General features: G+C 42.1%; 2 protein-coding genes and 1 long non-coding RNA gene across 5 annotated transcripts in view; 2 read left to right on the forward strand and 1 right to left on the reverse strand.

Annotated features, from left to right (window-relative positions):
* FSTL1 (follistatin like 1) lies at positions 44,944–99,670 on the forward strand. 2 transcript variants are annotated; one of them, XM_021070306.1, is made up of 11 exons: positions 44,944–45,279; positions 45,441–45,497; positions 80,752–80,856; positions 83,175–83,304; positions 84,360–84,392; positions 86,018–86,148; positions 89,805–89,923; positions 91,241–91,353; positions 91,643–91,753; positions 92,643–92,719; positions 97,012–99,670. In XM_021070306.1, the coding sequence occupies exons 1-11, from the start codon at positions 45,277–45,279 to the stop codon at positions 97,054–97,056; spliced, it is 924 nt and encodes a 307-aa protein (XP_020925965.1). In that variant the 5' UTR covers positions 44,944–45,276; the 3' UTR covers positions 97,057–99,670. The 2 variants fall into 2 exon arrangements, with proteins under 2 accessions (XP_020925965.1, XP_020925966.1); XM_021070307.1 differs by lacking the exon at positions 92,643–92,719 and having other exon boundaries at positions 45,120–45,279.
* Positions 57,788–64,859, reverse strand: LOC110256418. Its single transcript, XR_002337887.1, has 3 exons — positions 63,476–64,859; positions 58,442–58,626; positions 57,788–57,870 (listed from the first exon to the last, which is right to left on the reverse strand). It is a non-coding gene; the product is annotated as an uncharacterized LOC110256418 (long non-coding RNA).
* LRRC58 (leucine rich repeat containing 58) overlaps positions 125,406–144,179 on the forward strand; it is a 23,556-nt gene continuing 4,782 nt past the window's right edge. The window contains exons 1-5 of one of the 2 annotated variants that reach the window (XM_021070309.1): positions 125,406–126,038; positions 138,024–138,152; positions 139,077–139,354; positions 139,614–139,675; positions 142,921–144,179. The exon at positions 142,921–144,179 is cut by the window's right edge and continues 4,782 nt beyond it. In XM_021070309.1, the coding sequence (XP_020925968.1) occupies positions 125,539–126,038; positions 138,024–138,152; positions 139,077–139,354; positions 139,614–139,669 (963 nt within the window). In that variant the 5' untranslated portion in view covers positions 125,406–125,538 and the 3' untranslated portion in view covers positions 139,670–139,675; positions 142,921–144,179. The remainder of the gene's footprint in view (positions 126,039–138,023; positions 138,153–139,076; positions 139,355–139,613; positions 139,676–142,920) is intronic. The other variant, XM_021070308.1, reaches the window with a different exon arrangement.

A 144,179-nucleotide genomic window follows, 5' to 3' on the forward strand; every position in this document is an offset into this window, starting at 1 on the left:
CATGGATACTAGTTGGGTTCATTACCACTGAGCCACAGCAGGAACTCCTGGGCTCTGAAATTATTAGATGTAATGTTAGACAAGTTATTTAACCTCCCAGAGTGGAGATTCAATTATTTACTTATTGGTTAAAAGGGAGTAACAATATAACCTCTAAAATTAAATGAGATAATATTTATAGAGTATCTGATAAATAGTAGATGATCAACATGCCTTCTAATTAATTATTCACATACTCTCTTCCTTATTCAAGCCATTTCAGTCACTTTTCTATGAGCCTGGTTCAATGTATCACAATGTGTATGTATATCTATCTGTCTGTCTGACTGTTCTGTTCTATCTGTCCTGAGGACAGATGGATGAGAATATGTGTATTAGGAAGCCACAAGACAAAGGGGTCTGATTCACTGCTTGTGGAATAGGGAACATATCACCCTGGACTCTGCCCAGGGTTCTGGGTCCAGGATAAATATCATTTTCTATCCCCAAAGCTGCCTATCCTCAAGGCCTCTGGAAAATACCCACTGCTGTCTAATTCACAGCATCAGTCTGAATATATATATTCACACATATATTTATAGGTGTATATGTAAAATATATATATATATGTGTATATATATATATATATATATATATATGTGTATATATATATATATCTTTTTTTTTTCTTTTTAGGGCTGCACCTGCAGCATATGGCGGTTCCCAGGCTAGGGGTCAAATTGGAGCTGCACCTGCTGGCCTACACCACAGCCACAGCAACATGGGATCCAAGCCATGTCTGTGATCCCAAATTGGAGCTGCACCTGCTGGCCTACACCACAGCCACAGCAACATGGGATCCGAGCTCGGGGCAATGCTGGATCCTTAACCGACTGTGCAAGGCCTGGGATCAAATCAGCATCCTCATGGGATGATAGTTGAGTTCATAACCTGCTGAACCACAATAGGAATTCCTAATGTATATATTTTCAAATCTGCTAATTTTCATGTACGCATGTACATAAAAATATCTACATGGGTATATAGGCTTATGTATCAAATTATGTATTTTATTTACTATATTTAAATAAACCCATCTCTTGGTTAATTAATTATATTTACATTATTAATTAAAGTATTTTACAACCTTGGCACTTTTTTATATTTATGTAAAGGGTAGGAGTGGAAAAGGGGAAAATGATGTGCCCGAGTCAAATCACCAAGGGTTTAGTAAGACTTGAAAGAGACCCAGTGACTTCTGCATCCAGGGAGATGGAGGGAACATACTTTTCCCTATTTCTTCCACTAAGCATAACTGAAAACTCTGGACATAAAGTATAAAATAAACATAAGCCTCTGAAAGATGGAGAGGAGACAGGACTTCAGAACCTGAGGAACAGCATGGTAGTGAATTTCCTGGGGTTTCTTTTTGCCTCACACAGACCAGATATGGAGCTGAAGAACCTACAACTCAGAAATACCAATAGATGCAGACAAATGAAACCCTGAACAAAACCCTGCTCTCTCTAGCCAAAGGAGCAGAAATTTGGACATTGTATGTAGTAAGACAAAAAACTTTTAGACAAAATCCACTCTACTCCAGTGAAACGCCAAAGGAAAAACCATGCTTCATCCTTTTACACCAGCAAAGTCTTGTTGCAGAGCTTAGATTTCCATCCTTAGGAGGTTGTAATGAGGCAACCAAACCTTCTCCTAGGGAGGTGTAACAGTGTCAGTGGAGACCATGTGGGGAGCCTGGAATTCTAATCCCACTCAGCAGTAATGAGATATCCTTCAACCTACCTGCTGGGCGATGTCAGAAGAAGCCTAGTGGAAAGTAAAATTTTTCACTATCACCCTATGGAATCTAGGTCACTTCTACCACAGTACCAGTGGGGACCATTTGGAGAATCATGACCCTCAACCCTGTTTCACGGTAGTGAAAGTCTCCTCACCTTGGGTATCAATGGAAGTTGAGTGAGAAACCTGGACTTATATCTCCACCTGGCAGAAACCAAGTGGAAGTCTCCTTCTCCTGCCAGAGCAGTGTCAAAAAAAAAAAAAAAGCCAGCCAAAATGGAAAGTTTAAATAAGATCCAGTCTCATAACCTGATATGAAAATGTCCAAGTATTAATGAGAAATCACTCATAACAAGACCTAGGAATAGCTAGGAATATCTCAAATTTAATGAAAAAAGAAAATCAACAGATGTCAACATTGAGATAACAGAGATATTAGAATTATCTGATAATGATAAAATGAGTCAACAAGCAGTTATAAATGTATTTGAAACCAATGAAAACCAGAAAGTCTCAGCAAAGAAATAGATGACATAAAGGCGAACCAAATAGAAACCTGAGAACTGAAAAAACAAAAACCAAAATAAAAATAGCAGTAGATGGGCTCAACAGCAGAATAGAGGGACCAAAGGAAAGAGATAGTTAATTAAAAGAACCATAAAAATTGCCCAGTCTGAACAACAGAGAAAAAATAGACTTGGAAAAATGAACAGAACCTCAGACTGTGGGATTATAAAAAATCTAACATTTGTATCATCAGAATCCTAGAAGAAGAGAAAGAGAAGGGGGCTGAATAATTATTGAGAGAAATAATAAGAGAAAACTTCCCAAGTTTGACAAAAGACATAGATTTCCAAGTTCAAGAAGCTGAGCAAACCCCAAAAAGGATAAATCTAAGAAACCCATGCCAAGACACATAATTAACCTTCTGAAAACTAAAGAAAAAGGAAAACTGTAAAGAACTCAGAAAAGTGACACCTTATCTATTATAGAAGAATAACTTATATGAGAGCAGATTTCTCATTAGAAAGGGCAGTGGTGCAATATTATTTAAGGATTGAGAGAGAAGAAAGGCCAAAGGGAAGTGGCACAGTATTACTCAAGGGCTGAAAGAAAAGAACTTTCAACCCCAAATCCTATACCCAGTGAAAATATCATTCAGGAATAAAGGGGAAATCAAGACATTCTCAGGTGAAGAAAAACTAATATAGTTTTTCACCAAATGCACTTTAAAATAATGGCTAAAATTCACTAAACAAAAGGAAGCAATAGAAGAAGAAAACTCAAAGCATCAACCAAAAAGAACATGCTAAGCAAAATTATAAGTAAATACAACTGAATCTTCTTCTCTTGAGTTTTCATAATTATGTTTGACAATTAAAGCAAAAAAATTATAGCACTTTATGATATGGTTCTAAATGTAAGATATTAAAAACAATTATAATAGGAGAGAGTAGAGGTACATAAATGGAGATAAGGCTTCTCTATCATTTTTTTTTTCCACTGTACAGCATGGGGACCAAGTTACACATACATGTATACATAATTTTTCCTCCCATTGTTGTGTTGCAGTATAAGTATCTAGACATAGTTCTCACAGCAGGATCTCATTGTAAATCCATTCTAAGAGCAATAGTTTGCATCCATTAACCCCAAGCTCTCGATCCCTCCCACTCCCTCCCTCTCCCCCCCAGGCAGCCACAAGTCTATTCTCCAAGTCCATGATTTTCTTTTCTGTGGAAAGATTCATTTGTGCTGTATATTAGATTCCAGTTATAAGTGATATCATATGGTATTTGTCTTTCTCTTTCTGACTTATTTCACTCAGTATGAGAGTCTCTATTTCCATCCATGTTGCTGCAAATGGCATTATGTCATTCTTTTTTATGGCTTAGTAGTATTCCAATGTATGTATATACACCACATCTTCCTAATCCAATCGTTTGGGTTGTTTCCATGTCTTGGCTATTGTGAATAGAGCTGCAATGAATATTCGGATGCATGTGTCTTTTTTAAGGAAAGTTTTGTCCAGATATATGCTCAAGAGCGGGACTGCTGGGTCATATGGTAGTTCTATGTATAGATTTCTAAGGTACCTCCATACTGTTCTCCATAATGATTGTACCAGCTTACATTCCCACCAACAGTGCAGGAGGGCTCCCTTTTCTCCACACCCCCTCCAGCATTTGTTATTTGTGGACTTATTAATGATGGCCATTCTGACTGGTGTGAGGTGGTACCTCATAGTAGTTTTGATTTGCATTTCTCTAATAATCAGGGATGTTGAGCATTTTTTCATGTGCTTGTTGGCCATCTGTATATCTTCCTTGGACTATCATTTCTCATACTAGTAAAATGATGACACCAAAACTATTTAAAAAGTGATACAAAGAGACAACATTTGAAAATGCTACAGATAAAGCAAAATGGAATTCTAAAAAATAGGTATCCCAAAGAAGGCAAACAAAAAAAAGAGAGAGAGAAAAAAAATAGAAAACAAAAATTAAATGGAAATAATAAAAAGTGCTCAGCAACTTGGTGGGTGTATAAGTGCACAAACCAGCACACAAATTCTAGGGTTGCTAGGCCATCACTGCCACCTGCCCACAGGCTCATCTCACCACTACCACACTCGGAGACTCACCCTTGGCTGCAACCAAGTGCCAGCCACCACAAATGGGGGGAGGGGAGGTGTGTTTTCCAAACTAAATTTGACTGCACAGGCCCATGGTCTCACTCAACAAGGCTACATTAATGCAAGTATCCACTAACAGTTTACGTTCATGGCCATGTTTTTACAGTATTACCAGCTGCTCATGACTGTAGACCACCATTCCTAAGCTGCACCCCAGGAACTGAGAACAGCTGGGTACCTCAGAGCAAATATGCAGAGCTTCTGACCATCATTAAAATGTTGAGGAAAGTGATCAGACCCCCCTACACTGAGGCATCATTCCCTCTAGAGAACTGATGAGCTAGGCTGAAACAGAACACAATACCAGACCCTAGTCATTTTGTTAGTTTTGAAAGGTTTTCCATTGTTTTACAAGATGAGAAGTTAAATTGTCTCCTCTATTCAGATAAATCATGTTTTCAAAATGGTAACAGTTTGAATTTTCCTCCTCTTTTCCCTCTCATGGTTCACTGGGCTCTGAACCTATAGAAAAGATTTTGCAGTTAGTTACAATTTGCACTGTCAGTAGTTAGGAGCAATTCAGGTTTTTTTTGTTTTGTTTTGTTTTGTTTTAAAGCAGTGATTAAAAAGATGCGTATAAGTTATCTACTCTTGTAGCAAACTATAGTTTACCTCCAGGATGCCAGTCTTACTTTACTCTTCCCTGTTGAATAAAGTTATGTAACCCAAATTCTTCCTTGTTCCTTTTCATAAGCCAACACAACTCTAAGGATTGTTTTTATGAATATTGACAATACCCTTTATGTATTTAAAATTCTTTTTACTGACAGCTGTACAGTGTAGATTCTACATAATGTAACTTTGTTTTTGTTTAAGCAGTAGCATGACTATTCATGATTTGAAGTCAGTTTAAAAATTCACAATTTATAAATACAGAAAAAAGAGTGACTGACCCAACAGCAATCTTCATATTAAGACTGTGCATAGGAGTTCCCCTTGTGGCTCAGCAGTAATGAAATTGGCTAGCATCCTTCAGGATGCAAGTTCAATCCCTAGTCTCACTCAGTGGGTTAAGGATCCAGGGTTGCCATGAGCTGTGGTGTAGGTTGCAAATGCAGACCAGATCTGGCATTGCCATGGCCGTGGCCTAGGCTGGCAGCTACAGTTCCATTCAACCCCTAGCCTGGGAACTTCCATATGTCTTGGGTGTGGCCCTAAAAAGAGGAGAAACAAACAAACAAAAAAGACTGTATGTAGATTTCAGTTCTGTCTTTACTGTAAGTTGATCAAAACGTTGGGAGAAAGGACCAAAACTGTTTTCATCTTTGTGTGTATTTATTATTTGATAGAGTACAGTTTATTCTCATTAACAAAAAATTAAAATAAATCAAATGGAAGATTAAGGCCTTAACATATTAATAATTACATTAAATGCAAATGGTCTAAATATACCAATTAGAAGACAGAGATTGGCAGATGGAATTTAAAAACATAACCCTATTTATATGCTGCCTAAAAAGACTTATTTCGAATATGACATAGACAGGTTGAAAGTAAAATTATGGAAAAATACAGATCATGCAAACTTTAATCAAAGGAAAACCAGGAATATTAATAACAAATAAAGTAGAAATCAAAGCAAAGAAACTTACTAGAGACAGAGAGGGGCATTATATAATAATGAGTCAATGCATCAGGAAGATATGACAATCTTAAATGTATTTGCACCAAACAACAGTGCTGCAAAATACTAATGGAACTGCAGGGAGAAATAGAGGAATTCTGAAAGAAGAGCAGATTTGAATCACTAGAGAATTGGCACCCAGAGAACATGACAGGACTGGAAAACAATAAAGACGGACTTTGAACAGATGGGCCGGGCTCGGCTGAGTGAGAAACAGAGTACTAGGTTTGATGGAACCCAGGGATTTTGGCAGAGTATGGTATGCAAGATGATTTCAGAAGGCATATCACTCAACTTTATATATTTAAGTATTTATTTTAACGTATATTAGGGGAAAAAAATACTTGGGCACAGAAGGTAGAGACATGGTTACACAGACCACTTAGATTAACAGACTTTGCCATGAATTCTTCAGACCTTCATCTACTAAACATTTATTTCATCATGACTTTTTGGAAGTAGGGATAGTAAGAATGATTGCTCCTATCATCTCTCCCATGGTAGTCTCGGTAGGTTATCATTCCCACATTGAGATTGCATCCAAATGTGGGTGAGCTATCAAGGTGTCCTGTGTCATAACATAAGCAAGGGCACCATCCACTCTGAACCAAGGAACTGTCTAGACTTAGTGACAACATCAGTCACCAACTGGCCAGTCTTGAACCTAGACCAAAGGGTTTTACACATATTTAAATTAAACAGCACTTTTCTTGTATACATTTTAAAATTATATTTACTACTTGATTGTTTTGTTAATTTAATTTTATTTTTTATGCTTTAATTATTTTTAATAGTTATTTCCCCAATACATTTTTTTCTACTAATTTTATTTTTATTTATTTATTTATTTTTGCTTTTTAGGGCTGCACCCTCGTCATATGGAGGTTCCCAGGCTAGGGGTCTAATTGGAGCTGCAGCTGCTGGCCTACATCACAGCCACAGCAACACCAGAGCCAAGCTGCATCTGTGACCTGTACCACAGCTCATGGCAAAGCCAGATCCTTGATCCACTGAGCGAGGTCAGGGATTGAACTTGTAACCTCATGGTTCCTAGTCAGATTCATTTCCACTGTGCCACGACGGGAACTCCTTATTAATTTTAATTAATAAAATTTAACTTTTGTTTTCACAGTGTTTATATCAGCAGTATATTGAATAACTATGATTGTGACACAGTCAAAATCCAACTTGCTGTTTTGTTTCCCAGGTCTCCTTTAAACTTGATCCAGTGGGGAAGTTTTTTTCCCTACCACTGGATAATATCCCAGCAAACCCAGTGTCTTTCTTCACTAGCTCTTAGGTAAAAGACAGTCTTATAGTCTTTTATGTTCTTACTCAGTCTTAATTTGGTAATTTGAATGTCAAGTCCTTGATATTAGCCAACTCTTCAACTGCCTCCCCCTCACCTGGGCAAGGCCTCTACTTAACAGCTGCCTGCTTTCCAGGAAGGGAGTGTGCTTGGCTTCTGCTCTCTCCACTCACTTCCTTCTTCACTTGTTAGCTGCTCTTTTACTTTTCCCCAGGTTAGAAAGAGGAAGTCAGAGAGAGGAGAGGAAAAGGTGCTAGGACATTATTATCTGGCTGGTGGCTGAGCACTCTGTTGGCCAAATGGGTCACAGCTGAGTTCTTGCCTCGGCACCTTCACAAGTATTTCTGTCACTCCCTGTGGCAGGGCATTTAACCCAAGTATTTCTAGTCCTCTCACAGCCCCTAAAACGCCAACATTCCCCTCTAGCTTCTTGCTGGAGTTCCTCCAGTTCCCTCAGTTGGAACAACCCTAAATGACCTGACCTGACTTCTCTTTCTTCCAAGTGGCCCACATTTGGTCCATGGGAAACAGTCACACCTTCCTTGTCCCCAGAACACTGGGAATGCAGCCCACTCCTAACACAACCACTTCTACCCCTTCTTAGGCAGGAGTCAGTTGCAAATACTCTCTCTCCCCTAACTTAAGGAACATAGATCTCTGTGTGGTCCCCGGGAAGCTTGTCACTCTGTCTGAAGAGAAGGCAGTACCACTTCCTTGGGTCTCTGGTATAGCCCCAGATCCCTCCTAAGATATTCCCCACAAATTCTCCTCTCCCTCCACACTTTGACTCACTTTAAATATCATTGATCTGGCTAAAATGTACAAAAATCATGAAACAGTTCTCCCCAGTTTTCTATGTAAACTTGCATATGAGGAGTCATCTTACACTAACTTTGGTAATATATTATGTAATGTATATTTCATTGGCGCCTCAGTCAAAAACCATGGTTGGAAACAAACATCCTGCTGTATTTATTTGTATGATTATTTTCTGTTTAAGGAAAGTGATATAAGTTTTTCACTTATGGTAAAAAATTTTTAATTAATGTATTAATTATAGAATGAGTTGATTTTTTAAAAATATTCAGTAATAAATACAGGATGTAAATTAAAGCTAAAATACAGACACAATATATGCTCAATAGTCATCATAGATTATACATTTAAAATATTTTATAGAGATTAATTTAGTAGAAGTAAGAAGAATTCATTTTAGGAAAGAGAAAATGTATCCTGAAAATACACACAAATACACAGTCATGAAGAAAACAATAGGATTTCCCATCGTGGCTCAGCAGAAACGAATCCGACTAGTATCCATGAGGATGCAGGTTCGATCCCTGGCCTCGCTCAGTGGGTCAGGGATCTGGCGTTGCTGTGAGCTGTGGTGTAAGTCGAAGACTCTGCTCCAATCCTGCATTGCTGTGTCTGTGATACAGGCCGGCAGCTGTACCTCTGTTTCGACCCCTAGGCTGGGAACTTCCGTATGCTGTGGGTGCGGCCCTAAAAAACAAAACAAACAAACAAACAAAAAAAGAAGACAATAGACAGTACAGATGATGTTTGGAAATAGAATACCTTCTGAGAGTTAAAGTGTGACACAGGCTACAGTGAACCATTATGTCCTTTTCTTGCCATATTCTCTGACTTTTGAGAAAACTGCCCTATACCTCCCAAGTGAATATAAAATAAAAGCAGTACATTCAAAGGGACCTCATTCCCTAGCCACAGTTGATTGTTCCAGGGTAGGAAATTGACTATAGTTTGGCTAATTACATGTTTTCCTTAGGAATTTGGCATTATGACCAGAGGATTACAATTCAGTTTGACTGACCTTCGGGAATGGATTAACCATTAGTGAACTGTAGATTATATCTCTGAGTTTGTAAAACGGACAGCCCTCATCTCAGAGCCTAATGAAACTCGAAGTTATGAAAACTATGAGCAAAAAGCCCCCAGAAATTTGATTTTTACATTTACAATGAGAAATGTGACGACCCAACAAACTAGATGCTTTGGCGTACAGATCACCATATTCTGCCACTGCTTAATCTATAAGAAGCAGCCAAATTATCAGAAAGTTCCTTGAAACCAGAACAAGGGATGCTAGCTTCGTGAGCACAGTGGCTGGTATCTGGACCACAATGACATGATGCATCCATTTCCTCCAGGGGAGGAAACTTGGAGGTCACATCCTGTGTTTTTCGAATCTGGAGGCCTTTTATTCCACCTGGTGCTGAAAATACTGTCGTTCCATTGCCAGATAACACCATTTTAAATTGGCATTTTCTTTTTTTAATATGCCAAATGTGGTAGGCTATATAATGGTCCCCTAAAAGATATATACACCCTAGTCCGTCAAATCTGTGACTGTTACCTTATAGGCAAATTGGGTCTTTGCAGATGTGATTACATTAAATATCTTGAGATAGAAGATTATTCTGGATTGTCTGGGTAGGCATAAATGCAATCACAGTATCCTTGTAAGAGTAGGGAGATTGAAGCACAGACAGAAGAGGGGAAGGCAATATTACCCTAGAGACAGAGACTGAAGTAACTAAGGTGGCCACAAGTCAGAGGGAACTGTGACAGCCACTAGAAGATGGAAGAGGTAGGAAGCAGAGTCTATCTTAGAGTCTCTGGAAGGAGCATAGCCTGCTGACACCCTGATTTTAGCCCAGTGATACTATTTTTGGCCTCCAGAACTGTAAGAAAATAATTTTCTGTTTTTTTAAGCCACCAAGTTTGTGATAATTTTTTAAATTTTGTCTTTTTTTTTTTTTTTTTTCATCTTTTCTAGGGCCGCTGCCATGGCATATGGAGGTTCTCAGGCTACAGTTCTAACTCCTTGTGATAATTTTTTAATAGCAGCCTTCTGATTGTAGCTCAGTGGTTAATGAATCTGATTAGGAACCATGAGGTTACGGGTTCAATCCCTGGCCTCACTCAGTGGATTAAGGATCTGGCATTGCCATAAGCCATGGTGAAGGTCACAGACGCAGCTCAGATCCCACATTGCCATGACTCTGGCGTAGGCTGGCGGCTAAAGCTCAGATTGGATCCCTAACCTGGGAACCTCCATATGCCATGGGTATGGCCTAGAAAAGACAAAAAAAAAAAAAAAAAAAAAAAAAAAAAAGAAAGAAAGAGTCTAACACATCAATACTTACAGTTTCAGCCCTTACAGATTATTTACATGACTGAATTCTGATTCCTTATGTGTGGGAAGTAACAGAAACTGACTTTAGTGACCATAAGCAGAAAAAAGGAATTTGTAATTAGAGTCCAGAGGAGTCTCAGAGAGTCTGAAGGCAGAAGTGCAGCTGGACCTCAAGAACCAGGCTACCTGGGAATCCTCTTTCATAGTTTCTCATCTCTGCTCCCTTCAGAGCATCTCTCTGCTTCATGGCCTCTCTTGCCGCAGTCAGGCTTTGTCTGTTATTCAGCCTGCTTTGCAGATAATGGCTTCTTCCATCAAAAGCTCTCAACTGTAAATTTTGTTTCCTCAGCTGTTAAATGAAAAAGTTGGATAATATGCTCTGCAAGCTCCCTCGGGCTCTGAAATTTGATGGAATTCTATTAAGAGTTTCATGTGTTGGGGGATGGAAGAGATCCTAGGAGTGGAAAGCCAATTTTGGTGGGTGTGAAGACACCAAAGTGCCACAGAAAAGGTAGCTACAGGGTGAGGCTCAGTGTACAGAGTTGGGAACTCTTGAAGCCCAGTGAAATCATGGGCTTGGCCAACTGCAGAAGAGATTTTGACAAGTGGCATGGAGTGGGGGTTAACTCTAACAGTACTATTAAGCAGGCACTATCCACCTAAACCTAATGGCTGACAGAAACTCTAGCCAGATTGTTGCTTATCTCTAATCAGCATCAATTATTTACGAATTCCTTCCCATCTTTTGGTAGGAAGACACTTCTTTTTTTAATAGAAAGGCGTCATACTGTTCCATTCTACACGTGTATTCCTCAGAGCACTTCCCACTGGCTCTAAAGGAACTCAGTCTGGCCCTGGAACCACAGTGTGACAACTACACACATCTATGCCCATGTCCTTCACATGGATAACCTCACCTTCTCACATGACACCTCCTCTGCGACCCTTTCCCTGACTCCATCTTATTTAGGCCCCTACTTATTAAGCTTATCACCCTGGCTAGCAGTCAGCTATTTACTTCTTTGTCTCCCTCCACCAACCTATGGTTCCAAACTGTATCTTTTCCCCTACCTATATGTCCTGTGCCTGGCACAGAGCATGGAACATGATACAGACGTGACAAATATTAAGTGATGGGAAAGTCAAGTGTCCAGTTCCCCACCTTCATTATATTGCTTTTCTGATAGAAACCACCACCTCCTTCCATGTTTCCTGCTTTCAATGTGATCTCTTTTATGTTATAATGAATATTTCATCATGACATATAGTGAAAGATGAGATGCTTACAAGCCTAAACAGAGAAGAGTCAGTGTTTTCTTAGGTTAGCTTGAATTTTTTGTGCACAAAAATATAAATGAGATTTTTTTTTCAAACATGGCAAATGTTCTGGGAAATATATGGAGGAATGTAGGGAGGAAAACCAGCCCTTCCTGCTCTCAACTTAGACCCTGAAGGGAAGCCCTCCAAACACCCTCCCAGTATTGTTATGGGGTGACATACACTCACTCCAAGTTCCCCTTGTGGCTTTATTTCTCATGTTCCTGTAGTTTGGAATGCAGAATGAATTCATTTTGAGACTTCAGCTTATGTGCAGCATTCTAATGATTAAATTATCTAGGGAAACATCACTCATTGCCTGGCTGAGGTTATTGTTGTGTGGTTAGCTCAGCACATATTTTCTGAGTGTGAAAGGAAAGGGTTGATGTGTGGAGACTCAGAAGAAATATCTTACTTGGCACCTGCTCCAACTACTTCCTCAGAACCACTCCTCCCCCAGGCCACCTCCCTTCTCTCAGAGGTCTCAGTTCCTACCCAGGGCTCAGGAGTTTAGACGAGCCATGCAGCTCCTCAGGGAGGGGCTCCCTCTTAGGAAGGAGGCATTCTTCTCCCATGAAATTAGGTGAAGGAAAGAGACTCAGTTTTATAGCATTGAGAGAAGGATATCCTTTTTTCTTTTGTTGTTAATACTAACCAGCATAGACACAGTTACTGCTTCTGTCAAGGCCACACTGGTATTTCCAACACCAAAGTGAGTGTCCGGATTGGAAGAAGAGGACAGAAGCACAGGTGAGTTCATTAGGTAATGAGGAAGAACCCCTCCCTTCGCTCCACAGAGAGAAGCCTTTGCCAACATGCACACATTTACATGCTGTCTTTCCAATCTTTCTTGTCACCCTAGACTAGTGGTTCTCAACTGGGAGCAATTTTGCTCCCAAGGCAATATCTGATGAAGTCTGGGGATATTTTTGATTTTCACAACTTGCAGGGTACTACTGGCATGTTGAGTAGAGTTTAAAGATGATGCTAAATATCCTACAATGCATAGGACAGCCACCTACAACAAAGAATTATCCAGTTCCAAATGTCAATAAAGCCCTGCTCTAGACACTGAATTAGTGACCTCATTCCTGCCCATGGCATCAACCATCTTCCCCTAACTCCAGCCCCCTAACAACCTCCTGAGCTTCTGCCTTCCACAAATAACTGTTTAGCAGGTATCTTTACCTGGAGGTCTCAGAGGCTCCTCAACATCAACATGCCAAAAACTCATCTTTAGTCTCATTCAGTAAAAAGCAAGCACTTGCTATGTGATAGGCACTATACTCATGGTGAAAATATAGGAGTAAGGAAGACAGATTCTCTGCCACCATAAAAATTCTGGTTGTTGGAATATCTAAGCAGCCAAATAGGCAATTATAACACTGAATGAAAAGTGATCATTAATCCAACAGAAGACTGGGTTTTAGAATTGGTGAGAATTAACACTCAAATGTATAGATTGTATGCAAATTTCACTCTGCTGTTGTGGGCTTGAAGGATACAACTGTCAGCTAAGAGATATCAACTAGCGATGCTTGATAAACACAAATCTTGTATCTCCCATAGTCCCTCCTGACACACATTCTGTTGGTGACGGTGGCAAGTCTGAGATGGGAGTTGGGAGGTGGGGTCTTGTCAGAGGATAGGAAGCCATGAACTCAGGCTTCGGGCATGTTATTCTGAAACTAGAGTTTAATTGCTGGCATGGGTTGTAATTTCTGTTTTGTTTTATTTTTCCCCATTAATGTCAAGCTTCAAGATCCGATTTCGTAGTCTTCTACAAATGCCATGTGTTTGCCTTATCCAGAAGGTGTGTAATAAATAGACTCTACACATGGGCCATGGCTCTGCTTTTGCATGAATTACATTTAACTTTGGGACATGGAGGACCATTTAACTACCACAATATAGGCCTAGAAGGATTAAATGTGGCAGACTATTAAATGGTACTTTAAAAGGGAGAATCACATTCAGGCTTGGAGGCTAGGGAGGGATTTCTGAAAGAAGTGTGTCTAAGATAGGACCTAAAATACCAGGAAAAGTTACACAGATGAAAGTTTTGGTGTTTCCTGGATTTTTGGAGGTTTTCCCTTGTTTTCTTGATATTGACCACAGCCAAATGTGTGAATTCCCACAGTTTCTCTGGATGCCATAATTTAGATATCTACCCTCACTCTTAGCCCTGGCTCTCAATGGTCCCAGCTTTCTTCTCTTCCCCAGTTCCCTGCTCTAATACTGAGTTCCCCACTGCCTTGAGGTTGGACCTGCCTGATGTAACCTGGTTGAGATCTCGTCCTTGTTCCCCCACTTACCAGCTGTGGTACCAGATTTCTCGGCTGCATCATTCCCCCCAAGAATATAGCCACCTCAAAGTACCGAAGGACTATTGTTCCAGAAGCAAGTTAGAGTTCAGTGCATTTATTAGTCTGTCCCTCACCTGTTTCCCCTTCTAAAGTAATTCTCAAGTGTGTCTTCACTGGAATCACATGAAGTTTTAAAAACTACTGACATCTGCAGAGGTCCTTGTTAGTATAGGATGCAGCCTGAGCAGCAGTTTTGAAATCCTCCCAGGTAATTCTAATATGCCGCAAGGTGTGAGGTCCACAAAGCCCCACCCAAGCCTACTGGGCAAACAGCCAAGAAGCAGTGAGCTGATTTCTATGGCCCCACAACTGTAGGCCACCAAATCTACCAGGTGTGTGCCTTGTCCATTTCCAGTAGCCCTGCATTGGCCACATAGAATTGCCCATTAATTACACCTAACTTGGAACAATTGTATTGATTCTTCCTCCCAATTCAGGGCCTGTTCAATTTCGTAATTGCCTTCCCATCCACTTTATTCTACCCAAGTGCAACCCTTACTTCTGCTTCCTCACAATGAAAAACTGTTAATCTGCTTATCATGTTCTGCTTTGTATTAGTTTATTACTGCAGCAATTTACCATAAACTTATTGGCCTAAAATAACAAATTTATTCTCTTATAGCTCTGAAGTTCAGAAATCCTCAATGAGTTTTAGTGTCATCAAGGTGTAGACAAGGATGCATTCCTTCTGGAGGCTCTAGAGGAGAATCCATTCTTTGGCCTTTTCCAGCTTTGAGGCTGCCCACATTCCTTTGTGGGCTCTTCCTTCATCCTCAAAGCCAATAGCATAGCATCTTCTAATCTCTCTCTCTCTACCTGACCTTGCTTTCACCATCACATCTCCTATTCTCTAATGATTATTCTGGATAGCCCAGAATAATCCTTTATCTCAAGGTTCTTAATTATATCTGCAAAGCCTCTTTTGCCATACAAAGTAACATAATGACAGGTTTCAAGAATGAAGATGGGAAGTTCCCATCGGGGCACAGAGGGAAATGAATCGGACTAGTCTCTATGAGGATGTTAGTTCAATTCCTGGCCTCCCCCAGTGGGTCAGGGATCTCGCATTGCCATGAACTGTGGTGTAGGTCACAGACACGGCTCAGATCCCATACTGCTGTGGCTGTGGTGTAGGCCAGCAGCTGTAGCAGCTCTGATTCGACCTCTGGCCTGGGAACTTCCATATGCTATGTGTATGGCCCTAAAAAAGCAAAAAAAAAAAAAAAAAAAAAAAAAAAAAGAAGAATGAGGATGTTGACATCTTTATAAGGCCACTGTTCAACCTACCACCCTCTGTTTGAGGGTGGTAGGTTGTAATCCATCAGCTTTTGATTATCTAGGGGTTCTAAGAGCCTAGAAGATGTGGACATTGTAACAGGACTTCAGTGTGCAATAAAATGAGAAACTTGGATTAGACAAACATGGTGGGTAGTGGTGGTAGTAGTGGTGGTTTTGCCCCTCGGGGACTTTTGACAGTCTGGAGATAGTGTTATTTATTACAATTGTGTGTGGGAATGCTAGTAGGTGAAGGCCAAGAATGCTGCTAAGCACCTTACAATGAATGCCCAGGATAGTCTCTCGAAGCAAAGAATTATCTAGTAGTGCCAAGGTTGAGGAACACTGAATTAGACCATTCCTACTCAACATGTATTCCGTGGACCAGCAGCCTTGATGTGATCTAGAAGCTCTTTAGACATGCCGTCTCTCAGGCACCAGGCTGAGACTTTGCGGTTTAACAAGATTCCCAGGTGATTCCAGTTACACTTTTGAGCAGCCCTGACTAGAGCAGATTTGCAACACTGGCTGCATACTATAATCACCTGGGATGCTTAAAAAAATAATAACACTGATGCCAGAGTCCAAATACCACAGACCAGTTAAATCAGAAACTCCAGAGGGTGGGGGAGCAGGGGAGGAATAGTGGGAACCAGGAACCAGTACTTGTTAAAAGCACTCCAGATAATTCTGACATGCAATCAAAAATGAGAACCTTTGCCTCACCCTCAGTAAAGTTTTGCTATTCAAAGTGTGCTTGGTAGACAAAGCACCCAATATTAGCATCACCAGGAACTTCTTAGAATGGCAGAATCTTAGGCCCTGTCCCAGACCGCTTGAATCAGGATCTGCCTTTTAACAAAATCCCAGGTGATTCATATTCATTTTAAAGTTTGAGAACACTGCTAAAATTCCTTCCAGCCTGAGTTAGTCTTCTCCAGAAAAACAAAACCAATAGGGTGTGTGGATGTGGGTGTGTGTGTGTGCGCGTGCATGTGTGGGTGTGTGTGTGTGTGTGTGTGTGTGTGTGTGTGAAGAGATTTATTATAAGGAATTGGTTCACATGATTATGGAGACTGGCAAGTCCCAAGATCTCCAGGGTGAGAACACAGTCTGGAGAACTGGAGAGCCAACGGTGTGGTTACAGTATGAAGGCCAACAGGCTCAAGATCGAGGAAGAACCATTGTTTTAGTTCAGGTCCAAAGGCAGAAAAAAACTGATGTCCCAGTTTGAAGGCTGTCAGGCAAGAGAAATACTCTTACTCCGAGAAAAATCAGACTTTTTGTTCTATTCAAGGCTTCAACTAATAGGATGAGGCCCACTCACATTAGGGAAGGCAATCTTCTTTACTCGGTCTACAGATTCAGGTGCTAATCACATCCAAAAACACCCTTGAGGAAACCCAGAATAATACTTCACCAAACATTTGGGTACCCATGGCCCAGTCAAGCTGATAGTCAAAATTAACTATCATACTACTCTAAAATCCCACTTGTTTTCAGAATATTATATGATTCAGGCTTCACTAAGGCCTCTCACTCTATCCCTACATGGAAGAAACTATTCAAAATCTTGTTTAAACAATGCTCTTCTGTTTCAAAATACTGCATTTTGCATGACTATATTTAGCTGTGCTGCTCATAGGTAACCATTACATTTTAAGCAACTCACAGCTTGTTAGCTTCTAGGAACAAGAATTTCTAAACAAAGTCCTGTGTGGAAAAACACTTTCCTCTGAGAGGCAGGGGTATGGTTAGCTGCCAGAAACTTGGCCAAAACTTGTTTGTGAAAGTGGAGTCTTTAACAGAGACACACCCAGATCATGCCAAAGGGAGCAGAAAAATGGGTTACAGGTTAAAGGAAGACTGGGAGGTTGTCCTAGTGACACCACTTGAATTAGAAAGATTGTGGAGAGCTATTGATGAAGGTATGAATTTCCAGTGGTCAGTACAGCCCATCAGTCAAGACTCAAAGTTGGTTGTGAGCAACCAAGCATCATCTTTTCCATTTAAACAAGATAAGAATAATGGAGTGTGTGGGGGGATACAACACATTTATCTTCCCCTAGAAGATATAAATAAGAAACAAGAATTGGGATTTCATTATATTCTCTAACTTAATCTTTGAAATAGGAATTATTATATCCATTTTATAGAAGATAAAAATTGAGGCTTTGAGAGATTAAGCTACTTGTCCAGGAACATAGAGCTAAAAGTGGGCTAACCAAAACTTAAACACAGAGTCCCCATCATGGCTCAGCGGAAACAAATCCTACTAGTAACCATGAGGTTGTGGGTTGGATCCCTGGCCTTGCTCAGTGGGTTAAAAATCCGTCGTTACCATGAGCTGTGGTGTAGGTTGCAGACGTGGCTCAGATCTGGCATTGCTGTGGCTGTGATGTAGGCCGGCAGCAACAGCTCCAATTCGACCCCTAGCCTGGGAACCTCATGGGCCATGTGTGCAGCCCTAAAAAGACAAAAAGACAAAAATAAACAAACAAACAACAAACTTAAACACACAGTTTTCTCTCATTGCTATTCATTACACTGAAGGCAACAGAATTCAATTATGGGTTGAATTCTGCCCTCCCCACCCTGCCCCCACCAGAGGTTGAAATCCTAACACTTAGTACTTCAGAAGGTAACCTTAATTGGAAACAAGGTCTTTATAGAGGTAGTCAAGTTAAAATGAGGTCATTAAGGTGAGCTCTAATCCAATATGACTGGTGACCTTATAAAGAGGGAAATTCGGAAACAGACACCCATAGAGGAAAGTGGGTGTGAAGAGACATAGGGAGGAGATGGCCATTGAAATCAAGGGTAGAGGCATGGATGAGATTCCTCCCTCAGAAGGAACCACCCTGCCAACACCTTGCTTTCAAACTTCTAGCCTCCAGATCTGGGAGACAATAAATGTCTGTTGTTGAAACCAGCCAGTTTGGGGTAGTTTATCACAGCAACCCTAGCAAACTAATACGGTGACTCTATAGTAAGGATTTGATTTAAAACAGCAACAACACACAACCAGTTATTCTTTATGGAGAGAATTTAACTGAAGAAATTGGTTAAGCAGATATTGGAAACTAACAAGTAAAGGAGGAGCACTGAGGTAACAGAATTCCATCCCTAGAATCCCTAGGGCAAGAGGAAATGAGAGGTCAGGGTTATTAGGCTAGAAGCTTAGAGGAGGAGCCCTGCTGAACTAGGCCAAGACCAGGGGCTGCCTGTCAGTGCTGGTGCCTCTGGAGCCCAGAGGAGGGACCCAGTAAGTGAGGAGATGGAGCCAGGGGCTAGGGCTAGTATTTCCAGCGGAGACACTAACAGCTTAGCTCAAAAGTGTGGAAAAAGCAGAGACCAGAACCCATTGTCATTGTCAGGGTGAAGAACTTTTCCTGGGAGACACTGACAGGAACAGAAAGCAAAACAGTTCCAAGTATCTCTTTCAAGCTTCCAGTCTCCCTTTAGTATTCCCTCTTGTCAGAGTGTCACAGGGGCCAGTTAGTCGAGGAGAAATGTGGCTTGATGACATCTGCCTTACTATAAAAATCTAGATGGAGTTCCTGTCACTACTCAGTGGTTAATGAATCCAACTAGGAACCATGAGATTGCGGGTTTGATCCCTGGCCTTGCTCAGTGGGTTAAGGATCCAGCGTTGCCATGAGCTGTGGTGTAGGTTGCAGATGAGGCTCAGATCCTGCATTGCTGTGGCTGTGGTATAAGCCAGCAGCTGTAGCTCCAATTGGACCCCTAGCCTGGGAACCTCCATATGCTGTGGGAGCAGCCCTAGAAAAGACAAAAATAAATAAATAAATAAATAAATAAATAAATAAATATCTAGATGGTTTTCCTTTGCGAGGCTCCTCCTCACCATCCCTCCTTCAGTCCCTCTTACTAGTTACCCTGGAATTTGGCAAAGCTTATCTGCACCTTCTGGTATACCAGCCCTTTATAAATTCCCAAAACACATTTGTCATCACATTGCTCCTTTCCTCAAAAACATTTACCAACTCACTATTGTCCTTATAACACTGACCAGGCCCTCAGCCCTGACCAGCAATTTCTCTTGTTCCTGCTAAATGCCCTTTCTCATTCTCCATGTTGTCAACTCCACACACTTTCCACAGCCCTTTCTCCAGCCTATCCCCCTCCATCTCAGCAGCTGAGGTCATTGCCACAAAGAAAAAGAGCCATCAGACAGGAACCCCTCAACTTCTTTTTCCTCTTTCTCTAAACTTACCAAACTTACCCATCATGGCCCCAACTTTCCTCCCTTCTGCCTGTCTCAGAGGAAGAGTTTTCAGACCTCCTGACTCAGGCTAACCTCCTTACCTGCATGAGCCTCAATACAATTTCACCTGCCTCTCCCCAGGTCTTGCTCTCTGTCTATATTTTTATAATCTCACTCCCTCCAAGAGCTACTTCCTCTCCACCAAAAATATATCCAAGTCTTCTCCCCTCTGAAAAAATTTCCCCAAATCCAGCTCCATTTCCATGCTCTCATCCATACACATCTTTTTTTTTTTTCAGTGTAAATAATACAATTTTTTTTTATTTTTTTATTTTCCCACTGTACAGCAAGGGGGTCAGGTTATCCTTACATGTATACATTACAACTACAGTTTTTCCCCCACCATTTCTTCTGTTGCAACATGAGTATCTAGACATAGTTCTCAATGCTATTCAGCGGGATCTCCTTGTAAATCTACTCTAGGTTGTGTCTGATAAGCCCAAGCTCCCGATCCCTCCCACTCCCTCCCCCTCCCATCAGGCAACCACAAGTCTCTTCTCCAAGTCCATGATTTTCTCTTCTGAGGAGATGTTCATTTGTGCTGGATATTAGATTCCAGTTATAAGTGATATCATATGGTATTTGTCTTTGTCTTTCTGGCTCATTTCACTCAGGATGAGATTCTCTAATTCCATCCATGTTGCTGCAAATGGCATTATGTCATCCTTTTTTATGGCTGAGTAGTATTCCATTGTGTATATATACCACATCTTCCGAATCCAATCATCTGTCGATGGACATTTGGATTGTTTCCATGTCCTGGCTATTGTGAATAGTGCTGCAATGAACATGCAGGTGCAAGTGTCTCTTTTAAGTAGAGCTTTGTCCGGATAGATGCCCAAGAGTGGGATTGCGGGGTCATATGGAAGTTCTATGTATAGATTTCTAAGGTATCTCCAAACTGTTCTCCATAGTGGCTGTACCAGTTTACATTCCCACCAGCAGTGCAGGAGGGTTCCCTTTTCTCCACAGCCCCTCCAGCACTTGTTATTTGTGGATTTATTAATGATGGCCATTCTGACTGGTGTGAGGTGGTATCTCATGGTAGTTTTGATTTGCATTTCTCTTATAATCAGCGATGTTGAGCATTTTTTCATGTGTTTGCTGGCCATCTGTGTATCTTCTTTGGAGAAATGTCTATTCAGGTCTTTTGCCCATTTTTCCATTGATTGATTGGTTTTTTTGCTGTTGAGTTGTATAAGTTGCTTATATATTCTAGAGATTAAGCCCTTGTCGGTTGCATCATTTGAAACTATTTTCTCCCATTCTGTAAGTTGTCTTTTTGTTTTCTTTTGGGTTTCCTTTGCTGTGCAAAAGCTTTTCAGTTTGATGAGGTCCCATGGGTTTATTTTTGCTCTAATTTCTATTGCTTTGGGAGACTGACCTGAGAAAATATTCATGATGTTGATGTCAGAGAGTGTTTTGCCTATGTTTTCTTCTAGGAGTTTGATGGTGTCCTGTCGTATATTGAAGTCTTTCAGCCATTTGGAGTTTATTTTTGTGCATGGTGTGAGGGTGTGTTCTAGTTTCATTGCTTTGCATGCAGCTGTCCAGGTTTCCCAGCAATGCTTGCTGAATAGACTTTCCTTTTCCCATTTTATGTTCTTGCCTCCCTTGTCAAAGATTAATTGACCATAGGTGTCAGGGTTAATTTCCGGATTCTCTATTCTGTTCCATTGGTCTGTCTGTCTGTTTTGATACCAGTACCACACTGTTTTGATGACTGTGGCTTTGTAGTATTTCTTGAAGTCTGGGAGAGTGATGCCTCCTGCTTGGTTTTTGTTTCTCAGGATTGCTTTGGCGATTCTGGGTCTTTTGTTGTTCCATATAAATGTTTGGATTGTTTGTTCTAGTTCTGTGAAAAATGTCATGGGTAATTTGATAGGGATTGCATTGAATCTGTAGATTGCTTTGGGTAGGATGGCCATTTTCACAATATTGATTTTTCCAATCCAGGAACATGGAATATCTTTCCATTTCTTTACATCTTCTTTGATTTCTTTGATTAAGGTTTTATAGTTCTCGGCATATAGGTCCTTTACCTCTTTGGTCAGGTGTATTCCGAGGTATTTGATTTTGTGAGGTACAATTTTAAAAGGTATAGTATTTTTGTATTCCTTTTCTAATGTTTCATTGCTGGTATACAGAAATGCAACTGACTTCTGAATGTTAATCTTATATCCTGCTACTTTGCTGAATTTATTAATCAGTTCAAGGAGTTTTGGGGTTGAGTCCTTAGGGTTTTCTAGGTATAGAATCATGTCATCTGCATACAGTGACAGTTTGATCTCTTCTCTTCCTATATGGATGCCTTTGATTTCTTTTGTTTGTCTAATTGCTGTGGCTAAGACTTCCAAAACGATGTTGAAGAGCAGTGGTGAGAGTGGGCATCCCTGTCTTGTTCCAGATTTGAGTGAGAAGGCTTTCCGTTTTTCCCCATTGAGGATTATATTTGCTGTGGGTTTATCATAAATGGCTTTGATTATATTCAGGAATGTTCCCTCTATACCCACTTTGGCGAGGGTCTTGATCATGAATGGATGTTGAACTTTGTCAAATGCTTTTTCTGCGTCTATTGAGATGATCATATGATTTTTGACTTTTTTTTTGTTAATGTGGTGTATGATGCTGATTGATTTGCGTATGTTGAACCATCCTTGTGAACCTGGGATGAACCCAACCTGGTCATGGTGTATAATTTTTTTGATATGTTGTTGGATTCGGTTGGCTAAGATTTTGTTGAGAATTTTTGCATCTATATTCATCAAAGATATTGGGCGATAGTTTTCTTTTTTGGTGGTATCTCTGCCTGGTTTTGGAATGAGGGTGATGGTGGCCTCATAGAATGTCTTTGGGAGTATTCCTTCTTCTTCAACCTTTTGAAAGAGTTTAAGGAGGACGGGCACCAATTCCTCTTTATATGTTTGATAGAATTCACCTGTGAAGCCATCTGGTCCTGGACTTTTATTTGTAGAGAGTGATTTTATGACCTCTTCAATTTCATTTCTAGTGATCGGTCTGTTCAGTTGGTCTGTTTCTGCTTGATTCAGTTTTGGCAGGCTGTAAGATTCTAGAAAATTGTCCATTTCTTCCAGATTGTCAAACTTGTTGCCATATAGTTGTTCATAGTATTCTCTTATGGTTTTTTGTATTTCTGCTGTATCCGTTGTGATTTCTCCTTTTTCATTTATAATTTTGGTGATTTGGGTTCTTTCTCTCCTCTTTTTAGTGAGTCTGGCCAGGGGTTTATCAATTTTGTTCACCTTTTCACCTTGGTTTTATTAATTTTCTCTATTGTTTTTTGAGTCTCTATTTTATTGATTTCTTCTTTGATCTTTATAATTTCCTTCCTTCTGCTGACTTTAGGACTTTTTTGTTCTTCTTTTTCTAATTCGTTTAGGTGGAGGGTTAAGTTGTCAATTTGGGATCTTTCTTCTTTTTTGAGAAAGGCCTGGATTGCTATAAATTTCCCTCTGAGCACTGCTTTCGCAGCATCCCATAGATTTTGAGAGGTTGTGTCTTCATTATCATTTGTTTCAAGGTAGTTTTTAATTTCCTTCTTGATTTCCTCATTGACCCATTGGTTTTTTAGTAGCATGTTGTTTAGTCTCCATGGAGTAGGTTTTTTCTCTTTGCTTTTCCCGTGGTTGATTTCTAATTTCATGGCATTGTGGTCAGAGAAGATACTTGAGATAATTTCTATGCTCCTAAATTTATTGAGATTCGCTTTATGTCCCAATATGTGGTCGATTCTTGAGAATGTTCCATGAGCATTTGAGAAGAATGTGTATTCTGATTTTTTGGGATGTAGTGTCCTGAAGATACCAATTAAGTCTAACTTTTCTATTGTTTCCTTTAGGATCTCTGTTGCTTTATTGGTTTTCTGTCTAGAGGATCTGTCCATTGATGTGAGGGGGGTATTAAGGTCTCCTACTATGATTGTATTCTCATCAATATCTCCCTTTATGTCTGTTAATATTTGTTGTATGTATCTGGGTGCTCCTATGTTTGGGGCATATATGTTGATGATAGTAACATCCTCTCCTTGGATGGATCCCTTAATCATTAAATAGTGTCCTTCTTTGTCTTTCTTTATGTCTTTTGTTTTAAAGTCTATTTTGTCTGATATGAGCGTTGCGACTCCTGCTTTTCTGTCATGTCTATTGGCATGAAATACTTTTCCCCAGCCTTTCACTTTCAATCTATATGTATCTTTTGTCCTAAGGTGAGTTTCTTGTAGGCAGCATATTGAAGGTTTTTGCCTTTTTATCCACTCAGCCATTCTGTGTCTTTTGATTGGGGCATTCAGTCCATTGACATTTAAGGTGATAATTGATAGATGATTATTTATTGCCATTTGATCCTCGTGTTCCAGTTGATTCTATGGTTCTCCATTCTTCTTTTTTTTTTTTTTTTTTTTGGTTGGATGGTCTCCTGTTATTATCTGCTTGAGTGTATTTTTTTTTTCATTTTTTGCAAATGCAATATTTGGTTTTGGCTTGTGGTTGCCCTGTTTTTTAAGTATGCTAACCCCTTCCCATAATTGTGTGTTTTAGCCTGATGGTCCTGTAAGTTCAAACACTTCATTATTATATTAAAATTAAGAAGAGTGACATACATACAATCAAAAAGGATTATTTACCTCCTAACATCCCTTGCCCACATTTTATGGTTTTGATGACTCTTTTATTTTTTTCTTTTAATTTTATTTTGTTTGAAGCATGTTCATGATTAAATCTGTATGCTGGCTTATTTGAGTGACTGCTCTCTGATTGTGGTTTCCTCAGTCCTAGTTCTTCCTCTTCTTCTTCTTCTTTTTTTTTTTTTTCTTTTCTTTTTTCTTCCCTTTCCTTCCTTTCTTTTTGGTTTAGAGAAGCCCTTTCAATATTTCCTTTAACCTGGGTTTTGTGTTGCTGTATTCTTTAAGTTTTTGTTTGTTGGGAAAAATTTTTATTTCCCCTTCTATTTTAAATGATATTCTTGCTGGATAAAGTATTCTAGGTTGCATATTTTTTCCTTTGAGCACTTTAAATATCTCTTGCCATTCCCTCCTGGCCTGTAGTGTTTCTGTAGAGAAATCAGCTGATATTCTTATGGGCGTTCCCTTGTAGGTAACATTCTGTTTTTCTCTTGCTGCCTTTAGGATCCTCTCTTTATCACTAACTTTTGCCATTTTTATTATGATGTGTCTTGGTGTGGGTCTGTTTGGGTTCAGTTTGTTTGGGGCCCTCTGTGCTTCTTGTATCTTGAATCCAGTATCCTTTAGATTTGGGAAGTTTCCAGCGATAATTTCTTCAAATATATTTTCCATTCCCTTATCTTTTTCTACTCCTTCTGGAATTCCTATGATGCGTAGATTGGCCCGTTTTATATTATCCCATAGGTCTCTTATATTGCTTTCCAGTTTTTTGATTCGGTTTTCTGTCTGTTGACCAGATTGAGTGATTTCCATTATTCTATCTTCCATATCACTGATTCGTTCTTCTGCATTATTCATTCTGGTTTTTACTGCCCCTAGTTCAGTTTGCATCTCTGCAAATGAATGTTCTAGTTTTTCTTGGCTCCTCCTTATATTTTCTAGTTCCTTTCTGAGGGTATCTGCATTACTGTTCATATCTTCTCTTAATTCCTTCAGTATTTTCAGTATTTCTCTTTTGAATTCCAGGTCTGTCTGACTGCAGAGATCTGTTTCATTGTTGACTGTTTTAGGTGAGTTCTCCTGTTGGTTTGACTGGGGGTGGTTTCTCAGCTTCTTCATCTTGCTTGTTGTCTTCTTTCTCCTGAGGGAGTTGTACTCTCCGTTATCGGGTAGTGTTTGCCTTGTCACTGCCGTGGAATATTTCCTGAGGGCTGGCGTTGTTGGTCAATCTTTTTTGAGGCAGTGTGGCTTTTCTGGAGTGTTGATGGGACTAACAGTGTTTCTTTGAAGCAAAGGAGGACTTCCTGAGGGCAGACAGGACTGGGAGGTCCACCCCACGATGGTAGCAGATTTCACTTGGTTCTCAGCACCCCCTGGGGTCTTGGGCGGGTAGCAGGGCCTTTGGAGACTCAAGAGGCTCCTCCCCAGGGCAGCCCAATTCAGAAAGACCGTCTGAGATCTTTTCCCAATTCGGCCAGGCTTGTTGCAGCTTTTCTGGGCTGCAGGGGGTCCTGCCTGGAGCTGGCAGTCCTATGCAGCTGGTCCACTAGGTCTCAGCATTCCCTGGGGGCTTGGGCGGGTAGCAGGGCCCTTGGAGACTCAAGAGGCACCTCCCCAGGGCAGCCCGATTCAGAAAGACCGTCTGAGATCTTTTCCCAACTCGGCCAGGCTTGTTGCAGCTTTTCTGGGCTGCAGGGGGTCCTGCTTTCATCCATACACATCTTCACTTCCTCACTTTTCACTCACTCCTCCACCCATGCACTCTGGCATCTGTCATTCTCACTCATTTAAACACCTTCAATTAAGATCAGCAATGACCAAATAATCAAATTTATTGTGTATTTCTCTTACCTGATCTCTTCGTAGATTTTATGATGGTTTTTGTCTTGATTTAAAATTAATACACAATCACTATAGACATTTGGGCAAATTCAGAAAAGAACAAAATATAGCTTAAAAAAGTTCTGACGGGGAGTCTGAGAAGCCATAAGACATTATGAGAGAACTGGGGTCCTTGGAATGAAAACTAAAAAAGGAAAATAGGAATTAAAAACGGGTCAGAGGACACAAGACATTTACACTGAAACTTCAGCTATTGACAGTCTTTGGAGAATAGTTCCAGATAATCCAGCATTTGGAATATACAATGCTCATCCCTTTAACCACCGAGACATTTGAATGTTATCATGTAAGACTAAAAATCGATTTTAAAAATAGCATATACCACCCAATTCCTCAACAAAAAATAACATACAGAGTTTTAATCTTTTGTTGCTGGTTTAAGGTCATAATGTAGTGAGTAGAAATCGTAATAGAACTATGTTCGTTATCTGCCTTTTACGTGCCAGGCCTGTGCTAGGTGTTTTGCACATGACTCAAATGAAATCTTATATAATATAATTTGCACACCTCACCTGTGTTTTGTAAATGAGCAAACTGAGGCTCAGACAAGTGAAGATTATAAACTGCAGCCCATCTCCTAAGTGGCAGGGCCTAGATTTGAACCTAAAGCCTTATGCTCTTTCTGCTACTCCAAGCTGATGCCTGATGGGCAGAGGATGGAGGGGATCCCTGCGTTCAATTCTGTGTCTTCTGGAGACCTTGGAAAACCCCCTGGACTGCTCTGTGACGAAATTATAAAGCCTTGGGTAGAATGCAGGTAACCAAGAAGTTGGTTTTTGACTATTGTGTTTCAAAATCACCTTCCTATTGCTTTGCTGGGGCTGCCATAGCTGAATACTACAGACTGGGTGGCTTAACAAGAGAAAGCTATTTTCTCACAGTTTTGGAGACTGGAAATCCAAGATCAAGGTTTTGGCAGGTTTGTTTCTTCTGAGGCCTCTCTCCTTTGCCTACAGATGGCTGGCTTTTCTTCATGTCCTTATATGGACTTTTCTCTGTGTGTGCTCACACCCTGGGTCTCTCTGTGTCCTAATCTCCTCTTCTTATAAGGACACCAATCAGATTGGATTAGAACCCACTCTAATAGCCTCATTTTAACTTAACCACCTCTTTAAAAGTCCTTTCTCTATTTACATTCTATGGTACTGGAGGTAGGGGCTTCAACATAAGAGTTTTAGGGGAAACACAATTCAGCTCATAAAAGTCTTTGCAAAAAAAGATGGGGGAGTTTTCAGGTCTAAAATCTTCCCCTTTAGTTATCAAAAACTAATGCCCCAAAAGATTTAGGACATAAAGTCATGTCATACTGTTGTTATTATTATGTCATATTATTAAATTATGAATCCCATATTTCATACTTAAATTAGATTCCCTGAATTCCACTGAGCTCTAAGATACTCATCAATTACAGTTTTTGTTACAGAAATGAAAGAGAAATTAAGACATGTTATCTTTACACTGATATCTGTAGACAGCATTGATATTTTATTTATTTATTTATTTATTTTTTAAATTTTTTTTTGTCTTTTTGCTATTTCTTTGGGCCGCTCCCACGGCATATGGAGGTTCCCAGGCTAGGGGTCGAATCGGAGCTGTAGCCACCGGCCTACGCCAGAGCCACAGCAACGCGTGATCCGAGCCGCGTCTGCAACCTACACCACAGCTCACGGCAACGCCGGATCGTTAACCCACTGAGCAGCGGCAGGGACCGAACCCACAACCTCATGGTTCCCAGTCGGATTCGTTAACCACTGCGCCACGACGGGAACTCCAGCATTGATATTTTAAATGTTTATACATGATTTTTGTCGTACTTCCGACTCCTCTGTTGCTATCACGCTATCAACAATTTTTCTTACTGTTTACAATATACAGCTATATCCTCCTGTCACTTACCAATCCCAGTCTAGCCTAGAAACTTGATAACTTGGGTGTGTTTGAATGTATAACAAAAGCAGAACTCCTTGGTGTATGGCTTCTATGAAACCTGTTTTTGTGACTCAGAGACTTTGCTACTTCCTATCCCTACCTATGTTTAGATTGTTGAAGTACAACTCAAGTTTCAAGGAGATGAGATGTCATTATAAAGTAGAATCTAGGCAAGGAAAAATCTTTTACCTTTCCACAGAGGAAAACCTTGACCTTGGCAAGGGGAACTCTCAGGTCTATCAAATCCACCAATTCATAAATATTCCGTTGGCATATAGAGTGGATAATTTGACCCAATGTCTTCTCCTTTTAACCACCCCTACGCTTTCTACTATTGCCTGTCCAACCTGAATTCGACCTAGACCTGAAATTGTCATTGTCTCAGGTTTGTTACAACAAAATGCAGATAACAAAGAAGTCAGTTCTTTGCTTTGGGGTGTCAAAATAGGCTTTGCAAGAAAAAAGTGTTTTGGGATCCAAAAGCTTGGCCTTTAGGTATCAAAAGTTCATACTCAAGGAGTTCCCATTGTGGCTCAGTGGGTTAAGAACCCAACATAGTGTCAGTGAAGATGCAGGTTCAATCCCTGGCCTTGCTCAGTGGGTTAAGGATTTGGTATTGTCACAAGATGTGGTGTAGGTCACAGATGTGGCTTGGATCTCATGTTGCTGTGGCTGTGGCATAGGCTGGTAGCTGCAGTGCCAATCTGACTCCTGGCCTGGGAATTTCCATGTGCCACAGGCATGGCTATAAAAAGAAAAGAAAAGTTAACACTCAAAAAAATAGTGTTAAATTGTAAATCCCATGTTTCCAAAAGAGCAATATAGAAATGCTCTTTTTGTTAGTTTTGTTAGTTGGTTATCTTATAATTAAAGAACAAAATAAACCATTTCTATGTAGGTACTCTAGTAAGAATAAAACACTATGTTTTAAAAGAAAATGTTCATAGGAGTTCCCGTCAAGGCTCAGTGGTTAATGAATCCAACTAGGAACCATGAGGTTGTGGGTTCGATCCCTGCCCTTGCTCAGTGGGTTAAAGATTTGGCATTGCCATGAGCTGTGATGTAGGTTGCAGACACAGCTCGGATCCCACTTTGCTGTGGCTGTGGTGTAGGCCAGCAGCTACAGCTCTGATTAGACCCCTAGCCTGGGAACCTCCATATGCCATGGGCGCGGCCCTAGAAAAGACAAAAAAAAGAAAAAAAGTTAAAAGAAAATGTCCATAAACAGTAGACTGAGAAGATTTGGGCGGGGTGGGGGGTAGTCGATGATCCAGTCCATCATTCCAGGGTTGCACAGGAGGGAAGAAAGAGGATGTCGTGTCAACCAGTAACTTAAGAAAGGCCCTTGTGTCCTTCCACAGGACAAGCCAGGGAGGAAAGTGAACAGAACGCTCAGAATCTGTTAGGGAAATCTGAGTGCAGGGAGTGATAAGACTTCACACCTGTGGGCAGGGGAGCGGTTGCAGGGTCTGGCCCTAGAGAAGGTGTGGGTGGAGAGGCCAGAAGCTGCCTTAGAGGGTCCCTGGGAATTGGGGCAGCAGGTCTGGACCCCAAGAGCAGGAGAGCCAGGAGTACAGGAGGGTGAGGGGGATCTTTGGAGATGCCAGGCGTGTGTCAGTGATGACGATCCAGGATTATAGCCCATCCTCACCAACACGCTTCCCTAGAGGAAAGAGGAAGACCACTGAACCCAGGGAGCAAACTCAGGCTCTGCTGCCAGGTAGATAGAAGGCTGAGGACAGGACTTAAGTTCAGCATCGAAAAGGAACAAATGTTACTGCCCCTACCCTCTAGCCCACATCTGACTTTGTGGCCTACAGAGTATGTTTGTGCTACACAGATAATTTACCCTTTCAAAAGTTATAAAGTACAATTGAAAGTTATGCTTCCAGCTAATACCTTTTATTCCATGTCAACTCCATTGAGAGGCAGATGCTAGCAGTCTGCAAGGCACACTCTCTCTAGTCAAGTCACTCATCCCAATTGCAATTCAGAGGAAGAAGTTCATGCATGCCCCAATGCCTGTGTTCCCATAGAGTGGCCAGAGGGCTTGGTTGGAGCCCATTTGTTCATAAGGACCAAAACCACTCAAGATACCTAAAGAAAAAAAAAATTTGGAAGGATACCAGGGTATTTCATGAACCTCAGAGACAGAAAAAAAGAGCTAGACCTTGCACCAGTAATCAGGCCTCTGGAGCCAGAACTAAGGGATCAGAAATGTAGCTTATGATCTCTGTCCCAGGATTTCAGGTTCTCTCCTCTTTTCATGTTTCTGCATCCCTGATACTCTTGTCTCTCCCTGAAGTACAGCTCTCTTCTGTGTGTGCTTGGCCCCTCCATCTAAGATTAACATGCAGTTTCTCAGCTCAAAGCCCAAGGGAAATGGCTATAGGCTCTGGAAATCATTCTAACTCAAAAGAGTTTTGTTTTTTTTTAATCTTTTTAAAACAGCTTTTTATTTTCCATTAAAATCTTTTCCAACTTTTAAAATTTTAAACCAAAGAAAAACTGAAATAATAGTACAATGAACCTTTGAATACCTTTTAGTTAGATTTACTAATTGTCATAACTCTGTGATATTTGCTTTCTCTCTGTACATAATATATGTAAGTATATACACTTTTTTCCTGAACCATTTGAAAATAAATGATAGACATATATCATGAGATGTGACCCCTAAATTCTTATTCATATATAGCTAGGAAACAAGAATCATCCACAAGAGAAAAATTAGGTTGACCCAAACACTAAATTGTCTTTCCCTTGGTCAGGTGTCCCATCAGCTCCAGTGAGGGGTCACAAGGCACAAAGCCAGTTCTATGGGTCCATCTCTTTGTGGGGGGTCAGTTTCCAGAGAAGAACATGACTGACTGGGTACTCAAAATGATTCTACTGCATCCTGACCACTTCTTATCCCTTTTAAATTAAGGTAATTTATATATAACATATGTCATGTCATGGACCCATGAGACTATCTGTGAATAACTGAAACCGCAAAACTGAAATTCATAAATGCTTAAGGTCAGCTACATATTATGAATGGTCCAAATCTATCCCTGCTAAATATGTATAAAACGTTCCACTCCTGACTACTTCCAGTGATGGAAGTATGATATTGGAAAATTTTGGAATAAAAGAATCATATGTAGGATTCAGAAAATATAAAATAGAGAGCTAACTAGTAATTGAGCCCTTACTCTGTGTTGGGCCCTATGCCAAGTGGTTTACATACATTATCCAGTTCCAGCCTCACAAAAACTCTGTATGATAATATTATTATTATTATTCACATTTTACAGAAGAAACTAAAGGGCAAAGAGCTTAGGTAACTGGCCTAAGCAGCTAGTAAGTTGCAGATCTCTCATACACCAGAATCTGTAGTCTTAACAACTGCCCAGCATTCAAAAGCATAACTGTGCCCTGAATGCTTAAGGAAGCTATTAATTTTCCCCTTCCCCTATAGAAAAAGAAAACTTGAACCTATTTTTAATAACAAAGGGTGGAAATGGCTCCAATACCAACCCTCAGACAACCCTTAACATTTTTGCTGCAGAAAGCTCACCAGGGAACAGTCATCACAGAGTCAGTGTTCTTATGCCATTTAGCCCTATCTCTCAACAGCCCCAAATACTTGAAGTTCAACTAAAAGGTCACATACCAGATAAAGAGAGGTTATCCTTTTCTTAAGCTGGTGGTGGTAGAATGAAATCATCCTGTCTAATCACAGACCTGCCTCAGCCCACAACAAGCCAGTGGGAGTCTCTGAAGTGCTCAGATGGCAGGCGCTGTATTCCCCACACTAACTGCAGGTTCTCAAGGCCCTTTCACAAGAATATCCTGGTTTAGGGAGTGTTTCCATGGAATATACTTCTAATTACCCTCGTCCTTGCAGTCTCAAAATGTTGACTCCTGAGATATATTAATCCACAGACAAGTTGTTAAATACACTATACTTCTGCTTCTGAGCCTGATTTGGATGGAAGGGTTGAATGTTGCCTCCCACTGAGTCCATCTAGAATGCTTCAGCTCACTGTTCAGGTCTGGTTTAGAGCTTCAGGGGCACAAATCCTCAGGGACTCTTCTCAACTTCACAGCCCCTGCTGGCAGCCTCATCTAGAGGAACACTTGCTTCAGGCCATCCTGGGTTGGTTCTGCCCAGGACACCAGAGTTATGCTGCAAAAACAGAGGAAATACTCCTAACATATTGAGCTTTTCCCAGTAACTCCTTACAACACAACCACACAGATAATTGTTAAAGCTTTTCTTAAGCCTACTTATGTTTTCTATTTTTGAGGGACTGAAATGAGTTCTGAAATTTCCTTTTTCAGGGTAAGGTATTACTTCCTGTTATTGACCTAAATTGTACTCTTTCAAGTTTCCTTGGACACCCTCTAATGTAACACTTCTTGTTTTAGTTGCTAAATCCCTTTGTAAAAGGAATATTTACCCCTGTATTGGCCAGGCTCTTTCGGGCTGCTTGGAAAAGACATACCCCTATTAGTGAAGAAATTCATTGCAAGGATACATGAGAATATGAGCCAGCAGCTTTCCTCTCCATCTTGACCGTACACTTCCAAGAACAAGGAGTACATCAGATTTCACAAAGACCTAGAACAACTCAGCATCCCTCTCACTCAGTCAGAGCTTTAGGCACTCCCTTTCCCTTTTTCCATCCAGCATTTATTCTTCCAGAGCCAATGGATGGGATCAGTTTGTCATGCCCCACCATGGCGATCCCCTTATTGGTCAGACTCTGTGACTTGGTCTCGATCATGTCCAACTGCACCCCTTAGCTTTTGACTCGAGGAGAAATCCCTCATTTCATCCTTTATGACCAGGATAGCAGGATAAACACATGGTATATAACTCTAATTTGAAAGAAAAGTGGGGGCATGACAGACATTTGAGGTTTCATGGTGTGTCTCCCAATTTATATTTAATGAGTTCTCTTTTGTAACTTCAAGTTTTCTTTAGTGCAGGAAGTGCTACAGTCACTGACAAATTGTGAATGGAGGTTAAAGAATTAACATAGTAGGCCTGAGACTGCCCTCCATAGAAAGTCTTGATTGCAAATTTAGTCCATGCCTGGCATCAGGAACCTTGGACTTCAGGAGGATTTCCACCTTCCCAGAAATGATGAGAGTGGTTCATTTTGCCTAAACTCTTCAAACAGTATGGCTGATGCTAAACATTTGCTTTCCTTCTAAGAGTCTAGAATTCTGGTATGTTCTAGGCAGAGTGTGCCTACATGATGGGCCCCCAATAAAAACCCTGGTCACTGAGTCTTAATGAACTTCCCTGATAGACAACACTTCACACGTATTGTCCCAATTTGTGGTTGGAAACATTCAGTGACTCCCCCGGCAACAGACTCTTGGAAGCCAGCACCTGGCTTCCTCTGGTCTTTACCCCATGTGCCTTCTCCCTTTGCTGATTTGCTTTGTATCCTTTCACAGTAATAAATCATAGCTGTGAATATAACTATGTGCCCAGTCCTATTAGTCCTCCTATCAAGTCCTAGAACTGGGTGTAGTCTTGGGTGTGCCCAATATGCAGTCAATCTGGTCCCTAGATTTCCATTCATGCTAAAGTAGCACCATTTCCTCATATTAAAAGACTATTACATCTCCATCCCCCATACATCCATTACAGCTTTTTAAGTCAGTAGATCGAAAGAGTCAGCTTTCTTTGGAAGAAGCCATAAGTGTCTAAAAATGTAATGAGGGCAAAGAGGAAACATCAAGAGGACTGACCCAGCGTGAGGCAGCTTCCAGGCAGCATCTCTGGTAGGCTCACTCTGAGTGGTATTCAGCAGGTTAACAGCAGCACTTCTATTACATGAAAAGCCAGTGAAAATGAGCATTTTCTGCCGTGTATTTCTGTTCACGCATCCTAAATTAGTAAAATTCTTCTTTGCATGACCTTTCTGTGCAGGTCAGTTCCTTTAACCAGCTGCATTTATTCACTTTCATTTTTCTGTCTTTCTGCCACCTTAAAAATAATACCTAAGGGTTTGAAAGAAGCCCTGTCATTGCTCAGAAGTGCCTGATTTACTCCTGGGGAGTAAGTAGCCCAGGGCCTGGAAGAATCTCAGTCTATGAGATTTGATGATAAAAGTCAGTGATTGTGCTGATAATAGAGTGTTCCTCCAAAACTAGACAGGGGAAGACATTGCTTTTCAGTGAGGAAAAAATTATAAACTGCTTTCTGCAAAGCCCATGGCTGGTGCACTAGTATCCTCCTTCTCCCAAGGGTGGCAGTTAGGAGAAAAGAAGAGGGAAGGAAGAAGGAGGGAGGGTAGAAGAGGGAAAGCAATAAAAAGAGGGGAAAGAGAGGGAGATGAAGTTGCCAGAGAATGAGGAAGGGCTCTCTTCAGGCTTGAGCTCTGCATTGACAAAACCCTGTCCAGGAGTTCCCGTCGTGGCGCAGCAGAAACGAATCTGACTAGGAACCTTGAGGCTGTAGGTTCAATCCCTGGCCTTGCTCAGTGGGTTAAGGGTCTGGCATTGCCATGAGCTGTGGTGTAGGTCACAGACACGGCTCAGATCTTGTGTTGCTGTAGTATAGGCCGGCAGCTGTAGCTCTGATTGGACCCCTAGCCTGGGAACCTTCATATGCCTCGGGTATGGCCCTAAAAAGCAAAATCAATCAATCAAGCTGCCATTTAACTTCAAGGCACCACTGAGGCCAGTCCCACTCAGACAGGAACCTTTAGAAGAGTGGGCCGTCATTTTGATCAAATACACAGCTTTTCCCATCTCCACATAAATTCCAAAGGCGTCTGTTCACTCCTGCATTGGATTAGAGGGAGAGAATATCCAATGTCCCATGTCCCAGGGACAAGCCCGTTGTTCCTCTGCCCATAACCCTATGTATCCTCATGGGGTCCCAAGCTGGGAAAGAGCCCAGGAATCTGTCTGACTGCCTTGTAGTGGCAGTTGTTTCACTCTGTTGTTTCACTCTGCTCAGTGTCCCTTCTTGGGAAAAACCTCCTGCCCCATACCATGTGGTTTGGCAAGCTATCGATCAGAGTGTGCTGACTGCTCCAGGGATGGTATCATGACACAAACACAGCGAAGCAAAAGACCACCCCCTTAACGGTATGCTTTGTCCAAGCACATGGTGGGGTGGGGTGGGGGTGGCACATGACACAAACAGGGCCAATCAGAATCCTTTCCTGGGCTGGATGTAGGGACCTTGGGAGAATAAACCCTCTCTTGTTGCAGTGCCAAAGCTGGGAGGATGCAATTTGGGGGCTAATGCTAGCCATCTTTCCAGCCATGTGGAGAAACTAAAACAGCAGAATAAGTTTCTCATAAGAGTCTATGTGAGAGAGGGAGAGAAAGAGCGAGCAGGTACTGGATTCATTTCCTGAGGCTACCATAAAAAATTACCTCCTCGGTGGCTTACAACAGAAATTCATTTTCTCCCAGTTCTGGAGACCAGAAGACCAAAATGAAGGTGTGGGCAGGGCAGTGCTCCCTCCAAAGGCTCTGGGGGAGAATCTGTTCCTTGCCTCTCTTCCAGCTCCTGGTGGCCGCCAGCATTCCCTGGGTTCCTTGGCCTGTGGCTGCGCCACTCCAATCCCTGCTTCCATCTTCACATCATCTTCTCTGTGTGTCCTTCTCTTCCTTTGTCTCTGTCAAATATCTCTCTGCCTCTCTCTTAAAAGAACGCATGTGATTGCATTTAGGGCCTACTTGGAAAATCCAGGATAAGTTCCTCCTCTCAAGTTCTTCAACTTAATCACACCTTTACCATGTAAGTAATACTCTTTTTCATAAAAGTTAACATTTTCAGGTTCTAGAGATTAGGAAGTAAATATATCTTGGTGGAAATAGGGGGGAGCACTTTTTTAGGAATATCTTTTTCTACCTACCGTAAGTCCCATCCAAGTCCCTGGGACTTTAGTTCCTGCAGCTCTTCCTTCAACCCAGTGTATCCTCATCAGCCAACAAATTCCTTCTTGGCTTAGGCTAGTATAAATTGAGTTTAGTCTCCTGTATTAAAAGAAATCTTAAATAATACACATCCACATGTCTGCAGCAGGCTGGGAAATGGAGGAGGCAGCCTGGTGCTATGGACAGAACATCTGCTCTTCTGCAAGTGTTTAAGAAAATCATTTCCTTTTCCCAGCTTTGATGTTTCACAACTCTTACAAAGATTAAGCTTAACGGACTGTTGCATTTGTTTATGCTATTTTATTGTTTTAAACACTGTAATTATATTTATGGCCTGATGATCAGTTGGGACTTTTTTCAATTGTGATCAAAAAACTCAACCTAAGAGGCTTGAACAAAACCAAGCAGACAACAAAGCTAAAAAGTCTGGGATTAATAAGGTACAGCTCAGTTTGGGGCTCTGATAATATTATTGGGCTCCATCTCTTGGCTTTTGTCTCTTTGAGTTTGGCAGTATCTCAGATCCCAGGAGGTACCCCTTGCAGCTTCAAAATCACGTTGTCTTATACCCTGACAATGGAAGAGAAGGTAGATTTCCCTGATGGGTAGAACAAAAATCTAGAAATTGGGCCTTATTGGCCCTATTGGTCTGACTTCTGTCAGATGCCTGCTGATGAACTATGGCCAAGGGAATGGAACACAGTGATTTGCTTACCCTAGAGACATTGCTTTACCTTGAGAGTGGAGTAGAACACAAGGACAAAGAGTGGAAGAGAAATAGTATTCCAAAGGGAAATGCAGTATGGTTACCTGGAATAGGGTGAAAGTTTGCTGGCTGCAAAAGGAATAGATGTGTACTGAATATCAGAAGATTTCATGGTATAAACTCCTTTATTTATTCAAATGAACAGGCCTGCTTTAGCCTGATAGGTCAGTTGATTACCATAAATCACAGTTTTGTGAATATAATATGATAATTTATACTACCCATTTACAGAATTTTCAGAAATTAACTTGGAGGCGATTGTGTGGATCTAGCATCTTTAGACAAGGCAGAATAGACGTGTATAAATTATACATTGTTCTGCGTATCTGAATAAATGCATAAATATGCAATAAATATTTCCCCAGTTTGCTGATAAAAGCATCTTGTCACAGGTGCTCTCAATGGTTAAACAAAATGTCATGATGAATTTGATTAGTGTCACAGTGAATGTGATTAATAATAATAAATATTATACTCAATCCTAGAAAAGTTCTTTTGGTCTAAATGTAAGATTTCGTTTTCTGTAGCAGTGGTCTTCAAAATGTTGACATATCTCCACCAATAACAACGGATTAATATGTACATTATTAAACTTATGCAAAATATAAAATGAGTTAAAGACAAAATAATTAACACTTTAAAGACATGTCATTTTAGTTATTAATGGTCAAAAATCCTTTGTGCTCTCACTGGAAAAATAATATAATAAATTTGGTGAAAGTGATGTTTTTATTTCATTTAGGAATATTCGCTTAACATTTTGCGACAGAGAAAGTTGAAAGTCTAATTGTAAGTCCAATTTATTCTGATACTTGGTTTCATGAATGTAAGAGGTGAAAAAGATAACTCATTATTATGGGGAGAATTGTGTTTTCCCAAAACTCATGTGTTAAACAACCAGTGTAGCTGTATTTGGAAACACGGCCTTTAAGGAGGTGATTAAGGTTAAAAGAGATTAGAAAGATGGAGTCCTATTCCAATAGGATTGCTGTCCTAATTAGAAGAGAAAGACACCAAGGAAGACACAGAGAAAAGATCATATAAGGACACATTGAAGAGGTAGCCATCTGTAAGCCCAAGAGAGAGACCTCACTAGAAACCAACCCTGCCAGTACCTTGCTCTTGCACTTCCAGCCCCCAGAACTGCGAGAAAATAAATTGCTGTTGGGTAAGCCACCCAGTTTGTGGTATTCTGTTACAGCAGCCCTAGCAAACTAATACAGTCCAAAAGTACATAGGTCTGGATGGGAAATATGCATCAATGCAAATTAACCTGATACCTCAGTGGGTTAAGGCTCTGTCTGTTGCCACTGCTCTGGTGTAGGTTTGATCATTGGCCCTGCAACTTCTGCATGCCATGTGCTTGGCCAAACATAAATAAATAAATAAACCAATCATGCAAGAGTTTTTGTCAAAATTTTACTAGTAAATTTCCATCTGCTCTAGAAATCATTTGTCCTTAAAATTAATTGGAAGTTGTTACATTTTTTAACTTTTTGCAAATGAGTAAACTACTGAAACTCTTTGTTGGAAGATTTTTAAACAGATTAGAAAATTTTGTTAAAGTTTTTATTTTGTTTTTTCATTTTTGGGTTTGTTTTTTGTTTTTTGTTTTTTTTTGTCTTTTTAGGGCTTCGCCTTCAGCATATGGAGGTTCCCAGGCTAAGGGTCTAATCATAGCTGTAGCTGCCAGCCTACACCACAGCCACAGCAACACCAGATCCTTAACCCACTGAGTGAGGCCAGGGATCGAACCTGCATCCTCATGGATACTAGTTGGGTTCATTAACTGCTGAACCATGATGGGAACTCCTGTTAAATTTTTTAAATGTGTATACATGCAAGTTTTTATGGGTGCCACACCTTTTTTGTTTGGGGTAACAAAATCACCTAATGATGAAAAGTTTTGAAATATCCAACCTCAAAATATCATCTCATAGCACAAATTTGTTTTTAAGAGCAATTACTTTCTCATTCATTATTAGCATCACAAATTTTCCATGAAGTAGTAGACTGTATGTGGATTTTTTTTCTAATCTGATAGATTACATTCTACTTATCACATAAATAAGACAAATTTGGAACAACTGTCTTTATATCAAACAGAATCTGTGTTTTCAAGTTTGATGACATTTATAACCTCTGTCCCAAGATAACCTGTGAGCCTCAATGTGGTATAAAATATTTTCATAGTCACTCCCTATATATGTTCTATGTTAATTTATAAATTTTTTTTTTTTTTTTTTTTTTGTCTTTTGTCTTTTGTCTTTTGTTGTTGTTGTTGTTGCTGTTTCTTGGGCCACTCCCGCAGCACATGGAGGTTCCCACGCTAGGGGTCCAAACAGAGCTGTAGCCACCGGCCTACGCCAGAGCCACAGCAACGCGGGATCCGATCCGAGCCGCGTCTGCAACCTACACCACAGTTCACGGCAACGCTGGATCGTTAACCCACTGAGCAAGGGCAGGGACCGAACCCGCAACCTCATGGTTCCTAGTCGGATTTGTTAACCACTGCGCCACGACGGGAACTCCTAATTTATAAAATTTACCACATCATTGACTTTCTATAATATGCTGTACATCTCTGGCCTCCATTTTTTTTTAATTTTATTGACAGTATAGTTGATTTACAGTGTTGTATTAATTTCTGCTATGTGAAAACTGATTCAGTTATACATATATATTCTTATTCTTTTCCATTATGGTTTATCACAAGATATTGAATATAGTTCCCTATGCTATACTTTAGAATCTTGTTGTTTTTCCATACTATACATGATAGTTCGCATCTACTAATCCCAAACTCCCAATCCTTCTCCCTCCATCCCCACTTCTGCATTCCCTCAACTCCCCCTCTCCCTATTGGCAACCACAAGTCTCTGTATCTGTGGGTCTGTTTCTGTTTCATAGATAGGTTCAAATTTGTATCATATTTTAGATTCCACATGTAAATGATATCAGATGGTATTCTTTCTTTGTGACTTAGTATGATAATGTCTAGGTCCATCCATGTTGCTGCAAATGTCATTATTTCATTCTTTTTTAGAGCTGAGTAATAGTCCATTATATATGTATATATATATATATATATATATATATATATACCGCATTTTTTAATCCATTCATCTATTGATGGATATTTAGGTTGCTTCTATGTCTCAGCTATTGTAAATAGTGCTTTTGTGAAGACAGAGGTGAGCGTATCTTTTCAAATTATAGTTTTGTCTACATATATGCCTAGGAGTAGGATTCCTGGATCATATGGCAACTCTAGGTTTTTTTTTGTTTTTTGTTTTTGAGGAAACTCCATACTGTTTTCTGTAGGGGCTGCATCGAATTACATTTCCACCAACAGTGTAGGAGGGTTTGTTTTTCTCCAAACCCCCTCCAAAATTTTTTATTTGTAGACTACTTATTTATTTGTTTGTTTTAAGGCTGCACCTTCGGCACATAAAAGTTCCCAGATGAGGGGTCTAATCAGAGCTGCAGCTGCTGGGCTATGCCCTAGCCACGCCAGATCCAAGCTGCATCTTCGATCTATACTGCAGCTCACAGCAACACCAGATCCTTAACCCACTGAGTGGGGCCAGAGATTGAACCCTCATCCTCATGAATACTAATCAGGTTCCTTATGCTGAGCCACAACGGGAATGCCTGTAGACTTTTTAATGATGGCCATTCTGACCAGTGTGAAGCTGTATCTCATTATGGATTTGACTTGCATTTTTCTAATAATTAGTGATGATGAGCACCTTTTCATGTGCCTATTTGGTCTCGGTATTTTTGCTGAAGTAGCTCATCTGTGAATTGTACAGCACAGGATTCCATGTTGAGGGTAGTGGTGGAAACTTACCCTGAATCTCTCCACTCTGTTCAAAGAAGCCATTCCTCTGTGGCTTTGCTTACACAGTTCTTCCAGAAGATATTGCTCTCATTAAAGAAGTCATTTATTATTAAGAGTGTATCTTTTACAGCACTATAGCTTTCTGTAGTTGCTAATACACACAAAAAAGCAGTTCTTTGTTGATTTTATTTTTGAAATAGGATCTAGCCAATCTTTAATTAGTGGAGAAACACTTGAGACATCCATGTTTTCATCACTACTGGATCCTTGGTGACCTCTGGTTGAAGGCTTTTCTGAAGCCAGACTTACCCTTGGATCCCTCAGTTAGTAAGCAAATAAATTCTATTTACAGCTAGTAGGCAAATAAATTCTATTTAACTATACAAGCCATTTATTTAAGTTGGCTTCTCTGTCACCTGCAACCAAAAAGTTCCTCACTGATAGAGCTGTCAACCCCTTTGGTTGTTATTACTGTTTGTTCATTTTGTTTTGTTTTGAGTTTATTGTAGAGGAAAAAGTTAACCACACTCTGTAGCACAGAATCATCAGTATCATTCCCCTAGCAGCACACATTAATTATAGCTTATGTACCAGGCACTGTTCTAAGTAATTTACACATATTAGCAAATTTAATCTGCACAATAATCCTATGGGAATGAGTACTATTATTATCCCCATTTTACAAATGAGGAAACTGAGACTAGAGGTGAGTAACTTGCCCAAGCTTACTCAGTAAGTAGTAAAGCCAAGATTTACTACCAAAGAAATTTGAACCAAGGCAGTTTGGCTCCTAAACCCATGCTCTTTTTTTATTTTTATTTTTATTTTTCATTTTTTTAGGGCTGCATGTGCAGCATATCGGAGCTGCAACTGCCAGCCTATGCCACAGCCATAGTAATGCTAGATTTGAGCCACATCTACAACCTACATCACAGCTCATGGCAATGAGGGATCCTTAACCCACTGAGCAGGACCAGGGATCAAACCTTCATCCTCTTGGATACTAGTCAAGCTCTTAACCTGCTAACAGGAACTCCTAAACCCATGCTCTTAATCACAACACTATACCAGAAAGCCTATACTACACACATACTAACATTTGGCATTGTCCAGCTGTCTAATTTGCCACTGTAATTAGTGTAAAGTAATATTTACCATTTCTTATGTAACTTTGGACAAGTTACTTAAACTCTGTGTCTCAGCTTCCTACACTCTAAAATGGAGGTAAAAAATAATACTTATTTTATGGGGTTGTTGTGTAGTTTAAATAATGCCAGTGACTTTGAGCATGTTTTCTCTACTTGTTGGCCATATAGGATTCCTTTTTTGAGAAATTGCCTGTTCATGCCCTTTGCCCTTTTTCTATCGAGTTTCATGTCTTTTTCTTATTGATTAGTAAGGGTCAGATACATATTGCAGTTATGTCCATTTTATTTATTTTTAATTTTTGGGCCACACCCATTGCATAAGAAAGTTCCCAGGCCAGGGATCAAATCCAGGCTTCAGCTGTCCTATGCCACAGCTGTGGCAACACCAGGTCCTAAAACCACTGAGCCACAGCAGGAACTCCCAGGTATATCCATTTCAGATACTGAACATCTCCTTTTAATCTATCACTTTTCTATGGTACCCTTGATTAACAGGAATCTTAAATTTTGATATAATCAAATTGATCAACTGTGCCTCAAGTTGGAGAAAATAAAGATATGAAAAACAATGTTTATGCCCTCAGCAAGTTAAAATCTAGCAGAAGACCGACAACTATATGAACAAGTGTTAGACATTCTATAAGAGTATACAATAAGATGCCAAGTTGTAAGTCTATATAATCAACTATTAACCTTGGAAAAGTACCCAAATTTTTCTCAGCTTCAGTTCCCTTACTAGGTAAGTAGAAGCGATTTTTTTAAAAAATACTTTTCAGTTTGTTGTGATGGTTAAATAAAATAAGACATGGCTCTCTTGTTAGTACCTGGCACATAATACCCACTGCAATTCAGATGCAAAGCAGATCCATGAAATAATAATGGCTGCCATTAACAGAGGTCTGCTACCTGCCTGGCACTTTCTATAAGATATTATATTTAAATTTTGCAACCCCTTGAAAGGCATTATTGCTGCCATTTGTCAGATGCAAAAACCTAGGTTCAGAGAGCTTAAATAATTTGACAAAGTCACACAGCTAGTAAATGGTGGCAGCAAGATTGAAAGCCAGGTTTGCTTGACCTCAAATGTCTTGTGCTTTCCACAATGCCAAGTTATTGTCAAAAAAGTTGCTAGAAAAAGTAATGAAACTTTACTTGGGTGCTGAAAAAAAAAGAAGACAAAATTTGAATAGGCAAAAAGAGGAAGGAGGAAAGGAGACCATGCCAGGTCCTGAGGGGTGCAGTTCATGTGCCAGGGATGAAAGTATTGTGAGCTATTAGAGGGCAGAAGCAAAATTTGTACAACATCATGTCCTTCAGTCCCACAACAGAGCCGGGACTGGGTAGCTGGCAGAGTGATGTCTATTTGCTACCTATCTTATTTCCATAACAAGGAAGCAGGAATGCATTGTTCGACTTGTGAGCTTGAAGGAGGAAATAGGGATGTGTCCTTCTGACCTCTCAAGTTTGGGAAGCAGTCCAGCCCCAGGAAGCAGGTTTTCTGCTTTTCCAGAAACTGTAAAGCTGCAGTCAGTTTTATACAAGCAGACTCTCCAACTCTGTCTGTGACTGGTAGGGTATGTTTCGTTCTGGGGTGAAGGACAATCAGCAGATCCTTGTCCCTGCAGATCTAAAGCCATAACCACCATTCTGGTTTAAACCAGGGACAAAGCTGCCATTTTGCTCACTGCCAGTCTGACTCCTGCAGCTATCTCAATGGATTCTGAACTTGAGTGGGCAATATGTGTGTTATTTGAACCCCCTAAGACCACAACAGCAGGCCCTCAACAAATCATGGTAAAAGAGTGAATATGACAAGTTCAGAGGACAATGAGAAGGTGGTCCAGTTTGAGCAGAGGACATATAAGTAGCTTAAGTAAGGTTAGATGGATAACTTACAAGAAAGGCTTTTGGATTTGATGTGGGAAAAGAGTGCTGAAAGTTTCTGAGCAGGGGAAGAGCATAAGGAAGACTTTATGTAGTGAGAATACAGCAGTGGGCTGCAGTGGAGACTGGAGGAGGAGAACCTGGAGCTGAAGGGCAACCAGAGGTGGTTTCTAGAATTCCTGAGTGAGGGAGGATGAAGGTCCAGCCTAGGGAAGTGGAAATGTGAATGGAGGTGAAAGGATGAATGTGAGATATCAAAGGGAAAACTGCCAGAATAAGGTGACAACTGCAATCTGAGAAGTGAAGATAATTTTTGGAGGCACCACTTTAAAAGATGTAGATGAGCAAGCCTGGAGGCTGGTGGGAAGTGGGGTTCAGCCTTGGGCATATTAAATCTGAGATGTCAAGTGGATTTGCTCTGGCACCTCGGACACTTTACACAGGATAGGAAAGAAGCCACAGTTGGGAGCAGTTTGGGGAATCAACATCATCACAGAGGCAGCACACATTTGAGGGCCTCTGGGAAGAGTTGATGGAGATGTAAAGCATGAACATGGAGGGTACTTGGGATGACAAGGTGGGAGTGGGAACACTGGTGAAAGATGGACAGAGGAGAGCAAAGAGACAGTGGTCACTCCTGGACTGGAGGGAATGATGGGATGATGCTGCTGGCAAACGCTGGAATCAGGATCTTCTCAGCAGAGGAACACCGGCTTGCACCTTACCCCTCAGGAAATCCACAGTTGAACCCAAAGTAGCTTTCCTCAGGCAGGCAGGTCTTCTGGGCCCTGTACCCGCTTCCTCGCGCTCTTGCGACAGTGACTCCCTGTACCCTGAGCTGTGCGGGTCCCTCTGCACCTCTGGCACTCTACCAGCCTAGGGGGCGACTCCGGTTCCCCAGGCTGCAGGGCCTTTTCCCCCAGGTTACCGCCCCAGTCGATGCCGGACCCCCGGAGGCACCGCCCCACCTGGTCACCGCCGCAGCCCGCGCCCGCAGCCCTCCCGAGATGCCGCAAGCCAGCGGCCTCTCCCGGGAGTGAGGTTTTGGCTCTCCCCCCCCCCCCCCAAACACACCTCCTCCGCCTTTGTTGCAGCGTCTCCCGGGACACCTCCCTCTGCCTCTGCCTCTAAGTCCTGGGGGCCGAAGAGGTGCTAAGCTAGGGGTCTGGCGGGAAGAAGGGTTCGGTGGCGCCAAGGCGCTCACGGGCTCCCGGTAGCAAGGGGTTGGGAAGAGGGAGCGGAGCCGGGAGCCGCGGGGGCCGCTGCAGCAGAAGGGGGAGGAGAATGGGGAGGAGCTGGGGGGCAGGCAGTCCGGGAAGGAGGGGTCTTAAGGGGCGGCGAGCCCAGGTCGGATTTCCTCTGAGGCTGGCGATCCGCGAAGCTCCCACCTTCCCTTAGAGCTCGTTGCAGCCTCCCTGCCCCGCGCCCTCCAGAGACCGCGACGGGACCATGGTGAGAGGAGGGTGTGCGGCGCGGAGCCGAGCTCACTGGCCCGACCCCTCTGGGTGGCCGAGGGCTGCCGGGCGGAGGGGGCGAGCCTTTGGGACCCGAGGAAGTTTCCGGGGTCGGCATGGGGCCCGGTGCCTTCAGTCTCGCTCTTCTCTCTTCCGCAGATGTGGACACGCTGGCTCGCGCTCGCGCTGGTGGCGGTCGCCTGGGTCCACGCCGAGGTAGGTGAGCTTCGGAAGAGGTCCGAACTCAGGCTCAGGGGCCACTGGGGTCTGCGGGTTGCGCGGGCTGTGCTTGCGTTCTCGGGATGCTCTCCCCGGGTGGGACTGGGAGTTTCCATCCGCCGGGTGAGGGGGGCGCTCAGAGCATAAACGCTACTTAGGAAACTTAAACCTTAAAATCAGGCAAAGTAGTTTGGGCCGTAAGCGGGAGCCCCACGGCGGCTAATATGGAGGGAGAGTGGGGAGAGGGAGAGAGGACGAGCTGGGCGGATTGGGACGGAGGCGGCGACAAGAGTGCGAGCGGAGTTCAAAAAGGCGCCTGAGTTCTTTCCTTCACTTAAGAGGAAATTGAGACGAGTCGAAGACTTTTCCCTTTAGAGTCTGTCTCCTGGAGTGGGGGGGCGGGGGTGGGCTCGCTAGAGATTCATCTTTTAGAGGGCAAGTTTTTTTTTCTCTTATATGAAGTAAGATTTTTTTTTCTTTGTAAAGTGCCCTCGGATTTTGTGTTATTGTCAGAGCCAAATAATGGCCTTTTAAAATCTCAATTTTTTCTAAAATTAATGTTGTGCGAGTATGAGCGATCCATTACTCTGCTTTTTGAGGGCTCTGCTTTTCCAGTCAAAGTATTTCAGCGCTTTTTTGGTAATGTTTTCTTTTCGACTCAAGTGACCTTCCTGAGACACTACAAACAAACCAACAAACCCTTCACTCACAAGCCCCTCCATTAACTCAAAGGTTTATGGACAGAAAATAAACAATTCTAAATTCCCTGGGCTCTAGTCTCCAGAAAAGTGAGGTCAGAAACCAAACATTTGATAATTATGGCAGGAAATGTGGAAGGAATTAAAAAGCATGAGGGAGAAGAAATGGAATGTACATTACAAAAGAAATAGCTCCCTGGTGGGTGGTTATTCTCCCTCTTTGAATTTTTTTCTTTATATTACAGTTTAGCCCCACCCTTAGTATCACAGCTTGACTGCCCAGAAAAGTCATAAAAGCCTGCTAGGTTTTCACAATGTTAAAAAATGCACATTATACTGAACTCTCATTAAATTCACTGCTACATTGTTGGTTGAGCTGGAAACACTAGCTGTTTTTACTCACAATGAAATTAAAAAGAGCTAATTTTTTTTTTGGATATCTACTTTGTGTTGTAATAAAACTCCGTTTGAATGATGAGGAAACTGAATCAGAAAGGTCACATAATTTCTCTAGTGTCCTAAGTTGTTAAATGGTAGGAGTGAGATTTGAACACAGTCTGGCATCAAACCCCAGGCTCTTAAACACTACCTCGCACAAAGGCTTCATATCTACTATGTACTTCTTACATAGCAGACATCGGCTGGGTTGCATGCATCATTTCTTTTAAAGCTTCGCAGAAACTCGTAGGGTCAATTTTATTATCCACATTTTACAGAGGAAGAAACAGGTTTAGGGAGATTAGGTAACCTGCCTAAGATCACACACCTGGTTAGTTCTGGGGAAGGATCTGAATCCTGGTGGAGCTCATCTTGAACTCCAGATCTGCTTCTAATGCATTTTGTTTTCCAGGGTTTGAGTTTGAGGGCAGAGCCTTCTTCACTGGCTGATTTATCCCGGCTTAGGAGACACCCTTCCATCCCTCCTATTGCCCTCAAAAGGCAGATGCAGTCCATTGATGGATGAGGTGAATCCCTGGTTTGTTTTACTGAGATTTAGGAATTGCCAGCTAGTGTGTGAAATCGCTCTGTGAACTGGAAGGCAAATGTGAGGAATGAGGAGGCTGTTGGTTCACTCACCACAAGGTGGTGTGGCCCAGGGTCTGGATCTATTCTCTGAAGCCCTTTGCACTACACCCCCTCCCCCCAGTGCATTGCAGGGAAAAGCTTAACCCTCATAGGAAGTTCTCCCAACAGCAATTTCCTGCTTGAGGTAGAGCAGAGTACTCTCCCAGAATTCCCAGGCAAAATCCGTGGCGAAAGAGGGGAAATCAAGAAGTGCTGAGGCATGAAAACTGAGGGAGTGGTGCAGAAAGAAGGCTGTGAACTCAGGATATGTGCAGAGTTGGAACAATGTAGGTTTCATTTCTTGACTCCAGATTATTAAGGATTATTTTTTTAATTCAATCTCTTGGTGTCTGACACTGGTAACATTTGGCAAGTTTTAATCCATATTTTAATAATAATATGCCTTTAATTATTCATGAAAAGGTAAATTAGCCCTAGCAATTTGGATATTACTCTAAGTATTTTATCATGTGGGTGATAGTGCTTGCAGGAGAATTTTTTTTTCCCCGTATTAGCTATCACAACATATAGCAAATAAAACCAAATAATGGTATTTACTGTCTTTATTGACATGAATCCGCTTTAGTAGACTTTAGGGCTAAAATTTACAAATACCTATTGAACTTTTAAGATGAAATTTAAAAAACAAAGTTTATTTTGGTGCTTTTTGCTTTAATATAACACAAGCACAAGGATTTAGTTCAGCATGTTTGTTTTTTTGTTTTTTGTTTTTTTGTCTTTTCTAGGGCTGTACCCGCAGCATGTGGAGGTTCCCAGGCCAGGGGTCTAATTGGAGCTGTAGCCGCTGGCCTACACCACAGCCACAGCAACACCAGATCTGAGCTGCGTTTGCGACCTACACCACAGCTCATGGCAAAGCAGGATCCTCAACCCACTGAGAGAGGCCAGGGATCGAACCTGCAACTTCTTGGTTCCTGATGGGATTCACTAACCACTGTGCCACAACGGGAACTCCGAGGATTTAGTTCAGCATGTTTTAAAAGAATATCATAGCACAACAAATGATGTTGATATTTGAGGAAGCCAAGCCTTTGGAATAGTAGTAGACCTCTAGAATCAGAGGTGTCCCAAACTTGAGAAAAGGTTGTTGTCATCATTATTAATGCCAGTATGTAAATCTTGTTTGGTTAGATTTAAGAAAATATTAGTAAATCTCATTAGGGAAAGTATTATATTTTGAATGTTTTCCGTGGTCTCTTACTTACTTGGCCCCTCGGGGGTGCTTTTTTGATTGCTTCATCTCTTTATTTTTGTTTTAATATTCCAAACAGCCTCCATCAAAATTCTGTCCCATCTACCATAGCTCACACCCATATGCTCTTTAGAGTCTCTGCCTGAGAGGGGGTGTTGGCTCATATCTCTTAATAATCATATATTACCATCTAGTATGGATGAGGAATGGGGGTGGCCACAACAGAGCAAGCTACCTCTTTTCAGATTCTGTTGGGAGGGGGCTATGTGGGCCTGCTCATTCTCCCTCACCCATCTGCCACCCATCTGCCTCCCATCGAGAATTTCTACAGTTTCCTGAGAGGTTTGGGTAGTGGAGGCTGGAAGTTGAGAACCCAGGTGTTCTCAAGGCATGTGCTCTTGTGTTTCAGTAGGTGGGTCTGAGTCTGCTCTTAACACACAGGCTGGAGGACACTCCATGGTCCAACAGCCTGCTTCCAAAAGACAGTCTTGGCAAGTTCCCAAGCATACTCCACTTTCCCTTGGTGGTTGTCTCTGCTGGCCCTCTGATTTCCAACATCCCAGGTATATAAATTCATCACGATTAAGTCACAAGTGCAGGGGACTTAATTCACAAATCAGAATGCTCATTCCAGTAGGGGAATACTTAACCCACAAACTGTGAGTGCATCACTTAAAATAGTAGTAGCAAGAACAATAACATCATGCAGATATGCAAGAAGATTATTAGAGCATTGTCTCTCTGAAGCCAGATTTCTTAACCTAATTTATACCCTGTTATCAACATACAGTTAATCAACCACAAGGGGTATTATTAGCTGATATGGGATCTCCTCTGTATTCTTTAAAATCATTCCAACAGTGGATCCAGGCAGGCCTAGACTGTGATTTTTTGCCACATTTTTCCTTGATTTTCCCCACATCCTCTGCTTCTTGAAATTACCGCAAAACTAGGATTTTAATATCCATCTTGTACATTAACCACTAAAATAGTCTCTTGTTTCTTTATCCTTTGGCAAATAAACTCCTTGCTGTGATTCTGGAGACCATTGTTAGATGTTGGGATGTTATATCAGAAACTCTGCTGAAGAGCCAAACCAGATAGATAAGCACCCTGCAAACTGAGGTCCTGGATATTGAAAATGTCTTTGGAAAGGACATGTCACGATTCCCCTAGAAGTCTGTGGATTGGGTAAGGGAAAACAAGAGTCCATTCTCAGGCTCAGAGGAATGCATTTGAGAGGAGAATGCATTTGAGAGGAGCTATGACGTGGGGGGCATGGGCTGCTATGTCCCAAAGAAGAAAATAAAGTCTTCAAAGTCAGTGAGGCAGGAAGGGACATGTTTTCAGGAGAACAGAGAAAATAAAGGATTAGCTGTAAATGCCAGTGGTCGCACATGGAGAATTGAAAATATGGTGTCTTTTTCCTACTCCTAATAAGTGGACAGACATTCAAACAGAAATTCCCCCTAGTAGCTACACATACTATTAGCTTAAGGATGCCAGATATTATAGGATAGAAAAACAGCTTAGACTTAGATGGGTTCATTTGGTAAGCTAGGTGACTGATGTCCTACAGGTCAAATGCATACTTTTTTCTAAGGGGGCGTCATCTGTCCCCTGTGACATTGGCATGGGCTGTGTTCCTCAGGCCTTCCCCTCATGGTACCCATCAGGCACTATTCCCTGCTGCAGGTTGAGCATGCCCTACACAGAGGGCAGTCATGGATGAAGTGCACGACATTGTCTGTAACCTTGGCTTGTTTATAATCTAACAGTGGGCCATTAGATTTAAAATGTGGCAGTTGGAGTTCCTGTCGTGGCTCAGCAGTTAGCGAGTCCGACTAGGAACCCTGAGGTTGCAGGTTTGATCCCTGGCCTTGCTCAGTGGATTAGGGATCCAGCGTTGCCATGAGCTGTGGTGTAGGTTGCAGACTCGATTCGGATCCCACATTGCTGTGGCTGTGGCATAGGCCGGTGGCTGCAGCTCTGATTGGACCCCTAGCCTGGGAGCCCCCATGTGCCGCAGGGGTGGTCCTAGAAAAGACAAAAAATAATAAAAATAAAATAAAATGTGGCAGCTATAATATATAATATTATAACTACATGATGAACAAATATCTTCACAATTATCATTATTGCTTTTTTTACATCAACATAGGACTTCCTGTCATTTTTAAAGTTCTTTTACATTAGTACAGTGCACAAATCTTTAATGTATAGCTTGATGAGCTTTTACATATGGATATACCCATGCAGCCACCAGGCAATCAAGCCTGAGAGGGCTGGTGCTATGAATTCATAGTAGGGAGGCTATGAATTCAGGGTGTGCAGTTACAATGGAAAAAGTGAGGAACAGATATGATCAAGGTTATGTTTGATCACTTGAAGATCGTTGTCATTTAATTAGTCCAAGCTCTTGATGTCTGGCCCCACTAACATTTGGCAGACTATTAATTTATGTTTTAACAATAATGAACCTTTAATAATTAATGAAAAAGTAAATGAACCCTCTCCATATGAGACTTGCAATTCGGATATTCTTTTAAGCATTTTAACTTATAGTTAATTGTGCTTGCAGTAGAAAATTATTTTCCTTGCTGGATACAAAAATGTAGTAAACACAGTTAAATACAGTCTTTGTTGACATGAATTTATTTTAGCAAAGTTTGGATCAGCTTTGGGAGAGCTGACTTGACTCTTACAAATGAATATTCTAGGGCTCAAGATAATCTACATTGAGGAATTAAATCAAGGAAAGAAACTCAAATAATTCTATTTGACCACTTTTCCCTTGTCATTATTACTTTTAAAGAGACTACATAAAATGCCTATCACGTTATTTATGAACGCTAAAAACTTAAAACCTACTCCATTTCTAACAATAGGAGAAGAGTTCAAAGTTAACAGCAATATATGACACTAAAAGTTAGTTTTATAAGAAATTTAAAGCTCTGGCAAATGATTATGATTTAATTTAAAAGTAGAAATCCCCCATTACAAAACCCTATCCTACAACTGTGTAAAAATTTATAGAGAAGCATGACAAGATGTCTTAAAAGCCATCACAAGGATTCTGTGACATCTCACCTTTTTCAAGGAAATTATCCTCCTAATATATGCTATTTTTAAAAAAATTTTATGGCTGCACCCACACCATATGCAAGTTCCCAGGCTAGGGATTGAATCCGAACCCCACGCAGCTGTGGCAATGCCAGATCCTTAAACCCAGTGCGCTGGGCTAGGGACTGAACCTGCATCTCCACAGCAACCCGAGCCGCTGCAGTCAGATTTTTAACCCACTGTGCCACAGCAGGAACTCTTGCTATTTTATTTAAATTAAAAAGTTAGTGTTATTTTCTGATAAAATATGGAAAAAAAACATGTTCATAAAAAGCCTAGAAAATATAGAAAAACTAGAATAAAGAATAATGACCATAATTCCACCACCTAACGATAAACTAGCCCTTCATCCCTCCTTTCAGAAAAGTTATCAAAATCATTTTCAGATGTGTTACTAGACACTATAGCCAATGAAAATGAATACCTCCAAACACTATGCACCTGCAGAAATGGAACAAATACATCATGCATATCACCACTACCCTCTCTCTTACCCATGACAGACATGGCTGATCAGTTCTAGAATTCTGACCTGGAGAGGTTAGAAAATCCTTCTCAGCAATGGTAGCCACTAGCAATCTGTGTCAGAAAAAAAGACATTTGCCATTTTTCTGGAAAAGTCAATTCAATTTGATAAACATTGGTATATCCTTAGCCAAAATTAAGATTACTAGAGGCAGAGTTTGGGACTATATAAAACAAAGATAGCATGGGGTAATAGGTGACAGAATGGGGGTAGCAACTGGATGAAAATGTCAAGAAAACAGCACTTTGTTCCTGGCTCAAACTTCTAAGTTCTTTTTTCTTTTTAGGGTTGCTCTGGTGGCAAATGGAGGTTCCTAGGCTAGGGGTTGAATTGGAGCTGCAGCTGCCGGTCTACACCACAGCCACAGCAACACAGGATCCGAGCCACATCTTTGACCTATACCACAGCTCAGAGCAACATCAGATCCTTAACCCAATGAGCGGAACCAGGGATTGAACCTGCATCCTCATGGATACTAGTCAGATCTGTTTCCTCTGAGCCACCATGTGAACTCCCAAGCTTCTAAGTTCTGCAGCTGAATCTGAACATTTAAAAACATAAGCCAAACTCACTAATGTTGACCATCAACAAAAATATGAGAATTTTCTTGGCTCTTCTGGTGGAGTAAATAGTTGCTCTTGGAACTAAGAGCTGCTGCTGTCATAGCAGCTTCTGCATTAGCAGCGCTCTAGCAATAACCTACTAATAGAAAGCTCTTGGGTAGTTGGAGTACAAAATATATTCTATAAATCTGCATTTTCTGCTGTGGTTGGAGGTTTCCATGTAATCTCTTCACAGACTTTTTATATGCTCATTTGGAAGCCATTACCAACAAGCTATTCCCAGGGTTGTCTAAATTTATGACCTTTAAAATGTTTCCTGTGTAATCTCAGACACTGTGACCAACTAAGCTGTTGCCAAAACTAGTCTTGTGACACATGGCAAAAGCATGACATGTCACAGGCCCAGTTGATACATATGCATGACATGGGATATTGGCTTGAATTGGCTTGAGGTGAGGAAAATGTCTCTCTTTCTCTTTTTATTACTTTTTATTATGTTCAAGATTTAAAATCCTGTAATCCTGCATCTGAGGTGAAATTTATCTTTTCTAGAGTTCCCAGTGTGGTGAAACAGGATCACGGCTTCTCTGCACTGCCAGGACACAGGTTCAGTCCCTAGCCTAGCACAGTGGGTTAAAGGATCCAGCACTGACACAGCTGCAGAGTAGGTCTCAACTGCAGCTTGGATCTGATCCCTGGCCCTGGAACTCCATATGACGCTCGGTGGCCAAAGAAAAAGAAAAAAGAAATTTGTCTTTTCCCCCACAATCTATAATTCTCTCCTTCAGTGATAGTAAATGAATGCAATGTATTGATCTACAACAGTGCCAGGCGTTTTATGCCAGTCACTCTGCACATATGCTGCTATTAAGAATAGTGTGAAACGAGTTCCCGTTGTGGCTCAGTGGTTAATGAATCCGACTAGGAACCATGAGGTTGCAGGTTCGATCCCTGGACTCACTCAGTGGGTTAAGGATCTCAGCATGGCCGTGAGCTGTGGTGTAGGTTGCAGACACGGCTTGGATCCTGCGTTGCTGTGCCTGTGCCATAGGCTGGCGGTTACAGCTCTGATTGGACCCCTAGCCTGAGAACCTCCATATGCCATGGGTGTGGCCTTAGAAAAGACAAAAAGACCCCCCAAAAAAGAATAGTGTGAAACTAAAAGTACCGTGGAGTTCCCATCATGGCTCAGTGGTTAACGAATCCGACTAGGAACGATGAGGTTGTGGGTTCGATCCCTGGCCTTGCTCAGTGGGCTGATGATCCGGCGTTGCCGTGAGCTGTGGTGTAGGTCGAAGACATGGCTTGGATCCCAAGTTGCTGTGGCTCTGGCATAGGCCGGTGGCTACAGCTCTGATTAGACCCCTAGCCTGGGAACCTCCATATGCTGCGGGAACAGCCCTAGAAAAGGCAAAAAGACAAATAATAATAATAATAATAAAAATAAATAAATAAAAGCAGTACCGTAATGGTCCTTATTCTGGATGAGCAGCTACTATCATAGCTACTGTGCAGCACCAATGGACCTGGCCATTAGGGGACCAAATCCATAGCATTCACAGAAATCATCATCCCCTTCCTCACGTCTTACAGCTGGTGCAGAAATCCTAACATGCAGCTGTGGGATGCATGCCCTTTCAGAATTTGACAGGCTCTAATTGAGCTGCTGGGGCCATTTTCAAGCTTGTTTACCTTGGCCACTTTGACCAGTCTGTCCAATAGGTGGCAGCTTTCTGTGTGGAACTCCATCTGAAATCGTGTCTATTCCTGGAGTGCTGGAGCTTTTCTTCCATTTTCCATGTTTATGTCACTCAACCTCCACTCCAGAAAGAGTTCCTTTCTTCCTTCTCTTCCCTTGCTATATCTGCGTGTCTTACCTTCTTCATAGAACCTCCATATTAATAAGAAGAACGTTATAAAATAATCAGAGTCCTTGACTTAGAAGTCCTGCTTTTCCCTTTTCTTGCCAATATTATCTTTTTAAAACCACTTAGCTAGGATTTTCCACTGTGGTGCAGTGGGTTAAGGATACTGCATTGTCTGTGCAGTGGCTCAGGTTGCTGCTGAGGCGTGGGTTCCATCCCCAGCTCGTGCAGTGGATTAAGGATATGGTGCTGTTAAAGCTGTGGCATTGGTCACAGCTGCTGCTTGGATTCAGTCCCTGGCCCAGGAACTTCATATGCCGCACAGGTGTGGCCACTTACTGTCTCTGACTTGCAGCTTCAGTTGAGAGCAAGGGCTTTAGGGTAGTGGACCAGGTTTGAATTCTGGCTTTGTCAAGTTGTGAAACCATGAGCAAGTTCCTTAACCTCCCTGAGCTCACTTTCCTCATTTGTAAAATGGGAATAATGACTCTCTCTCTTACTTGTCAATCCAAGTAAGGGATGTCCAGGTTTAGATAATGGTAAAGGTTTCTTCTACTCATACTCTGCAGTCAACACCAAACACCTGAGAAAATGAAGTGTCTCTTACCAGTCCCCACTGGACACTGACAATGTTTTTGACCCTTTAATGATGTCAATGAGGGAGTTTTCAATTTACACATTAACACGCACTGGACATTGTCTGTATTTGTACAACTTGTGCACTGACTCAGGTCGTTATTCTTTTTACTGATTTATCCTTGGGAGGAAGTAGAGTGTAATGGTGCAATGCCCAAGCCTTGAAGCTACATTACCTGAGTTTAAATCCTAATGTAGCCCTTATTAGCCCTATGGTCTTAGAGAAGTTACTTAACGTCTCTGGGTCTGTAAAATGGGCTTAATATGGAATATGTACCCCATAGGTTAGCTGTGAGAAGCAGATGAGCTATTCCATGTAAAGCAATTAGAAGAGTTTGGCACACAGATCGCAGTAAATGTGAGCTATTATTATCACTTTTGTGGTGTCCCTGTTTATTGGAAAAGCTTCAAAAGTCATGGTGTGTGTGTGTGTATGCGCGCATGTGTGCACACACACTCACACTCACATGCTTATGGCTGGCAGGACTCCTCTTGCCTCTTGTACTCTTTCCAGAAGTTAAAGATCATCTTTTAAAAGACAGCTGGATTATTTACTTCAGTGGCTGCTTTGACACCCAAAATTCATATCGGAACCCTTGCCCTACTGAGCCAATCTTGCCTTTCAGCATTTCCTCTGTGAAGCCACAGCTCTGTCATTCCTCAGGGAAAAAGCTAAGGACTCCTTAAGTGCCTCCTGTGGGCAGGCAATGGGCTGTGTCAACCAGCATAGATTCTCCCTGAAGACTGAATAAACAGGGCAGAATACTAGAAAGGGAAGAAGAATAAGAAACGGCAAAAAAGGGAGGTAGTGAAACTCTTCTGGAATTTTCCCAGACAGTTTTTCTCCTGTGTCCTCCCTTCTTACAGATACCTTAGATTTTTTGTGGGATAGTCTTTTTCATATATTCGTGCTATAGTCCCTGTAGCATAGCCTGTTCCTGGGCCATGAATTCTAAATTTGGGGTAGAAAATATGGTCAGGCAAAGGAAAAGAACCCTTTGCTTTCACTGTTTGAAAATTAAATACCTTCTCTCAAAGACAGAGTGAGAAGTACTCCTGGAGCAGGCTGATTTGTCCGTTTGGGAACCAAGGCAACGCTTAGGGTGTTTTGCACACAAACTTGAGTCCTCTGCTGGGCACTGCTGCGTCTGGCAGCCAGCCCTCACTGCAGTCTCACGTGGCCGCAGATTCCCAGGCCCCAGAGCCTGATCTCTTTATTGCTCCCCGTGTTGCTGTCTTCATCTTTCCCCCTCTACTTTCTTGTCTTGCCTCTTCCTTCTCATCTCTGTCCACCATTACACAGAGGTCATCCGGAGTGTTTGGGCTGCCTTTGGGAACTGCCAAAACATGCACAGAGCACCAGGTTCACATTTCATGCAGAGAGAAAGCTGCACAAAGTCTTGATGCATTATTTTGCTTCACCCCTCTGGGACTAAGTAACATTTCCTCCTACTGAAGGACAGAAAGTAAAAATGTATCACAAACCTGTTCTCTGTCAGGCACTGAGTTAGTGCTAGTGACTCAGACACAGACCCTGTCCCCAAGGAGCTTGCAGTTTGGGGGTGGGGTGGGGAGGCAGACTGGACACGGAGGGGCTCAGAATTATCCAGCACAGTAAGGGCTAGGACAGGGCTGACAGCCTAACCTGGCACTTGGGGTTTCAGGAAGGCCTCCAAGAGGGAGTGTCCCCAAGCTGAGCCCCAACTATGAGTGGTATTAGCCAGACAACAGTGGGGAGGAGAGGGAAAGAGCCTTATCTTATCTAATTATCACAACCCACTGATGCAATTACTATAATCTTCATTTATCGGCAGAGAAGCCATGGCTTAGAGGATTCAGTTACCCCAAATCAGCCACCTAGTAAATAGTAAAGCCAGGATACAAACCCAGGACTTCAAAGGTTCACTAAATCTTATTTCCTTTTTTAAATTTTTTAAATGTTCTATTAAAGATAGTTGATTTCCCATGTTGTGCCAGTTTACCGAGTCTTATTCCTGAAAGTGACTTTGAAAACAAGCAAGGAGCTTTTCTCAAGTTAACATGGTCTCAAAAACAGCTGCCCTTTAACTTCGTGCTCTAACAGCTGTAAGTGCCTGGATCAGTACTCCAGGCCTGGTCATGGTGATTCTGGCCACGTAGACATGGGCATGGCCTCAGCTTGGCTCATGTCCAGGTGCTTCTTTGACCCACATTGAAGTATAGTTGTTCCATTAGAGCACTTGATGCGTAATGGTCAGTGACTCAGGAGATGCTTTAAGCAGTTTCTTTATCCTTCAGATGTATTTACAACTGTTCCATATTGAATAAGACCGCATTGCAGGACAGCTCTAAGACTCCAGCTAAGTGTCTGGGTTTGGTTGCTCAGACTGTCTACTGCACAAGCATGGCTGGCCAAGGGGGCAAATTGGGCTCTCTCCATCCTGTACTCTGCTTGCCAGTCTCTGTGCTCTGCTCTGGGGCTTGTCTGCCCACCCATAAGGAGGACCGCCTTTTTCCTAACTGATATGCAGAGCTCCCCAAACCCATTTTCTTGCAGATACATGATGCTTATTGGACCATGGTTGCCATTTCTCCTCTGTACATTTTGTAAATTGATATCATTCAGAGTCTTAGAAAGTTTTCATAGCAGGCCTCCATCCAAAGCCAGTTCTGTATTTTTGTGGATTTTCCTCATGGATTACCTAAAATGATACAAATGGAAATTTTTAAAATCTGTTCTTGTGCACCCACAAATGTGCTACTTTTGGCTCTTGGCCCAACTCAATCTAGTTTGGGAACTATGATTCCCCAGGGATTGAGAAAAACATTCCTAGCTTCTCCCTGATTGCTGGATTAGCACAGCTTCCCTCAGCCCACAGCTGAATTCCAGCCCCGAGGAAGAACTATCTTGGAGTGAACTCCCAGCCTGGAGCCTGTCAGAGGTTGTGTCATGTGTTTGCATTAGCTGAACAAAAAGCAGGCAGGCTTTCCGGCCTTGTTCCCCCTCCTCCCCACACCCCCCTCTGGAGAGGCCAGTTAAAGTCTAGACAGTGTCTGCTTGGCAGTGAGCCTTTTCAGCACAATCTGCACAGTTCTGCAGCTCTGACTTGGGTTGTCTCTCTTCACTCATCCCTGCCCCCTGCCCTCTTTTTCTTAGCTAGACTTCCACTGTCTCTGGGGACTGGCCTGAGCCGCACATATAAGAAGCAGGTGAATGAATTTATGAGGCTGTCAGGTCCAGCTGTCTTGAGAGGTTCAGAGTTGAGACTATACCTGCAGTGGTGGCTGAAGCTGTGGCTGAGTTTATAGAGCTCCCTGAGGTGAGCCGGCTTCCAGCAAGCCTCCTCTTGTTGCCAGAGATGGGCTGCAGTGAACCAAGGACAGATGGTAGCACCCAGGTAGCAAGCTTCATGCCATTCATGGTGGAGTGAGCTTGGACAAGTCACTGGATCCCTCATCTGCAAAACATGGGGGCTAGAGTAGGTGAGCTCTCAAACTCAGCTCTGAGGTCCTATCCATAGGAAAGGAAACAGGCATTTATTTGGGGTTGGATTGTCAAAGTAGTGTATTTAATGGAGTTAGAATATTTGATTGGCTCTTATCTTAACTGATGGCCCAAGGAGGAACAGTTTGAAAGAGAAGCTGACCCAGGAATGGGAAAAGGGAATGAGTAAAAGCAAGGGACATTCCTTGTCCCTTACTTCCTCCTACATAGATTGAGTAAAATGTAAGTGGCACCTGAACAGCCTTCATTCCCAGGAATTCCAACAGATATTTATTCTGCAGAAAGGAATCACTTGATTTTCCACTTTAGAAAGCAGCTCCTGCACAACACTGGGCAAGGAAGGAAGGATGCTGGGTCCTCTTGGGGTTGAGCAAAGAATCTTTTTAAAAAAGAAAAAAGAAAGAAAGCATCCCAAAAATTCCCAAGTATGCAACTTGAGCTTTTATCGACCTTCTAAAAACACCCAAACACAAGACTTTCCTCTGACTTTTGTAAATGCTCACATTTTCTTTTCAAAATAATGATTTAGTATTCAAGTGGCTTTCAAAAATAGTTGTCTGAAAATGTTGCCTGGACCCTAATTTTGTTTTCCGGAACCTTTCTTGCCTTCTCAACATGTTGCCTGGCCCATGACCAGGATCCTGGGTTTCCTCAAAAGGAACTGATGAAGTTCCTGCCCTGGTCCCTAAGCCCTCTCTAAATCAGTGCAGGGCTCTTGTTACAGCTGAGGGCACTGCTCTTTGGCCTTTGAAAACTCAGTGGTGAAATCAAGTGACTTGAAATGGTGAGCGCAGGAAGGAAGCAGAGGCCAATGGACGTGTTTTAGTCCTGCTTAAAAATGCTCAGTACCTTGGAGTTCCTGCTGTGTCACAGTGGGTTAAGGACCCAGCATTGTCTCTGAAGCGGCTTGGGTCACTGCTGAGGTGCGGGTTTGAGCTCCAGCCCAGCTCAGTGGATTAAGGAGCCGGTGTTGCTACAGCTATGGTTTTGGTTGGACCTGCAGCTTAGATTCCATCCCTGGAATGCTACAGGTGCGGCCAGGGGGAGAAAAAATGCTCAGTACCTTAGCTGCACTCTGGTTCTAGAATCCCTCTAGACAATAACAGTGTGCCAGATTGTGGTGACTCCAGGTTCTGAATGGGAGGCCAGCCCAATGCTGTCTGCCACCTTCCTAATAAGGCCACTTGTATAGTGTCAGAATTGAAGTCAAACTGGCTGTGTTCCAGGATAGACTATACACAGACACGCACATAAATTTTACTACTTAATTGACTTAGGTTTCACTACTTGGAGAATATGACCATCTACCTTTAGCTCAAAGATATTCCCTCACAAAAACAAATTCCTGTGGAAACTAATGAAGAGAAGCATATATGTTATGAAATTTCCCTTAATTGGATAGTTGAATTTAATCTAGTTTGGTATTTAACTTCTGTTATACTGTCCCGATTTATTTCTATGCCTAGGGATATAGATCAGTGCCTATTTCTGTGGTTGTGAAGTTTGCTTGTTAATGAACATTAACTTAGTTGACGTATTTCACTCATTCATTCGTTCATTTTCTACCTCACTCCATGAATAGGAAGTATGTTTTTCCTCTCAAATCCCATAGCTAGCATGTCCTACTAGTTTCTGTCAGTGTTGGGCTAATTAGGCATAGTTGCAGTTATGGAGAAGGACCCAAATTTATGGCATAACGTTTGCAACGGAGAAAAATAAAATGGATGGAGAACTTAAAGACAGTTCAGAGAAATTCCTGGTGACTCACCAGTTCACCTGGCTCATCTAGCCCTTCGTGTGAAACTGACAGGTGTGGAATTTCTATTAGAGGAGGTAAAAGTGTTTGAAGGAGAGCCAGATACCCACACTGAGCCGGGACTCAGACATCCCTGAGTTCCCTTCTTTGTCAGGGTCCCTATCAGGAAGACCCAGGTGCGGCTTCTGGGTGGCCCAGCCCAGCTCACAGAATCTGCTTTGGAATGGAGGCAGAATTCACAAATGCACAGAACGCTCAGCTTCCCTTTTCCAAAGGCATTCCCATCCTTGGGTCTTCACCATATGCTGTAATTACAATGCTACAATTAATTCCAGCAGGCTGAGGTCTGCATCAGAAGCAGGAACTTCGCCTGACTTCTCCTGAGTCCTAAGGATCTTTCAGAAATCTGTTCATTTGTGCTTTATTCTTCCCATCCTGCCTCTAGTCTTCTGGCCGTGGCATTTTCTATTTTCTTTCCTTTCTTAGCCTGTGTGGCCTTGGCCTTGCCAACAGCCACATGCAGAGAAGCAGATTTCCTGGTTTAGCTATTTATTTTAAGGGTAAAGCCTTTCACTTTATGCATTAATTGGTGTCTGTATCGTGTTCAACAAAAGAGTAATTTTCTGCATGGCACCAAGGGCTGGCTAATGATCAAAGAAAACCCCCACACAAGGATATCCACTTCAGGTGTGAGTTCAGTTGGGGTTTCTCAATTTCCTTTCCTGGGGGATGGGACTAGAAGGAGGACTGGGGTTGGGAAGTGTTTTGAGCAGAGGCCAGACATTCAAGTCTTTGCTAAATGTTGGGTATAATAAATTCAGTACTCACTGCAGACTTATTTTTTAATAAAATTTCCTAAACTGCTTGTGGGCCATATTGTTTAAAGGACAAAGTTAACAGCATTGTCTCTGAGAACTACAACTGAAAAGGGTCTTTGTGTTTTTCTTTATTTTACATGAAAGAACGTGTATAATATAACCTGGATGATAAGAAGTTATATTAAAAATTGGGTTTTTTTGTGTGTGTTTGTTAATGCCCTATCTAGGCACTCTCTTTTTCTTTTTACATAAAAATAAAGAAACCATGAAGGTGATATAAAATCCCATAGGAACAACCAACGCTTAAGGATTCCTAACTCTGCTGTGTTGGTCATTTGACAGCTTAGGTAATTGCATTTTCCCTCTAAATTCCCTTTACACATTTGATCAAACAGAAGGCTCTTCATTTCCTGCTTAAGTTGCTTCATCGAATTGCTGTCTGGTTTACAGAGCAAGCTGGGTTCCTCTCCAGGGCTATATTTCAGTTTGTGATTGGGTTATTTTTCTAGGTAATGCTGTCATTATTTTGCCCAGTGTAAATGGCATTGTCATTTAGTGACCGTAATTACTCACACTACAGTGGCCTGGAGTGCAAAGACCTCCTCATTCCCTAGTGACCTGTTGTTTAACTCCAGGAAAGTCTTTTCTCTGCCCAGATTGGTGGAGTGAGTGTGTGTGTGTGTGTGTGTGTGTGTGTGTGTGTGTGTGTGAGTGTGTGTGTGTATCTCCCAGGCTATATTCAGAAAGTTGTGAAGTTCTCTTTGAGAATGAGGGAGACAAAGGATTCTAAGCCCAAGGGTGGGTGTTCAAAGCATGGGAACTGTTCTCAAGCAGTTTCTAGTTTAGAAATAGGTAGAGTAATAGGAAGAAGGGAGATAGTGATGGAGGAAACTACAGGAAGAGGAGGGAAGTGGTGGGGGTGGAAACTCTCACTGTTAGCTGTAATGGGGTAAGGAAGTGAAGAAGGGGTGATAAAGAGTGTCTCGTTTTTATCTTAAATGAATAGGGAGGGAGCTCCCTTGTTGCTCAGTGGGTTAAGGATCCAGCATTGTCACTGCTGTGGAGCAGATTCAGTCCCTGGCCCAGGAACTTCTGCATGCCCTGGGTGTGGCCAAAAAAAACCCCTAAATGCTTCATGAGGAAATACTGTGAGTGAACACTGTTAAATCATATGATCGGAAAAGATACGCAATTGTTTTAGTTTAGTGAATGCATGGTCTATAAGCAAAACTCAGTGACAGCAAATGATAATGCACAAGCTATAAATTAAAAAGGCACTTGTATGTAGTGTATATAGCAAGAGAGATAATTATATCAAGTATTCTATATAAGGTAAGTGCTCAGTAAGCAGTAGCTACTATTTTTCTTATTTTTGCTTGAATTCCAGGGGAGAGTAGAACTACAGGGAGAGACATACAGAGCCTAGACCCATGTTTCTCAAACTGTGTACTGAATATTATTAATATATATGTTAGATTAAATGTTTTTTTTATTGTCAGATTTTAGAGCCTTAAAATATACATGTGCATTATTTTTTTTTCTCTAAGAGAAAAATGTAAGAAGCTATGTTTTCCAGACATTTCCCCACAGAAAATCATTTCAAAAAATACCATAAATACTTAAAGACTAGTGGAACAGTTTGGAAACATGGGTTAATTCTATACAGATTTCCATAGGCAGAGTCTGTTTACATCTGACACGAGGTCTTAGGGAGCTTGCTGAACTCACTTCCTGAACTAAATCAGTTTCTTGAAAAACGTGCATGGGATTCATCTGGACCCCAGGCCCAGTCTGACAGAATATTCTTTTGAGCTTGACTCCGGACTGACCGTTGCATGGCCATATCTGTACCTACCTAGAACTGGCTGGGATTTTTTGTTATCAGCTTAAAGTATGCAGGAATCTTCTTTTTGACTTCACTTTTCCTATCCATACCTAGTCAGTCCATCAGCAAATTCTGTCGGCTCTACAGTCAGAGTATATCACCTCTCCATTGACTGTTCTGTCTCCACCACCACTATCCTAGTCCAAGCCACCATCATTTTGTGCTTGGACTACTGCAGTAGCCCCCTAGCTCCTCTACCCCTTTGCCCTGGGCTTTCTCCATTTACTTCTTTGCACAGCAGCCTGAGTAATCTTGCTAAAACACATATATAATCATGCCCCTCTTCTACCTAAAACCCTCCAGTAGCCCTCATCTTATTAAGAATAAAATACAAACTTCTTACCAGTGCCTACAGGGTCCTACATGCTCCAATACTTGCCTGCTCTTCCCAGCTTCACACTCACTGCTCTCCCAGATAGGTGCTGTGTCACAGCCATACTGGCCTTTTTCCTGTTCCAAGAATAGGACAAATTCCATCCTGCTTCAGAACCATTACACTTTTATTCTCTCTGAACTGCTCCATTCATTCCTAAGGCCTCAACTCAAAAGAGCGTTTCCTAACCACTCTATCTAAGTGGTGCCCTCTCTTCAGGTTCCTGTCAAATGTAGTCTATATTTTTCTAAACATTCATCACAATCTGAAATTATCTTGTTATTTCTGTCTGTTTACTGTCTTCCCACTAGAATATGTACTCCTCCATGAGAGTCCTTTTCTTTCTTATTCACCAATGACTCCCTAGCACTCAACTTAGCATATAGTAGGTGCTCAATAAATAATTTTTTAATTAATCCACTGGCCAGATGGATTGATCAATGCACCCAAGTATCTCATATGCAATATGAGAAAGATGCATAGTATCTTGCCTACCTCAGTCATCTCTGTGGCAGATTCTGCAGCTCTAATGTACACCTGGCAAGGTGGTCGATAGCACAAGCCCACCAACACTTTGCTTAACTTTGGACATGATAATGCTGGGCTTGCTTAGTCTGCCGTCTGGATTCTGATTCTCTCAGCTCGAGGTGAAGTTGGAATTTTTGCATACACTAGCTGAATAGCAAATTTTTTTTTCTATATTTCCATGATCAGCAATTCTGATTTAACTGGGCATCATTCCCAGAGTAAGCAAATGTCCCAAGAAATATAAAATAATGCAATAATTCCTGTTATTGGTGATTCTTTGCCCCAAAGCCTCTGGTCACTTTATCTTCTGACCTCACCATGTGCTGAGATCTTTACTTTTTGGGGATCCTTTCTGCTTTTGTTCTTTCTCCTGTTTTCATTTTTTGGCCATGCCTAAAGCACGTGGAAGTTCCTATGCCAGGGAACCACAGCAATGACAATGCCAAATCCTTCACCACTAGGCCACCAGGGAATTCCTCTCCTGTTTCATTTGAACAGCACCTGTAATATCACCAATATGGGTAAAACAGTGTCTCTGGATTTACACATTAGCCCTTAGAGAAGCTCTATCCTGGAGAAAGTTCCACTAGAGGCACAGTGATCAGTAGTGGGTGGAGTCCCAGGGAACAGACTACCCCACTTATCTGCATTCTTACTCTCTAAGCTTTTCTGCAGTTGACCCGCAGACCAAGTTCCTGACTTCTGGAACAGATTGCTCCACATTTCAGTGGAGTCAGTTCACTGTGTGACATTCCTCTAGTGTTTAGTCAGTTAAAAATGAAGGGGAACAGAGCTTTGAGAACTATACTGCCACATAATATTTGGGAATGCTTTTACCACAAATGATAATCTGTGTGTAGCAACTAAGCTAGTGGGTTTTGGGGTAGAGTTTCTAATGCAGTCCTTGGTGAAAACAAAAAGAACAGAAAAGGAGGTCTTTGTGCATTGTTGGTACATTTATGGGTCTCAGGATTTTCATCTCTGCATAAACAGAGAGTTTTGCCACGATGGAGCAGGATACCTGGCAGATTCTCACTGGTGGGCCTCCTGTCTGCTAAGGCCTGATTGGCCCCCACAAGTAGGCTTTACAGCTCCTTCCCCCCAGCTGTGACTTCCCAACTGCTCCAAGGAAAGAATGCAAGGCAGGAATGTCTCAAGAAGAATAAAATGTGCATGTTTTCATTGACTTTAATCTCAAGGCACTAGAAGTGTGTGTGTGTGTGTGTGTGTGTGTGTGTGTGTGTGTATGTGTGTGATATTGAAAGCTGGCAGCAACAGAGTAAGTGTATCAGTGGAGCCAAAAAAGGAAAAAAAGAGTTTTAAAAAATGTCCACCTCATTGCGAAGGTTGTCCATGGACTTTTCTGCCCTCCCCCCAAATTATATTTAAGTAGTTAAGAGAAGGCTCAAACTATGTAGTTTAATTAGCCACTTAGCATTGTTTCATGAGATAAGCCATATGAAGTCCTAAAGATAGGAGGTGGCAAACATTTTATCTTCCTTATAGAGGAGACCATAAAGGTGAAGTGATTTGTCCACAGACATTGAAAGCTGAGCCAGAATTAGGCTTAAGTGACCATGATGCCTGTCTCTTTTCCAAGGACTAGGTATTCTTTCAGTTTCCTGGTCCGATATGCAGGCCAGAACACTGCCTTCCCCATGTAATCAGATAGTATCTGTCAGCTTCAGTTATACATACCACATCTAAAACATTCCAAGTTAAAATCTTAATCTATCTAAATTCTCCTCCCTAATTCAGCTGTCAATAAAGTGTCCAAACTCAGAACTTAATATTCAGTAAGAAAAGCCATTAGGCACAAGTGACTTTTGAGCACTTGAAATGTGGCCAGTCCCACTAAGATGTGCTTTAAGTGTATGGAGTTTCTGCTGTGGTGCAGGGTGTTAAGAATCTGACTGCACTGGCTCAGGTTGCTGCTGAGGCATGGATTCAATCCCAGGCCTGGTGCAGTGGGTTAAAGGATCTCACGTTGCTGCAGCTGTGCTGTGTAGGTCACAGATGTAGCTCAGATTCCATCCCTGACCCAGGAACTTCCACATGCTGTAGGTGTGGCAAAAAAATATATAGAAATAAAAATATTTTAAAAAAATGTGCTGTAAGTGTGAAATATATGTCGAATTTCAAAGACAGTGTACAAAAAAGGGTGTAAAATGTCTCAGTGATTACAAGCTGTAATAGTAATCTTTTGGCAACATTAGCTTAAATAAAACAAATCAAGTCATTTTATCTGTGGTGTTTTTTGTTTTGTTTTGTTTTGTTTTTTTTACTTTTTAAAATGTGGCTACTAGAAAATTTTAAATTGTCTATGAGACTGTTATATTTGTGTTGGACAGCACTGCTCTAGACAACTGTCCCTCTGCCATATGTTGGATTTAGCCACACATCGTCTTGAGTTAGCTCTTACTAAGTTATGTTGTTCTATTATTTTCAGTTCCATGTATTTATGCCCCATCTTCTCATCTAAACTGTCGGCAGCCTCGGATATGAACCATGCTTTATTGTTCCTTGAGTCTCCAGCATCTAGCATGATGTTTGGAGTTTTGTTGCAAGATTGTCCCGTATTTGCTTACTTTCTCCAAAATGGGTTTTATCCAATTCCGCTTTGGACAGTGATAAGGAAATCACACTAACTTGTGTTTGCAGTGTAGCTTTTTTCAAAAGGGTTGATTTTTATGTAATTCTTAATTTGTTCCAGAAAGATTAACATTCCTTTAAACTGGACTCTTAAAACCCAGGGGATATGCAGTGGGTGCTGAAACTTCCTGACAGTCCTGCCCAGCAAAGAGCAACAGCATTAACTGATGATTAAGGTTGTCATTACCACCAAAAATCTTGGGGAAGCTCCACATTAAGCTCAGAGATTTGCAACCCATTTTCCAGGACCTGTTGGGGTATAGGTCCAGGTAAATAAGGCGTGTTGGCCCCAGTGGCTCCCAACTGTGGTTGCCAAGTAACTGCCAGAAACTCTGACCAGATGGCTGTGATTCTAAGAGTCCCTGAGAAAATGCTAACGGATGCACCCTGGGTGGGCCTTACCCTTTAAACATCCTACAATTTTGTTAACTGAGGTCGTGGCTGAACCACATGCTCATAATTTCTAGGCTGGCTATATTGTACCTAAAACACAGTCATTTCTGCAGGCTCCCTGGGAGAGAGTCTGACCTCACCCTGAGTTTTGTGACCACAGGATCCCTGAGCCACTATTTTTGGTTCAGTTGTTAAGGAATGTGTAAGAATGCACCTCTGGAAACCTCCCCTCTCCAGTGGGAGATTTATTAGGTCTCACTGCTGTGGAATGAACCCACTCCATTGACCACATTATTGCTGTAAATTCATTGAGAACCCTCTCCCTTTGGCAACGATGCATGAAATGAATGATTGTCTCTTTAGAGAGGTAGAGAAGGATTTGTAATGACCAAGACTTTGAAGTAACAAGTGGTCTCATCTGCAGCAGAACCCCTTGAATATTCTTATGTGGCATTTCAATCATGAGAGATTAAAGCAACAAGAGGCAGTTCACGCCCCATATAGTACTTTCTTTGTGTTTCTATCTTTCTTAAGTTATGCCCTAGAAAAATTGAGTCCCAAAATCTATAGCTGGGTTTCTGGGGGCTCACAGATATCAGGTAAGAATGCCCACATTATAAAATGAAAATAAGCATTTTGTACCTAGGCAGCCTAATAATTAAGGTGACCATGTTATTACCATTGTATGCCTGTTATCCAAGTATATCTCTTTGAAAGTTCCCCTTTTACTCTCAAAATTGTCCCAGTTTGGTTAAGAAAATATACCATTGCCCTACTCTGAGTAGGTGTTCCCCCATTCAAGTTCACATACCCCTGCTTGCATTCAGTATCCGCCTCGTAGAGGAGCTGGCCTCCAGAGTGATAGATACATTAAGGGTGCAGCTTCCCTCACTCATCCTCAGACTCAAATTCAGAAAAGCTTCTGGGACCAGAGACTGCCCAGAGAACAATACCATTTGTACAAACTCTTCCAAGAACCAACTTCCTTTGGTTGCCATCTGAATGAAGCCCTTCATTTGCATGTGGAGTGGCTCCGGGTGTGCATCTGGGTGGTGGGAAGTGAAGATGAAGAGGAACTGAGTAGGGAGGGTCCTCAAGAATCTGGGAGTAGGTAGGCTGGAGAAAGAAACCCTGCTTTTGGAGCCCGAGGGTGATGACCACCACCTGCCTCTGGCATTTCCTCCTTGGAAGACTGTATTCCTTGGACTCCACATTTTCCCCCTACTTCCCCCGACTCACTGGCAGTTGCCATGGCAACACAGTGTCTGAGAACTTCTAATTACATCTGTCTGCTTCTCCTAGAACCATACCGAGCCACACATATGGAGACTTCATTTAGCCCAGAGTTCTTGCTGGGTTTTAACCCCTTCTGCATTCCTTGGGCTGGAGAATAATTACCAGGATGCTGGAAATTTGACAGATGCTTTTCAGCTACACTGTCCCAAAAGATCCAGGGCTTTGTCCATGTCTTTAAAGAGGAAACTCACACTGCCCTGTTTGCTGAGTTTCTGGGTCTCTGTTCCATTTCATTCCAGTCAACCCTGACTTCCTTGCTGTCCCCCAACCCTCTTGCCCCCTTCATTCTGGCAAATGGTCTCAGCTCTTGATGAGATCACAAGATCAGAGTTCCTTTTAAGGTGCCTAGACACCAGGGGAAATAAACCACTTCTGCACTGCTAAGTCTTTGCCCTTCCCTGGCAACTCATATTTCAGTGTATTCCAGCCCACTGCAAGGTCAGCCTAGTGGATGAGCCAAAGGGGAGTGTCTGGAGACCTCTGGAATATTCTGGGAGTGGAGGAGGGGTAGAACAAGGTAGTAAGCATCTTTCTCTCATGTAGGGAAACTGACCATCTTGTTTCCCTTCTACTTCATAGAGCAGTATCACAGCAGGGTTCCTAAGAAGAGGTAACACAAACCTGCCTTGATAATAAGCCCACTTTCACAGTTTTGCTTGGCCTTTTCTCATGTGCTTCTCTTCATCTCCACTTCTCCCTTTTATAGGCCACCAAGGTGTCATGCTGCTCTTCAGTGGCCTATACCCTACACTCTGAAGTCTCATCCAATTTTGCCTTCCTCTGCATCTGGAGAGTGGGAAGTGAATCCTCACCTTCCCGTACTACCCTATCTTCCACCTTCCCTCCACCGGATTCTCACTCCCTCAGCATGTCAGCTAGGTTATATATTAATTGTGGACAAAGGACATGACTGAAAGTCATTTCAGTCCCCCATTTTTCTCTTGTCCACTTCATCAGCACACACACAACATGCGCGCGCACACACACACATACCCACCCCAGTGTATTTCTGTGGGTTTAAGACAGTCTCTAATTAGTGAAAATCATGGCCTGATAGAAAAGAGTGGGGACTTTAGGGTATTTCCCAAAAAACCCTGGTTCTGGAAGAGGGAAGCCCCAGGAGAGGAGCTGACACAGGGGCTGTCTTTCTGCCCCTGCTCCAAGTCCTGAGGGTAGTGAGGTTTAGTCCCCCTTTCATGCATTCAACAAAGGTTGCCTAACTGTCATAAAGTACTATGCCAGGACCTATGATGGAATTCTAAAACATAATCCTTGTCCTTTAGGAACTTATAGTTCAACTTGGAAGACAAAACCTGCACAATTAAAAATTTTAAAAAGTGATCAAAAGTTCACATAGCAGGGAATGATAGTTCAGAGAAGGAAAGAGGCATTCATACCAATCAAAAGGAAAAAGTCACTGAGGATGGCGTGGTGTAACTTAAGCCTTGAAGGACAGGAAGAATTGGGACAGTCCAGGCAATATATCAGACTTCCCAGATGGAGAAATTATTTTTTTGTTGTTGGTCTTGTGGGACATTCTTTGTTCATCTGAAGGTTAAAGAAGCAGCTAACAATACCTCATGGTGTTGATGTTTTCAAAGGGTAATGAGTTCTCATTTCAAAATGTAGAACCTCAGGAGCCCCATATCTTTTATTTTATTCTGTGGTGGCCACCTACTCTACTCACAGACACCTCCTGAAGTGCCTGTAGCCAGAGGACCTGAGAAGTGAGGGTTCCTGGAGGCGAGAAGGCCAAGTAAACAATAGTCACCCAAGAGAGGAAGAAGACTGAACCACATGCCAAAAACCTGGTTAAACATGGCCAAACAGATGACAGTGTTGGGCATAAGGGCCAGGTCATGTGAACCATCTTGGAGAGTGTGGCTTACCTTTCAGTTTTAGGGGGAGCCATATGCAAACTGAGGTGATAGAAAGGAGCCACTGATATGGAGGCATGGAACATTACCCAGCTCAGGATATGGAGGCATAGAATATTCCCCAAGTTCTCTGTCACAGAGGATTCCTTCCCTAGGAGGTATGTGATATCAGGGACTACCTAAATGCAAGAGAGCCCAGGCCAAAGGGCTGGAAAGGAGAACTCGTAATTCTTAGCCTGTGTCCATATCTCTTCTGACTTCCACTGAAGCAGGGGAATAAATCCTATATTCCACTCAGAAGTCCAAAGAATGTGAATCCTACTCGGTTCGGGGCTGGGGAAGCCTGGGGAGGTGGAGGGTTGGCTGCTCGGGATGGAGTGCCAGGAATGTGTGGGGATGTTGGTCCAGATGTGGCCGGCACTGCAGGGAACACTTCTAAAACCGGCTCTCAGAACTCTCCCACAGCTGCCCTAGAGCTGTCTCCCCTCTTTAGTTGAGGGAATTGGGATTTAGGTGTATGGGGGGTTTTTTTGTGTTTTTTTTTTTTTTTAACTTTTAATCAACCATTTTCCTTGAACTACATGTGGAAATAATTAGAGCATGAATGCTGAGTAAATGTGAGTCCTGGCAATCCCAGACATACTTCAGTGACAGGTTCTTGGCAGGAATGAAGAATTGTGAATCTCATGTGAATTTCCTTTAGCCATTCTCTCCCTTCTTTTCTTCCCTTTTTTTCTTGCAAGGCAAACATAAATAGAATAAAAACATTATTAATGACATTCTAGGGGAGTAGAGGGTCCCAACCAGTTAACTAAGAGTGAAATCAGGCTACTCAATTGGGGTCCCATTATTGCTTCCCTGATTCTCTCTGCCATGATCCGGGGGTAGAGGGGGAAGATGAAAAAACATTGCTTATTTTCCTTTCACTGTGAAGGCCAACTTTGATTCCCCTGCCCCCAAATCCAGCAAAACCCTAAAGCACCCTGCAGAAGGTCTATACATAACCCGTATCCTTAGTTTGGGCATTTTAGATTAATTTCCTTGGGGGATTAAATTTTGATCTTCAGGAACATCTGAAATGGTAAATTCCTGTGCTTACTAGTTAAGAGAATTCCAAAAATTTAAGGGACTTTGGCATCATCAACAACCCTGCTGTTTTATAGATGGGGAGACTGAAACACGGAGCGGTCAAGCACCTTGCCCTAAGTCACACAGTGTGTTAGCGGCCCAGTATGTCCAAGGCCTGTCTCCAGGCTCCTGCACTAGTTCTCTTTACATAGGACCTCATTGCCTCTGCTTGGTTGCCACCCCCCCACCTCCCCCGGCCCGGGTTACTGATTGGGGTTTTAGCAGAGGTTTAAAACACTTTTTTTTTTTTTTTTTGCAGTTTCTTCCCGATGTTTACCAAAGCATTTCTCATGCAGTGCCATTCATCATCCATTTCTTGGAGCTTTCTAGACTTCCTGGTTTTGCTCCCAGTTTTCTGAATGTGCCTACTCTGCTTTCTTGGCTGGTCTGCCTTCAGAGCCCTCATACAGTTGTGCAGGATGTTCACTGCACAAGGAGGTGAGGGGGTGCTGAAATCCAGCCATCACTCTCCTTGTCAACACTGTAACCTGGCCCAGTGTTGCATCTGCCCAGATGGGAAGATAGCTTTTCTGATTTGCACAAGGACCCCATGTGCAACCTGCCTTTCTTCCTGCTCTTCCCTGTGCTCATCTTGTCCTTTGCTCTCAGTTGCCCTCAGCCCTCCATTCCTACCCTTTCCTCCTGAGCTCATTTGTTCTCATCATCTACACAGATGAAGTCCAGATATGCACCTCTAGTCCTTTACTGTCAACTGTCAGTGGGATGTTTTACTGTCCCTTTAGACTAACGTCCATAATTGACTCATCATCGCCGACCCCCTTCATTCAGCCCCTTCCCAGGGCTCCATCTCTGACAGACATACCAGCAGCTTTCCAGGCCCTCAAAGCCAAAGATCTTGGCAGTCCCAGGACTTTCTCCTTCCTTGCCTCTGTCTAGTATGTTGCCAGATCTTATTCTGTAGAAATTTCTCTCTGATTCTTTCCTTTCTCTGTATCCATGTCACCACCTTCCATGAGACTCTAACCATCCCAGACTCTCTCTAGCTGGTTTCCTTGTCCTCCTCTATTTCCTTCTCCTCTTCTGTTTCTTCCATATACCACCACCCAACTGTTCTTACACCGTCCCCATCCCCACCCCTGCTCAAAAACTTATAGGTTTTCCGTCTAGATCCTACCATTCTTCAGAGCTCAGCTCAAGTCCCATCTTGTCCATGAAGCTCATCTCCTAACGTCAGCCCCGCATACTTCAGAACTTCATTGGTCTCTATTAGTGTCATCTCCAGGTCTAGGTTAGAAGCTCCCCTGGAGGCAGAGGAGCTCTTAGCGTAAACTCCATGGGCCTTGTTCTGTGCTGGTCCCAGGCTGTTATCCTTCTTGTTTGTTGTTGCAGGCATTATCAAATATGCTTTCTGATGGGCTTAAACTCCTTCCCTTGGCCTTCACTGAAGACTAGAGGACTACCTATACCTTCTACTTTGTCCTTTATCGTGGACAAGTCTCAGGCAGATGGTTGGAAAATGGACAGTGAATACCATGCTCAAACCTAACAGACTAATTCAGGGTGGAGAGTGCTCTGACTTAAAAGTTTCTATTCAGGGTTCTGATGAAACTGCAGGGTGAAATTGTGAAACCAGAGGAATTACAAAAGACCCTCTTTAGGAAGACTGACAAGCTGTCTTGGGAACTCCCATGGATTACCCTGAGGACTACAGATAGTGGGGAGCCTGATGGCCCCTGTCAGTCAGGGTGGAGTCATTGGATGTGCCTGAGTTGGGGAGGCAGCATGGTACTCCACAGGAACACACCCAACTCACTGCTGTGGACCGTGACCTGAAGGCATGAGAGCAGAAGTGCCCTCCTCTGCTAGAGGCAGAGCCCCCTGGTTGATTTTACCTCAGTCACAGTACAACCCAGAGTCACAGCCTCCTCAATGCCAGCAGGGATGAACCCTCCGACCTCATAGACCCTTGTGAGGTTATTTTCAGTCTTATGCGAAAGGGCCTAACATGTCTAACTCTGTAAGTGCTTGCTAACTGCTACTTACTTATTCTGTGACAGGACAAGACACATTACTGAAATCTGAATTTGCTGTTCTATAGAAACCAAGCATCCAGTCTGCCATGCTATATTTGAGCAACCTTAAAAAAGACATAATAGGGAGTTCCTGTCATGGCTCAGCTGTAAAGAACCTGACTATTATCCATGAGGACGTGGGTTCAATCCCTGGCCTTGCTCAGTGGGTTAAAGATCCCTGTGGTGTAAGTTGCCAATGCAGCTCAGATCCTGCGTTGCTGTAGCTGTGGTGTAGACTGGCAGCTACAGCTCCTATTCACTCCCTAGCCTGGGAACTTCCATAGGCCATGGATGTGACCCTAAAAAGACAAAAAAAAAAAAAGAAAGACCTAATAAATGGGGGTGGAGGGTCCCAGAGATGGTAGGTGAACAATTGGTAAGGTGAAAGGGCTTCCATATGAAGATGGCAGTGTGGATCCTTGTCTGACAGGGCAAACATGTAGAGAATATGACAGAGTCTATGAAATAATAAAGTCAATGGTTAAGATAAACATACTTGCCCTACTTGAAAAAGTAGTCATTTCCAAGCACGCAATATATTATAACATAATGAGTAGAAAATGTAGTATCCTGTACTCTGTGATAGAGTCTGAAAGTAGAAATTAATACAATGAAAAATTAGATAATTCTTGAATGACAGGTCCATAAGAGTTGGGGTTTTTTGGTTGTTGTTTGTTTGTTTTTTAATCTTAAGGCTAATCCTCTTGGGGTAATGCAGCCCTTATTTTGATATCACAAGGTTCACTAAATAAATAAATAAATGGAGTTTTTGTCATGGCTCAGCAGTTAACAAACCTGCCTAGGATCCAGGTTCGATCCCTGGCCTCGCTCAGTGGGTTAAGGATCCAGCGTTGCCGTGAGCTATGGTGTAGGTTGCATATGTGGCCTGAATCCCAAGTTGTTGTGGCTGTGGTACAGGCCAGCGGCTACAGTTTGGATTGGACACCTAGCCTGGTGCAGCCCTAAAAAGACCAAAAAAAAAAGTTCAGCTGTGCCTTCCCCCAGACATCCTGAGTACACTCTCACTGGCCACTGACACTAATCTGAATGAACCCTAATGACATTTAATGTAAAAAACATTTATTAAGCTTTTTCTCAGGCAGGACAATGTAGTGGGTCTGTGGGAAGCCAAAATATGCAGGCACTTAGTCTACTTGAGATAAGCTGTATATACATAAAATATTGAATAGGGCTCTGACTAAATGCCCCAAAGCCTTCTTGTTTATGAAGAAAATATAGAGTACATGGAGAGTCAGATTGACTGAGAAGCCAATTAAGCTTCAGTTTCAGACCTTTTACTTTCAAGGCCCCTTCCAAAGCCCCTTGCCCACTTTTGCAGTCATGAGAGTATATTCTTTTTCTTAAGAAGGGCCCCTCAAATTGTTCAAGCTTCAGGTCCCACAAAACCTGGATCTAAACCTTGACATGAGGGATTGGTTGTGAGCACACACAAGGGAGGGATACCATCCCTCCAAACACAGTGCCTACTGCCAAGGAAATCAGAGCAACTGCTAGAAATCACTGCTACCTCCTCTTTCCTAGAATATGTAGGACACAGCAACACACTTTTTTTGGAGAAAAAGAATCGGAGTTGAGCAAGGTCACATGATGCTCCAGTGATATTTCCAGGACCTGAAGTAGCCTTGCTTTCTTCCCGGTTTTCTCAGGCCTTGTGCTACTGGGTTCCATTTCTGAACAGCCGCCTGGGAGTAGCCAGCCTTCCTACCCTGTGTCCCACCCAGGTCTCCTGCTCTCCTCAGTTCTGTGAATTCCTTTGTCCCCAACCCTATGGTGCTCTGCATATCTGAGGGGCCCTGGTGTTCCTGTGAAGTTTCCATGACTAATTCTGGCAAAGCAAGGAGAACCTTTCTCACATCAACAAAGCCGCTCTGTCACAGAATAGTGGCAAGGGGAGCCAAAATTCCACCTTGGCATACATGGGGCTATTTAAAAAAAAAAAAAAAGTTGGGAAGGAGGAAAAGGATGGAGGGGACAGAGCCGACCCAGTTCACATTAGTGAAATGATGGTATATTAACCTGACAGTTTTATAGCTTTGCTTATAAGCTTCCTCCCTTGCCAAAGCACACTGTTCTTCCAGAAATTGTTTAACTTAAGAAGACTTTTTAAAAACATTCATAGCATATTTTATGTTCAGACTGGTCGGCCCAGAGATTCAGACACACTATCACCTCTCCTGGTGGTTTTGCAAATAACTTGCTCTTCCCTTTGCTTGCGAAGGATCTTTTTCAGTTGCACCAATAATTCCTGGCTTTTTGAGACCTTGGATCCAAGATAACACCTATTCTAGTTTTGAGTTTTAAAGAGGCAAAGTAGTGTACTGTAAAGAGGCCTGGAGGCCTTGGGACTCAGGACCCAGCTCTGGGCTCAATCAGCACAGGTGTGAGCCTCCATTTCTTCTTCATCACAGGATGTTACTTCTGGAGGGGCCTTAGATGTAACCCTTGCCAGCCTATCCTAAAAGGTTTTGAGAATAAAATTGATAGTAAAAATTAGAGACTAATCGAAATTGCTGTACAAGTATCATTATCACCATGCAGTGGCTCAGAGAGAAAGTTTTTCCCTAGTGAAAGTCAGCAATGTGCCCAGTCATCTTTCACCAAGGGCAAGCTGCATTTTGAAAATTAACATGAGACCAAATCCCCACAGCATGGCTTGCAATACATAATGAAAACAAGATAAAAGCGTATCAGGGAGATGATACAGAAGGCTGTTTCTCCATCGGAAGCAAGTATTTCATTAATTTTTCTCAATATATCAGGTGTCCGCACATTGAGAACACACTCCCTCTCTCCATTCACACTCTCACAGGTACATTCAGACTTAAAGAGTTCATAGACCCGTGACCTCATGCTCCTAAAGAATATTCAGATGCCAGTGTGAGTATCTGTACGTAGATGAAATTCTCATACAGCCTTGGAAGAAACTAATTCCTAAAATTGTTATGGTGGTAAAGCAAATCGTGCTCTTTCAGTTGTGAGAACTGAACTGTGTTTGTGACCCCTCCCTGTACCAGCCCTTGTAATTGTACCCTCTCCATGCATAGCGTTCCCTTGACTGTTCCCCATAAGGGACTGTCGAGGCACTGGGGTCAGGCTGACCTGTGTTCCAACCCTGATTCAGCTCTTGCTAGTTCTGTGGCCTCTGCACATCACAGAGCTTTTCTGAATCTTAAATTCCTCCCTATCTGTTACATGGAAATAAAGATATGGAAACCTACACAGACCTTGTGAGGACAGAGAGGTCTTTGAAGAGCCTCACTCAGTTGTAGGTGCTCTGATTAATATTAGCCCTAGGCCCTGGTCACCCCCATAAGATTGCTGGCAGGTTTCTGTCTCCAGCCTCTCTCCAGGCTGCCCTGCACTTGGAGTCGGTATTTGCAAGCTGGAAGGGACCAGATACAGTATTCAGAATCACCACCTCCATCATGTCACCTGCCCACCCCAAACTTCCCAAGGTCCTCGCTGCACACCAGATCCATGGAGAGCCCCTCAGATCACCTGGCAAGACCTGATCCCTCGCCACCTGCCACGCCACCTCACCTCTTCTTCAACATGCTCCCTCCATTCACACCAGGCAGCTGATGCCCTGTCCCATGGGTATGCTCATGCTATGTTTGTCCCCTCTCAAGATGTCCTTCCCCACTCAGAATCAGTCATCCAGGAGACAGGTAAGACCACCTACTGCCCTAAGGAACTTCCAGGAGCTTCGGAGATATCCGTGACACCTCTGTTCCCAGAGAAATTAGGGCTTGGAGAAGGGCTTTCAATGACACAGAGAGGTCCCCTGTCTGAAGAAAATTTTCTTCATTACTGATTTCTGAATTATAGTGTGCCTGTGAACAGCCAAAATTGGGGGTTGGGGTGGGGATTGCTCTGAAGGCTTCAGCTTAGATGTCTTTTCCCAAGTCAGCAAATCCCTGGTTCTTGGTGTCCTGGTGCCCACGGGGCACCCGCCCATTCTCCTGCCCCCCTTTACATCTCACTGGGAGGACAGAGCCTGGAGGAGCTACTGGAGCCTAAGCTGCTTCTGCATTGCGGCTCCTGGGCTCCGCTAGACAAAGAGAGAGATTGCCACCTATTGACAGATGTGCCACCTGCAAAGAGGAATGCTTGCGTAACTAGCCTTTCTCTGTGGGCTTCAAACAGGATAATGAGGTAGTTAGGCCCTGGTTTTTTCCATTCAGTCAGTCCTGCTATCAGTATTATCATTCAGTGTAAGGAAGGATGGTGGGGACTTGACAGCCCAAGGTGATAAAGGCCTCTAGTGGGAAAACTGTCTGAAAATCAGTTCTCCACTGTAATAATGGTTGCTTTCTGTTGTGTGGTAGGCATTCTGTCATGCAGTACATCTCATGTAACCCTCACACAGCCCTCACGGGGATTAACATTCCCATTTTACACACTGGAAACTGAGGTTTAAGGAGAGTCTTTGCCCGCAACCATGGCAAGTAAGTGGGAGATATGAAAATAAATCAAATTTAAAGGATTAGTTTTCCCTTTGGTTGAATAGAATCCTACCTCTGCCACTCCCTACTTACTAAGGCTGTTCCCTCCTCCATTAAATGGGGATAGTTATGATGTCTAATTTATGGTGTTGTTGTGAAGCTTAAATAAGATCATGTATAATGAAAACCACTTAGGAAGGTGCCAGGTATTTATAAATGGGAGCTTAGTCATCTATTGTCTGAAGATCTGGGTGGGACTCCTAGCTCCTCATTTTTAGCTATGAAACTTGGGCAAGTTACTCAAACTTCCTATTTTAAGTTTCCTCACTAAGGAGTTCCCGTCGTGGCGCAGCGGAAATGAATCCAACTAGGAACCATGAGGTTGCAGGTTCAACCCCTGGCCTTGCTCAGTGGGTTAAGGATCTGGCATTGCCTTGAGCTGTGGGGTAGGTCGCAGACATGGCTCAGATCTGGTGTTGCTGTGGCTGTGGCATAGGCTGGCAGTGCAGCTCTTATTAGACCCCTAGCCTGGGAACCTCTATGTGCCGTGGGTGCAGCCCTAAAAAAGACAAAAAAGAGGAAAAAAAAGTTTCCTCATCTATAAAATGTAGTTAATATGCATGTTTTTGCAGGGTTATCCACAATAAGAGGAAAGTGTATGTGTGAAAACATTCTGCAAGTTTTAATAGTGCTATCAAATATTAGTCATTGTATTTTAGGTAAAGAGTATTTCTTCAAATGGATTTTTTAGAATTATTTCTAAAAAATGACGAGTTGAATTTGATCTATAAGTAAAAGCTTTTATTATGAATACTCACTAAAAACAAACATAAGATAAAAAGAGGCTCTATAAATGCCACAAGTTATTTATTCTGCAGGAAGTTCTTTAAGCATTAATATGAGTAACACTTCACGGGCAACTTGTTTCATAGTTTATGACACAATTCCAAATATATTATCTCATTTTATCTTGACAAGGCAGGGCTAGTATTTACCCCTACTTTACAGATGAGGAAACAGGCTCAGAGCATTAAAGTGCCTTATTATGGACGAAGAGCTAGTAAGTGATAACGGTTTGTGAGTATCTGCTTATGGGGCCATGTGTTGGTGTGTCTTGGAGTGTAGACATGCATACGTCTGAGCATGTTTTTTTATGCAGTAGTGTGTCTTTAACTCATGTGACAGATTCATGAAGGACATGTATTTGTATCTCTCAACATGTTTCATAAAGGGGGAGAGGAGAAAGTCCTAGCTGAGTTGTTCTGTTGGTTTTTTTTTTAACAATGATCAGTGACAGCCTTTTCCTTTTTTCTTCTTTTTCCCCTTCCTTTTCATTTTTAGAGCTGTTTTTCATTCCCAAGCACAGTTTCCAAGAAGGTCTTGCCTGGAGAATATGTGCAATTTTATCTCCACTCCTGGTTTAGGAAACAACAGCTTTCCAGTACCCCCAGCCTTCTGGGAATTACTTCCTCTTTTTTTCTTTTTTTCGCTGCCTGCCAGCTTTATTGAATTCCCCTTAGCAACATCCAAAAAAGAATGGGTTTAGCAACAGCCTGTGAACCAATGAAACGTGAGCATGGCCCGGGTTTCTAGACCAATGGGAGGGAGCTCTGCGTGCCCTTCAAGCTCGCTCGGAGAGAAAATAACCTGGAGTTTGCAAAGCAGCCTCCAGGTGGCAGCAGACCAACTGTATTGGACACAGACCCTCAGATCTCACATCTACTTTGTTTTTTGCTTTCTTTGACCTGTTCTTGGACTCAAAACGTTTGACCACTATAAGGATTTTACAGTTACAAGCTTTTTGGGTATGAGCTTTCTACATGACGTGGTAGACCTCGCCTGAAGGCTGGAATCTTAGATTCTATCCCTGCCCTTACTATGGCCAGTTGCATGACCTTTGTTGGTTCTGTCACAGCCAGTGCTACCTCAGTAGGCACAAGCCTGGAGGTCCCAGGTGACTACCTGCCCAGACAGTCAGGAAAAGGGCTGGAGGAATCACATTCTCTTTCATTCAACTGCCACTCCTGAATGGCAGATGGAGTGGGGCTGGCTTTCTGCCACCATTTAATATGAGGGAAGGACTGTGTCACTGACAGGTTACTGCCTGCAAATGCTCACATTCTTGGTGGCATAGGCTGGGACCATTCCCTGCCTTTTCAGTTTTGCTACATATGTATGAACACAAATGTCTAACCACAAGTGGTTTGAAAACAGTTCTGTTAAGTGATTCAGCCCCCTTGGTTCTCTGAAGCCAGAGGCAGATATGGACAGGGGGCTGAATAGGACCATGTCGAATAATAGCAGATCCGTGTTTCTGATGGTTTAGCCATCCTTCTCTCGCCTTTTGAGATAGCAGAACCCTAGTCAGTGAGACTTTGGTCCTTTTGATATGTGTATTTCTCTCAAGCATTTCCACTTCTGCCTGGTTTACTCTTCTCATCCTTTAGGACCTATCTTCAGAAAGTCTCCTTTGATTCTCACCCTCCCACTGTTACACTTACGCATTGCTTTCTGGAAGTCTCTGTTGTGTTTCCACGTGAGGACAGGGACAGTCTTTATATCTCCAGACCTTAGCCTAGTACTGTCCTTTAATGGGTGCTCAGTTAACATTTTTAGAAGAAAGCATGCAAGGAGGAAATTTGCTCTATAAGAAGCACTCTTGGGCACTCAGAAGTAACTGGACCTGAGCAGGAGCAGTGCCAGCAAGATGGATGCTGGCAGTTGGCAACAGCTTCTGGCTGTTCAGGACCCTTCAGCACCATGAGTCTTCACTCCAGACCACAGCCCAAGCCTGAGAGATAATTACCACCATTGGCTTATCCAGAGATGGACTCATCTCAGTGACAGAGTTTCTTTTTGATTTTGTGTTTTAGGAAGAGCCAAGGAGCAAATCCAAGATCTGTGCCAATGTGTTTTGTGGAGCCGGCCGGGAATGTGCAGTCACAGAGAAGGGAGAGCCCACTTGCCTCTGTATTGAGGTAAGTCCTAAGGTCGGAAGCCAGAGGACAGTGGCCAAGGCAGGTGTGGTTACCTTGCTGGAGCTACCAGTCAGCAGTGCCCATGATTTCATTATCTTTATAAAAGCACACCTTGTGTATTTGAAAGAAGTGAAAATTTTATCTCAGAAGGTAAAAATCAGATGTGAATGTAGGGATACTTTTCTTTTTAAACACTACTTACCTTTATAAGATTTTTAAATTACAAAATTAACAGTTGCTTTATATAAGTCGATAGTAGAGACATTTATACAAACATAAAATTAATAATCTTTCCCGTAACCCTCAAATCCCATTGGTCTTAGGTAACTGGTGTTAAGAGTTCAGTATATATTTGTTCTACATGTTCATTTTTTCTATGCAACTATCTAAGATTTCTCCCTATTTTATGTAAAAATGAGATCATAATATAGACAGCTCTAGATATATGCAACTCACATTTTGTACTTATTAATATATCATAACAATGTTCTCTCTAGGTCAGCACATATAGTTTTAACTCCTTTTTTTTTTTTTTTTTTTTGTCTTTTCTAGGGCCTCACCTGTGGCATATGGAGGTTCCCAGACTAGGGGTGTAATCAGAGCTGTAGCTGCCGGCCTATACCACAGCCACAGCAACACCGAATCCTTAATCCACTGAGCTAGGCCAGGGATTGAACCCGCAATCTCATGGTTCCTAGTCAGATTCATTATCCAGTGAGCCATGACGGGAACGCCTTAACTCATTTTTAATAGCTCAATAATAGTCATACAAGAGAACCAGACTTAGGTAATCATTTTCCTATAGATAGACATTTAGGTTGTGTCATGGGTTGTTTACCACTATAAACAATGGCATCCTTGTGCAAATATTCTGACATGCTGCTGTCATTATTTCTGTAGGCTTGAGTTTCACTGGGACTTGCTGGGTCAAAGATATGAACATTTTAAAAATACAAGATAGAATCAGATTTTTCAGGTTTGGTTTTATTTTTAATGAAATTTAAAAAGCAAAGTGAGCTTTTGAGAAATATTTCTTTCATAAGCAGGATTCTCACTCTTGGCAAATATAAATAGCCTAGATGTCGCCCTTTTTCCCCCTTTTTTTAGACAAACCCAAGCCTGGAAATTCATCTGTATTTCTACAAGTAAATACACCCATTTTAGTCCCCAGGTAAAGGATCCTGACCCATCGTCTCAGAAAGGAAGTCCTTCAACTCAGAAACCTGCAAACCAGGTCTGCTGGGGACCCTGAGAGGTCCTCACTAGAGGTGTAGCAGGCTACTGTGACTGTCTAGGGTCCAGAAACCTGGCATCTAGCCTCAGCTTGTCTACATATTGTTATGTGATTTTAACAAATTAGTTGCCACTCCATGCCATGAAGACAGACCATGTTTGCCTTTGTTCAGGGCCCAGTACATAGTAAGAACCCAGTGATAAGTGTTGGTTCAGTGAAGTTTATCTGGCTGGGCTACCTTCCATTTCCAGGATTTGGTGTTCTTTTACTACATTTACTCTTTTGGGCTTTGGTGCCTTTATCAGATCTGAGCACAACTTGCGTTCCCCTTCCCCCTTTCAGAAACCATGAAAGTCTAAAGAAACCAAGCTTGCCCGTAAGCATGGCACTTTAAATAGCCAAAATAGAATCGAGGTGCCAAGTGAACTTGAGTCCATTTCCCTGTCCAGAATGATCCTCTGTAGAACTTCACAGAGACCCGGCACCCCTCCCCCTGCCTCACAACAACTGCTGTGAGATGAGGGGGAAAACAAAATACTAAACAAAGCAAGAATACAAAGATTCTTTGAGCTAGACCCTGGAATTATTGAAGAATTGGGGTGATGGGATGTGGGGCTGTGTGTTTACCTGCCTTTCGGTCTCTCCACATTCCCAGCTCTTGGCTCTGTTTTGTGTCATAGAATGTTGAAATTGTAAGGGATCTTAGATCATCCAGAGATCTTGAGAGACTTTCTACAAAGTAATAAAGTGGCAGATAATCCATATTCCTGACTTTTAATAAAATGCCCTTCTGCTAATTTGATAGTGTTGGGGTAGCAGAGTGTTATTTTTTCTCACTGAGTAGAAGAGATGACCCTGGGCCAGGATCAGCACAGAGCACCATTTGGGGTCCCTCCAACACGAGTTGGGTAGGGTCACTGATGCCAGAGCTGAGGCTCCCTGTGTCCTGGCAGTTTAGAAGTCATCCCTGGAAGGGATTCCTCTCACAAGATGGCTTTGTATTTGTGTGTGTGTGTGTGTGTGTGTGCGCGCGTGCACACACACTCAACCTTGACTGCACCAATGTCCTCCATGTCTGTTTCAGCAATGCAAACCTCACAAGAGGCCTGTGTGTGGCAGCAACGGCAAGACCTACCTCAACCACTGTGAGCTGCATCGAGATGCCTGCCTCACTGGATCCAAAATCCAGGTGGATTATGATGGACACTGCAAAGGTAAGGAGTGCTCTCATCACCACATCGCAGCTCCAGCCAGGGAGCCAGGGAACGGAGCATTGTGGGCTGGCTTCCTGGGGTCCTTTCCACCCTGAGCACAGCACCCAAAGCTGTAGAGACCACCCAGTTACCTAAAGAGGCATTCCCTTGGTGCTCATTAGCCTGCTGGGTGTGCCCTGGGTAGCGTAGGCCTCTACCCTGTGCTCCCTGCCTCAGATCCCTAAGGCGGCTTCCAGTACTGTCTTCATCTGGATAGTGGGTAGGGGACCACATCAACTATCGATAATATGTAGTTAACTGAATTCTGTACCTTTTTAGAAAGCAGGCAAATTTCACATACCCCATGAATTCTAAATTTGGGCATCTCTCATCCCTGATAATATTGTATTTCCTCTAATTTACACTCAAACCATTGCCATTAGGGTAGGAGGGAGGGGTCCCAAGCTTGTGCTAATTAGACATCAGCCTCCTGCCCACCCGAGGCATATGGAAGTTCCCAGGCTAGAAGTCAAATCAGAGCTGTAGCCACCAGCCTACTCCACAGCCACAGCAACTCGGGATCCCAACCACATCTGTGACCTACACCACAGCGCACAGCAACACCGGATCCTTAACCTACTGACCAAGGCCAGAGATCAAACATGGATCCTAGTCAGGTTTGTTAACCGCTAAGCCACAAAGGGAACTCCTGCCCAGCCTTTAACTTCCCTAGAGAAGCAAGAAGCTGTTTCCCAAGTGTTGGTCTCCACCCCATTTCCTGATCCATAATGATTCTGTATGAGTTCTCAAAGTCCCAGCAGACCCCCACCCCTCAAGCTAACAGTAAGAGATGTGAGATAGGAGGGCAATTCCATGGCCTCACAATGTCAAAGAAATAAGGAAAGAAAAGATCCCCATACTTGAGAGTGGAAGGAGAGGATACAAGGACTCAAGGCAAAATGATGAAGAGATTATAAATGTAGGCTCCTTCATGGGAGTGGTTTTAATCCTAGCAATACACAGAAATTTCTTTTTTCTTCGCTTTGCATTATGCATTTTCTCCTTTTGTCTTGCAGAGAAGAAATCTGTAAGTCCATCTGCCAGCCCAGGTAAGTGCCTGTTTTTTCTACATTGCACATCTTAGGGAGGAAATTCTTCTCATAACAGAAATTCCATGTTCCATAATCCCTGCCGGAGCTCATAAGTTCTTCACTGTGTCAGAACTCGTGACTTAGAATTGGTTGCTCCTCAATATACATAACTGAGAAAAGTTGCAAATTGCATTTTGTTTTTTCCTTTTTTTGTGCCTTGTCATCAAAAGGAGCTATTTGGGACAGAATGTTGCCTGTGTTTTCCATCATTGCTGAGTAGTGATTGAGTTACGTATTGGAAAGTCATTGATTTTCCCCCCCTTCAAGGCTCTCTGAGACCCGGTGTCACAGGACAAGCAGAATCAGAAAGCACAACTCTTTTTGAAAGGGAATAATTAGAAATGACATAAAACAACTGTGATTTTCTTTAAATACAACTATAGAATTTTGTCATGATTTATAGTTACAGACTCCTTTAGCATATACTTTTCCTTAGATCATCACAATAACCTTGTGAAATATGTCTTACTGTGATTACCTATAGGTGAGGAAATTGAGGCTCAGAGAGGTTAAGTGAATTTCCCTGAGTCACACAGCTAGGAAGTGGCGGAGCGGGGGAGAGTACCCACAGTTTCATTTCCCTGGCTCCGTGCCCTTTTTCACATCCCAACATGTGTTGTCTTCCAGGAATTCCCTTTTGCCAAGGCCTTCCCTTCTCTGTTTCCACATCCCCTGGACTCAGCCCCACCTGTTGTCACCATGTAGCTTACAGCAAACAGCTGTCCAGGCAGGGCTTCAGCATGCTTTTCCTTGGCCTCATTTTCTGTTGTTTATAGTAAAGAATCATGCAGGTGGTATAAAATTTTAAGTGGGAGAAGTTTAGAAAGACCCTGTTGGTGAGAGGGAAAAGATGTACAGGCAGGAATCAGAAATCCAGTGACATAAGGAATTGTAATATTCTCATTTATTCATTTATTATTTCAGCTTAACTCTGAGCCAAGAGAGCTGTTCTATTGATGATTTTTTTTTCCTCTCAGCTTCCTAAAGTTAATGAAATGTCCTATATTTTTCTCCTCTACTTTTTTCCTCACCTGAGCAATGTAGTTTCTGTTTCAACATTCTCAATCTTTATAAACTTTTTATTATTTCATTTTTCAATTTATTTTTATTTTATTTTATTTTGCTTTTTAGGGCTACACCTGAGGCATGTGGAAGTTCCCAGGCTAGGGGTCTAATCAGAGCTGTAGCTGCCAGCCTACACCACAGCCACAGCAATGCAGGATCTGAGCCTCATCAGTGACCTACACCACAGCTCACAGATCCCCAACCCACTTAGCAAGGCCAGGGATCGAACCCGCATCCTCGTGGATACTAGTCAGGTTCATTCCCGCTGAGCCACAGCAGGAACTCCCTTTATAAACTTTTTTTAGAGAGTGAGCTTGAGTGCTGGGCTAGATGCTTCCCAGTGTGGACCCTGGGTTCACTCCTCTGTGAATGTGGATGATAATCCTGTCTCCCCCAATTTCTATAAAAATTCAGTGAGATAACACATGCAGATCCCAGGCACAGAGCTCCCCACATGTGGGTGCTGGATGACGTGGGGATCCCCACTGCTCAGCTGACCTCCCTCCCCTTTCCTCCAGTGGTTTGCTATCAATCCAACCGCGATGAACTCCGGCGTCGCATCATCCAGTGGCTGGAAGCAGAAATCATTCCAGATGGCTGGTTCTCTAAAGGCAGCAACTACAGTGAAATCCTAGACAAATACTTTAAGGTAATCCTTAGAGCTGGGGTCAAAGACTGTTCAGCCCCAGAGAAAGGAGTTTTCCTCTCCCGTTGCCTGATCACATCTTCCCAGATCACAAGGAAGTATAAACCTACCTAGAGTCCCTGAGTTTCCTCATAGATCATTCCATGAAGCTCTGACAATTGCCCTCTGACCAGCTTGATCAATGTGGGTCCGGGAGTCAGGCCTTTGGGATGTAACATACATGGGCTCCTCCCTTTGGGCAGTTAAAGCCACTAAGGTCTTGAAGACCTTGTCCATGAAAAATCATGGCCAGGCTCTATCCCCTTCCCCTGTATAACACCTTGTAGACCTGGCTGGCCATCAAAACACCTTCTATCTCACCCAGACCCAGACCACTTCAGCCTCCATCCCATCCAGTTTGGCTTTCCTCTAAGTTATTAACTTGACCATCCATGGCTGGCAGAGTTCCGCTCCATTTGAGGAAAGTCAGTGGACTGGTATTTCATGGGTCCGGGATTCTTCATGAACCTAGGTATTACTGTTTCCCTCATGTTTAGTTGAAGAGACAGATTGTTCCAGTTGGGGCAGGGTTGATGCTGCTTTCAAAAAGGAAAACAAGGGAGGAGGCAGTATTCAGCCATGAATAGGGCTGCCATGACATGGAGATCTTCAGAGAGCTTTCGACTGTTGTTAGAAGCGGTGAAGGGTGCTCTTCCAGCAGATTGCTAAGATACACACATGTATATCACACTCGGGTAAATATACCACAATTAGAAACACAGACACACACACTGTGTACAGAGATGTGCACGCCACACAGAGACACATCCTACACACAGACGCACAGGTTCAAGTGCCCGCATTCCCACATAGGCACAGAAGCCCCCATCGTTTACAGACACACACGTTCCAAGTAGATGCCCTCGGAGGTTCATCCCCAGGTGCCCCCACTGCCTCCACGGCATATCTCAGGGCATAACCAGCCCGGACTCAGGAGCTACCCCCACATGGGGAGGGAATTCTTGGCAGCTCTGTGGCCACCAAGCGTGGTCACCACCACCTTTGTCTGTAGATTCCTCTTTCTAACTTACATTGTTAGCCCCTGAGATGGATAAATATGGGGTTGGATTGAAATGGGATATTTGGTTGTTTAGGACTTTGTTTGCGTTACTGTCTTTGGGTAGACCTTTCTCTCTGAAGAAAGACCTTTCTCGCGGAAGGTAAATCTCTGGATTTCGGGTGTCTGAGAAGAGCCCTCTCACTTTCTCCTCAGTCTCAACCACTCCCACATTAGGGAACCCCAGGGTCAGACATACTTCCTTGTCTACAGAAAATGCATATTGCTAGGCCAGGAAAGTAACAATGAAAAAGATTTTTCAAAAGCCCAGTGAGCAGCACCTGCTGAGTGTGTCATAAGCAGTGACTGCCATGGTCATTGTGGCACAGGAGCCATGGGGCCCAGGACACTTTCCAGGAGGCCTCGTGGGACCTTGTAACCATTCCTAGTGGCCTCTTGATGGCCCCTACCCCAAGCATCACTGGCAGCTGCTATTAATTTGAATCCCAGGGGCCAGAGCCCCACACCCTCCTCTACACATCTCCACTGCCTCTGGTAGTAACTTTCTCTAGCAGGATCCCTTCTGAAAACTGCAAGTCCCCTTGAGAAACCAGCCTTTCTCTCGGGCATTCTCATACCAACCAAGAAAGCTTGTTCATGACTGACAAACACAATGCTTGCTCTTCCCAGCGTCCCCCAAGAAAATACAGTTTTCACTATCTACTTTTTGATGATTATCAAAAAAACACGTGGTGCAGCCTTCAAAGGGAGGCTTCTTCCCACCAGGCAAACAGCTGCCTGTTGCTGAGAGATGCGTATCTCACAGACACTGTTTCTGAACCAGTGAATTGCCCTCCAGCCCAGCCGGCATTCCTTACATCAGAATTAATTGAAAAACAAATCTACCCAGGATTTGGATAAGACCAAAATCAGACTCTCATCTCAACTGGTGATTCAGTCATGATTTCTTCGATGAAAGTATAGCAGAATGAAGAGGGAAAGACCCAGGTAGAGAGAGCTATGTATGGCCATGCCACACACACGTAAACACACACACCCACACCCTGAGCTCCTGGTGGCCAGGGCTGAAATTGGAGCCAGGGTAAAAGTGTGGTGACTAGAGAACATCTGAGACCTTTTCCTAGGAATTAAGACAAGAATGATAAATAGTATTAAGCAAGGGCCTACACAGTTGTTTTCTGCATACCCGTCATACATACCACAGAAAGATTTACAACCTGAGAGTAGAGGACCTGTGACATGTGACAGTCATGCAAGGAGAGTCAGTAGCTGTATCTTTTCCTTCTGCCTGGAAACCCTGACAGACTTTTCTTCCAGAATCCCCTACACAATGTCTGAGGAGCCACCTTGAAAGTAACATGGGGTTGCTGATTATTCCCTAGGGAAGTAGTATGAGACAGCCTAGGGAAAGTATTTAAAAAAAAAAAATCTTATGCATTGGAACTATTTTTTAGGAGAGCACCAGTATCCAACTTGGATTTTTTTTTTTTCCCTTTTAGTGCTGCCCCAGCAACATTTGGAGGTTCCCAGGCTAGGGGCTGAATCGGAGATGTAGGCACTGGCCTACACCATAGCCACAGCAAAGCCAGATCCAAGCCGTGTCTGTGATCTACATACACCACAGCTCATGGCAACACCAGATGCTTAACCCACTGAGCAAGGCCAGGGATCGAACCTGCGTCCTCATGGATGCTAGTCAGATTCGTTTCCACTGAGCCACAACGGGAACTCCCCAACTTGGAATTTGATCAGAGCCTTGAAATTGCCACTCCTCCTGCAGGTAGGGTCTGGGCATCCAGAACAATCCCAGATGGCTAAGGTCCCAGTTTAGCATCTTGCCACAGGAGGAGAGTGCTGAGCTCACTGCCCCTTTGCCTTGTGCTCGTGAGATATGAGGACAGCCTGCACCATCTACAGTGGGGCTCACAGCAGAGGGTGGAGGGATGAGGGACTTTGTACCCTCTGTGGGCAGGTCTTCAATGCCTGCATGGGCTTTTGTCATTGCCTTCTCTTTGATGAGGTCAAATAGGGGTACCAGTGTGAGAGGTGAGCACTGAGAGCAGGCAGGGGAGGCTGGAAGTCAGGCAGCAAGATATGGTTTTGTGAGTTTTCCCGGAGTAAGCTCTGCCAGTCACCTGCACCATTGTCCCCAAGCAGCTTGTTAGAAATACATCTCCTGGGCTCCAACACAGATTCTGATGTTCCGTGATCTTAAGGGTTTGAGAATGTGGTGTGGTGGAGTAAATTCTGGACTGTCTGAAGGACAGTGTCAGGGATGGGGCTGCAGAGAGCTCTCAAGGATCCCAGACTTTTTGGGTAGCACAGGCATTAGTTCAGGCTGCCCTCCTGAGCAGGGTCTAGAATGGAATGTCCCTCAGTGGCCTCTGCCCAGGCACTTTCGCTCTTTCATCTTGGGGCACAGATCCCTTCTCTGGGTGCCCCAGGGCTTTGAGCCTTTGTTGCCGCAGCTCTCTGAGAGCAGAGCAGGGTTGGAACATGTCGAGAACAAGATGAACCAGAAATGGGTCATGGTGAATAGGGCGGATGGCGGAACTGGGGTTTTACAAAACGCTCCAGAAAGATCTCTTCATCCCCTTTCTAGAACTTTGATAATGGTGACTCTCGCTTGGACTCCAGCGAATTTCTGAAATTTGTGGAGCAAAATGAAACTGCCATCAACATCACTACCTATCCAGACCAGGAGAACAATAAGCTGCTGAGGTGAGTGGACTGAGGAGGTCAGGGAGAGGTCCCCAAGGTAGGCTGGATGAGAGAAGGGGTTTGAACCCCTTCCTACCTGCAAAGGAACAACCACCAGTGTCAATGTCAATGTGAAATAAAAAGCAAAATATAGATTCTGTCTTGGTCTCTCCTGTGAACATTATGAACCAATATATTGAGCACCACTGATAACTGATCAAGTAGTTGCTGCTTTTGGCCAGGACTTGTAAGGAATAGAAAAATGTAATTTTAAAATAAATTATCACATCAAAGCTGTTTCTGAGTTTAGTGGGTAATAATGTTTTAATGGTTAATTTTCTGAAGGAATTACTTCAATGTTCTATTTAACTAAAGGTCTTAAAATAGCTTTAGTTCTGATTTTTAAGATTCTCAGTGCTATTTCATGTAGAGAACCCTAATTGTTACAAATGTCAGCACATTCCTTTCCTTGTCAATATTACTCCAGGGTAAATATTTAAAAAAATTAACCCCTAGTGTGGTTCCAGTATATTGGTGAGAATTAAAAATAAAAAAGCACCTATTTGTTCAAAAGAATACAAACCATGAAGCCCAGATCTAGAAGAATTCTTAATAATAACCCATGGCTTTAAAGTATAATATCTGCAAATCCTCCTTATTTTGATACCCTGAAATGGGATAGTATTTTACAGGTTCAACACTTAACTCCCGTGACATCCCAGTGAAGGAGGAGGGCTCCTTGTCCCCATTTTACAGACGAGAAAACAGGTGCAGGAAGGTTGAAGAACTAGCTCAAGGCTATTCGGGTTATAAGTGATTAAGCCAGGGCTCAAATCCAGGCCAAGGCGAGAGAGAGGGAGCTGGGGTTCTAGAGAACTTTTCTGAAAGACATCTGTAGAAGAGTGATGGTGGGGAGGCCGACTCACCTCATTCCCTTTCATATCACATTCTTTCCATATTATCTGTTCCTACCACTTCCGTTGGATTTTTCCAGTTGGCTTGATTTGATACTTTGGACCGTGGGGAAAGGCAGTTGCTAGTGGCAGGTACGCAGGTAGTGAAACATTTGTCAATCCAAGTGGACAGAACCATTCAGGAAACTTTAGTCACTTTGGGAATATCATTTGAATAGCTTGAGTGATCTGACATCCATTATAATGAATGCTTACAGGAGTCAGCATGCATAATGGTTGTGGGAGGTCAGTGTAGAAACTGTCTCTTTAAACAGTCTCCTTGCCCACTTAGGGAGGCCCAGGTATACTTAATCCTGATGCTTAATTCCTTTCTTTGGAAGTGAAGCTGAGGTCTTGCTGACACATATCTCCTGTTTCATTTCAGAGGACTCTGTGTTGATGCACTTATTGAACTGTCTGATGAAAATGCTGACTGGAAACTAAGCTTCCAAGAGTTCCTCAAGTGCCTCAATCCATCTTTCAACCCTCCAGAGAAGAGTATGACTAACCTAAGAAATGGGGGGTTGTAGGGAGTGGGGGCATTTTGAGGGGGTCAGGATAGAGGAGATGTGGAACTCTCCTGACCTAAGAAAATTATCTTCCACAATTCCACAGTGGGCCCCAGTGCATCATCTCCATGCTGAGGTTCAGGTCCACAAATCTTTGGGTTGATGGTGGCATTTGCTCAGATAGGGTGAGGGACAAGCAGGTCTTAAGGTGCACAGCCTATGAGACATCCTGTTCCACCTTCACCCTAAACTCTTTCGCCTTATTCCTGGTCCCACAGAGTGTGCCCTGGAGGACGAAACGTATGCAGATGGAGCTGAGACTGAGGTGGACTGTAACCGCTGTGTGTGTGCCTGCGGAAACTGGGTCTGCACAGCCATGACCTGTGACGGTGAGCTCTGCCTCACTTGGAAAGAGGGGACAGCAGGGAGACAGCTTCTTTCGTGAAATCACCATGAGAGAAGTCAGGGCGGGGATGACAGAGAAGAGTGAGGTGGGGGTAGCACAGAGGGCAGAGCACTTATGCCAGATGCATTACATTGGAAAATCATGCCAGAGGTTTGGAACAAGAGAGGTTCAAGACCCAGGGCAAGATCAAATGTTGGTAAGAGATTAGAATGGTGATAATAATAAGGAAAGCAAACACATATTTAGTGAGAACTACATGCACCTCTAAGGACTTTATATATTAACCTACTTAATCCTTATGATAGTTTAGGAAATCCTGTATGTCAAGGACTTAGGTGGCTGGAAAACAAAATGAGTCCTCCTTGCCATCCATGCCCAGCAGGAAAAGGAGACATGTTCATAGACCCTCTTTGAATTAAGAGAATTGGGTGATGCTGAAAAAAGAGAAAATTGAGATAGTTGAGACATGGGCAGGATGGGCTGGGAGACAGAAATGTCGGAGAGAGTGTAGGGAGGTGGCGGGGCGGGGAGTGCGGGGTGTGGCAGGGGGTGGCACAGTACTCAAGCCAGCATCACCACTATCACTCCCCTATGAGGAAATCTTTCAGAAAAGTTTCGTAGAACCCCAGCTCCCTCCCTGTCCTCTTGGCCTGGATTTGAGCCCCGGGCCCAGTCACTTACTACTCAGGCACATTACTTTGAAAGTGTCCGCTGTACTGGGACACTTCATATTCAGAGACATGTGGGTAACTCACCTCTCCTTCCCTACATTAAATAAGAGATGAAATTGGGAGCCTAAAAGTAGATAGTAGTGGGATCCCTAACTGGCTTCCTTTAGCCACCACTGCTCTGAGCCTTCATTCTTCTTGCAGGAAAGAATCAGAAGGGGACCCAGACCCAGACAGAGGAGGAAATGACCAGATATGTCCAGGAGCTCCAAAAGCATCAGGTGAGTTGCAGCCTCCATGCTGGGTCAGGTATCCGTGCCACCACTGGGCCCTTCCACCACTCAGACACTGCCTGATGCCTCAGGAGACCAAGGAGATGTGCCCTGTTCAATGCAAGAGGTCCTGAATGATAAACCTATACATCGTATCACACAAACCATGGTATAGACACTTCCCCGAGGAAGTCCTTTATGGAGCCAGTAGGCCCCAGCAGATGCAAGTAACAAGCTGTTAAATTGCTTTGTAAGGTAGAAACAGCTGGGTAGTGATTTGCAAATGAGTTGCAAGTAAGCATGGTCTAAAGAAGCGTTCCTGTTTCTTGTAACCAGTGCCCAGACCCCAAGACTGTGAGCTCCTTGAGGGCCGGCTCTATGACCTGCTCGCCGTGGAAGCCCTCATTTAGCACAGGGCCTGGTGGCTCTCAATGAGCGTGAAATCAGTGATTTGAAATCCAGCCAAAAGGATTTAAGTTAAATGCCAAGCTGGCTAGAACACAGTCTGGGAACTTAGAGATTCTGCTTCCTAGAGACTTGAGATGATAAATAAGAATTATGTTCAGGTTCTGTGTCATTAAGTTGAAGGCTTTCTTGGGGAAAAGGTTCTTAGCAGAATGGTGATCCACCGACATATTTTGCTAAAATCCTAGACAGAAAACATGTGCCAGACCCCTAGGGGTGTCTTTCCGCTGGTTTACCTGTAGTGTTTTTTTGTTTTTTTTCATTTTTAAAGTTTTACTGAAGTATAGTTGCTTTACAATGTTATAATAATATCTGCTGCACAACAAAATGATTCAGGTATACATATACACACATCCATTCTTTTTCAGATTCTTTTTCCATATGGGTTACCATAGAATATTGGGTAGAATTCCCTGTGCTATACCACAGGTCCCCATTAACCATCCATTCCACAGACAATAGTCTTAACAAAGGATGTTGTTCTTTGAATTACCTGTCTGTAAAAGGCTGGTAATACAAGCCTTCTCTCTGACATACATTTTTAAGGAATATAATGGTCTCAAGAACTATTAAGATGAAATATTTCACTTGAAAATCAAGAGCTATTAATACTAATAATAATTGCTCATATTTATTGATGATTTTTATATATTCTGTCATAATTGACACTGATAGTGTAGAAACCTCATGTCAGTTTTTTTAAACAAAAGCAGAAGCTCCATGCCTTTCGTTTTTCCATATTTCAGAAGCCTTCAGTCTCCAGATAAGTGCAAGCCCATAAAAGCAAAAAGAACCTCATAAGAATTCCTTTCATCTAGGGTGGAAAAATGATTAGAGTAGACATGGGGAGTGAATTAAAATAGCTAACATTTTTTAATGTCTCTGTTTTATGTGAGTTGCCGCAGAAGCCAGGGCTAAGATAAGGACTCAAGTACAAATAGTTTATTTGGGAGGCAGTTCCAGCAAACCCCAGATGGGGTGTTGGGAAGTGAGCCTAGAAAGGGCAGGAAGCAATAAAGGGTGTGGATCAAGGCACATTACCACTGGGGGCAAGTGGAGCTTGGTGCCAGTGCTGGTGCAGAACTCTGAGAACAGCTACTGTGCCCAAGGGGGAGGGGAGCTGGGCTATGCGTGCACAAACTCCCATCAGCCATTGGCCGAGAGCCGCCACCAGCAAACGAATTCCCTAGCATTTCTGGCCTGCCAGCATGTGTGGGCAGAGCAGGCTCCCACTGCCAGAGAAAGCCTCAGGCAAAGAGATGCAGGTGCTCTCAGGAAGAAGCCTTACCAGTGTACTGAAACATTAAAGGCAAGGGCTATGGATGGGGCACCACCAGGGTCCGCTCGATGCCAGGCCCTGTTGTTGTTTTTTTATTCCCTATATAGTTTTTTATTGAGATAGAATTCATTTGCCACAAAACACACCCTTTCATAGTGTACGATCCAGTGGTTTTCAACATATTCACAAAACTGTCAACCTCACCACTATGTAATTGCAGAGCATTTTCATCATCCCCCCAAAAGAAACCCTTCACCCATTAGAAGTCACTTAAGTTCTCTTCTCCTTCAGCCCCTGGCAACAACGAATCTGCTTTATAATGCTATAGATTTGCCTATTCTGGACACATATAATAGAATCATATAATATATGGCATTTTCTGTCTGACTTCTTTTCACTTAGCATAATTTTCAAGGTTTATCCTTATTGTAGCGTGAATCAGTACTTTATTCCTTTTTATGGCTAAGTAACATTCATGGTATGGATATACCACATTTTGTATATCCATTCATCAGTTGATATGATGTATTTAGGTTGCTTCTACTTTTTAGCTATGATGAATAATACTGCTATGAACATTCTTGTGCAAGTGTCTGCATGGACATATGTTTTCAGTTCTTTGAAGTATATACCTAGGAGTGGAATTTTGGGATCATATGGTAACTCTGTTTTTTATCTTGTGAAGAACTGCCAGACTGTTTTCCAAAAGTGGCTGTACCATTTTACATCCTCACCAGCAGTATTCCAGTTTCTCCGGAAACTCACCAACATTCGTAACTGTCATTATTTTTTATTTTACCCGTTCTAGTAGGTGTGAAGTGGCATCTCATTATAGTTTTGATTGCATTTCCCTAATGACTAATGAATAATGTTGAGCATCTTTTCATGTGCTTTTTGGCTGTTATTAAGAATGCTTTCTGGAGTTCCCGTCGTGGCACAGTGGTTAACGAATCCAACTAGGAACCATGAGGTTGTGGGTTCAATCCCTGCCCTTGCTCAGTGGGTTAACGATCCAGCATTGCCATGACCTCTGGTGTAGGTCGCAGATGCGGCTTGGATCCCACGTTGCTGTGGCTCTGGTGTAGGCTGGCAGCTACAGCTCCAATTCGACCCCTAGCCTGGGAACCTCCATATGCCGTGGGAGCAGCCCAAGAAATGGCAAAAAGACAAAAAAAAAAAAAGAATGCTTTCTTTGGAGAAATGCACCACTGTTCTAAGGGGCAGTACTTTATTACAAGGCATAAAGATTTCATAATATGCCCAAAGTCCCCCAGAAAGTAGCATGGCCATGATTCAAACTTCGGCAATCTGCTTCCAGAGCCTGTTGCTTTTAATGCTTCTCCAAATTTGGATTCAGAACATTTTGTATCCTTTTCCTCATTTTTTTTTTCTTTTTATGGTCTCGCCTGCAATATATGGAAGTCCCCAGGCTAGGGGTCAAATCCAAGCAGCAGGTGCCAGCCTACACCACAGCCACACTCTGCCAGGCAACACTGGATCGGAGCTCCATATACAACCTACCCCACAACGCTGGATCCTTAACCCACTAGTGAGGCCAGGGATCTAACCTGCGTCCTCACGGACATTATGTCAGGTTCTTAACCCACTGAACCACAATGGGAACTCCCTTTTCTTTTTTTTTTTTTTTTTCCTTTTCTTTCTTTTTTTTTTTTTTTTTTTTTTTTTTTTTTTTGGTCTTTTTGTCTTTTAAGGCTGCACCTGTGGCATATGGAGGTTCCCAGGCTAGGGTTCCAATCGGAACTGTAGCCGCTGGCCTGTGCCAGGGCCACAGCAATGAGGGATCCAAGCCACATCTGCAATGTACACCACAGTTCACAGCAATGCTAGATCCTTAACCCACTGAGCAAGGCCAGGGATCTGACCCACGTCCTCATGGATGCTAGTTGGTTTCACTAACAACTGAGCCACGACAGGAACTCCCTTTATCTTCATTTCTTTTTTTTTTTTTTTTTTTTTTTTTTTTTGTCTTTTGTCTTTTTGGTTGTTGTTGTTGTTATTGTTGCTATTTCTTGGGCCGCTCCCGAGGCATATGGAGGTTCCCAGGCTAGGGGTTGAATCGGAGCTGTAGCCACCGGCCTACGCCAGAGCCACAGCAACGCGGGATCCGAACCGCGTCTGCAACCTACACCACAGCTCATGGCAACGCCGGATCGTTAACCCACTGAGCAAGGGCAGGGACCGAACCCGCAACCTCATGGTTCCTAGTCGGATTCGTTAACCACTGCGCCACGACGGGAACTCCTATCTTCGTTTCTAAAATGAATGTAATAATGTATGCCTGACTTGATTGTTTCATAGGAGTTTAAATGGGGTCAGTTTCTAATTTATCAACAGTCCCTACACAACCATGTCATGAGTAAGACATGATCCTTGCCCACAAATTTTTCATTGCCCATGAAGGAGACAGATAAGTAAACAGAACTAAAGTTCAGCATAAGTATGTATCCATCAATGCTTATATAAAGTCTTGAGGACTAGATAAATGCCAATAATTTTTTAATATTTCATGATACTTATTTTCTCTTGCTTCTCAAAGGAGACAGCTGAAAAGACCAAGAGAGTGAGCACCAAAGAGATCTAATGAGGAGGCATCTGGGAATGGTGTCTAGAGCCTGGCACCTTCTCTTCCACTTCAGCGCTGAGTCCAGTATACGCAAGTGTCTGCTACAATCGCCAAATCACCAGTATTTGCTTGTATAGCAATGAGTTTTATTTTGTCTATTTGTTTTGCAATAGAGGAAATGGGGGTGGCTGGCTAGGAGGGAGAGGGCCATAGCCTTCATTTCTAGGAGCGCTTTGAGAGAAACTGTAAATGATGCTCAGGGGCTGGAGACAAGTTAAGAAACTGCATCAGGGTTGGGAGAGTAGTGGACCCAGATCTGGAACACTTCTGAGTCCACCACAGCTTTGATCATGCTGTAGGGAGTACAGGCAATGAGAAAGAACTTAGCAGGCTGTCCCCAGAGGAAGGCTTTGGGAAAGTCAGTAGAGAAGACTGCATTCTGCTTCCAGCCCTTCCTGCTGCCATCAGCGTAACAGATCTCCAGCATCTGTGCTTCTCCTCATGGCCCCAACCACTGGCTCTAGATACATGGCCATCTTGCTAGTTACCCAATGACTGCAGGGTGCACCCAAATAATGCAGGTACTTGTAGACTTTGAGCCCCTTAGAGACCTAACCAAATTTTAAAAATACTTGTTACCAAAGGTGCTATTTTTCTGTAAACTTTTTTTTGGCAAGTCGATTTCACTCTTCAATTATTATCATTGTATTATTGTTGTTGTTGTTTAATATTTTTATTTTCTTGACTAGAATTAAGCTTTTGTAATTATTTTTCATTAGTCCTACCATTTTAGAGGTGGGAGAGTTTGGGGTCCTTCTTGGTACAGGGACTGCTATTACCCAGACTCCCCTCACCCTGCCACATACTAGATGTAGCCCAGAATTTGCCCCCTGGCTTCCAGTGGGTCAGCAGCCTGCCAGAGAAGCAGGGTGTGCCTCGAACAGAAGCCAGGAGAATTTTCTCTGTATAAAGCTTTTAAGATCCAAAAAGCAAATTTGTTTTCATTTATTCTGATAGATTTATGCAAATCAGTATCCCAAAGAATGGAGACAAGTGCAGCTAAGCAAGGCTTCGCTGTCCCAGCCTGTCAACATGCCCATTGATCTTCCACTAACGAGGACAGTGACTCTGGCCCTGTCTCTTCCTATTTCTGGGCCTCAGTTTCCTCAGTGAGCAGGTAGGAATGCATTAAACTGTTGATCTGAGAAATTGTAAATTCTGTGGTTCTGATCATTGGTCAAGAAGGAGACAAGTTCCTATGATTCTCCTCCTTCTCCTTAGGATAAATGAAACCTTACTGTCATAACAAGTATGGTCAGACAGCCAAAAACAAGATGACCAAATTTAACCTCAGTCTGAATGGCCCCACGGGCTGTGCTGTGATGTAGAGCCCTCAGGTAAAGCCTGCTCAGAACTGTGAGAAGGAGAAGCACTCCACTCTGTCCTTACTTGTACATTTCATCTTTAACCTCAGGAGCAGAAATGGCTTTCCTATTAGAGATGAGGACAAAAGAAGGTTTCCCATTTCGAGGGAAGGCAAAAATTGGAATTCAACTCAACACTGTGACAGTGTCTTTTTGGCTTCTGTGATAATTAACCCCACTCAGTACCGTGTTTAAGATGCATTTGGAATAACAAAATTATAAACTTCACATAAGATCTCATTTTCAGGAAGCAGATTATAGACCACCAGAGGGAAGTAACGTAGGCTATATTGCACAGGCAGCTCTGAAAAAGTTGTGCTGAAAATGGAATTTGTTCTAAACAAGTTTCCTTTTTCTCCTTTGAAAGACCATTCTCCACTTTGTTTAGAATTCTGAGCTTTTATAAACCATCCCACTTGAAAGCTCTCTTCGAACCCCACTTGTGTGGTCTCAAATGCATCTCCCTGTCAAAATACCTTGGAGAACTCCCAACAGCACACCTTGATCCACTTTTGCCAGTCCTTGGTCACTATTGAAGAGAGGGCCGAAGTACCATTTGGTTTAAAGCAAGAAGGCAGAGTGTCTCCTCACCAGTTACATTTAGGTCAGTGGTTGCCCTCCAAGATGACCCCATCCTGCAACACTGAATTCCCAAGAGCAAATCTGCATTCCTCCTGTAAATAGGGAAGCTACTGTCTGCACCATAGACTCACGTGATCTAACAGTCATTCATGGAAAGCTGCTAAATAGCCTAGTTTGGGGAGTTTTGCATGGAGCTTTGCATGGAGCAAATAAACAGGATTAAAACAGGTTCAGTTCCTCCAACTCTCTAAAAGCATCGGGCCTAGACGACAAGCTTCCTTGCGCTTTCTCTGTGTGTATGTTTTTTATAAACATATTACAGCATCTGTTAAGATTCAGTGTCCATGGAAACCTTCTCAAATGCCATGACTCTGGACTCCATCACTCTTTGGAAAGCAGGGCTCCTCCACCTGCTAATAAGCCCATGTGGACCAGTCTGAATGTCTTTCCTTTACACTTATGTTTTTAAATAGTCAAATTTCAAGAAACAGTTTGGACAGGTTTCTGTTGCCTGTGTGTTTGTGAAATGTATTTGTATTTAGTAGGCTTCCATATTTCATTTAACTTGTTTTTGTAACTCCTGATTCTTTTTTGGATACTATTGATAAATAAAGAAATTAAAATAATGGTTGTATTGTTTCCCTTTCCCCCAATTAAGGCCAAATAAAGTTGTGAGAACATTAACCATTTACCTCATAAAGTGGATTTCAAGAGGCTTAAAAGAGGCCTGAGGAGTTTCTCCTAATGAAATCTCGGGACTACAGTTATGGAAAGGAAGGTTTACTCAAGGACGGATAGAACAAATTTATTTAAAAAGAGTCATTGATGGTGAGTCTGTGACAGGCCGTCAAGGAGCATTCCTGTATTGAGAAGAGACTAAACTAAATGACTGCTGTAGCTACCACGAATCTTAGGAGACTGAATGACACCAAGTGAAGCTGCTGCTGGTAAACCTGTATGAGAAGCCAGACAGACCTGGGAAGCGTGCCAGGATCTGGTTGGGTGAACTTAGTGGCTGTTTATCTGATACATGTGTATCCTGTAGAGATAAACTTTTCCAAGTGGACTGGAAGTCGTTGCAAGACCCTCTGTTCTGCTCCATCTTTTTTTTTTTTTTTTTTTTTTGTCTTTGCTATTTCTTGGGCCGCTCCCGCGGCATATGGAGGTTCCCAGGGTAGGGGTCGAATCAGAGCTGTAGTGGCTGGCCTACACCACAGCCACAGCAACACGGGATCCGAGCCGCGTCTGCAACCTACACCACAGCTCACGGCAACGCCGGATCATTAACCCACTGAGCAAGGCCAGGGATCAAACCCGCAACCTCATGGTTCCTAGTCGGATTCGTTAACCACTGTGCCACAACAGGAACTCCTGTTCTGTTCCATCTTGAAGATCCATTACCAATACCTCTTCTCCATCTCCCTTTACAATTTTTTTTTAGGGCTGCACCTGCAGTATATGGAGGGTCCCAGGCTAGGGGTTGAATTGGAGCTGCAGCTGCTGGCCTACACTACACTCACAGCAATGCCAGATCCGAGGTGTCTCTGTGAGCTACACCATAGCTCACAGCAATGCTGGATCCTTAACCCACTGAGCTAGGCCAGGGATCGAACCTGTGCCCTCATGGATACTAATCTTTCATTTTCACTGAGCCGCAACAGGAACTCCCTCCCTTTACAATTGATTCTCAGAGGTATCATGTACTTCCCACCACCAATAATTCTCTCTTCCAAAAGAGCTTATTACAGTTGATGAGGTTTAGCTTTCTTAATTTCAATCTTAATGTGTAGAAGTCTTGCTTCTCTAAAATTATAGCCAGGTCACCTTGATTGGACATTACTCAAATGCTAATGAGATATTAAAATGTCATCTGATTATTTTATTGTTACAAACTATTGATCTTATTAACCATAGTTTGATTCTTTAAACTTTCCTTCTCAGAAAGGAATCTTAAACCCAATCTGAAGGGTTCCTTGTCTACACCACTTTTAAATACTGGCTGGCCCCTTCCAAACTTCTGTGCTCTGTGAGTACTTTTCCTGCTGTTACAGTATGCATGTGTTCAGGGAATGAAAGTGAATTAAAATAAACATAATTCAGAAAGTAAGTGTCCTATGATCAAAATGTAACATTATGAGTTCTATAAATTAGTACACATTACTTTGATTAGCTTTAGCTTTGGAGCTCCTGTGTCAACTTCTCATTGGTCGTCTTAAATTATTTCTGAAATAAAGGGAAGGATGGAGTAAAAAATATCTTTTGAATGGGTAGACCTAAGCAGATGCCCTTAGAGTCCTGGAGTAAATGTAGGATGGATGGAGGACATAAAGAGTAAACCCTGGGCTATTGCTGCAGGAGGCTAATTCATGATGTAACTAGCAAGAACCATCTTGTCCTCTCAAGAAGTGGCCTTTCTATCAATAGCAGTTCATTTTTAAAAATTATTTAACACTGATTCTTTCTTCCTTTCCTTCTTTCTTTCTTTTCTTTTCTTTAAGGCCTCACCTCTGGCATATGGAAGTTCCAGGGTGAAGGGTCAAACTGGAACTGCAGCTGCTGGCCTACACCACAGTCACAGCAATGCCAGCTCTGAGCTGCATCTGCGACCACAGCCAGCGGCAACACCAGATCCTTAACCCACTGAGCGAAGCCAGGGATCAAACCCGTGTCCTCATGGATACTAGTCAGGTTCTTAAACTGCTGAGTCACAATAGGAACTCCCTAACACTCATTTCTAATTGAAAAACTTCTATGTACACGTGGTAAAATAAAAAATTAAAATTGTGTCAAAGGAAAAACTGAAAAATTCATCCTCTTAGAGGGTGTGCACACATAACTTGGCTTATAATTGTCAATTGTCCTTCAAAGAAGTGGCATGTGTTTATATTTGTACCAAAAATGCATACACTGAGCTTGTCCATTTTCCCACATTTTTGCAAGCACTGAGTCTTCAAAGTTTTGGGCTTCTAACAGAGGAAAAATGGTAACTCACAGCCTTGTTTTTGATTAATTTTATTATTTAGTGAGACTGAGCATCTTTCCATGAATGATTGGTCCTTGTCTTTTTCTATCATTCCCTTTGCTAATTTTTCTATTTGTTGTTGGCCTTTTTCTTGTTGGTTTGTAATAGTTCTTCATATACTACTATTAGCCCTTTGTCCTGAGGATGGCAAGCCTGGCAGTAGTAGAACAGTTAAAAGGCTATTTCAGAGTGCAGTGAGAAATAACGGTGATGTGAATTAAAATAATGGCAGTGGGGATTAATAGAAGGTTAAGGAGGTAGCATTGATAGGATCTGGCTATTGACTAGCTGCGTGAGTTAAGGAGGAGATAATGGTCAAGAATAACCCCAAGGTTCCAGCTTGGACAGTGTGGTAGATAATGGAGCCATTTCCTGAGATTGGTAATAGAGTAGGTGTAGCTCCTTGCCTGGGGAGGGAATTGGAGGCAATAAACTCAGTTTTGAATGGGTTGAATCTGTGTTCCCTCAAGACACCTAAATGGAGACATCTGTGAGCAGTTGGATAGTCAGATCTCTGGAAGAGATCTGAGCTGGAGATACAGATTTTGGGATAAGACAGAATAGAGATGGTGCTCCTTTGTGTAGACAAGATGGCCCATGGAGAATGTATCAAGTTAGAAAAAAAAGAAAAAGAAAAGTTGAATTGGGAGAGATCATCATAAAGACAAGAGAACCCTTTTGATAAACTTGGTATGTGTATTTCTCCTGCTTCCTGGTGGCATCATTAACAAAAAGCACACGCTGTTAGAAAATAGGACAATGGGTTGGATTCATGTATGAGCACAGCATGTAGAGAGTTCAGATGGAAAATGGTACAATGGATTCTATAGAGAGAGGGCAAAACTAAGAACCAAACACCATGAATGTATGCAGTGGAGTAACACAACTTGCTGGAAAAATGGGTTAAATAAATTTAGGAGAAAGGAACAAAAAATGCCCACTGTAATACACAGGTCTTAACTGACCTGCTGTGGTCAGATGAGAAACTTAGGAAACTAGGCAATGTTAGGGCCTGTGAAAAGAATGTATTGCCAGGAAAATAGCAGACAAGATTGCTAATGGATAAAAATAAAATATTTAGCCAGGAAATCTGTATAAAATTGTCAAAAGGGTGAGGCATCTTTGAAAGGAAATTTTTGCCTGCAGAAGAGAAGGAGCTTTATCCTTCTAATGCTTAGACTCATTTTAAATTACACAAGTTAGCAGAATTTGTCCTTTTCCAAGGAGCCCTGACAACTCAAAATGCTTGCTCCAAAATTCTTCCACCAGACTCCACAGTTAAAGCTGGTAGCCCGTATATTTATAACTTTACATATTCTTTGTCTTTCATAAATGTCACTCTTAGTTTCATGTTTCAACTTCTTTCTGATTGACCTGTGTCATAACATCATTCGCATTGTGATTGATTTCTTACTGAGAGACAATATAATGTAATGTTTAACAGCCAGGCTTCCTGAATTTATATCCTGGCTCTGCCCCTGCCCTTTATATTTTTGGGAGTTATTTAACCTCTCTGTGTTTCAGTTTCTACTTTTAAAATAATAACAATACCTACCTCATCTTTTCTCTTTTTTTGAAGATTCATTGAGCTAATGTGTACAATTTTTTCAAGTGTCAAATAACATTATTATTACCAACTATTTTTATCCATTATACGGTAGTAATTCTCACAATGACCTTGTGAAAAAGACATTTTATAGATAAGAAACACACCGTTTGTAAAGTTTAAGGAAGTTACATTAAGACCACACAATTAGCAAAGAACAGAGTCATTATTCAGACTTGGGTCTCTCTCATACTCATCCACCTTGCCACAAACTTTCCCTTTAGTTTAAAAATTGTTACGTCAACATAAATGATTAATTCCTAGTTAGTGTTCTCTAATTATGTAATTGCTGAGCGCATATAAATAATTAATGTTTTTCATTTAGTTCTAATAACTGTCTCTCACTTGAATTTCTTTTAAGTAGGTATGTGAGTACAGTTCAGGCCAAACCTCTGAAGTTCCCTGAAGCATGACCCCCATTCCAACGTGGCTCCCCAGCGATGATACATCCCAGAGTCATACCAGCCACTGTGGGACACCCAGCAACCTCCAGTGCACACCTCAAAGGTTTGACCTGGTGAAAACGTACTTAGGAATGCAGACGTAACATCTGTACGATTGCATAGATCTCTCCGATGTACCTTCCTTTAGTGACAGTCTATGTGGAAGTTTTGGAAGCAGACACATGTCTTATCGCCTTTGAAATTATTTTATCACCTGAATCTAATAATTCAAAATTTTTGCATTTCAAGCCAATTTAAGTCTCCGTTCCTGGAGTTTCCATCATGGCTCAGCAGAAACGAATCTGACTAGCATCCATGAGGACGCAGGTTCAATCCCTGGCCTCGCTTAGTAGTGTGTTAAGGATCCAGCATTGCCAGCCATGGCTGTGGTGTTGGCTGGCAGCTGTAGCTCTGATTCGACCCCTAGCCTGGGAACTTCCATATGCCGCAGATGCAGCCCTAAAAATAAACAAACAAACAGTTATACAAAAGAATTTATTTACAAAGCAGAAACGAAGATTTCAAAGCCAAATTAATGCTTACCAAAGGGGAAATGTGGAGGGATGAATAAATTAGGAGTTTGGGATTAACATAAACACATTACTACATATAAAATAGATAACTAACAAGGCCCTACTGTTGAATGGGAAACCTACTCAATATTCTGTAATAACCTATATTGGGAAATAATTTGAAAAAGAATGGATATGTGTATATGTATAGCTGTACACCTTAAACTAAACACAACAGTGTAAATCAACTATACTCCAAAAAATTTCTAATAAAATAAAATAAACCAAAAAGAGAGAGAGCACTAACAACACCTATTCCAGGAGTCCTTTGGGAGCGCAACAGTTTAAGGATCCAGTGTGGTCACTGCAGCAGCTCAGTTTCGATCCCTGGCCTTGAACTTCTGCATGCTGCAGGTGCAGAAAAAAAAAAAAAAACTAAAATAAAATAAACAACACCTATTCCAAGAGCCTACCATGTATCAGGAGCCAGGAAAGATACAGAAAGCCATGCCTCCTGCTCATGAGGGATTCACAATCTTGTGACAGGATGAATAATAATGAATTTCAGCAATGCAGTAAGTTTGCACATGCAATGTGTCTGAGCTGCTGTGAAGAGCGTGTCTTTCCAGGGCACACTGGCCTTCTCCACAGGTGCCAGTCACGTGAGAGTCTATGTCCGTGGTGTACTCTTAAGTTGTAATATGCACAATGCGAGTCGTCTTGCTTCTCTTTCTTCAGCTTGCATGTCATCACCCACAAGAATCAAAAGGGAGTCTCAGAGTTCCACCTGCTCCAGATAAGTCTGCTCCACTCTGGCCTCCACACCTTCATTGTGGAGAATGAAGAGGGGACCTCAAAACTCTGTGTGCTCCTGACAGCACTCTCACCCTCTTTCCACCCTACAACATTCACAGTTTTGCCATCAGAGCCTGCCTTGAGACCACCATATCTGATCTCATAAGGTCTGTTTCCAAATTCATGTTCACCACCACAAGATGCCCAAGACCCTCAGTGCATCCTTCACCTCATGGACTCTGAGCCCCATAAGCTCTTACCCTCCCTGTATTGACCCCATTTCCAACCCATTCCCAACTTCTGAAACCCTCCTGCGATGCCCTCTGGAACTTGCCACAAGTCACCAGCAAAGTCTTCGTATTCTCAACTTCTTCTGTTATCATTTCCCTCACCTTCTGGCTCTAACTGAAATGCAACTCTTCTGAGGATAGTTCTTCCCCTGTAGTCCTTTCAAGTGGTGCTGGTTTTCTTTCCAACATTGACCATACACTTGGGTAAGTGAATTTCTTTAATCTCACTGGCTTCCACATCATTCTCCTGTCCTCCTCTCTGTATACAAATCTCATCTCATTAGGCTTTCATTCACCACCCTTCCATGTTACAGGCTTCTAGTGCTTCCACCACCATTCCTTGATTTTACTGCTGACTTTGTCAAGCTGTCCAATATTACTTCTGTCATAATTCTTGGCGTCACTCTCTCATGTATGACCTCCTGTGGACCTGAACCTCCTTTCTTCCAAAGACCTTTTTTCTACTTTATCCTAGTTACCCTCTCCATGGGTAGAACTTAGATTTTGTCATTAGTAATAACCAAAACCACTCCATTACCTCAATTTCAAGCACTGAAATTCTCCAACCACTACCTCTATCTCTATCCTTCCAGCTCACTCATTATCTAGTACCCAACTCTAAAAATTCCTTGGCGGCCATCAAGAATGAAAACCCAGAGTTCCCGTCATGCCTCAGCAGTAATGAACACAACAAGTATTCATGAGGTGACAGGTTCGATCCCTGTCCTCACTTAGTGGGTGAGGCCACAACTCACAGCGTGGCCATGTGCTGTGGTATAGGTCGCACACACAGCTTGGATCCCACGTTGCTGTGGCCGTGGCGTAGGCTGGCAGCTGTGGCTCTGATTCAACCTCCACCTTTCATCCTCTAATCTGGCCTAGGTCCTGTAATTATTTTCCTCACTTTCTAGCACACATCTGTCTTTCTTTGTCACACATGCATGGCAAAACCCCAGCATCTGGTTAACGCAACTCTCCTCCCATTCCGTGTTCACACACAAGCAACTAAATATGACCGGAGAAAACTGCACACACATGCTGAGTGTCCTCGATTTAAATATACAACCACAAACCTCACAAGCACCTTTAGTACTGCCCAGGAAGCCTGTTAGTGTTCTTTAGTTATTCTCTCCTACTCTCCCAGGGACTCTTTCGTTCTTTCTCAAACTGTCAACACCAACATTCCCAGCCTCACGGCACTGACTGGCCTCCTGTTTCACTGAGAAAATTAGAAGCAAGCAGAGGAGATTTTCCACAAGCTCCCCTAACTCACCACTCACCTTTCTGCATCCTGCCATCATATTCTATCCCATCTTTTACACAGTCCTACCTAAGGCAGACTCTTAGGTAAACCCCATCCCCACTGCCTCCTGAGAGACAGTGCACAGCAATTCTTCCACCTCTCCCTCACCAACTTTACTCTCTCCATTTGTTCATTATCAACATACAGACACACTATTACTTCTCTCATCTAACAAAAGGACCTCTCTCCTAAATGCAAATTTAATATCCAGCCACCTACTCAACGTGGCCTCTCAAATGTCTGAAATGGGCATCCCAAACCAAACTCCAGACTTCCTCATTGTCATAAATGGCGACACCACTCTTCTAATTGCTCAGGGCAAAGCTTTGGTCATCACTGACTCCCTTCTTCCTTTCACACCCACTGCCTGTCAACAAATCCTGTCTGCTCTTCCTTCAAATATGAATACTTAACTTACTCTTTTCTCACATCCACTACCATCAGCTTGGACCAAGTCATCATCTTCCCTCACCTGGATTATGGTAATCTCCCAACTGGCCACCCTGTTCCCATGCCGCCTCTCGTGGGTCTCTTCTCAAAAGCAGCCAGAGAGATACTTTTAAAATATGTCATCATTTCACTTCATTTCCATTCAAAACCCAACAGCTTTCCATCTCTTCCCAGAGTATGAGCAAAAGCCAAAACCTTTACAATAGTCTGTAAAGCACCACGCAATCAGCCTCCTGCTATCTTTCTGATACCATGTCTTACAGCTTTCCCTCACATTCTCTCCATTCCAACCACAGGCCTTGCCTACCTCCACCAGCCCTTGCCTACCTCAAGGCCCGGCTCCCTCACCTCCTACAAATCTTTGTTGAAATTTTACCTGTCAGTGAGGCTTTCTCTGGACTGCAGATTTAAAATTGCAACCCTCACACCCCCCTCACTCCTCTCTTCCCAACCTGCCTCCCTTGCTTTGTTTTTCTCTATATGACTCTTGACCATCTGAAATGCTACATGAATAAAATTACTTTATATTGAAATATACATACAGAAAAGGACATAAAAGCATCCAGCTCAATTAATTTCCACAAACTGAATGCAACCATGTAACCAGCACCCAGATCAAGGAGCAGAAATACCTCCAGATTTTCCTGTGCTCTCCTCTAGCTGCCATTCCCCTTTCACAGTCCAAGGGTAACCATCATCCTGACTTCTAAGAGCATAGATTAATTTTGCTTGCTTTTGTTTCATGTAAATGAACTCTTACAGTGGCATACTACCTTTTTTTTTTTTTTTTTTTTTTTTTTTTGCTGTTTAGGGCCACACCCGAGGATGGAGGTTCTCAGACTAAGGCTCCAAAAGGAGCCTCGCCTGACGGCCAACACAACAGCCACAGCAATGCCAGATCCAAGCCATGTCTGCGACCTTACACTACAGCTCACGGCAACGCCAGATCCTTAACCCTTAACCCACTGAGCAAGGCCAGGGATCAAACCTGCAACCTCATGGTTCCTAGTCATATTGTTTCCACTGTGCCACAACGAGAACTCCCATACTACCTATTTTAATGATCTGTTTACTTACGACCCATTTTGCCCCACTACTAGCTCCATGAGGGGAGGGATTTGTTTCCTTCATTGCTGCATCCCCAAAACCTAAAAGTGTATCTGACGGAGCTGTGGTCCAGCACATATTTGGTAAATGAGTGAAATATTGAACAAATGGAAAAGAGAGTAGGAGAGTTAAGAAAGGCTTAAAGTCAACAAAATCTTAAAGGATGAGCAGAGTCCATGAGGCTGTCCAAGAAAAGAAAGGCCTTCCAAGCACAGGCAGAGTCTCTACAAAGGCTTGGCAGAATGAAAAAAATAAACAAAATCTAGAAACCACAAGGAGTCAGTGAGCTGAGAGCAATGAGCAATAGCTGTGTGTTGAAAAACAGAGCTAGGACATTGGAAAAATAGGCAGAAGCCAGCTCTCAAAGAGCCTTATACAAATAAGTCCATGAAAGGAGATGAAGAAAAGTACACTACAGGGGCCTCTTTTAAGTGTTGAAATTTATGAGGACATAAAACAAGGATTTCCTTAAATTCAGCTCATTAATAACTTATCCTAGTGTCTCAGAAGAGAGCCTGTGGCCACTGTAATGGTTAAAGACCTCTATTCCTGAAGAGGTGGGAAACGCTTAATAGTCTGGTGATAAGCAACTCCCTCTTCTCTTCCTTTAAAGGAAAGAACAACTCAAATAGGACATTAAAATCATCAAGTCTGTCTAGTTAGTTTTGTTTTACTGGATGCGGCAAGAAGCCAAGAAGCCAGGAGCCCTGTTCTCCTCACCTGGGGCACCCCAGCCTCACGGGGGTGGAGGCGGGTGTGATAGGCTAGAGATGCACTGGGCAGCTTCGCCTCCCCTACAGCATCTGCGGTTCTTGAGTGAGTTGAAACCCCCTGGAGCCATTATTAAAACACAAATTATTAGGCCTACCCTGAGTTTTTTATCAGTAGGTTATGAGGGGGGGCCAGAAAATCTGCATTTCCAGCAAGTTCCCAGGTGGTGCCAGCATTGCTGGTTTGGGGGCACTGCTTGGAGAACCCCTACCCTACCTGACACTAGCTGCCTAAGCCAGGCAAGGAGGCCTTCTGCATGCCCTTGCTTCACCCAATTTCTCTCTGTCACAACTGCCCTCACTCTGTGGTGTTCACTCATTTAATCTGTGTCTTCTCCACTAACCTGTCCTCAGCATGAGGGCAGGCGCTGTGTCTGTCTTTTTTAGTTCATGGTGCAGTGCCAATGTCTGGACTAAGCATTCTATTGAATTAAAAATTAAAAATCTTGGGAGTTCCCCTCATGGTTCGGTGGTTAAAAATCCGACTAGGAACCACGAGGTTGCAGGTTAGATCCCTGGCGTCGATCAGCGGGTTAAGGATCCAGAGTTGCCATGAGCTGTGGTGTAGGTCACAGATTTGGCTCGGATCCTGAGTTGCTGTGGTCTGGCGTAGGCCAGCGACTACAGCTCCGATTGGACCCCTAGCCTGGGAATCTCCATATGCTGCAGGTGCGGCCCTAGAAAAGACCAAAATACACACACACACACATATATATATATACACACACACACACACACACACACACATACACACACACACATATATATATACACACACACATATATATATGTTGAATTAAAAGGTAAAGGACTTCAACTGACTTCCTAAAGGCAAAGAACAATAGGTAAAAATGGGGCCTCCAAAACTCAAAGTTTCAGCCCCCTCTCTACTACAGAGAAGCCCAGAAAGTGTGGAAGAGGGGCGGTTCTTTAGCTTCTTTCTGTTCTTCCAGTGAGGTTTGGATGCTCCCTCTCTCCCATCTCTGAGTTTCAGCTTCCCCACCTATTAAATGTAGAGTTGCCAGGTAAAATATGGAACACCCAGTTAAATTTGCACTTTGTGTAAATAAAAAATCTTTTTTTTTAGCATGTGCGTGAGGCAATATTTGTTGTTTATCTGAAGTTCAAATTTAAACGGGCATCCTCTCATTTTACTTACTAAATCTGGTAAACCTACTTATGTGTGGATAATATTTCTTACCTCATAGGGTTCTCATAGGGATAAATAAGTAATTAAAATGCAAAAAAAAAAAACCTGTAAAGCCTTAGAACAGCAACTGAAGACAAATAAGAGCCCTATTTAAGTATTTGCTATTTTTTTTCTGTACCCATACAACACACACACACACACACACACACACACACCCCCTACCTGTCAAGAGTCAAAACTCTTCTTCAGTTAACCTAGCCCAGTTTTGACAAACTTATAAATGCTACTTTGAAATCTTGTGTGTAAATGTTCATTGCAGCATCATTCACTGTAGCCAAAAAGTGGAAACAACCCAATTTCCTTCCATCAATTGATGAATGGATAAATAAAATGTGGTCTATCCATACAATGGAACATCTCTCAGCAATAAAAATAAGGTGCTAAGACATACTTAAACATGTTGCACCTTAAAAACATGCCAAGTGAAAGAAGCCAGTTACCACACATTGTATGATTCCATTTATATGAATGGTCCAAATAGGGAAATGACACAATCAGAAAGCAGATTAATGTTTTCCTAGGACTGGAGGACACAGAAGGAGGAATGGACAGTGAATGCAAATGGGTATGAGACCTCTTTTTAGGGTAATAAAAATGTTCTAAAATTAGATAGTGGTGGTTTTGTACAATTCTCTGAATATACTAAAACAATTGAATTGTATACTTCAAATGGATGGATTTTATGGCATGTGAATTATATTTCACAAAGATGTTAAAAAATATTGTTTAGGCGTTCCTGCGTGGTGCAGTGTGTTAAGAACCTGACTGCAATGACACAGGTTCCTGTGGAGGAGCGGGTTTGATCCCCAGCTAAGCACAGTGGGTTCACTTATCTAGTGTTGCCGCAGTTGTGGCGTGGGTTCAATCCCTGGCCTGGGAACTTGCATGTGTGGCATAAAAATTTGTTTTTAAAATTTTTGAAGTATATATAGCTTTTTAGAACTATAAAATAATACATGTTCATTGTAAAATATGCATAAGACAGAAAGGCACAAAAAAGAAAAAAATCACCTATAACCCTAACATGCAGAGATAGCCAACAACTGTTGTTAATAATAATTATTATGATACTTCCTATCTTTTTAATCTGCATCCAATTAAACAAGTTGGGCTCATGCTACACATACAAGCCTACATCTTGCTTTTCAAAGTTTAAAGTAGGAGTTCCCATTGTGGTGCAGCAGAAACGAATCCAACTAGTATCCATGAGGCTGCAGGTTCGATCCCCGGCCTCCATCAGTGGGTCAGGGATCTGGCATTGCCGTGAGCTATGGTGTAGGTCACAGACGTGGCTCGGATCTAGTGTTGCTGTGGCTGTGGCATAGGCCGACAGCTGTAGCTGTGATTGGACCCCTAACCTGGGAACATCCATATGCCGTGGGTGCAAGCTCTAAAGAGCAAAAAAAACAAAAAACAAAAACAAAACCCAGTGTATTGTGAGCCCTTCTCCATGTCATTAAAAATTTTAGTGAATAATTTTAACAGTTGCGTAATGTTCACAGCTAGGTACTGAGAGAACCAGAATTACAAAAGTGTCTTGAACGCTTTGATTAATTGCTAGGCCCATATAGACTAGACCTGAAAGGTGACCAACAAACTTGGCGTGAAGCCAGACTCCCTTATTACTTCTTATATTGAAGCTGTACATCCTTGGACCCCATCTCTTTGGACTTCTGTCTCCTCACTCCTACACGCTGTAGTTAGCAGAAAATGATGGCTAAAATCCAGTCCAGACCCAACCCTCCAAGGACATCTAGGTCAGAGACACAGGAGAGTAGAGGGAATCAGCTTATGTGCAAGTTTCCTCATCAACATCATCTTCCTCCCGAAGGAGAGGCAGGTGGGGCCACATGTGGCAGCATAGATCAGTCCAGTCTTCCTGAGACTCTGGATGCTATAATATGAGGAACTTAATGTCCCCAAGTAAATCACAGTAGAGAGTACTCAGACCTTGTTAATAGCTAGTCCTGGGTTCACATCCTAGATTCTAATACTTTCAGCTGTGTAGCCTTCTGTAATTCACCTTCTCTCAGCCTCAGTTTACTCCTCTGCCAGGTGGGATAATATTAGCATCTGCCTAAGAGGTCACTTTGGTGTTAAATATGGCATGAGAAGGTACCTAGGTCCACCCTAACCCCTAGTACATATTTGATAAATATATGTGTTCTTTTTCTTATATGCTTTTCAAGTCCTTGAATCCTTCCTTGAAGAATACAGGCACAGTTTAGAAGTAACAGAACCAACACACCAAAAATTATCCATCAAATTTTCTCTCAAGGGGCTGCAGGGTCCTGCAGCATAATTAGATGGCAATGTTAAGACTTTCCAGGATTCACAAGTGGAGCAGTGATTTCCTTTCTAGTCTCCTTACTCCCCTTCTCCAGACTAGGATGATTTAGTCTGTCCGTGCAGTCTATAATCTTAGATATATAAGTATTGGGTGGTGTAAGAAAATAAAGTACATGAACTTTGGATTCAGAAGGAATGGATTTAAATTCTAACTCATGTGCTTATTTGCCATGTCCTTGGTCAATTTATTTGCCTTCTCAGTTCACTTCACACAGGAGAGGGGCAGCAATAACAATGACCTCACAGGGTTGAGGCAGGGACATTAAATGACATATGTAAAGTGCCAGCCACATGATGAGAGACTGATAAATGGCAGCTCTGATTACTCAGCCTGTCACATCATAAAGCTGACATCCTTAGCAGCAGGAGAGAAGCCTCATCAATAGAAACAGCCATATTGATCAGGATGAAAGCTGTCAGTCCCTAATGTGTGGTCTTTTTTCAAACCCAGAGAGAGACTCTACCTCATCACCTTCTCTTGCCCCAGGCTACAAGCTTCTGTTCCCGAGTTTCCTTAAATCTCCAAAGTGCCCAGAAGTGCCTGATACATTTAGCATTAATGAATGGTGACTTGTTTGTGGTGAATACACCATGTTTAAATTGACTTACTTGGGTACTTGCAGACGATTCTGAAGGGCTGGTTGTTCACATCTGTCTCTGTTATGTGGCAGACATATTTCTCATTTAACTTGACAGGGTATTTCAGGACAGAGAACACCCTGTAGAAGCCATTCATCTGCTCCTCCAGGACTTCCACAGTACTGTGGTTGCTCAGGTCTCTCTCTGCCCGGTCCAGCCAGGTCACATTGGGCACGAGGTACCAGCCCTTAGAGATGCACGTGGCCACATCCTCATCACCAATCTCACTAAACTACACCTGGGGCATTTCAGAGTCTGGTTGGAAAAAAATAAGAAAACAATTAGTTCCTTTTTTTACTTTAGCCCCAAGGGGATCAGGCTAGCAGAAATCTTGCTTTGAGTTTTTACATTAACCCTTATGTAGGCGACAAATCTTAAAGTTCACTGTAGTTAAAATTTCGATCCTGGTGAGATGATATCAGGACTCAAACATGTTCCTGTCCTCAAGGTCTCATCTACCATTGCTGTCTTTATTTTTGGAACCTTCCTCTTATTGAGGGGGTTCTTTTAAGGCTCTTCACCCCCCTCAGATAATCCTGCTGAGAATCACAGACGATAAGTGATTTTCAGCTCCCTCTCCCCATCTCTTCCAACTCTCACCCTGAGGAATTCTGCCAGACCCCCGCTTAACCTTCATGAGCTCTCTGATGGGGAGAAGACCGTTACCCGCGTAATCCTGAAGAGGGTGAGGACCCTTGGGGGTGCTTTTCCCTGGTCCAGTCCAGTCTCACAATTTAATAGTGAGAAAATAAAGCCCAACACAGGCTCTTCTCACCAAACCACACATCATATCTCAGAGTTTTCATGTAACATTTTGTTTTTTCAATATTACAATGAGTTTAGGCTAGGTTCAGTGTTTGCGGGGGGGTTGTTTTGTTTCGTTTGCTTGTTTGAATGAATGCATGATGTAGGCAGGTATAGATGTAACACTTTTGGTTCAGAATAACATTTTTTAACTAAGGTGAATTGACATTTCAAATACCTGACTCACATGATGGGATTAAGAAGTACCTATAATAATTTGAGTAGGAGAGGAAAAGTGAGAACACCAGAAGAGAAAATTTACAATTTATCTTTGTGAACAGAGACAAAGCTTGAAATCAAGTTGATCCAATAAATTCCCTTACCTTCTACTATTAGCTTAATTGTACTTTGGCCTCTTCCATTTGGTGTGATGGCTGAGCACTCATAGATAGCTTCATCCAAGAAATCTACATTCCTTAGTAAAAGTGATAGAGTCCCCTCAGAAATTTCCTCCTGGTCCACAAAGACTCTTCCCTCATGCAAGGAGTTTTGGTCCTCTAGTTGCTCTGTGTTATTGCAAAACAGGTAAACCAACTTCGAGAAAACTTCAAAAAAGTCATAGTACCTGAAAAAGTGGTAATATTCTTTATCATCATCTACTTCGGATTCCTCTTTCATGTCCTCCTCTTTCCCAAGAAAATTCAAAATTTTCTGTGCCCTCCACAAAGGAGAAATGACAGGAAAGGGTAACATCAGTGAAGGGGTGGGCCCATAACTCTTCTGGAGACACTGAGGCTGTCAAAGAAGTAATGAAGCTAGCAAAGTATTAATATATGATCACTGAATCAGGTAAGGTTGAGTAGCAGATAACATAAATCACTCTAGCTATGTCAAGCAGAAAGGGAATTACTGCAATGAATTAGACATTTACCAAATCACTGGAAAGCTGGAGGTATGAGCCCAAAGAAGGGCTCGAAAGATGAGACATGCAATGCATGTGTTCTTTCCTTCCCTGAGTTATGCTAGGCTCAGAACATCACGCTGAGCTGGTCCTCCAATGGAACTGCTGCCTCTGCCATCTCAGGGAGCTGGTAAATCAGGAAGTTATCACTGCAGATATAGGCTCCAGAGTCAAACTGCATCTGCTAGATTCACACTGGGGAAAGAAAGGATGACTCTTACACCATCACCTTTTTCCTCACTTTAATCAGTTGCCAACTTAGCCCTTTAGCAAATGCATCTGATTGGCAGAACTTACATCATTTCCAGAACTGAAACTACAAAGGAATCTTAGAAATGTAGTTTTTAATTCTCTAGTCTCAGCGGTCCAGGAAGGCATATTAGAAAGGCAAAAACAGAATTTCAGTAAGTCAGTCTATTCTACCTGCCACAAATATCTACTGGTCTGGGCAGAGTTACCAACAAAGAGGGCTAAGGGCTATGGGGAATATAGCCACATATTATGTACTATTCAGAGAATTATGACCTGGAATAGACTCCTGATATATTAAGAGCTGGAAGAAAGCTTAGAGACCATCTGATTCAATCTTTTCAAACTATTTTCCCCAAAGCCCACCTCGATGTCAGCCAGATGAAAGACCAAATCAGTGTGACCTCCATTCCTTTAGCACTTCAATTGGAACAAACTTTCTCTAGTTTACTTTCTAAATTGGGTTTTCAAGTCAGAATTCTTCTGTCAAATGTCTCTGCTGCTGAAAGACAAAATTGAAACTCAGAGAGCAAAGTTGCTCAGGGTCACAAAGTAAGACACTGGTAGCACTACAGAAAGAAACAAGACCTCTCAGAATCTAAAAAGAACCTTTCGGGAATTCTCTTGTGGAGCAGCTGGTTAAGGATTCTGCTCTGTCACTGCAGCGGCTTGGGTCGCTGCTGTGGTGCTGGTTTGATCCCCAGCCTTGGAAGTTCCACGAAGCATGGGTGTGACCCCCTCAAAACAAAAAGAACCTTTTGGTTCATAGTTACCAAACTTTTGAGCCTAAAAGCCTAATTAAGTTCCCAACCTGAGTAAGACAGATTAATGAAATTTCTTCAATATGAAAGTAGGAACTTCAATAAAAAGACAATCCTTTTTTCTCCTAGAAACACTATGCCAGTAACAGGCATCAGAAGGGAGGAAGAACTAGTCATTGTGAGCCTAAGTAAGGATATAGTTTGAGGTTAAACAGAAAAAAGAAATAGGTGAGGCACTAAGAAAACCCAAATGGTGAAAGTTAATAGGCAAGGAAGCTTCTAAGCCATTAGCCCAGCAAAGAGCAACCAGAGAGACATCTGGTAAGAGACATTCCAGCTGAATCATAGATGCAATCCACTCATTTTAGCACTGGCAACCACATGGCTATTAATGGAGTTGGGTGTAGACTGTCCACTGTCCACAGAGGGTAGGGACCATATCTTAACCACCCTGTTTCACCAGTGCCTAGCATAGGACTTGACACAGTAAAATAAAATATCAGGTATGATGGTTAATTTTACATGTCACCTTGACTGGGTCACAGGTACCCGGATATTTGGCAAAATATTATTCTGGGCAGGTCTGTGAGGGTGTTTTTAGATGAAATTAACATTTAAGTCAGTAGACTAAGTAAAGCTGATTGCTCTCTCAAATGTGGGTGGCTATCATCCAATCAGCTGAAGGCCTGAATAGAACCAAAAGACCAACCCTCTCTTGAGTAATAGGGAACACCTCTGGCTGTTTGAGTTGAGACTCCAGTCTTTTCCTGCCTTCAGACTCAAATGGAAACATAGGCTCTTGAGTTGTCAGCTCTTGGGCTTGAACTAGGCTTTCCTCGGTCTCCAGCTTGCCCACTGCACATCTGGGGACGTCTCACCTCCATAATCACTTGATCTCTTTATATAGATTTTAGTTGTTATGTTTCTCTGGGAAACCCTAACTAATACACCAGGCTACATTTATTGTTTTGCCACGCACTAGACATATTCTGCGAGTTTTTCCTGAACTAATTCATTTAATATGCATACTAACACCAAGGTAAGTACTATTATTGTCCTCAATGTGCTGCTGAGAAAACCAAGGCACAGTGAGGTAAAGAAAGTTGTTTAGGGCTTTCAACTCACTCATATAGCTAGTGAGAAGTAGGGCTATGATTCAAACCTCGCAGTCTGGCTCCAAGGCCCTCCATCTGAACTGGGGTCTTTCTTCTAATAGTAGGTGCTAATTCTAAGTTTGATGAATGAAAAATATGACTAGTGAAATAAATGACTGAATGAATATAAAGGAAGACACAGAGGAGAATGGAAAAAAGGAGGCAGTTCCCATCTTGGCTCAGTGGAAATGAATCTGACTAGTACCCATGAGGATGTGCGTTCGATCCTTGACCTCTCTCAGTGGGCTAAGGATCCAGCATTGCCATGATCTGTGGTGTAGGTCACAGACACCGCTCGGATCCTACAATGCTGAGGCTGTGGTGTAGGCCGATAGCTGCAGCTCCAAATGAACCCCTAGCCTGGGAACCTCCATGTTCTGCAGATGAAGCCCTAAAACAAAAACAACAACAACAAACAAACAAACAAGAACCCTGAGTGCTTTCCTATTCAAATTGTTATTTGTCTGACATGGTTATAATCAAGAAGCAGTGCATTACAGGGACAAAAAATCTTGGTAGATTTGTAAATCCAAGTTCTAGTCTAAGTTCTCTTTACTAGTCATTTGGAATTGGGCAAGTCACTTAATCTCTCTTATGTCATAGTTTCCTTATGTATAACAAGGGGAGGAACACCTGCCCCAGGGTTGTCATGAAATACCTTGGGAGCCTAGGGACTGTTTTTATATGACATGGTTCAGTCACTTACCAGAGGAATAAAAGGAGTGGACCAGAAGTGTGGACCCCTTAGTAAGCTGCCCCTCTTCCCAATCTCTGTCATAAAAATTTGTAGCTCTCTCATGAGGAGTCCTTGATTCTAGCTTCTCAGGTTATACCCTGGAGATCTTGCTACAGCTGTACCCTCTCTGGCCCCAAGGGAAAAGGTCTCAGACTCAGGAATCCAAAGGCTCTAGTCGATGAATCATGAAACAGGATATGTTGATGATGTAATTGGTAATATAAAAGCCAGCTTCTGACTGATGTGTCTGCAGATGGTCCTGCTGGAAATCTGAATAAGTCTTTTGTATATATCATTGTGTATTGTTTCTAGACCTTTGTATCTTTAGCTTCCTAAGTCCTAAGAAACTGAGGCAAAAGCTCCACAAAAAGCTAATAATATGGGAAGACGCTTTGAAAACTGCAGAAAGATACTATATCTAAAGCACCTAATACCGTACCTAGCATCTAGTATTAGGTTGTCCCTTTTGCTATAAAATGTAATTTGTCATTAGAACCAACACATCTTTCACTTTCTCACTTACACATATATACCCTTTTTTTTATTTGTGTGGGTTGTTCCTGACTACGAATGGATTACCATCTCACTTAGCCTCACTGCTTCCTTCTACACACACACACACACACACACACACGCGCGCGCGCGCAGTAATCAAGCATCAAAAGTAAAGAGCCAATACATATAATCTGGGTGGACCAGGACTTTTACTAAATCCTGAGCAGATGCCTGGATGCATCTCCTGAGGATGCCTTCCAACCACTGCATCTTTAAGAGACTGGCAGAGCTGTGTAGGTCCCTGAGAGATTGCATATAACAGAAAACTGTAAATGTATATGAGCACCTTCAGAGTAGTTATGTTGCAGATTTCATATACATGCTTTTTTAATTTTTTAATTTTTTATTTTTTATTCGTCTTTCGCCTTTTTAGGGCCGCACCCCCAAGGCATATGGAAGTTCCCAGGCTAGGGGTCTAGTCAGAGCTACAGCCACCGGCCTACGCCAGAGCCACAGCAACGCAGGATCTGAGCCACATCTGTGACCTACACCACAGCTCACGGCAACGCTGGATCCTTAACCCACTGAGCAAGGATCGAACCCACAACCTCATGGTTTCTAGTCGGATTCCTTTCTGCTGAGCAGCAATGGGAACTCCTATACATGCATTTTTAAAAAGAAATTTTTGCATATGTACTTTTGGATAGCTAAATTACATTAATATTTTCAACATCTATATACTGTTCATGTCAACATTTTTTTTTTTTAGGGCAGCATTTATGGCATATGGAAGTTCCCAGGATGGGGTCTAATCAGAGCTGCAGCTGCTGGCCTATGCCACAGCCACAGCAACGGCAACCTATACCACAGCTCATGGCAATGCCAGATCCTTAACCCACTGAGAGGGGTCAGGGATCGAAACTGCATCCTCATGGTTACTAGTTGAGTTTGTTACCACTGAGCCACAACGGGGATTCTTCATCTCAACATTTTTGACGAATAGAGTAGAAAAAGTTATACAAACACTGTGTTGACTGCCCATCCAGATTTTTCAGGACAGAGCTGATCTCAAATATTCTGTGACACCATACTCTAAATCAGCACTTGTCAGACACCTGAAGTAGAGAGGACTATTTTGATTTTTTTTTTAATTGGAGGAGTTCGAATTGTAGGATATAAATAAGTGTTATCCAGATATGGCCTTAAATGGACAAATCAAATTGGGAGTAGGGGGTGGGAAGGCTTTTCCCATTAAAAAAAAATGAAAATAAAATAAACAATAATGCTTTACAATTTGAGTCTGTTTCCCATCTGTTCTTCACCATTTCCTGTGACACAAGTACAGCATTGTTACTCCCATGTAAAAAAATGAAAAGACTGAGGTTCAGAGAGATTACATCATTTGATTTTTTTTAAATCCCCAAATCATTATTTCCCTCACTATCCCCAAAGTTGTTTCAGAAATACAAAGATTTTTTTGAAAAGTGACTCACCTACATTATGAATAAGTAGAAGTATGTTGACAGTCACCAAAAAGAAAGACATTCTGTAAGGAACAAAAAGAAAAGCAGGCAAGTTGCTTCAGCTATAAAAGAGTGTGAGCCAACATAATCCAGCCCTCATCCTACTGGGTCCAAGGAAGTCCCCCATAGACACCTCCGCCAGTCCATGCCCACCAGATGCACCTTAGCAGAAAGAGGCTTCCAGCACTTCAAACTTCCATGTGGAATGGTCCACTGAGTCAAGTTGACCCAGGTGAGCCTTTGCAGGTTTTTTTGTTGTTGTTTGTTTGTTTGTTTTGTTTTTTTGTTTTTGTCTTTTTGCTATTTCTTTGGGCTGCTCCCACGGCGTATGGAGGTTCCCAGGCTAGGGGTCGAATCGGAGCTGTAGCCACTGGCCTACGCCAGAGCCACAGCAACGCGGGATCCGAGCTGCGTCTGCGACCTACACCACAGCTCACAGCAATGCCCGATCGTTAACCCACTGAGCAAGGGCAGGGACCGAACCCGCAACCTCATGGTTCCTAGTCGGATTCGTTAACCACTGCGCCACGACGGGAACTCCGCTTTCTTTATTGTTTTTTGCCATTCTTTCCCAATATATACCTTCTTTGTTTCTTTCCCCCCACTTCCATATGCCTCATCCCATCTCCACCATCCAACGAAACTTTTCCTAATTGCAGGAGTCTGAAATCATCTCTTTTATCTGAATTTTCATAGTATTTGATTATGCGCTATACAACACTTACCAAACGTTACTTAATATTTTATTTTATTTAACTAATTTTTAGTAATTGAACAGAAGAGATAAATGAGTCCCTTCTCTTTTTAAAAGTCAAAGCACAATTGATTAACAATGTTGCGTTGGAGTTCCCATTGTGGCGCAGTGGTTAACGAATGTGACTAGGAACCATGAGGTTGCAGGATCCATCCCTGGCCTCCTCAGTGGGTTAAGGATCTGGCGTGGCTGTGAGCTGTGGTGTAGGTCACAGACATGGCTTGGATCTGGCGTTGCTGTGGCTCTGGCATAGGCCAGCTGCTACAGCTCCGATTAGACCCCTAGCCTGGGAACCTCCATATGCCTCAGGTGCAGCCCCCCAAAAAATAAAAATAAATAAATAAATAAATAAATAAAATGACTACAAAGCCCCTAGGAGAGTGCCTGTCACTGAGCAGACACTCATAAATGCTAGCCTTTATATTTGATTATCCCCAATAATCAAATATACAATTCCAATGTATAGTTCAGTTTCTTACACATGAGGTGTTAAGTAAGTATTTACAAATGAATAAATAAGGGGACTAAAAGTATTTTAGCTTGTTCATATTTGCTATATATGAAAAGGTAAATAACCCAATTATGGAACATAGGCTGAACAAGTGGGTAAAATAAAAGAAGAATAGCCACTCAAGTTCCAAAAAAATCATCAAGGAAAATACCTCACCAGGTTTGAAAAAACCCCTATATGAAGTGAATTCAATGGAAGTCATGAGGATGTTTTTACAGCAGTCAAAGACACCCAGATCCCAAAATGCCATGTTATTATTTGAATCTTCAAAATAGAGCCTATACTTCAATAAAGACCGGTTTGGGGAAAGGTACTCAGGAAAGCTTAATCTACCAATTAATATTAATTGATCTATCAATTCTACAGGAAGAATACGCTGAGGCAGAGGAAGGAATTGCTAATAATCAAACTGTAGACCTTAAATTACAAAACTGTCTGCAGACTCTCTCTAGACTCCTGTAAATAGAGGCTGACTCCTCCTCATGATAGATTGAAAGACTACAGCTCCCTCTGCCTTCAGTGTTGCCTCGAACAGAGAGTAACTGTTGTTTGAGATCTGGACTACGGTTGGTAGGAAGATGGCAGAATTTCAAACCATCCCAGGCCAAATTGGATGAGCCGATCTGAGAGGGATTCAGCAACGGAAATAATCCAAACCCCTGCATGCCAGGCTAAGCAACTGACCTTCATCTGTAATGAATGAAGAGACACAGGGTTTGGGGAGACAGACGAGAGTAAGATAGTTATTTTGAAATAATGATATTTAGAAAGGTTATCTGGGGAATTCCCATTGTGGCACATCGGAAATGAATCCAACTAGGAACCATGAGGTTGCAAGTTTGATCCCTGGCCTCACTCAGTGGGTTAAGGATCCGGCATTGCCGTGAGTTGTGGCTTAGGTTGCAGACGTGGCTCAGATCTTGCATTGCTGTGGCTGTGACTGTGGCTGGCAGCTGTAGCTCCGATTCACCCCTAGCCTTAGGAACGTGGGTGCGGCCCTAAAAACAAAACAAAACAAAACAAAAGGTTATCTGAATCAGAAATAGTTGGAATGGAAGTAGGAGTTCAGTTTAGGGGGTACAAGGTCTTGATATAATTTGGAAACATATAGGACAATAAGCATAAATCTTGGGTGTCAAGACAAGGACAAAAGAGTTCAGACTAAGCTCTCAAATTCTAATCTCCAAAACATGACCTGACCCAGAGCAGAAAACCACGTTGATGCAGGTAATTGTGCCATTATGAGTAAAGATTATTCTCAACTTTGTTTCTCTTCACCTTGATAATGACCTAAAATGTGGGAGAGAGGAATGATTATAACAATTACTGCTATTACTGTTACTGCTAATAATAATGATTGCCACTACCTACAGAGTATTTGTCTCATGCTAGATACTAGGCTAAGCTCTTTAGCTTTAACCCTTATAATGAACCTACAAAACAAACAATATTCATCATAATCAGATAATGAGACAAGACTAAAGAGGTTTAATAACATAATCGAGATCAAGTAAGAGAAATCTGATTTCCAGAGGTGGGATTTGAAAGCCAAAGCCCACACTTCATGTACTTTGGCCGTTGCCTCGAAAACTGGTGCAGTTTATGAAAGGACTCTTCACTCAGCTTATTTCTTGTTTTTTTTCTGCGGTCAACTGGGCAATAGCAGCCATCCTAGTCAAGCATGCCAAAACCTATTCATGTATTTATTTCATTCACTCACTATTTACTGAGTGCCTACTTTGTCCTGGGGGAGTTGCTAAGGTAAACAGACACAGTTCCTGCCCTCAGGAAACCTGGCTGGGTGATCTGGTCTCCTTTTTTCAGTAACATTTTAGTCAGGAGACATATCCTGACACATAATCAATCTGACCCAAAATTTTGATAAGTGGGCAAGTACGAATATATTTTCCCAATTCCCCGTAATCCATCTCCCTTTCCCTAGATAATGCGTCATGTTGTCTCCTTTTCCCTTTACACTCTGTGGTGCCCCCACGGCCTCCCTGGCCTCTCCGACAGCTGGCCACAAGATGGGCTTCATCACTGTGAAGGCTCACAAGCCACCAAATCTCCCTCACCTCCCAGAGGGTTTTCAGAACTCTCCAAGCTGATGGGTAGTTTCAAGACCCACTGTAGTGGTGAGGGCTGCTGCTTTATTTAGACCCATCTAGCTTCAACAAAGAGACACATCCATGGTAGCTGAGATAGAGAGGGTTATTATAATGAGCAAGGGAGGGATCCTCCCAGTACTCTCAACATATCTTCAAAACTTTCTACCAGGTAAGGTCATGCTCTACAATTGAGTCTATTTCCATCTTTTCCCCCGTTAATGTCACAGATTTGTGATCTTAACTCTATTTCTGAACCATATTTGTTTTTTCTTTTACATTACATTCCTGTCAGTTTATTTTTTTTTAATCATAGACGCATTACATTTTAAAAAGGATAAAACTGAATTTTTTTTTTTTTTTTGGTCTTTTTGCCATTTCTTGGGCCGCTCCTGCAGCATATGGAGGTTCCTAGGCTAGGGGTTGAATCGGAGCTGTAGCCACTGGCCTACACCACAGCCACAGCAACTCGGGATCCGAGCTGCGTCTGCACCTACACCACAGCTCACGGCAACGCCAGATCCTTAACCTACTGAGCAAGGGCAGGGATCAAACCCGCAACCTCATGGTTCCTAGTCGGATTCGTTAACCACTGCCCACCACTACGGGAACTCCCGTATTATTTTAAACATTTGCAATTTTCACACACTAGGTTCCTGCCAGAATGTTATCTTGATCCCAAGTAAAGTCTACTTTTTAAAAGGACCCTTTCAAAACAGGTTTCAAATTCAGGACACTCCATTGGTTTTAAAAACACTCCATCCCTGCTTTAAACTCACAAAGTGTATCCTCCCATAACCATAAATCAATCAGAAATTAAGTTAAAGTTTGGCAGGAGGTAAAAAGCATAATTTCTCACACAAATAACCGGCAAGAAAAAAGTTAACTTTATTCTTTTTAGGAAGAAAGCAATTTAATAGCACTGGTTATATACAATCGTCTAACATTTTTATGCATAAGCTTTGTAAAAAAATACACTAAATATTTTCATTTCTATCCATGACTTTTCAAAATTATAAAAATTTCAGAAAAAAACCGACTTTAGGGTAAGGGCGAAAACAGGTTTAGAAGTACTACATGAAAGCCAGAATCAGGACTTTTCCAGTTAAATTGAAGTTTTAACCTGAAGTAAAATCTCAATGCTTTCTGGGTTAAACTGATCAATTAATTTGAGCTATTTCAAATTAACGAAAACTCAGCCATGGCTCCCAAATTCATTTCCAGCCACTGCAACTTAAACCAAAAACCACAGAAGTGCTTCTACAGCTAAAATGGTGAAATGTTCTTGACACACATTCCTTTAAAAAAAAAAATCCTCTAGGGCAAGCAGGCCAAGGATTAGCCATATTTTTTTTGGATGGAGAAACTGAAATCAAATCCCCTGTCCGAGGAAACAAAGTTATTTAACAGCAGAACCCGAGGTAAGATCCAAGAGTCCCGATTTCTAGTTCAGCTGCCTTCGCGCTTTTAAGTCGGCTTGGTCAATCCCGGGACTTTGAATTCCCGGGTCTTGCTGTCATGCAACTGAATCATCACTAAAGTCCTGAGTCCTCGCTGGCTCCCGCAGACCAGGGGCCCCCACTCCGAAACCAGGGCCTCAGAAGGCGGTGCACCGTCACGCGCGAACCCTCAAAGCCAAATAACCAAACTGTCCTCGGACTGTTTACCGAGGCCACCCTGGAATTCGGGGACAGGTCACCAGACTTCAAGAACTATAGAACACGACTGCCCGGACCCAGCCGGGCTCAGAGAGTAAGCCGAGCACTGACTGCTCTCTGCCCCCGCCCGGCTCATGGGATCCTTGCGGCGCGCCGCGCGAGACGGAGTCCGGCCCTTGAGCGGCGCGCGCACCCCGCCTCCTAGCGTCGCGTGACTCCGCGGGGGGGGAGGGGGGCCGGGGTTAGCGCCCGCCCGCGCCACTTCCGACGCAGCCCTCGGTTCAGGTTCCGGGGCGCCGCGGAGCTCCCGGCCTGTGGGTCGCGCTCTGCGCGACGCGGTGGCCGGGATGCAGGAGGCCGGAGCGCCGGTGGCCACGGCCGGGGAGGCCGAGCTGAACTTGTCCCGCCTCAGCGTTTCTCCCGAGACGCTGGAGTCGGAGTTGGAGGCGCGGGGCGAGGAGCGGCGCGGAACGCGGGAGGCGCTGCTACGGCTGCTGCTGCCGCACAACCGTCTGGTGTCGCTGCCGCGGGCGCTGGGCAGCGGCTTCCCGCACCTCCAACTGTTGGACGTGAGCGGCAACGCGTTGACCGCGCTGGGGCCGGAGCTGCTAGCGCTGAGCGGCCTGCGCACGCTGCTGGCCAAGAATAACCGTCTCGGCGGGCCCGGCGCGCTGCCCAAGGGCCTGGCCCAGTCGCCGCTCTGCCGCAGCCTCCAGGTGCTCAACCTCAGCGGGAACTGTTTCCAGGAGGTGCCCACCTCGGTGCTGGAGCTGCGTGCGCTGCAGACCCTCAGCCTTGGCGGCAACCAGCTTCAGAGCATCCCGGCTGAGATCGAAAATTTGAGGAGGTGAGCGGGTGCCGGCCTGCCCGAGAGTAGGGAGGCCCCAGCACAGGGTCGAGGGTGGGTGTCCCGAGGCCCCGGTAGTTCCGGGGCCCTGCGCCTGGTCTTGGCGCCCGTTGGTTGTCACGTAACTCTCTCAGTCCAGGCTCTTGAACTCTTTGGCTGCCCTGCCAACTCAGTGAGTTGTACTGAGGAGCTGATAGGATCATGGGTGTGACAGCGTTTGGTTTGTTGTGTTTGCGCTGTGCAGATTTTCGAGATATTTTTTCTGTTTTTCTGGGGTCACTGGAAGTGATCTGAACTGAGCATATACTCAAACATATGTAAATCTGAGGTTGTCACTTAATTGCTCCGGAGTCTTGGGTGGTTTTCCATGCCTGTAGATCAAAGTTTATGTCCTGTAAAGTGACATACAAAGGAACTCTGATCTGATCCCTGCTTGCCACTGCGTTACCTACTCTGTCTTCTCCTTGGCAATACCAGCAATACTATTTGTGGAATTCAGTAAGGTGTGCACTTTACCAGCAGCTTGTAGGCTCTCACTAAATGTGTGTTGAATGGATACAGTGCCTCTGTACATTGTTGTTCCTTTTGCCTAGAATGTTGCTTGCACTGGACAGACCCCTGCTCATCCTTAAAACCTGTTTTGAGGGTCATTTTTTGTTGTTTGTTTCCTTCTGTTACTACTTCCTGGACAACAATTATAATTGTCTAAACTGTACTTCTTGGGAACCATTCATCCTACCGCTGCACTTACCTTATTGATTATAATTCCTTGTTTACAGGTCCGCCTCATCTGCTAGATTAGTCACTAAATGTATGTTGAATTAAATGGAAGACGGAAGCAGGAATGCAGGATAACAAAAGTCTCCTAAAGGTGCCCTGCAGGGGAGAAATAAAGTACGAGGAAGTGTATTGTCCAAAATGAAAAAAAAGTATCTTCCATCTCTTTATTGAATTTTCCAAGATAACAGAATATTAGAATTGAAAGGACCTGAGTTAAGTGCAGTGAAAAGAAATTGACCTAAGAATAACAACTGTTGGTGCCCCAGTCTTAGACAAGTCGCTTAGCATACCCTGACTACAGTTTCCTGATAAGCAAAATGAGGCATTTGGACAAGATGCCACTTTGTTACTCACCAACAGATTTTTGAGCACCTACCCTGTGTCAGGCACTGTCCTAGGTGCTGGGGATACAGTGGTGAGTAGGATTATGCCCTCATGGATAATTTCAAACAGAGGAGACATTAAACACCTGACTGTAAACTTCATTATTTCATTACAGTAGTTATACGTTCTGTGAAGAAGCACAGAGTACCTTAAAACAAAGTAACTTAGTTTGGTATTTGAGCAAATAACATTTGAATTGAGCTTTTAAAGGAAGAGTAAGAATTAACCAGGAGAAGGTGGGATGCGATCAGTCCAGAAGGAACAGTGTGTGTGAAAGTCCAGAGGCAGGGACCGAAGGCCAAAATACTTAAAAGAAGATATTTTACTAGATCATAGTGAGGAAGTGACCTAGAGGGAAAGTGGAAAATAGAATTTTCGGACTAGATCTCAAGCCATGTCATATCATGAAGGCCATGGTAAAGTTTTGATTTCATTCTAAGTACACATGGAAGAGTTTTTAAAAAAGCACATCTGGAAGTTCCTGCTGTGGCATAGTGGGTTAAGGATCTGGTGTTGCCGCAGCTGTGGGGTAGGTTGCAGCTGCAGCTTGGATTCAGTCCCTGGCCCAGGAACTTCCATGTGCTGCAGGTGCAGCCAAGAAGAAGAAGAAAGCACCTCTGTCTTGTTGCTGTACAGGAATGGAGTGAGGAAGGGTGGAGAGATGAGAAGAGATTGTGATGGTTGGCTGGAAGGAGGCTACCCTAGTAGAATGAGAGATGATGGTGGTTTATATCAGAGTGATGCTAGAAGAGATAGAAAGAAATAGAAGAGTTGGAGAGAGATTTAGATGTTACATTGTCAGGCCTTGGTTCCCTCTAATTTTGATGTTATGTAATTCCAACATTGTCATTTGAATTTGTTTAATATACTAATATTAGAACAAAGGTTATTTCCACCACATGAGGAGGAAGGTAGGCAAGAACTCCATGTATTGAATACTTACACTGCAGTAGGCCCTGTCGTACGTCCTTTAAATATGCTTTTTAATTCTCACAATGACTCTGTGAGATGAGAGTAAGAAACCGAGGCCCTGAGAGGCAAGGTCATAAGATCACAGAGCCAGTGAGTGGTAGAAATGGATTTGACCTGTGGGACCTCTGACTCCCAACCCATGACAGTGACACAAGTGACAGAAGGGCTAGAACATAATTCTTCTGACTTCTGTTGCATATGTGATCAGGCTAAAGCCATTTTCGTGATTGACCTGAATTTTTGGGGGACCTTGTACCTTTGTCTCTAATTGTGTGTAGGCTCTTTTATGTCAGTGTTTTAATTTTTCAGTTGTGTGCTCCATTTCTCTTTGCTGATAAGAATCAGTAAAGGTTTAGGTTATATGCTCCAAATATAAACTCTAGCTGAATGTAGGCTTAAAAGGGTCATGTAGAAATATCCTCGTAGAAGAGGAAACAGCTTAGGCAATGGGCCTGATACACCCCTTATTTTTACAGGTGAAGAAACCGAGATTTAGTGTCAGTGGCTTGCTTGAGGCCAGATAGTGACAGTAAGATTCATGTTTCAACCCTCAAAGGTTGCTTACTATGAAATAATGCTTCTCAGCTTCCAAAATGTAGCGGTGGCGGTTCAGTCACTCAAATCCCAAGGAATCTGCCCAAGAACACTATCCTCTCTTAGAATATAGATGAATCCCCAGACCTCATTGCTAACATGTATCTTGTATACTATGCCATATTGCCTTTTTTTTTTTTTGGCTGCACACTCACAAGTTCCTAGGCCAGGAATCAAACCCAGGCTACAGCACTGACATATTGAATCCTTACAGTTAGGCCACCAGGGGTCTCCCTGCCATATTGCTTTTAAAACCAAGAGTGGTGGTTTTGGACATTAGGAATACATTTACGCTCTTGAACAGCAATTGAAAAAATAATACAGGAGTTCCCGTTGTGGCTCCGCAATAACTTACATGGCTAGTATACATGAGGATGCAGGTTCGATCCCTGGTCTCGCTCAGTGGGTTGAGGATCCGGCTTTACCATGAGCCATGGTGTAGGTCACACACGTGGCTCACATTCCTTGTTGCTCTGGCTGTGGCATATGCTGGCAACTACAGCTCCAATTCAACCCCTAGCCTGGAAACTTCCATATGCTGTGCGTGTGGCCTTAAAAAGACAAAAAATAAAATAAAATAAAAAAATAATGCCGGATATATCCCTTTTCTCCCCACCCTCCATCATTCCAGGAGGAAATAACAAATAAATACTCCTAGCTTAATTGGCGTATTTGATCTCTCCAGATTTAGCAGGGTGTCTTCATGTATGTCTTCTGTACTTTGTTGATCCTTTTCCTTAGTGGCAGAATTTTTAAAAATAGTTTCTGAAAGGTGATTTTGGGGTATAACAAATAAGTAGATGGTGAAAATCTTATTTTTATGATCAACTTCATTGCCCTGGAGTAAATTAGGCTTGGTGTGAATCATGAGGTTGTGGATATTGATTCTTTCCATCAAAATATTAGGTTCTTCTTCAACAATTAGGTATAATAACTGTTTGGCTAGTATATGGACAAACTTGATTTTGTTTTTTATAATGTTGAAAAAGTAGGTGTAATTCATATTTTGACCTATTTCTTTTTCTGAACTTACTTTTTATTCCACTCAACTAGCTCAGACATTAACTGAGGAAGAACTTACTAACTTATCACCCAATGGGTAGTGGACTTTGTTTAGGAGAACAAAAGTTCTTTGGCATCCAGGATGCTAGACATTTGGAAAGTATGTTTAAGCACAAGTGAGTTTTATTGGTACCATTCCCCACAATCTTTTCGTCTCAAGTAATGCCTTTGTTTTTCTGTTCATGACCCCTCTCTCACTATCTGCTTGATGTGGTTTTAGAAATTAAAGATGTGAACATTTTGTTAGAATTAAAAGCTAAATATTAATGTTCTGGAGTGTTTTGAAGCTAGTGTGCAATAGGTTGATATCTTACAAAAGAAATCACTCAACCAGATGATAAATAGAATGCAATAAAGTTTAAATAAAAACTCTTTTCCCCATTTAGGCATACTGAGTTTTTTTTTTGGCTCTCAACTTCTTCCTGCTGACTTCTATCTTTTAATGCCTTAGTCTGGGGCAAGTACCAAGAGATGATTCCTTCATTTGTGCTTCTACTTTGAATATATAATGTACTTTAAAAGCCTGTGGTATTTGAAAATGGAATGGTATAATGTGGAGATGCCACCTCAAGAAAACTACTTTCTTTATCTACAAATATATGGTCTTTATCTTTCTGTATTTCTCTTATTTTCTGTTTTTTGCCTTTTTGTGTACAAACCTATCTCACTTTAATTCCGTCTCCCTTTTACCAACCATAATATAGGATTAATGTATATATTTTTTGTTATATTTAATGTCATTTTTCTTTGGGTGGAGAAGCAGAGCATTTCCTGCGTATATCTGTGGTTGAAGTTGATTGACACTGAAACTGTAATGTATTTTTTCAGTGGATCAGGGACCTTCCTGGAGGGAAGGGTACCCACTTCAGTATTCCTAAGGATTGGAAAGGAATTTAAGTTTGGTCTGTTAACCCTAAATAAAACAATTTTAAGTTTGGTCTGTTAACCCTAAATAAAACAATTTTAAGTTTGGTCTGTTAACCGTAAATAAAAAAGAAAGGAAGAATTCTCTCTTAAATTTTGTGAATGATTTTCCTGGAGTTTTTTTGTATTTGTCAAACACTAAAAAAAATAGGCTTGTTCCACACACAAGAATTACTAAATACTGCAGTTTTGCTTTAAATTCAACAGTAGTTTCCTTTCTCCTTATAAAAAAGCATGTTTGGAAGCAGAGTGTGTTTTAGAAATATAATTCCCACAAATCATTGAAAGGCTTTAAGTACAAGAACGTTGGGAATTATTTGAGTTTCAAAGCTTGAGAAATAAGCCTGAAAATGTAAATGTAATATGCTAATTGTATACTCTGATTAATAATACCCATCAGTTGCAGGAGAGATTTATATGGTTTGAAATCTTGGGCTTAGTTCTATTTCAGAACATCCGATTTTTCTCTGCCAAAGCCGCAGTAACTATTTAGCTTGGGCATCCTTTCATCTGTGTATTTCCCCACCAACTCCAAAACACTGAGGGAAGACATTGAGTAGTAACTGACCATCAGAGACTGGTTTCTCTTGGTTCCTGACTTAAACATAGAGAAAGAACAATATTTGTTTTTGCTCTCAGACTCACTCCCCCCTTTCTTCACTTTATTTTCTTTTCTCCCTCAGTTAGACTGAATTGCAGGTTGTTGTGTAACTGTTGAATCCAAAGGAATTCCAAGTTTGATAAATTTTTTTCCCCCAGTGGTCTCATTAAATTGTTCTTTTTCCAGAGAAGTTCCTGTTTTAGACCCCAAATATTCTCTTCGACTCTATTATATTCTATTATATTCTCTCATCATTAAAGAAGAGAAATTTCTGAGTGACTGAGCAATAACTTAATCTAAAACCTGTAAGATAAAAAAAATCCTGTCTGGGAACCTTTTTCATCAGTGCTTTAAACACTTTATATAGGGGAATTCAATTTTATATCTAGATCATTGATTTTTGTTCAAGGAAATCCTTAAAAGAAAAAAAAATAGCCTATAAGGGTTAAAGTTTTCTGCTTGCTTTTTTACTTAGCATTATAAATCTAAAGAAAGAAATGCAATCTTGAAAAGATTACAGAATAAAAAATTTTTAAAAGAATATCAATATGTTTTTAAAATGACAAAACTTCAGATTCAAATTGGCTTTTCGAATCATCACATATCAAGGAAGGCTGAGATTATGAAATACAAATAATAAAGTCAGCAAATGGAAGAAATTATATCTGAAAAATACGTATAAGACCATTTGTAAAGGACTTTAAAATACGTTCCTTAACTTCAGAGAGGTACAAGAGGGAAATTCACTAGTGAAACAGGAATAAGAAGTTTTAAAACTGACAACTACGAAAATCCCAATTGGAATTTCTAGAAATAAAAATATGTAATTATGAACTCAGTGGGCTGAATGGTAGAATGAAGTCAGCTGATGAGTGAATCAGTAAGCTAAAACTTACTGAGGCATTCTCCTGGAATGCAGCACAAAAATATAAAGAAGTGGGAAGTATGAAAGAAATGTTAGGAGGAGTGGAAAATAGATCCTGAAGTTCAAAACTGCTGTTTGCTGGGAATTCCAGAAAGAGAATAAAGAGAATGTAGATAAGAAAAGGAAGTAATAGTAGCTGAGAATTTCCCACAATTAAAGAGAGTGCTCTAAACTGATATCTTGACATATCATAATAAAACTTTAGAACAATGAGGATAAAGAAAAAAAGACCCTACGAATGTATACATGTATGTATGACCGGGTCACCTTGCTATACAGTAGAAAATTGACAGAACACTGTAAACCAGCTATAATGGAAAAAATGAAAATCATCATTAAAAAAGAAAAAGAAAAAAAAGACTCTAAAAGTGCTACTAAGAAAAAATATTACCTACAAAGGAATAATAGCAGTATGGGCTGGGAGTTCCTCTCGTGGCACAGTGGTTAATGAATCTGACTAGGAACCATGAGGTTTTGGGTTGGATCCCTGGCCTCACTCAGTGGGTTAAGGATCTGGTGTTGCCATGAGCTGTGATGTAGGTTACAGGGCCGGCTGGGGTCTGGCGTTGTTGTGGCTGTGGTGTAGGCCAGCGGCTACAGCTCTGATTAGACCCCTAGCCTGGGAACCTCCATATGCCATGGGAGCGGCCCTAGAAAAGGCAAAAAGACCAAAAAAAAAAAAAAATAGCAATATGGGCTGTAATAAGGTAATAGAGCAGTATCTTCATTGTGCTAAGGAAAAGTAACTGTCAGCCTATAATTTTTTGCCCAGCCAAACTCTTATTCAAGTGTGAAGGGAAAAAAATAAAAACAGCTGAGATAAAGGACTCAAAGATTAACAACTGAGTCCTTATTGAAAGAACTTCTAAAGGATTACTCCAAGAAAAATGAACTTTAAAAGAAGTAGCAAGTGCTGAAAATAGTGGTGAACAAAGAAATTGGTAAAAAATATTGGTGAATCTGAGTAATTATTGATTGGGAATAAGTTAATTTATTTTCACATCAGGTAGAAGTAATTCTTTTATTTATTTATTTATTTTTTGTCTTTTTGCTATTTCTTTGGGCTGCTCCCGCGGCATATGGAGGTTCCCAGGCTAGGGGTCGAATCGGAGCTGTAGCCACCGGCCTACGCCAGAGCCACAGCAACATGGGATCTGAGCCGCGTCTGCAACCTACACCACAGCTCATGGCAACGCCGTATCGTTAACCCACTGAGCAAGGGCAGGGACCGAACCCTCAACCTCATGGTTCCTAGTTGGATTCGTTAACCACTGCGCCACGACGGGAACTCCAAGGTAGAAGTAATTCTACTTGATGATGTGAAGATGACCAAGGGGGAGCATTGATGTGTGTTTGGGAGGGAGGAGGAGAGCACAGGAAATTGAAGTAGCATATACAGTTCAAATAGAAGTAGTATATACAGTTCAAAACAGTAGTGGGGGAGTGGGACGAAAGGAAACTTAATGAACACAGCAAAAGGCAGACTGAAGGGAAAGACATTGAGATATACTATGGCAATAGAAAATATGAGTGTAAATAATCGACAGTCAAGCTGTGTGCTGTTTACACAAGTTGTACTTAAAATAGAAATACCTCAGTACATTGAAAATTAAGAGGTAGAGAAAGAAGTACCAAGCAAATCTCTGTCGTTTCACATCTGAACTTAATTGCGTTAGGCTCCAGTCTGGTCTTCGTGTTCTACTCCTCCCATTGCCCTTGCCTCTCCCTGCCACTTCCCCCACTATTTTTCATACAGTAACGAGAAGTGATTGTTCTGAAATGTAGGTCAGGTTTCACCACTAGTCTTTGTTAAAACCCTTCCTACCTAGGATAAAATTCGAAAATCCTTGTGAAGGTCTCAAGTGACTGGAACCCCTGTAATCTGGCCTTTCCAGGCTAACTCTCTGACCACTGCTCTCCCACCTCTATCACCCAATGAACCCATACTGGCCGTGTTGCTCTTTCACAGCACACCATGCTTTTTTCCACCTCAGGAATTTGTACTCAGTCATTTCATTCAGATCTTCATTCATGTGTCATCTCCTCTTCTGACCACTCTAACCACAGTTTCACTTCCATCACCATCTGATTTCCTCCATTTTTCTTTTTAACCCTTAAAGCTATGGACACACACCCACACACACCACACATTTATTGACTTACTCTCTCACTAAAATGTAAGTAAGCTTCCTTAAGGTCAAGAACTTGGTCTTATTTACACTGTATTCCCTGAAATGATGCCTGGCACATGGTAGGTGCCTAGTTCATATTTGTTAATAAGGCACTTTATGATATATAATAACATTATTCCATTTTAAAGAGTTCCCCGGTGGCCTAGTATTTAAGGATTTGGTGTCACTTCTGTGGCTTGGGTTCGATCCCTGCCCCAGGAACTTCCGCATGCTGCAGACATGGCCAAAAATAATAGTAATAATAAAATGAAAAGGAAACTGGGGCACAATGAGATTAAGTAACTGGCGCAAGTTCTTGTACTGGTAAATGATGGAGCTAGGATTAAATAAAATAAATACTAACAAAAATAAAACCGGTAGGTAATACTGATAATCAGAGGAAATAGATTTTTAAGGCAGAATGGATTAACAGATGAAAGAGAAATGCTTTGTTTGAATTAAGGAATGATACAATAAGAAGTTTTAACATTCATGAACTTGAATGTATCCTCAGTATAGCTTCCATATTTTGAGGAGAAAGATAACAAAAATTGACAGAACTATAAGGGAAGAGGGAAAACCATGGTTCTGATAGGAAACTAACCACCTGAGTAAGAAGGTGAAATAATGAGACACTATAAAAATTTTGAATTGCACAGTTAACAAGCTCAATCCTAATAGCTACATGTTCTTATAAAATGTGAACAAAAACAGACCATGCTCTAGGCCACAGAGGAGCAAGGTTATGTAGAGCTTAACATTTGTTAACAACAAAGCTCTAAAATTAAAAAGAGAAAGCCATATAATCCACGAGGAAATGGGTAAAGGACAGGAACAGGCAATTCTCTGCAAATGTACAAATGGCCCAAAACATAAAAAGATGCCAAACTTTACTAATAATTAGGTAAGATTAAAAGCACAGAATGGCACCATTTTCACACCAGCAAAGAGTAAAAAATAGAAAAAAGTTAAAGTGATGATAGTTAAGTGTTAGCAGGGCCTTGGCTAAGGAGTGCTCTTAAATGCTGCTGTAGATTGTAATTAGCTATAACTCTGCAGGGTACTTTGTCTTTTTTTTTTTTTTTTTTTTTTTTTTTAAGGCCACACCCACGGCATGTGGAGGTTCCCAGGCTAGGGGTCAGATCGGAGCTGTAGCTGCTGTCCTGCACCACAGCCACAGCAACACAGGATCCGAGCCACGTCTGTGACCTATACCACAGCTCAGGGCAACGCCTGATACTTAACCCAGTGAATGAGGCCGGGGATCAAACCTGTATCCTCATGGATACTAGTCAGATTCATTTCCACTGAGCCACAACGGGACCTCCCCAATTTGTCTTTTTCTTTTAATATTAGATTTTTTTAAGTAATTTTATTTTTTAATTAATTTTTTATTATTTCCCCAGTACAATTTTCTTTTCTATTGTGCAACATGGTGACCCAGTTACACATACATGTATACATTCTTTTTTCTCCCATTATCATGCTCCACCATAAGTGACTAGACATAGTTCTTAGTGCTACACAGCAGGATCTCATTGCTAATCCATTCCAAAAGCAATAGTTTGCATCTATTAACCCCAAGCTCCCAAACCATCCTACTCCCTCCCCCTCAGCAACCACAAGTCTATTTTCCAAGTCCATAATTTTCTTTTCTGTGAAAAGATTCATTTGTGCCTTATATTAAATTCCAGATATAAGTGATATCATATGTTATCTGTCTTTCTGACTTATTTCACTTAGTATGAGAGTCTCTAGTTCCATCCATGCTGCTGCAGATGGCATTATATTGTTCTTTTTTATGGCTGAGTAGAATTCCATTGTGTATATATACCACATCTTCCAAACGCAATCGTCTGTTGATGGACATTTGGGTTGTTTCTGTGTCTCGGCTATTGTGAATAGTGCTGCAGTGAACATGCGGGTGCATGTGTCTTTTTCTTTTAACATTACGTCTTGTACCCTGAAATCTGCCACTTCTGAGGTCCTTCCCCTGGAACTCTGATTTAGTAGATCTGGTGGGGCCTGGATTTTGTAGCTTTAAAAGTACCCCAGTTAGGAGTTCCTGTCCTGACTCAGTGGGTTAAGGACCCAACATTGTCTCTATGAGGATGTGGTTTGATCCCTGGCCAGCTCAAAGGGTTAAGAATTTTATGTTGCAGCATAGATTGCAGATGTGGCTCAGAACTGGTGTTGCTGTGGCTGTGGCATAGGCCCCAGCTGCAGCTCCAGTTTAACCCCTGGCCCATGAACTTCCATATAAAACAAGTGTAGCTGTAAAAAAAAGAAAAAAAAAAAGTATCCCAGTTAATTCATACCCTAGAAGTTTGGGTAACAGTTTAGTAGGCCATTTTTCCCTACATTTAAAAGTATCTTAAGAGAATGATAGTGTCTCCTGAGTTAGTAAATTTAACAGGAAGACAAAAGTAACATAATAATGGGAAATGTCTGTGTGTATACATTTTATTTATGTATATACGTTTTATTTATGTAGTAAGAACTGGTTCCTCTAACCCCAGTCCCATCCCCTACAAAAATCTTTTGGGGAGAGCCTTTCTGAAGTCATCAGAAGGAGTGGCAGTACATTTTGGTGCAATATATGCTATGTCTGAAATGTTGTTAACTTATTGGAAAATAAAATAATTATCTGGAACTTTTAATTTCATAAGAGTAGTCAGTGTTACATAATTTATTTTGTTAGCTCTGAAGACTGCATTTTCTATAATAAGAGCAAAGAAGAAATATAGACCTCAGGAGTTCTCCTGTGGTGCAGTGGGTTAAAGATCTGGTGTCGTCACTGCATTGGCGCCAGTCGCTGCTGCGGCGGAGGTTCATTCCCTGGCCCAAGAAATTCCACGTGCTGCAAGCGCAGCCAAAAAAAAAAAAAAAAAAAAAAATTAAAAAAAAGGAAATACAGACTGAACCCACATTTTTCACTCTTTAAAAAAAAAAGCTAGTGCTTTTCACATTGCCTAGTAAAACATCAAATTCAAGCCCACCAACATGGAACTCAGGGTTCAGGGTTGCTGTAACTTGGCCTTTCTCCAGCTGTATCTCTCTCCAGGTTCCTCAACATGGATTCTCTTCTTACATGTTAAAAGATGTAGTCATTAATCCATAAAAGACCTCTCTTCCAACTTGAAGTGTCCTCTTCCTTCCTACCCTGTGTGGGCTAAATTTATAGTCTAGCCGAAGTCACAATACTTTTGGGAGGCCTTCCCAGTCAGAGCTGCTCTGTCCTTCTTTTATAGCTCTACTTTTTAAACTCCTACATCATTTATGGATTGTCTTGCTTATATTGGTATCTTAATCATGTTATGCTTATTTGGGGCCTCATTTTGTATTTATAACTAATATTATATTTATAATATTGTCTAACATTAGTATGTCTTGTCTGCTTACCTATAATATAAGCTTCCTGAAGATTTCATTATTTCACCAGAGACTGTATAGCACATAGAAATCCTGAGTAAAACATTTGCTGAATGAATAAATGATATATGTTCTTTGTAATAAAGACAGTGAGGTGCTTGTCCAACTTTTGTTTATATTTTTTCCATTTATTTCTGCAGTTTAGAGTGTTTATATCTTGGAGGAAACTTCATCAAAGAAATTCCACCAGAATTAGGAAATCTGCCTTCTCTAAATTACTTGGTATTGTGTGACAACAAAATCCAGAGTGTGCCTCCTCATCTTTCACAGTGAGTATTTTCAGGCAGTTTATGTGTACACAGAGATCCATACTTAGAAATTATCCTGCATTCACCCACATGATTCGTGGAAAAGAATTAAGTGTTCTCAAAGTAAGTGATACATATAAGAATTTAAGTTCTGAGGCTTGCCATGAATTGGGTTGTTTAATTTTAAATGCTCTGATATATTCCTCAAAATGTTTGTTGAGCCTCTTATCTGTAATTAAAAACAGAATATTTCTTTGGCATAGATTTCCTCAGGTCTTATGGTATTTTATTTATTTTATATTTGATATGAAGCATTCCTATCCTGGTGAGGTAATGTGAAGGATCAAAATCTTTCCTTTCAAAATCTTTCCTTTTTTGGGTATCTGAATGATAAAACGTGCCCTCCCCCCCCCCAAAAAAAAACCCCTTAAATCTAGCATTTAGGGAGTTCCTGGTGTGGCTCAGTGGTTAACGAATTTGACTGGGGACCATGAGGTTTCGGGTTCGATCCCTGGCCTCACTCAGTGGGTTAAGGATCAGGCTTTGCCATGAGCTGCGGTGTAGGTCACAGATGCGGCTCGGATCTGGTGTTGCTGTGGCTGTGGCATAGGCTGGCTGCTACAGCTCCAATTAGACCGCTAGCCTGGGAACTTCCATATGCCATGGGTGTGGCCCTAGAAAAGACAAAAGACAAAAAGAAAGAAAAAAAAATCTAGCATTTATATCAGCTAACCATCAGAATTAAGTATTTTAAACTCTCTCAGATTCTGTGGGCAAAAATCCTTCATGACATTTACAAATCTGGTCTTCGATTTTGTTTACTTTTATTTCAGCTGACTTTAATCTTAGTTGCTCATTCTTAAGGGGAAAATTGAGTTTTTCACTTAACTTTCTGAGTAGTTATCTTGCTTACTCCTGTTGATTTTTGTACTGCATTTGTTCCAGGTTGCATTCACTTCGTTCCCTCAGTCTTCACAATAACTTGCTGACATACCTGCCTCGAGAGATCCTCAACCTTATTCATTTGGAAGAATTGAGTTTACGTGGAAATCCACTGGTTGTTCGTTTTGTGAGAGATTTAACCTATGACCCTCCAACTCTCCTGGAGTTAGCTGCACGGACCATTAAAATTCGAAATATTTCGTACACTCCCTATGATCTTCCTGGGAATCTTCTTAGATACTTGAGTTTAGCCAGCAATTGCCCAAACCCAAAGTGTGGAGGTAGTTAATTCAGTGTCCTTGTTTCCTGTTCATTTAGCTACCTTTAAATTGATGATCAAGTGTTGTTTTAATTAGCTGTCTTCTTTCAGCGAAAGGCAGTTAGCCTCTGTATCTGTTTCCCTTACCCTTTCACCCTTTTTCTATAAAATAAGACATTTCACCCTCTGTGTTCCTTCCATCCTTCCTCTCTCCTTCCTTCCCTTCTTTCCTCCTTTCCTCTCTCCCTTCTTTCTTATTTCTTCTTTTCATGGTACTTTAGGATTCATGCACAAAGAAAATACCCAGAGAGTCTCATCCTGTCTTGGACTGTCATAGGATAAGGTAAGTTAACATGAGGGGAAACACAAAATAAGTATAAATAGTTTTAATTGCTTTAAAAGAATCTCTAAAATATTTGACCACCTTTCATATTTATTGGGAGGACATTTTCTTAGATGCACCATGTTGAGTGTCAGGTACCTTCATTGAGTACAATTCAAGTTGTATGAGAACAGGCTGAAGGTGTGCCGGTTTCAGAATGTACTCTGGAATTTTATATTATATTAAAAAGTTCACAGTTCAAAATTTCTTGAGTTTAGAGCATTTGGAGAGAATTAAAGAAATGATATATTGTAAGATAGAGTAAAGTAGGAGTCCAAAATACTATTGGAATCAAGGGAGGGAAGGAGTGCTTTTAATTAGATTTGGAAAAAATGAGACAATTCTTGACATATGAGTTGAATTTTGGTAGGGTAAGAGTGAGGATAGAAAATTTTGCAAGGAGTTCCCATTGTGGCACAGCAGAAACGAATCTGACTGGTATCCATGAGGATGCGGGCTTGATTCCTGGACTCACTCAGCAGGTCAGAGTTTTGGCATTGCTGTGAACTGTGGTGTAGGTCACAGAGCCTCTTGGATCTCTGAGTTGCTGTGGCGTAGGCTGACAGTTTTTGCTCCAATTTGACCCCTAGCCTGGGAACTTCCATAGGCTGCAGGGGCGGCCCCAAAACAAAGTATTAGCAGATGGAGAGAGTAAAATTGGAAACAAAACAATATGGGACATGGCGTTCCCGTAGTGGCTCAGTGGTTAACAATCCCAGCTAGTATCCATTAGGATGTGGGTTCATTCCCTGGCCTCACTTGGTGGGTTAAGGATTTGGCATTGCTGTGAGCTGTGGTGTGGGTCACAGATGTGGCTCAGACCTCTTGTTGCTGTGGCTGTGGCATAGGCCGGCAGCTACAGCTCCAGTTCGAGCCCTAGTCTGGGAACCTCCATGTGTCCTGGGTGTGGTCCTAAAAGACAGAAAAAAAAAAAAAATACAGGACAGAATGTTGGATGAGTAATAATTTAGCTTAGATATACAGTTAAGGGAGTAATGAGAGAAGAGTAAAAGATACATTGAGGCCAAGTTATGAAGGGCCTGGTGTGCCAGGGTGTGTGTGTGGGGGAGTTCATAAATGATAGCAGGTCATTTTATTTTCGCTCCCTCATAAAAGACTACTTTTTTTTTTTTTTTTGCCATTTCTTGGGCTGCTCCCACGGCATATGGAGGTTCCCAGGCTCGGGATCTAATCGGAACTGTAGCCACCGGTCTACACCAGAGCCACAGCAACATGGGATCTGAGCCGCATCTGTACCCTACACCACAGCTCACAGCAACGCCAAATCCTTAACCCACTGAGCAAGGCCAGGGATCGAACCTGAAACCTCATGGTTCCTGGTCGGGTTCATTAACCACTGAGCCACGACGGGAACTCCATAAAAGATTACTTTTTAAAAAATCCAATTTAATTGGGATACAGAATGGTTTTTACTGTTGTAGGATAAATGTAGGTGCTGGGAAGATGCTTCATAATGATGATCAGAGCCAGCTGAGCTTTTCCCTGTATGTCTCATCATGCCTTAAGAAATATTTTAAGGTTAAAGAGAAGATGATATAAGTTTCTTAAAGAATAATAAAAGATAAAAAAGATACTACTAATTTAAAAAAGGAAAATGACTACTCTGGGCCATTTCTGGCCACTTACTCTTTGAAGTAGAGGCTGCGCCCAAAGTTGGAAGTGCTTAAGATTTTCCCTGTGGGTTCTCCTTTCTGAAGTTGGCTTTAACAGTGGCAAAAGACAACACTCACACCAGGCTTTCAGGCTTAATAGTCTGTATCTGGTCTCTTCTTTGAATCTGTCTTTTTCTAGATACAATCCTCTACAAGAATTCTCTTTTCTCCCTTAAATGATTTCTTAATGGCTTCTTTAGTATACTGCTGTGTTATTTATCTTAGAAACAAAAATACTTTTAAATTGTTTGCTTAATATTTGTGATAACATTCGAAATGAACCATTGATATTTTCTCCTTCAGACGCTTTAGTTATTGAACTCTTAAGTTAAACAAAAGTAATTTTATATTTTGTGAGATATTTTGTCTTCGCATAATCTGAAATCTTACAAATGACAAGATAGTATAGTACTATTTTTTTAGCTCATGGTAATTCTGTAATGTTTTATTTTATTACTTGCATCTGTTTTTAGAAAGCTAACACATTTTGGGGGGGTTATTGTTAGTATTGATTAATTTATTGAATTTGTCTGCTTCCCTGATTTGTTCAAATTAACATGCCATGAATTTCCTTTTTTAAAGTATGAATTATACTAACCATGGTATCAGAAAATTAGAAAGTTAATGGAGAAGTAACAGAAAATAAATAGGAAAAAAATTGTTGCTCCTTTGCTTGGACTACATCTTTTACTTGGTCCCTTATTTGATACACACAGAGTGGTTGGTTCCAGTTATACTGCAACCATTCTGACAGCCTTCGTGGGTTAAAAATGTGCAGTTTCTAGTAGTCGGAGCAGCTAGAAGCCCACAGCACAGCAGCTTCTGCTTTCCTTTCATCTTTAGCTGTATTTTTACTTAGCTGAAGGGCCGTAGTTCAGGAGCACTAAATTAGGAATCAGAAGAGCTGAATAGTAGTTTCAGTCTGCCTAGCAATATATAATTATATGAAAGTCAAGTGAGATCATTAGTGAAACAGCTTCGAAACTGTAGATTTAGTCTGTGGAAATGTAAGGTGACATTTTGTTACTTTTAATTTTTCTTGCCCAATACATAAAAACAGGGTACCAAGAGTGGTCTAATCTTTCTGCAAATTTTGTGTATAACAACTAATTCTTTAAAATAATTATTGAAGGAGTTTTGTATTTTTTAAAGTTTCTTGACTGTAGGTAGTACCAAGGAGTGGCTTGGGGGATGAAGAAAGGGCACTTTAGGTATCCTATAACCTCTCCATCAGCCACTGTTCACCAAGTCACCCAGAGACAACAAGCTAGGTAAACAGTGTCCTGTTAATGCCAGCTCCCTTTAAGGTAAATCTCCTGGGCTTTTCTTTGTAGTCAAATTGCCATCCTTAGGACTTTCTAGTATTTCCATAAACAGCTATGAAAGCAGCTACTGCTTCTGCTTAAGATTCTCAGAAGAGAAGACTGTATAACACATTTCTTCAGAATAAAGAAATTGAGAAAGGATTGAAAAAGAAATTGTGGCTCCTTGCTTTGTAATGGTTACTTTGTACTTATTCCTTCCTCTCTCCAGGAGTCTACTTTGATTGCTGCGTCAGACAAATTAAATTTGTGGACTTCTGTGGGAAGTACCGCCTCCCCCTAATGCACTACTTGTGTTCACCAGAGTGCTCGTCCCCTTGCAGTTCTGCCTCTCACAGCTCCACATCCCAGAGTGAATCTGATTCGGAAGATGAAGCTAGTGTTGCTGCACACAGAATGCAGAAAGTTCTTCTTGGTTGAAAAGGGTGCAGGGTGGGGCGAAACACTAAATACTGAACAGAGGTGGTCAGAAAAGAGAATAGACTCTGAAGTTCACTAGAAACCTTATCTTCATTTTGAATGTCCACTGCACAGTTGAAGATGGTATAAAAGATTTTGTGTTTCTAGCCATTCAGCGGGAATGAATCCAGTTCCATGTTTGAATTCTTTGGTTATAATTCACTCTGAATGGTAGTTTCAAATTTGGCTGGTTGCAGTTTTCACTCAAGTTTTGCATGAGTCACACCACGGAATGGAATAAACCGTGAGCGGTGTAACTTGTAACTGTTGAGAAGAAGAAAGAAATGATCAAACCTGTAATTTTTACCAGAGTTGTCTTTGAATTTAGATTGAACGCTAAACAGGATTAGCCCTCTTTTCCTGTACTGCCCATAGGTCTAGATTTCAGAGTTCAGATAAGTTCACAGGTGGTTATATAGGACCAAAACCTTTCTCACCTACTGACTGGTAAAGTAAGGGATATAATTTTACATGGGATTTTAACTCTTCAGTTCTGCTCCTTTGTTCTAGATGATTATTGTTATCCTTATATAATCCAGCAATGACTGTAATAGTGCCTTAATCATAACAAGGATTTAGAAATTTATTCAAGAAATGATACCAGAGCAGCCTATAACCTGACATACTATGCAGAATACTTTGAAATATGCTTTAGCAGAACTAGGTAAACAGTTGTATACCTGACGTCTGAGCTTATGGCCACCTTAACTTCACTTTTTGTTTAATTTTCTATAAACAAATCACTTGTATACTTAATGGGGAGGCCACAGTCTTGATCACCCTGTTCATCATAAGACAGAATAATAGTTTTTGATGGAAAAATCTGTCAGATTTCTTTTAACAGAAAAGAGATATAAGATAGGAAAGCTACCTTATAATTTGCATTAAAGGAATGGGAAAATGGTTTTAAACTTTTAGTGTTAGTGTTGAGTATAACTCCTTTGCTTGTATGTACTGAACTATAACTTCCTCTACATCTTAAAGAAAAACTAGAGAAAGATTACAGCAAGC

The sequence above is a fragment of the Sus scrofa genome, chromosome 13 (assembly GCF_000003025.6).
Source record: "Sus scrofa isolate TJ Tabasco breed Duroc chromosome 13, Sscrofa11.1, whole genome shotgun sequence".
NCBI classification, from domain to species: Eukaryota; Metazoa; Chordata; class Mammalia; order Artiodactyla; family Suidae; genus Sus; species Sus scrofa.

Excerpts from the sequence above, each read along its gene's own strand:
- FSTL1 (XM_021070306.1), top strand. Across the intron at positions 45,498-80,751 it reads TCGCCTGGGTCCACGCCGAG|GAAGAGCCAAGGAGCAAATC; the intron begins GTAGGTGAGCTT and ends TTTGTGTTTTAG. Across the intron at positions 92,720-97,011 it reads AGGAGCTCCAAAAGCATCAG|GAGACAGCTGAAAAGACCAA; the intron begins GTGAGTTGCAGC and ends TGCTTCTCAAAG.